The sequence below is a fragment of the Eptesicus fuscus genome, chromosome 6 (genome assembly GCF_027574615.1).
Source record: "Eptesicus fuscus isolate TK198812 chromosome 6, DD_ASM_mEF_20220401, whole genome shotgun sequence".
Taxonomy (NCBI): domain Eukaryota; kingdom Metazoa; phylum Chordata; class Mammalia; order Chiroptera; family Vespertilionidae; genus Eptesicus; species Eptesicus fuscus.
The window spans coordinates 41,741,608-41,864,283 of NC_072478.1; the positions used below are offsets into that span (position 1 = coordinate 41,741,608).

Here is a 122,676-nt window from a genome sequence, read left to right on the forward strand (position 1 = left end):
CTCTTTGGTAGTATTCAGTTCCTTCAACTCATCCTGAACTGGCAAGGTTTGAGAGTCTCATTCGTCCTTTGCACTCATACTACACTATTTAATTATGCATCTTTTTTTGCTTCTTCTTGTGCAAATGTACTTCTCCACAATTGTACACTTGGCCACTGGATTTGGGACTTTTAAAAATACTGCAATTAAATGTAACCTTTACCTTTAGTTAGCCCATTGTTTCGGAAGGTCAAGCTATTTTTGGATTCTGAGTCTATGATACAGATTAGCAATTCTTCCCAATGTAGAGGCCTTAACAGATTTGGTCAGGAAGTAATTAATAGCTTCTTCTGAGTAAATGTGTAGAATGCTGAAGTGAAAGGACTTTTGGCATGATCCTGGCCACTTTCCTCTTGCTTTTCAAGAGTCCGTGAATTAGTCCCTTTTATGAGGCTGTTCAACCAGTTATATAGTCAAGTAACTCTGTTTCCTCAGAGTTTACATTCCTTTGTGTGGCCCAGGAGTATACTCTCACACACTTGGTTGAATTCCTTGCTGAAATGCATTTCTACTTTCTGCAGAATAGATATCAAGTAACCTTATTAAGACCAAGAGGAAATAACACTAGCTTGTAGGTAACGACACTTCTCATTTTAAGTGCTCACATTCCATAGTTTTAAGAATCTTTTGGGAATCATGTCTGGAATTAATGTCAAGCTCTCTGGGCTGGAGTTGCTGGAATCTACCTTCTCTAGTTTGAAAATTGAGACAGTGGCTCTTTGTTCTCTGTAAACCATTCTATTTACTGTAGTATCTGTAAAGATAATTTAAAATTTTCACTTACCATATCTACAGATGCTTTCAGTACTTTGCAATATAATTTCTCCAAATTAGTGAAATCAAACTCATTTAGAATATTTAATGTCCTGCTATATCTTAGGCTTTAAATTTTATAACTTTTTTAATTTTTGTCTTACTTTTGCCAGCATGGATATTATTTTTTTGATGAAACAGAATAAGAATAGAGTATTATTATTTGAATTTCTTCATTCCCCCACCCATCAGTGAACTTTCTATGTCTAATAAAAATGCCATTATCACCACTTTATCTAACAATATTAACAAGAAGGAAAAGAATATTCTTTTGAATTTGTAATTTTTGAAAGCTTGGCTTGTTTTATGTTTTATGACACTCTTCTCAGAGGTCTGTCACCTTTTGTACTTCTCACAATGAAGTTTATAATGGATTATGCTTGTCACTGCCAGAGATAGAAATGAAGTTTACCGAACGGTCCCTGACTGAGGGAATTTAAAGTCTGCAAGTGGAGATAAGAAAACCCAGAAATAGTCTCAGAATTATACATGTCAGCATTTAACAATCAGCTTAATATTTGTGGTGCAATTTTAATAACTGCTAAACAACTTAAAAGAAGGGAGAGAATTCTGCAAGATGGAGATATTGAAGAAGGCTTTCTAGATAACATGAAAGCACTTGTTGAGATTTTAAAACAGGACCAAGGTGTTGGACTTGGCAGGACTTGTAGGGTTTAAATATAGAGAATAGTGGAAGAGTGTTTTCTAGACAGAGGAAAGGAGCATCACAGAAAGCAGGTGAGTATTGTGTGTGTGTTTTGTGTGTGTGTGTGTGTGTGTGTGTGTGTGTGTGTGTGTGTGTGTGTGTGACCAAGGCATGGAAGGAGAAAGGGTGACACCAAGTCTTTTTAAGCCACACCTTGAAGTATTCTGTTATGCCCAGAGTTCAGGGTCCCCAATAATCAACCACTAGGGAGCCTTTTCTCCGATGCAAAAGCAAAGAGTCTTTATTCAAACCCGGGTTTGGCTCCCAGCCTCCTCCTGACGCAGCAGTGGGGCCAGAGAGAGAACTCCGGGGGAGTGATGAATTATAAAGGGTTGGACATTTGGGTGGGCTTAGGGAAGTGACGTGGGTTACAGAGATTGCCTAATTTGGACTGAATCTACTTCTCTACATTCCTATTGGCAGGTTCATGCAATTGTTACATTCTCGCGGTTTTCTAAGAAAAAGGAGTCTGATACATAGTTACACAGGATGGAGGGTACAGTACATTTTGTGCTGTCCTGCTCTGCCCTTTCATTCCCCCCTTGTCTTGGGACACCCGGCTCAATCATGAGACGGTTTGCATTTCTACTTTGTCTCTTACTTCTGGCCAAGGCCTTTAGTACTACAGTCCCCAACAGTACTGTCCACAGCGAATTCCAGTTCCTCTCCTGCAGGTGTCGAGATTCCTCCTGGCCTGCGTGGAGCCCAGGCTAGGGATCTCACGGGTGAGGCCGCTGGTTGCCAGGATCCAGGCCGTTTCCTGGTGCAGGAGCTGGGAGTGGTGTAGCCAGGTCTGGATGCCATCTACTTCAACAGCCGTGGGCGTGCTCAGGATAACAGTGTAGCATCCCTTCCAGGTTGGGGTGAGTCCTTGGGCAGTGACCTTCTTTACCCATACCGAGTTCTTGGGCTGGAAGGGATGTACAGGGTCCGCAGTGGGCACTGGCAGAGCATCACGAACAAGCTTATGGGTGGCTCTCTGGGTATACTGCAGAGCCTGTAAGGACTTGAGTAAGGGAATGGTTATGAATTCCAGCTTTCAGTTTCTTCCTGACCCTGGAAAGGAAGCGGCAGGGGGAGGTCTATCATATATGATCTCTAAAAGGGGGAAACCCCTACCGGTAGGGGGTACACCTGGCCCATAAGAGGGTGAAGGGCAGGAGGTTGGTCCAGTTTTCACCGGTTTCTAAGGTAAATTTAGTTAAATTCTTTTTTTTTGAGTCTCGCGCATGCCTGTCCTAAGGCTTGAGCTATATTTTGAGATATCTTGGCTACAAAGGTGGGGCTGTTATCTGATCCTATGACTACTGGCAGCCCGAATCTAGGTATAATCTAGCAACTATAGAGGTAGTTTCTGTCCTAGTGGGGTATGCTTTAACCCAACCCGAGAAGGTATCTATGAGAGCTAGCAGGTACTTGTACTCTGATGCTGGTGGCTTAATTTATGTGAAATCTACCTCCTAATGCTCTCCTGGGGAATTTCCAGGGGGACCTTCTTACCTTGCTTAGTATTTATCTGTGCATAAACTGTACTTCTAGTGACTATGCTTTTAATTATTTTATCTAAGAGTACCTGCCTTGCAGAAGTTTAGAAGTCTTGGTGACGCCAAGTGGATAGCCTGGTATAACTGGGTAACTAACGTCCAACCTATAGCCTCTGGGACCAACAGTCTGTCATCTGGTAGGGTACACCAACCATCTGGTCCTTTAATGGCTTGCTTCTGTTCTGCCAATTCCTCCTCTTGTTTGGTGTAAGAGGGGGTCTGTGTAGGTCCAGGTCCGGCAGGGTTACTAAAACTTGTAAAGGCCCCACTGGTTTTTGGGCGGCTTCCTTGGCAGTTTGGTCTGCGGCTCTATTTCCTCTAGCTTCAATTGTCTTCCCTTTCTGATGTCCTTTGCAGTGCACTATTGCAACTGCCCTTGGGAGCCAGATGACCTTTAATGTGGCTAAAATTTCTTCTTATTTTTAATGTCCTTTTTCACTGCAGTTGGTAACCCTCTTTTCTGGTGGATGGCACTGTGTTCCCATCGGAGGGCCTGGATTAAGGCCAAAAGCTCGACTTTTTGTGCCTTGGTTCCCCTATTCAGGGACTGCGCCCAAATGGTGTGGTCCAGGGCGACTACCGCTGCTCTGCACATCGGATGCCATCCTGAACATAACTGCTCCCAACCGTGAACAGTACCTTGTCTGGTGATGATAGCGGGACATCTGTCAGGTCTGGGTGAGCCGTTTGTACTGCGTCTGTTACCTCCGTGCAGTCATGAATGGGTTCCTCTGGGTCATCATCTGGAAGCAGGCTGGCAGGGTTGATGGCCAGTGTCTTATGGAACCAGATGCAGGGCTGGTCCAGGAGAAGAGCTTGGCACTGGGTGATCCTGGTGTTTGACATCCATCTCTCTGGAGCACCTCGAAGGAGGGCCTCCACACCATGGGGTGTTGTCAGGGCTAGTTCCTGGCCCAGAGTCTGCTTATCTGCCTCCTTCACCAGCAATGCTGTGGTGGCCACTGCCCAGAGGCACGCTGGCCACCCTGCTGCCACGGGGTCTAGCCTCTTAGGCAGATAGGCAGCAGGTCTCTTCCAGGGACCTAGAGTCTGAGTGAGAACCCCTTTGGCAATGCCCCTTACCTCACTCACGTAGAGGTGGAAGGGCTTCCTGACGTCTGGTAAGGCTAGGGCAGGTGCTGAGATGAGAGCCTTTTTTAGCTCCTCAAAGGCCCATTGTTCTACTTCGGTCTAGTTCAGTGGCTGCGTTCCCCCAGTACTTGAGTCTAGAGGTTTAGCAATCTCTATGAGCCCCGGTATCCACAGGTTGTAGTATCCAACTGCCCCTAAGAATTCCCGCTCCGTCCCGCTCAAAGGATATGATGGCAGTCCAAATAGTTTCTGTAGGAGGTCACGTTTACACAGGGGGTACAGGCATTCTGGTATGACCAGAAATGAATGAGTTACCGTGTTCTTTCTGAGGTCCATAGTCCTTTTCCTCTAAGTTAAAGACCCTTGGAGTCTGAGTCTCCCCTTTCTGCTTCTCTAGCTAACCTGCCAGGACATTTTCTCTTCCTGTGCCTCTGCTTCTTACAATAGGTATACTAATTCTTTCCTATTTGCTGCTGGCTTTTTCTTCTTTCTAATATTTCTCTGTTCTTTTTTTTACTATATATATAAATTTTTATAAATTTTACAATTTCAAATTAGTCTTTAAACCTTCTTCTATGTCTTTCAAAAATGCATAACTATGCCTCAAATCTTTTATTATTTTAAAATATTTAGAAAAGGCAGAGGGAGAAGGGAGCAGGCTCAGCCATTTGAATTTCAAACTGTCATATTTTTTTATAGATAATAATCTCAGATTCTGATAAGCCTGGAAAGGGGAATTTCTAGCTGCCGCCTTTAAGCCCCCTATAGAACACGGTGAAAAGTGTCCAAGGAGTCGCCGAGGGTTCTTGGGTCTTATTGGGGCGGAGGGGGTCACAAGGGAATTTCCCTCCTCGTTGCTGCCTCTAGCCACTTAAAACAACCCCTGGAGGGGATAGACACTGGGTGGGCAGAGGCAGGGAGCGCAGCGCGGGTCCCACCGAGGCGTTTTCATCTGGCAGTCCACTCTCTGTTCCCACTGGGAAAAGCGCTTGCCTCCTACTAACGAAAGTGGCGTGGGGGAACCGGTGACCCCTACACTGTAATCAGACTCCCTGACCTTTCTGAAAAGCCACTCTGCTTGAGTGTGTTTCTATTAAAAATTACTGATTTTAAAATTATAACTTAAGAGTTGCTACACATACACAAGGACCAAGTGGCCTACAAAATATTTTCCTTTTCTTTGAAAGGTTTTACAATGTACATTAATCACATCAAACTTAATGACCAATTGAGACAAACAGTTCTGATACTGTTCCTCCACCACTGATTAAGACTGGGTGGTGGCAGGTGTCAGAAATAAGATTCATTTAGGTTTTGAGCTTGCTGGGCAGACTTGGTGACTTTGCCAGCTCCAGCTTTCTTTTTATAGTTAATTTTAGAATGTGGTCTCTGCTTTAAATCTCTTTGGACTACAATTGTTATAACTTTATATCTTCAAATTAATAAATATAGACAGAAATGTTGTTAGGCAGGCCGATTCCCCCTCTGACAGAGAGAAAACACCCCTGGGAAAAAAGAATCCCAGTGGCCACTCGGGGGGGTTGCTACCTGTCAGAGCACTCAGCCTTCAACAAATTAAATGTGTTGTTTTTTCTTCTATATACGAACAAATAATTATAACCAGGCAGACAACAAAATATCAAACAAACATCTGTCCTTATATCATTTCAGTAAATAAGTATTCTTACATTCTTGGGATCTAAGCAGATAACAGAAACACTGCCTCTAAGTCCCCTGATGGGGCCTCCCTTTCTTATCGTCGCTTTTTCTGGCTTCTGCCATAGGCCAGTGGGCGGGACCAGTGTGTTGAAGGAAAAATCATCCTGCAGTCCGGCTCGGGGAGGGACAGGTTACACATGGAGCGTTGTTTCAGGAGAGGCAAAACCTTGATAAAAGCTCAGTAATCCAATCACACAGTCAAAGGTTAAACTGGAAGGGAAGAACCACTCAATGTCCTCTAAGAGGATTTTAACAAACTGATAACAAACTGACAAAACCTTGACAAATCAAAACTCAATAAATAATATATACATATAGGGCCCAATTATGATCGAAAATATAAGACAAAAAGACAAAACAAACAGTCCTGATACCAACATGACAAAACACAAAACAAACACCTGTTGAGAGGGAGAGCCTCCAGCCCCTTCTGGGGGGTCCCTCTCTCCTCTCGCAGGGGGAGATTTCTTGTGAGCTGAAAGCCTGGATGGCCTCCTGAAAGAAAATATTTTTAATCCAGTTACAGATGCTATTAGGATCAGGATGAGAGAGGAAGGGAAAGTCCAGGTTATGTCCTCTATGAGGATCCTAATAACTGAAAACAGTAAGTTAAACAAATGGTTAACGGAGTCTATAAAGAGTTAATAGTAACTTCAGCCTTAGTTCCACGTTGGACTATGATGTCACAGGCAGGGGCAGGGCCTGTACATCTCTCCACCCTGTGAAGCTGTAAGGGGAGTCTCCCAGCACCAAAAGAGATAAGGAAGCTGTAAATAAAAGTTCTTTTGTTCTTTGAAATGTTATAAATGGATACTTTTAAATCAACCTTAGAACTTTAAAATTCAATTTAATACAGTAAATTCACAAATCAGAGCAAACTGAAACCTTCATTAATACAAACAGAGGAATTTTTATCATCTAAGTGGGCTTATTCCCTCTCTGATGGAGAACAAGAAAAAGGTGTCTCAGCAGCTGCTAAAGACCTTTGTATTCTGCCATAGCAGGTCCGCCCTATCTTTAAATAAATTAAACAGCAGAAAGAGATAACAAATATTTTCACATTTATATTTATATACCAAACAGTCTGAGTTTTTGACTCCTACTAGATATTTACCAGAGTTTAAACAGTCACCTGATTAATTTGCCTGAGGAAGCTCTATGGCCTTGGGGGGGGGGGGAATTAAGCTCCCTTTTCCACTCACTTGGAGTGAACTGAGTCTATCCCATAATGTCCGTCCAGTAAGTCCACAGAAGTCCACAGAAAGACACAGAAACCAAACAGACAAAGACACTGAAAAGCTGGACGATGGCCCTGTGCCAACTAGCGGGAGCGACCCGCTTCGTCCCTGAGTTTTGAGGGGAAGCCACTCCCCTCCAGACGGGGGTTTTTACGCCCCTCCAGACGGAGAATCAGAGCGTCCTCTGACCCTCCAACCCAAGGTCCACCTGTGCGTCCACTTAGACCGTTTTTGGGCAATTCAGATTTGGCTTCAGAAGCGAGCTCGCGCAGAACAGACAATACAGACACTTACCGCGGTCAGTCAGCAGTCAGACTCTTCGGATCGGGTCCCTCGTGGGTATTGGGGAATCCCGGGCGAGCCCCCAAATGTTATGCCCAGAGTTCAGGGTCCCCAATAATCAACCACTAGGGAGCCTTTTCTCCGATGCAAAAGCAAAGAGTCTTTATTCAAACCCGGGTTTGGCTCCCAGCCTCCTCCTGACGCAGCAGTGGGGCCAGAGAGAGAACTCCGGGGGAGTGATGAATTATAAAGGGTTGGACATTTGGGTGGGCTTAGGGAAGTGACGTGGGTTACAGAGATTGCCTAATTTGGACTGAATCTACTTCTCTACATTCCTATTGGCAGGTTCATGCAATTGTTACATTCTCGCGGTTTTCTAAGAAAAAGGAGTCTGATACATAGTTACACAGGATGGAGGGTACAGTACATTTTGTGCTGTCCTGCTCTGCCCTTTCATATTCCTTTGTGGAAAATACTACTTCCCTTCCCCTTTTCTAGATTTTCTTTTCCCTTTCTAGATCTTTGAGAGGCCCACTCATCCTTTAAATCTCTACTTCTCAGAAACTTTTCCTGACCTTCCAAGTCTGAATTGAGTGCCTTCTATGTTTTTCGTCAACTCCCTGTACTTCCCTATCACATTATTAAGCTCTAGTATAATTGCTTGCTGTATTGTCTGTTTTCCCCATTAGCCCAATACTCTGTGGGAGCAGGTATTATTTCTGTTCAGTTCTCATTCTATTCACAGACACCTAATAGAAGTGCTCCATGGATCATAAGCACTCAGTAAAAATGTGTGAGATGATATGGGCCTGCTTGGAGCAATGAGGTTATGCTGGAGAATATTTATAAAAAGATTGAAGGTAAAGAGGGGTTAGATTACAACAAGACCAGAATGGCAGGCCGACTCTGCTGTATTAGGTCATGTGGAACCATTTTGTTAATTAGATCTTCATAAATCAGTTTCAAACTATCCAAAGTTAGACATGCATTTCTAGACTTAATGAGGAAATTTGTCTCCTTACCTTATATCAGATGTTTCTATTTGTGAAATTGAGAAACCCTGTAACTTAAATACTGCGTGTTTTTATTAGAGAAAATTTGTTATTTTACTAATCTGGTTTTATATGTATGCTCTGAAATTGTCAGCTGCTTATTGTTCTCAATTTTCAACCAGTTTGTATTCATGCTGTATTATAATTAGTTAAGTTTATGGTTTATACATCGTTAGTAAAACATAGGACAGGGAATTTCAATGTTTCATTAAGTTGTGCAATTGTGTGTGTTCAATCAATATAGCAACATTTTTGAAGTATTTAGAAGGTTACAAAAATAACCTGGAAGTATTTAGATAACACAATAACATCAATACTTGCTAAGTCAAGATTTAAAGCAAGGTAGATTGGATTAGCATCATCCATTTGAAAATTCGATTAGCAAAAGGCAGTCCTCCCAGTGAAAACTCTTCTGTTTAAAACCATTTTAATGTTTTAGAATATTTGCAGTCACTAAGTGTAAGTAACATTCCTCTTTGTCCACTTCTACCCCAAATAACAATTTAATATATCACAACACTTATTTCTGTGTGTTTTTTTTTTCCCTGTGGTAGCTACGGAGAATAATATTCTTTTTCTTGTTAATCCTCATCCAAGGATATTTTTTTCCCATTGATTTTTAGAGAGAGTGGGAAGGAGGTGGGGGCGCGGTAGGGGGAGAGAGAGGGAAACATCAATGTGAGAGAGACACATCAATTGGTTGCCTCCCCCACAAGTCTCGACTGGGGCTGGGGATTGAACCCGCAACCCAGGTACATGCCCTGGACTGGGAATTGAACCCAAGACCCTTCAGTGCACAGGCCGATGCTCTAGCCACTTAGAAACATTGGCCAGGGCTGAGAATAATATTCTTAAGATCTTTTTGTGATGTTTTATGCTAAAAGATATTCAGCATTGGCATGTAGGACAGGCGCGATATTTCTTGACCGAGTTTGTACTTTGGTTAGATAGCAAATTATCGCAACTGAAGTTGCTGCCTTTTCCCTCTCTTCTCCCCCCATCCCCCTTTCAAAGCTATCAGAATTTATCCTGCTTTGACTGGGTTACCACCTAGAGCTCACCTGCCCGCTTGGCCAAGAGCAGAAAGGACATAAATGAGGGGTATTGTGAGGCCACCCCCTCACAAAAGTTTCCCTCTCCTTGTCCTGCCCCAGGGCCTAAAATCCCTTTGGACTGCTGCAGTGTTTTGAATTGTATCTCTTAGAGACCAGGGGATAGCTAACTGTTTTACCCAGACGAGCGCCACAACCTTGTTTGCCCAACAGCAGAAATCACTTACCATGTCCCCTTCTGCCTTTCCTTAGGAGCATGGTTTCTTGGACATAGATTTTTAAAGTTAACAGAAAAAGGAAACCAAAAGACCCAATATGTGGGGCGTAGACAAGAAAGGTGGCTACAAGTTGGGGCATTGGGCAACTCTGCGGTGCTCAGCAGGAAGAGGAAGGGTAATAGAAAGCAGAGAAGGTCCTAAAAGGAACTGTTTCTTCTCACGTTTGTTCCCTGTTTTCTTCATTGCTAACGAAGAGATGTTCCAACGGGGTGGGGGTGTTTAGAACTTTTTTTCTCACCAGCAGGTTGTGGCCTTCATTATCTATTTAAATCAAACCAGAGTAACATCGGCTTATTTACCTTTATCTTCCTATCAGGTCTGTTTTCATGCCTCGTGGAAACTGGTAGCTGCGTGTTGTCACAGTCCGTTTCACACACAGTAAAATGAATGGTGCCTGGCTGTGATTCTTAGCATCAGCTGTCCTTGATAAATAATCATTGGGCAGTGTTAACCATCAAGAGGTTTTGCTTCATACCATGTGCTAAAGGCCATGTTAAGTGGTGCAGGAATCATGCACTGTTCATCACTTCAAACAGGTGATCTGACGGCCTCGCTCTGCCACCCACTGTCCGGGTCATTCGCTTGCTGGAATATGATGTTAGAGCCAAATTGTCTCCACTGTAATGTTTACCTTGATCCTTTTTGTTTCTGATGTTAGGCTTCTTATATACTTTTTTTTCCTAATACAGTATTTTTCTTTTTCTCTTTTTACTTTTTTTATTGAATTTATTGGGGTGACATTGGTTAATCCAGTTATATAGACTTCAAGTGTACAATTCTATGATACATCATCTGTATTGTATTGTGTGTTCACCACCAGGAATCAAGTCTCCTTCCATCACCATTTATGTGCCCTAGACTCTCTTCTACCTCCCCCACCAACCCTCGTTCCCTCTGGTAATTACCCAGCTGTTGTCTGTGTCTATGAGGTTTCCTTTCCTTTTATCTATTTCTATTTCTCAGTGGAAACTTCCTGTTTATGTATGCTACCCAACTCTGCCACTGGATTCTGTAACATATTTATCATGGTTATTTTTAAGTTCCTATCTGATAACAACAGCTGGGCCAATTTTGGTTGGTTTCTATTCATTGTTTTCTCTTTACCCTGGGTCACATTCCCACCCCCCCTCTTCATGTGTCATATATGTGTCACATGGGTGTATGTGTCTTATCACACATGTATATTAATTAGCCTGCAAGTATGGAAGAATGAGTCAAGCTAAGTTATGGAGCGCCTCAGGATTCTAGTCTGTCATATATCACTTCCAAGTTTGATAAACATTAACTAATTTCTCTTGACCTATGTCTATGGGAGATTCTGTCACTTTCTACCACGTGATCTGGGCTGAAAGTAACCATGACTCTCATCTCTCCTAGGGTCTGTTATTGGTTTATTTTGGAATCTAGATCATTTAGGTTTCTTGACTGAGTTGTTTTTTTTTAAATGACTTGGCTAATGTATAACTTATGTACAATAAACCTCACAGATGTGAACTATGCAATTGAATAAGATATGACAGATGTATACCTCTGTGGAACCACCAGGACAATCAAGATAAATAACATTCCCATCACTCCTAAAAGCTTTCTTGTGTTTCTTTCCAATCAGTTCCCCCTCCTCCTCTGTCCCTAGACAATCATTGGTCTTCTTTCTGGACTTACAAATTTGTTTGCAGTAAACAGATTTTATTTATTTATTTATTTTTTTTTAATCTTGTTTTTTTTTTTTTAATCCTCACCCCAGGATATTTTTTCCATTGATTTTTAGAGAGAGTGTAAGGGAGAGGGAGAGACAGAGAGAAACACCAATGTGAGAGAGACATTGCCTCCCTCATGTCTCAGATTGACATGATTGGCAACGATTGGTTGCCTCCCTCATGCCCCAGACCAGGGCCAGGAGTTTGCAACTGAGGTCCATGCCCCTGACCTGAATCGAACCCAGGACCCTTCAGTTTGCAGGCCGATGCTCTATCCACTGAGCCAAACTGGCTAGAGCTGCAGTAACCAGATTTTATATAAAAGTAATATTACCATACACAACCTTGTTTGTGTGAACTCTTACTCGGCACAATTATCTGTTGCATATATCTGCTGAGTAATAGTTTTTTACATGTATGGCTATACAACATCATTTTATTCATTTACATGATGAAAGACATTTCAATTGTTCTGGTTTTTAGCTATTACAAATAAAGTTGCCACGAACATTTACATACAAGTCTTTGTTGGAATATAGTGTTTACCTTTCTTTTGGGTAAATCCCTAGGAATGGAATAGCTAAGTGATATGACAGGGTATGTTTATTATTTTAAGAAACCACCAAACTGTTTTCCAAAGTGATTGTATTCTCTTACAGTCCCTTCAGCAGTGTCTGAGAATGTCAGTTATTCCACATCAGCACTAACTCTTGGCATTGTCAAACTTTTAAATGTTAGTGGATTTTTGCCTCATGACTAGCAATATTGAACATCTAAAGAGTTATTTATTGGCTGTTCACATATCTTCTTTAGTAAAGTATCTGTTCAGATCTTTTGCCCATTTTTAAAAAAATGTATCTTTAGTGTTGAGAGTATTACAGATGTCCCTCCCCCCCAATGACTCCCTCCACCCCACTCCTTCCCCCTCCCGCACTATTGTCTGTGTTCATGGATTATGCATATATGCATACAAGTTCTTTGGTTAATTTCTTCCTATTTCTCCTCCCCCCTTCCCTCTGAGATTCTTCAGGCATAATCTCACTTACATGTGGAATCTAATGAACAAAATAAGCTGATGAACAAAATAGATCCAGAGACATGGAAACATGGAATAGACTGAGGACTCTTTTGCCCATTTTTAAATTAATTGCTTGTTTTCTTATTTAGCTATAAAACTTTTTATAATCTGGATTTAATTATTTTGTTGATACATGTGTGGCAAATGTTTTCTCCCACTGTGTGATTTGTCTCTTTGTTTACTCAATGGTATCTTTTGAAAAGTTTTCAAAACTCAAGGTTTTATAATTTTAACTTCTGCATTTAGGTCTGTGATCCATTTGGAATTAATTTTTGTGTATGATCTGAAATATGGATCAAAGTTCATTTTTTTCCATATGGATACTCAGGTTTTTCAAAATTATTTAATGAAAAAGCTTTCTCTTCCCAATGAATTGCCTTGATACATTTGTTGACTAATGGATAAACAATTGTGGACCTGTTTTTGCACTCTTAATATATATATTTCAGAGAGGAAGGAGAGAGAGAGAGAGAGAGAGAGAGAGAGAGAGAGAGAGAGAGAGAGAGAGAGAGAGAGAGAGAGAGAGAAACGTCAGTGTTGAGAGAGAATCATTGATTGGCTGCCTCCTGCATGCCCTATACTGGGGATCAAGCCCACAACCCATGCATGTGCCAAGACTGAGAATTGAACAGTGACCTCCTGGTTCATAGGTCATCATGTTTTTGGACTCTTTGTTCCATTGATCTCTGTTACTCATTTCAAACCAATACCAATCTTTTTTATTATTGCAACTTTATAAGTTTTAAATCAGGTGTGTGCTTTTCAATGTTTTCTTCCTTAGTATTGGTTTAGCTAGTCTATGGTTTTCATTAAATCTTAAAAAGCTGAATACTAAATACTAAAATACTAAGAAGCTGGCTGAGATTTTGATTGGGATTGCATTGAATGTTCAGGTCATTTAGGGAAATTTGAAACCTTAACAATATTGAGCCTGGTATATCTCTCTATTTGGCTTTTTAAAAATTATTTTACCAATGTTTATAATTTGGCAGTCTTGAAAGTCTTTGGTTAGATTTATTTCTAATTATTTTATATTTGTTGACATTATTATAAAAGGATTTTTAAAGAAATATAACTTCTCAATTATTTGCTATCAATATAGAAATTACAATGGACTTTTAAAAAATTAGTTTTGTATCCTGCAACCTTGCTAAAATTACTTCTTAGTTCTAGTTGTTATTTTGCAGATTCTCTTGGAAAGTTTCACATAAATAATTATATATACTTACCTCTTTCTAATCTTATTGCCTCTCCCCCCTCCCCCCGCAGGTCTACAGCCAAACTTATCCCCAGGTCCCAAGGCAGGGGGCTCAGGTCCCCTGAGCTGTGGAGCTTGTTGGGGCAGCCATCTATTGCCTTTTTCTTCTTATTTCAATCACTAGGACCTAACTTCAGTATGATGTTGATTAGATGTGAGGAGTCCCTGCCTTGTGTTCCTCATCATAGTTGGAAAGTGTTCAGTCTTTCACTTTAAAGTATGACTTTAGCCCGGCTGGTGTGCTCAGTGAGTGGTTGAGTGTCAACCCATGAACCAGGAGGCTCACGGTTTGAATCCCAGTTAGGGCACATGCCCGGGTTTTGGTCTCCATCCCCAGTGTGGGACATGCTGGAGGTAGCCAATCAATGATTCTCTCTCATCATTGATGTTTCTTTCTCTCTCTCTTCCTCTCTCTAAATAAAGTATGACTTTAACTGTAGTTTCTCAATATATGTGCTCAGATAGGTTTTTGTTGTTGTTGTTGTTTTTTACCAGTATGGCTATGATCATACAGTTTATAAAGCTAGTTCTCATTATTAGGGTCAGAGTGGGAGTCTCTTGTGATTTTATACAACCTTATCAGAATGGAAGTCTCTTTTTTTCACTTTTTTTGAGCTAACTTTGCAAACTGTGTAATATTCTTGTTTAGAGAAAGCTACCCATAAACATACGTACATCAAGAGATTTCTAATCCTCAAAATCTTTCTTTCAAACTTGCTATTCCTCTTAATGTAATTAGTCTTAAAGTAATCTTCACTCATTTACACTATAATATTTCCTCCATAATTTATTACATTCTTTTTCTCTTACTCTATTATTATTGAAATTTGTCTCATAAAAGTCACATATTTATCATCTAAAAGTCAAATGATATTTTCTCGGTCTTCTTGCTATAAGACTGAATTGTGCCTCACCTCCAATTCATAAGTTGAATTCCTAATCCCCATGGGATGGTATTTAGAGGCAGGGTCTTTGGGAGATGATTAGGTTTAGATGAGATCATTAGCAGGGACCTTCATGATGAGATTAGTGCCCTTATAAGAAGATATACCAGAGAGCTTGTCTCTTTCTCTCTCTGTGCCGTGTGAGGATACAGCAAGGAGGTAGCCATCTGCACATCAGGAAGATAGACCTCATAGACCTCACCAGAACTGGACCATGCTGGACCCTGATCTTAGACTTCCAGCCTCCAGAACTATGGGAAAATGAATGTCTGCTGTTAAAATCACCCAGTCTCTGGTATTTTGTTATGGTAGCCTAAGCTGACTAATACACCCTCTTACCCTCTTCAGACTCTCAATGTACACTCCTTTTTGAATGTGTTCTCTTCTGTTTATATTCTCATCGTATTTATCTGATAGCTGCTTCTCTATGTTAGTCATAACATCTTCCTCCAGTTCTTAAATATGAATTTTCCCCAAAGTACTAAGTTTGGCCATCTTCTCTCTCTACAGGTAGCCCCTTGACATTGAACAGATTGAGATAAAATGAAATAAACTCCAGACTTGAATGGATTCCTCTATGTGGAGGACCACAAATTCATATCATTAGTCCGTTAAACACTCCTTAATTAAAGACTCCAATTTCTAAATGCATCCCTACCTAGATTCCCCACTAACAGTTCAAGATCCTGGTATATAAAACAAAATTCCACATTGCTTCTCTCAAGCCTGCATCTGTTGCCTCCTTCTGTTAAAGGCACCATTATCCTTCCAGACAAACCTCAGAGTCATCTTGTTCCTCAGATCTAGTCCGTTGCCACATGATGACAATGTTAATTTTATAGTATCTCCAGCACCCTTTGTTTCCTGCCCCTCGCTGCCACTTCCTTCAATCCTTCATTCCTTGAATTAACTTACACCATTCTTTCTCAATGGCATGCCCTTTTGCAAATATTTTTATGCCCAAACTGTAGACATTTAAAAAATGAGTTCAAATTCCATACATTACAAGGAAGTTTCCCTGATCAGCCTTTTGCAGCCCCAGCCTAAAAATATTTATTATAAACATCATTAATTCTCGGTCTCTACCTAATCTCCACTTTTTATTATAACCATTTAAGAATATATGTATACCTAGTATAAATATATACATACTAGACTTTGCAGAAAACAGAAATATCTTCATTCTCTTCAGATGCTCAGCAAATATTGATTGAGTTATAAATGAATTTATTAATGACTCATTATAATTTTTTTTTCAGAAAGCAAAGACATTCTATAGGTTCCAAAATAGCCTCATTTTACTTGCATTGTGTAGGTGTGTGTGTGTGTGTTTTTTTTTGCCTTTGTTTTGTCCTATGTATATTAGTAGCCTAATAGTATATTTTATTGATATTAGTTAATATGTATTAAATGTCTAGTAATACTGTGCTCAGTGCTTCTGATAAAGCAAAGAACTATAGGAAGAATGTGTGGTTTTCCATTTAAGCTAATTTCACAGTGAAGTGGAAAGGAGGATAGTACATAACATGAGCATTTTTGCTTTCTTTGGCAGATGTGAGTGAACTTCATAAATTTCTATGTAGAGTGATATTTCTCCCTTCCAAAAAAGTTAACAAATAAATAATAAAATAGTAAAATAACTGGTAAAAATAATGCAAATGGGTAAATAGCTAATAACATAATAAAATAGAAAAGGGAAACATATAGGAAAACTTTTGAAACATTTTTCAAGTTTTGTTTCATTTACATATATGTATTTGTGTCTGCACATACCAAGATACAAGGGGGGTAGAGGGAAAAAAATTGAATAAATTTGATAACAAAAAGTAAGCTGTCTATACCTTTTCCACGTTTATACCAGATGTCTTCAAGCCAGTAGTTCTGTCTTTCAATTTCAGCATAAAATAACTTACTGGAAGTCCAAAGTTGGATATATTGTCATCTGAATTGGCTAGTTAGATTAAGGCTGAAAACATGCCTAACTTTCAAGTAAGTAGTGAAGACAGAAGAGTAAGTTTCTGTAGAAAAATATATTTAGAAAATTGGAAAAGGACTAAAGGTAGCTTCTTGAGAAAGTACCAAAAGTGATGAGAAAACCATGAAAAAGAGCCTGGGGAAATATTTTAGAAATTGTAGATAGCCAAATAATTTTATAGTGTGTATTAATATTAGTGTGAAATGTAGATGAACCATAAGCCTTTAATGGGGCTAAGGTGAATGATTTATGATAACTCTCAAGCAATTAAGTGTGGAACTTGAATTAAAAGTACTGTTAATTTTTTCTCAAAGCTGTAGCTGTAATTGTTGGGGGTCCACAAAAGGAGGAGGGCTTCTCTGTATTTCAGTTGAGGGGGTGATCAGACTTCACTGATGTGAACTCTGGTCTCCTGGTGAAACTGCGCGAATCTTGTCTGACCTCTATACCTCACAAGCTTTGGGATTTGGGCCAAGTTACTAAAATATGGACTTCTGTCATCTGTAAGTGGAAACTATTGTAATACATAATCTTATATAACTTCTAGTTCTAAACTTCTAATCTTGAAACGCCTGTGTCTTTATGTAGACTTTTATGTAAGAGATACGGAAACGAAGAAGAAAAATTGGTTGGGGTTTACTCTGAACAGGAATATTTCTTTTCACTTTCCTTGTTTACAAACAATCAGAGAGGCGAGAAGGCATTAACAGAATACGGTTGTGGTTTGGGGTTTAATGGGAAAGACCTCAGCACAGCATGAACTTTGTGAGTATCCAAATATATACCTGCAAAGCACAGGTTCAGAAGCCAAAATTCATTTCTGATAATGATTTCTTCTGATTATTATGCAAAATCCAGATCTACTCTAGTTCCTAGAACAAGAGAGGCTCAAAGTAATATTCTGCAAAAGGGAATCTCTTCAGAATTCACCGGGACCCTGAAAGGGTCTCTCACGCCAACCATTCCGGAATGTCATGGCTTCATTCCCTCAGTTGACATGCCCAACAGTCTGACCTTCCATTTTCTTCTGTCTTCTAGTTTAGCAGATGAATTTAATCTTTATATTCCTGGATTGTATTTATTCATAGAGGAATTTAAGTAACAAACACTATGGTGTATAAAAGACCACCCCAGAGCATTGGTCAATGATGGCGAAGCTATGACACGCGTGTCAGCACTAAATATTTAGTTTTTGGTTTATTAAATACAATTATATATAACAATTATACATTTATGTTATTTAAACTATAAATATCGCGAAATAATGTTTTTTCCTCAAAGTGACACACTACCTGAGTTGTGCTCAGTTTTTTGGCGAAGTTTGACACACCAAGCTCAAAAGGTTGCCCATCACTGGCTCTGTAATCAGATAGGCCCAGGTTCATTTCCTGTTTCAGATTATTCTAGAATGAAGGGATGTTAAAACCCTGGTCGGTGTGGCTCAGTTGGTTGAGTGCTGTCCAGTGTATCGAAAGGTCAGTGGTTCGATTCCCAGTCAGGGCACATGCCCAGGTTGTGGGTTTGTTCCCTGTCTCTCACATCAATGTTTCTCTCTTTCTCTCTCCCTATCCTTTCCTCTCTCTCTCTCCAAATTCAATAAAAAATGTTTTTTAAAATCTTAAAATACACACACACACACACACACACTGTTTTCCCCATAGGATTGTTGAGAAGATTAAATGACATGTGTATGTTCTTCGTAGCCCTTTAAAACAGAGGTCAGCGAGCTGATTCTATAAAGGACAAGAGAGTAAATATTTAGGCTTTGCTGGCCATTCGGTCCCTGTCACAATTATTTATCTCTGCTGTTGTACTTCCACAGCCATAGCCATAGGCCATTCATAAATAAAGGAGCTTGAGGAGGTAAAACTCCTGTTTTTCCTTTACTATCAGTACTTAACTTCTGACACCAAATGTGTGTGTGTGTGTGTGTGTGTGTGTGTGTGTGTGTGTGTGTGTGTGTGTTTTCCTCACCAAGTAATTTCCAACAGCAGCTGCATGTCCTTCAACTTAATTCCATTCTGACACCATAATCTGGAGGTAGCATCAGATCCCACCGATGAAGGACTCCATCCCACAAGATTGCTCCCACTTCAACTGACAATCACAAGTCTGGGCATCTGGTCCTTTTAAGCAACAAGCTATAAATTGAAGGTTTCCAGGACCTTCTCTTTGGGTCTCATAATAGGATGGCTCACAGAATTCAGAAGAACAGTTTACTTATTAGATTACCAGTTCATTATAAAAGGATATACAACCAGGGAACAGCCAGATGGAAAAGATGCATAAAGCAAGGTATGGAGAAAAGCGCTCAGAACTTTCATGTCCTCTCTGGACACACTACCCTCCCGGCACCTCCATGTGTTCAACCTCCAGCCCCTTTCTCCTCCCCAGAGATCTGGGTGAGATGGAAAGTTCCAACCCTCTCATCACCTGGATGGTTCCCCTGGCAACCAAGCCCCATCCTGAAGGTACCCAGGAGCCCAGTGCCTCCGGTTATCTCATTAGCATACAGAAAGACACCTATCACTTTGGAGATTTCAGGGGTTTTTTGGAGCTGTGTGGCATGTTCCAATGAAACTTTAGTTATGGAAATTTGAATCTCATCTAGTATTCATGTATCCTGAAATATTCTTCTTTTGATTTTTATTCAACCATTTAATTATATAGAGGCCATTCTTAGCTCAAGGGCTGGACAAAAACAGCAGCAGGTTGGATTTGGCCCACAAGCCATGGTTTTCAAGCTCTACTTTCAAGGGTCCTGAGTGTCTGGTGTTCTCCTCAGTGGTGGTTTAGCCTTGTCTGACCCTCCCAGGCCTGGCCCAGTGCGGGCCTCTCCTCCACAGCCTGAGCCTCCCCTGACCCATTTGTTCCTCTTCTCCTTGCTTTTCTCTCTGTTGGTTGCTGTGTGGTCATGCCTACACTTCTTGATTAATTTGTTCTTGATTAGGTTGGGTAAGGTTCTATCTCTTGCATTACAGAAATATACAGTATTTATCTGAGAATAGATCAAAACAAAATGGCTTATTTATAGGGTAAAAAAGGAATTATATTTCTCTCTTAACTCCATTCATACCATCTATATAGTTCTCCCTTTACTTAGATGGGGAAAATAAGACATTTTGGGGGGGCTAGCAATCTGAATCTGTGCCAGTAACCTAATGTATATTCTCGTTAGCCTATAGTCTAGTCACTGCCCCTTCCTTAATTATCTGGTCTTGCAAGACCTGTTTACCTAAGTACTACTCCCATTTTAGAGAGGCCATAAACCATGAACAATACACAACCCCCAGACGGAGTTATCAGCACTGGCACCAGGCCAGGCCTTTAGATGTGGTCTCACGGCCCCCACCCAACACACGGGGCTTTTTGCAAAGCCCCCAAAGGTCCGGAAGTCCATCATATTTGGGGGACAAAGAAACCAAAAGGGTATAAAGAGAAAGCTTCCTCCATATTGGTTTGCTCAGGATTTGGAGAGAAACAGTCTCCCCTGAGTCATTGTACTAGTACATGCGAAACATCTGAAAATAAATGGGGTTTTTCCTGTGTCTCCAAGTACTCCTGTGTATTTTTGGTCGCTTGGTAAATTCTGTAACAACTTCTTCTGTAATAATTATATTTTCAGTAAATATAGTTTTAAATGGCTAAGTCTCTGGAAGGAACTATTACAGCCCTATAACTACGATGGGAATTACCGAAGTAGCTGTAGGAAATAGTTTTATAGAGTTCAGGAACAAGATATTGAAACATTTATCTTATTTCCTCATGACCTCTCATAAGTGGTAATGCTATTTAATTTGAAGAGAGGCCAACTGCATATATTCAAATTTTAGTGATTATGACACTCAAGCTTTAAAAACGTAGATATTTAGGATTTATAGTCTCAAAAGTTTTGCTCTTGCTCTTTATAACTAATTAGAGTTATAAAACATTCTGTACACATTTTGAAATAAAAACTGAGCATCACAAAATGCTAATTCTTAGAGGTAAGATCTCCCTGCTATAGAGTATACTAAACTTTGCTGTTACCTCAAAGATCTCACAGAACTGGCCCCTAAGTCCAATGAAAAAGATTGTGGATCACATCCACCTTATTTTAAATGAAGAATTAATACAGTTTATTGCATATTAGAAGCCCAGTGCATGAAATTTGTACACGGGGGAGGGGGGATGGTCCCCTCAGCCCAGCCTGCACCCTCTCCACTCAGGATCCCTCTCACAATCCTGGACCACTGGCTCCTAATCGCTCACCTGGCTGCCTGCCTGGTCGCCCCTAATTACCCCCCCCCCCCCCCCCTGCTGGCCTGATCACCTCTCACTGCCTCTGATTGCCCTTAACTGCCTCCCCCACTGGCCTGGTCACCCCTAACTGCCCCCCTGCCAGCTTAGTCACCCCTCACTGCCCCCCCCCCTCCAGCCTAATCACCCCCAACTGCCCCCCTGCCAGCCTGGTTGCCCCCAACTGCACACCCCCGCCAGCCTGGTTGCCTCTTACTGCCCCCCTTCTGGCCTGGTTGCCCCCAACTGCCCCCCCTGCTGGCCTGGTCACCCCCAACTGCCCCCCCTGCTAGCCTGGTTGCCCCTCACGGCCTCCTCTCTGGCCTGGTTGCCCCATGCAGCCTGCTCTTCAGTCATTTGATCGTCCCTCACCCCACTGACAGCCTGGTCGCCTCACGCAGCCTGCTTGTTCAGTCATTTGGTTGTCCCTTGGGCCGGCCCTGGGCAACTGGGCAGCCGCCATCCAAGGCTTGCCTGCACCTTGGGCTGGCCCTGGGTGGCTGGGGGGCTGAGGAGTCTAGGCGCTGCCATCCTGTGGCCCTGGGCGCTGCCATCTTTGAGGGCATGACGGTCAATTAGTATATTCCCTCTTTATTAGATAGGATGTGTCCCATACTGTAGCGTTAGTGAGGAGGTTGTCATCAGGATAAGGGCTATTCCTGGTGTGTTGGGTCCCTGGAGGTGAGGCTGCCGTCACTTTTAGAGTTAACATCTTTGTTTTGGGAAGGTTACCAGTGTTGTTACAAAATTTAGGATAAACACCCTTCTCTCTTCTTGAAGATAGAAGGAAGTGCCTTATACTTGCATGCATATGCAGTCCTTGGGAAGGTAAATGCTCTCTTCTGTAATGTAAATTGGAGCCTGCAATGTAAATTGGAGCCTGCTTTCTCTTGTCTGAGCTTTTTAAGAGAAGAAACTGCTTTCCAAAAGGCTATTTTATCAGGAGAGTTGGAACAGGCCAACTCCCACAAGGTATTACATAATCCTGAAAACCCCCAATCGGATCCTAGTCATGATTCAATAACCAAAGCCATGGGAATACATTAGAGACTATTTTGATTGTTTTGCACGCCCTGAGAGCCTTCCTTTGGCTGTAGTATTGAGAAATAAAGTCAGAAGAATGTATCCTCCCTTTTCTTCAGCCCCCAGGTCTAGTCAGTAGCCAAGTTTTGTGGAGTGCCTCCCTGAAATACTTCTGGAATTGGTCTACTTTTTTCATTCTCCCAGGGTCACTCCTAGTCCAACCCAGATCAGCCACCTATCCAACTCTGGCCCGTTTCTCAGTCTGTGTCCCAAATAACGTTTTAAAAATCCAATCTAATCTATTCACTTTCTCACTTCTTAGTCATTGCGCTGATTGTTCTTAGAATAGAGTTTTACTTTGTCTAACATGGTTTACAGAGCCCCTGAATCCTGACCTCTGCCTGTCTCATCTCTCACCACCGCCACCTTGTTCTCCTGACCCCGTGCTTCAGCCAGGTTGGCATTATTTCAGTTCCTAGAACATGACTAGGGCTGACTTGGCCTTCGAGCCTGCTGTTTTCTCTGCAACTCTCAGAGTCACAATTCAGCTCAGAATTCTCTTTCCCCTGGGACTGGGTTTGGAGCCTTGATTTGCTCTCGTAGAGTGCTTATGTGCCTGCCTTTCTCGTAGCACTTGTCACACCTTGGGACTGATGTGTATGAAATAGTTTCCCCGCTGCACTGGACACTCCATGAGGACAGGTGATATGCTTTACTCACTGCTCTGTCCCTGCATCTAGAAGAATGCCTGACACATAGTAGCCACCCATAAATATTTGTTGAATAGAATGAAAAGTGAACGAAGGAATGAAGTAGGAGGCAATCCAGGGTCTCAAAGACTCTGTGGGAGTGGAGATTATGAAAAGGAAGATGCAAATGGCATGAAGAATTCAACTATTAAGAGCCAAAAGATCCTTGAGGTTTAACTTTCAGCAGCTTATTGTTGAGTTTAGCAGGGAGGGTTTCAGTAACATAGTGGACACAAAAGCCAGAGAGTTGGAGTCTTAGGAATAAATGTTATTTAAGGAAGTGAACACAGCACATAACGTAAGTGTGACTATAAGGGGAGCCAAGATAATGGTAAAACTAGGGAGGAGTGATGGCCTGAAGGAGTCTGTCATTTGCTTGTCTTTTTTCTTAACTTAGTACTGGAAAGACTTGGGCATTCTCACCAGTTTATCTATTGCATTGTCCTGCTTTCCTTATATATCACAGGGGAAAGTTCTAGAAATATTTCCAACTGCAAAGTGAAATGAAACACTTTTAAAAGCCCGAATTACTTAATTTTTTTTTTCAATTTTGGAAGAATTAATTTTTTTTTAGATTTTCAGTCTGCTTAAAAAGTAAGCTGTGTTCTTGACATTTGTTTATGAACATGGTTGCTATAGTTTGTACTGGAGTATGCAAACTTTATCCTTACTAAGGCCCTTTGTTTTGAAGTTTTCAGTTCCTTTCAGCATGTTTTCAGTTCCTTTCAGCTACTCTTAAAAATCTGGAACTTGACATTTCATCTTAAAACACTTATATCTCTTTTTTAAATTGATTTTAGAGAGAGAGAGAAAGGCAGAGAGTGAAAGAAACATTGATTTGTTGTTACATTTACTTATCATTAATTGGTTGATTCTTGTATGTGCCCAGTCCACTAACCAACTTAACTACCCAGCCAGGGTCTCTTATATATCTTTAACCACAGATTTTCACATGACTAGGTGCTAGGTCTGACAATGATCATTGGATATATGGAGATTTAGTTCTTAGGTTACACACACACACACACACACACACACACACACACACACACACATCATTTCTAATTTAAGATCTGCTCTTGTAAAAAAGGCTTTGTGTGTCAGAGAGTACCTGTGGGGTGTTTTCCTCGGGTCATTTTAATTGTAGAAAAAAAGATTTTTGTGCTTAATTAGCCCTGAGAGTTGAAACGATGAAGAGGCCCCTTACCTGAACAGTAAGGCATCTTGGTTATTAATATGAAGCCAATAGCTGGACCATTATTCTCACCACAGTAGTTAATCACTTACTAGTAAGAAGGAGAGAGCATTCAGTATATTTGGAGGCTGTTTAATCATCAACTTTGGGAATGGCAAATATTTCTCTGAATTTCTGAGAACACACAGGGCCACTGCTTGCCAAGCCTTTGCCACCAAATTTATTACAATAATTAATGTGTTTTTTCCTTAACAGGTTGCTCTCATTTTTATCACAAGCTATGTATTAAGTTGCAAGTGACCAAGTCATTTGTGAAGTTACCACTAGTGTTACATGTAAAAAACATCACTGGTTGGGTTGAGGAACCTGTTCTGTCTTCCTGGCAGGCAAACATAAGACAAACATAGGTTTCCAAGGTATCAGCACTGCGTGCATCTGTTTCACAGTGTAATTTCATCAGTTGAACAGATGAAGAATGCTAATTAGTTTGTTTATACATTTGTGATTTAATGAGACTAAACACTTAACTGATCTTGAAGTACGTACAACTTGTTTCCTGTTGCTGTTTTTAGTTTAATTAAAAACAGTGTCAGGCACATTTTCTGGAAGTTATAGAACTGTGTGATAGGGGAGAATCTCAAGGAAGGATGGGTAGTCAGTTGTATCCTGCCACAGTGAGATTGAATAGGAAGATGAGAATTAAAATATTGAGTTTCAGGGCATGAGTTGAAATCCATTGTTAATGAGAAGATTAAGCTAATGAAAAACTTCATCATAAATGACATTATAGCAAACTCCTAAATCCAGTATTAAAGTTCTAATGTGCTCCAGAATAACTTATTTTAGGGAGTAGTTATATACCTTCATTACATTCAACCTATAATCAGAATTCTATTTTTTATTACTTTGCCTTTTATTTGAATACCCTCAAAAAATTCTAATGATTCTTCCTCTAATTTTTTCTTCTTGTGATTGTTGTAGTTACATCAAAATATAACTGAAATCATGGCATTCATGTACTATAGCTCTTCTTCCTGAAAAGTAATACAAAATAATGTTGTTATGCTTATTATAAATCAATAATTACTTAATACCATCTAGAATAATCTCTTTTATTACTTTCATGTTGTGCAAAACTGAATCTGCAGAGGTTGTTATATATTGGGAGATGAGGAAGTAACTTGTCCTATAGTCAAAATTATATTTGGGTTAAAATACTTCAGTTAACTTATTCAGCTTTGTACAACCAGGGGTCAGAAAACTACAGCCTGTGCAGCAAATCTAAAGCCTGTTTTTGCAAATAAAGTTTTACTGAAGGACATTCATGTTGATTCCTTTGCAGCTATGGCCTTCTTACAAAAATGACAGAACTGAGTCAGTGATAGAGACCTACTTTCTGGCCCTTTATAGAAAGGCCTGCTGACCACAGATCTAAACCCTACATGAGGACAGGAATAGTAAATAGTAGTAGAGTTATGCTGACATGCTTTAAAGCCTGAGAAACAAATATTTGTGGAACTGAGTCTTCCAAGGAATGCAGTTGAGAGCTTTAAATTTTTAGGTCTTTCAGAATCTAAGTAACCATTCCACCTACTGCCAAATTGCCTTGGAGACACTCAGTAGCCCGCTGAGATAGCTCCCTATTCTATTCTGGCAGAATATGTTTTCTGCTCCTGAATATATAGGATCTTCCTTGTACCTTCTTAAAGATTCATAAATTACATATGATCACAGATTTGGGGTGTGACTTTAAATAATAGAGAGTACTGGCAGCTTCTTCTGGCCTGTCAGCATCCATCATCTTCACCTGCTTAATATCCGTGAGACCCCAAACATTGTCAGATGGTGAATTTAGGTTTCCTATTTGTTTCAGTTCAGAAAATGAATTGTCCATTGCTCTAAACTCATTAGATAAATCACCTGTGACAAATTAAAAGCTATTGCTTATGCATATTAAGAATATATTAAGAGCATTAAGGCACATAGGAAAGAAAAGAAAAGAACTGAACTCTAGTTCTAAAGACGGAAGTATAAGGCTCTATCCTGGATAATTCAAATACCACCAGCCAATGAACAGGAGAATTATGTTCTTGTTGGCGCTTTAATATAAACTTCTAAGCCACCTTTAAGATAAACTAATCCTAGTTTCTAAATTAAGCCTTATTATTTAGAAACTAGTATAATTTGTGCTTGAGTTAATAGAAAATGCATTGGCTCTGGAGTGAGATGGACCTACATTTGAACTCGAGCTCCATCACTTTCTAGCATTTCAAACTAAAGTAAATGACCTAAACTTTCAAGCATCTGGCTCATTGGGAATAGGAATGTTTGTGCCATATGGTTGCTATGAGGATCAAACGACTCCTGTGAGGCTTAAATGTAAGTACAGAGTTCCCAGGCATATAGAAGGGGGTGAGTAAACATAGGTCTTTTCCACTCTTTTTTGTGTGTTTTTTTTTTTTCCAAGAATGATGAACCCAGTTAATCAAGGTCATTAGAATTGTTGATAAGCTGAACTTACAACCAGTGTTTCAGTTCTGAAAACATATATTCAATGTTTTAGATCTGAAAAAAATATGTACTTAGGCATCAAGTATATATATTTGGGTATGTTTTGGGAGACATTAGTTTATGCTACTCTGATTTATCAGAAATAATAGCATAGTGAGAATGTAATAGTATGAGCACTAATAAAACATACATTTAGATTTGGCTTCTGTCTTAAAACCATACTGTTCCACCAATGTGGAATCAAATTAGCCCAAAAGGGTTATAAAAATGGACACCAGTAGTTTGTATTAATAAGGACACTTTGGAGAAAATTATGTTCCATTTGAAAAATATTAAAATATTAAAAGCAAGTATTTTATTAGTATACTAAAATGCACACATATTATAGGTCTTTACCAAATGTTTCATCCATTTTATAATTGACATTCCCACCAGATTTTTTTTTTTTTTACTTGAAAAATGCAATATGACTATGTGGTCTTTGCTTTTTCACACCTGTCTTTTTCTGTTTTCATAAGTGTACTAAGTCACTCGCTCTCTGTTCTGACTTTCTACTGCCCATAGACACGCCCATCACCAGTGTCCTTGATCTGATCGTGGCTTCCATTTGTCAGAAGAGCAGCTCACCAGGACGAGATCCACAGCAGGGTGAGGCCACTGACACCATGTTCTGTACGAAGCTGAAGGATCTCAAGATCACAGGGGAGTGTCCTTTCTCCTTACTGGCACCAGGGCAGGCTCCTAAAGAGCCAGCAGAGGAGGTGGCGGGAAGCGCAGAGAGCTGCCCAGCCACCCTGCCCATCTGTCAGGACGCCCCTGAGAAGAAAGTGCAAGGAAGTCTCCCTCAAAGAAAGACCAGTCGGAGCCGAGTCTATCTTCACACTTTGGCAGAGAGCATTTGCAAACTGATTTTCCCCGAGGTGAGTGCTTGCCCTGTTCAGGATTTTACTGATGTTTTAAAAATTGTAAAATAATGGTTTTCTAAGGAAAATGTAAACACTTGCTTTCTCACTCTCAAGTCTCTGATAGATGTTTCCTGGAAACACAGAAAAGCATTCCTTTAAAGCAATCATCATCTTAAATTGTGTTTCTCTTAGAATGTTTAACATCTTGAATTCTTTTCCAAAGGATCCTGCACTCTGACAAGCTTTGGAACAACTGCTTAGTCCCTTAGCACCAGCTTCCTTATCTGTAAAATGGAAACGATATCAGTCTCTATGTTCGATAGTTTTAATGTACATGAAGTGAAGTGATCCTTACCTCTTCCCATACCATAAATGACCAGTAGTTGTCAACTATTATTTTCAAATCAAGTTCCTTGAAGAATAGCTTCTTTCCTGTCATGTTTTCTTCTTCTAAATCCAAAGAGTAAGATGTATCGCCTGATAATTTGTTGAGGTGGGGAAATCTCCCTTTTCCTGCTGTGTCTGAGTCTGAAATCTCTGCTCAGGCCAGGCTTGACCTGGTCCTTTGTGTCAGAGTTGTTAGTTCAGACACTTCTTGAAATAGCTCTGTGAGCTGCATAGCCTAATATCATTTTGAGATATGGAGCATCTTCTGTTAATCTGCCGGTGACAGGACACTGGGAATAGAGCATATACCTCATTAGGTCAAATATCTTAGGAATAGAAGAGGCATGTAGAGAGCTCCTCTCCCCCTGCAGGGCTAAAGAGAATAGCAGCTGAGAGTCTCCGTGATATCTTCTTCCCTCCATCTGTGTTCAGTTTTACAGAAACTCACATAACCTATGAGATCGGACATTGATAGAATTAGACTCCAGCTATCATAATCCACTGGTAATTTTTAATCGACTCAACACCAAAGCATTGAAGAACCACATACTTGCTGACTTTTAGGAGTAAAAGGAATTTCAGAGGTAATCCCCAAGGACTAGGGGAGCTAACTAACTTAATCGAAGTCACACAGCTTTTGAAGGCTAGAGCAATTTCTGCTGTCAAACAATATGGGCTCCAGTGAGTGAGAAAGAAGATACCTGAATTGAAGCTTGAGTTAGAATTAGCTGAAAATTAAAGGGACTAATTTTGAATATAATATCATCACAAAAATATTTTGGTTAATAGCCTTTGAAATAGAAATATTTAATTTTATTATGCTACTCTAGTCATCAGACAGCCAGATTTGGTGGGGATGAGGGACGTAGCCCTTGTCAGGGAGTTGGTGGGCATCCCAGTCTGGGGAGTGGTTGGTACTCTCATTTCCAAGGACAGAGTGAGGTGCCCAGAGGGGAACAGATGAGGATGATGGGGATGACGGGGAAGCCGGAGAGCCTCCATGCTTCTCCTGAGTCTTGTCATTGCCATGTTGGCTTCATTATTTTGTCTGATAGATTTTGAATTCCTAAAGTAGAAGTCACCCACATGCTAAAACATTCCAAATATCAATATAAATGATATTTTACTGTACTCTTTGTCTTTGTTTAGAATAATCTCTGTTGTTGGTGAACTCATAGAAGTAGTCATTAAGATTTGACAATACTGTCAGGTAGTAGATGGAAAGGCAAGGCTGTAAGAATTCTAAGGGGCAGAAGGGGTACAGTTGGTATTATTCACTAAAACTCCTCTATGACAATTGAGGTCATTTGCCTTATAACAGTAAATGGCCTAAAGTTGGATACATTTGGACTGAGTAATAATAATCTAGACTATTCCATCAACTGCCCAAACATCTGCATGTCTTTAATTAAATAGCATTTTTTTAAAATTTTTAAAGCAGACATTTAATTCTTCTACTGTTTGGATAACAATTCTATCTGTTATCCAAAGGAAGAGATTCAAAATACCATTGGACAGACTATAGTTCTCATTTTAGATAATCAGACTTCATCACCCAATTTGTTTTTATGGCTGGAGTAAGTATTAAAATCCATGGACCTGCCAGCCTTTCTTTCATCCTGAGGCAGACATAACCTCCCTCTCTTTATCGGACCAGTCAGAGAAGCTGTTCTACATTGTACATTTAAGTTTTCTTTTATTTCTTTTCGGCATTTGCATTTTTCCTAATAAATTTAAAATCTTTCCGAAGCTCTATAATGAAAGTTCCTTTCATGACTTATTTTATTAAAACAGAAGCTTGGTCTATTTTGCTGAACTTCACTGCCTCCCTTAACCAGTGGAAACTCTAAGTGAGATATAAATAGTGCTTAAGGAGAAAGGAATTTCCCAACTTGGAACAGAGCCAGAAAATTCTTCACTTTCCTCTGGGTAAACTACAGAAAGAACCAGCGGTTATGTATACCCATGTAGATACATATGATTTTTACATGCTCTGCAAAAAAAAAATTTGGCAGTTCTGTTTATCAATGCTCTCCTTCCCCTTATTAACCAGAGACAACAAGCTGTTAAGAAAGGTTGAGAGTCGAGTATTTAAAAAGTATATCTTGAAGTATATCTTTAATATATCTTGAAGTATAGGAAAATTCATGAAATCAATAAAAGAGAGTAAAATTATACGTGTTTGGTGAAGATAATTAGTTCAAAGAAAGGAAATAGTACAAATTAGGGGAAATCCAAGATTTGTTTCAAATCAGTGATCAACTGATCTTGGTAACAGATTGGATGAAAGGGATAAAAGAAAGGGAGAGACAGATAATGCTAGAGTTTTCTAGACCTGGGGGTGTAAATGATACATGAAACACAAATATGCATGTGGAGTTAAGGGCGGGGAGTCACTGGCATGGCTGGGTGTGGAATTTATGACTGGAACAGGGGTTGGCTTGGCTTGAGCCACACTGACATATTGGTAGCACATCCAAAGGGGTTTCCTGACCCAGAGGAAGTGATACCCAGAATTCCTTCATGGAAGACCTGACTTTGCCAAACTGGAGTCTTCTATTTGGATTCCAACTCACCTTGACCTTGGTCTGTGGCTGAGCTCATTGTTTCTTCCCAAGTTTGAAAAACCCATGGAAAACCAGTCCCACTTTCCAAAGTGTAAATTCATGACACTTACCATTACAGTGATAACATAGCCGCTTCTTCACAAGAAACTTTCAGGGAGAAGGATTAAAACATATGGCCAAGTAAATTATTTAAGGGAATGTTTACAACTTTTCTTTTCAATTTTCAGTTTGAGCGGCTGAACTTTGCACTTCAGAGGACACTGGCAAAACACAAAATCAAAGAAAGCAGGTAAATTGAGCTGTTTTATTTGTGTGAACTTCTTATTACCATCTCTGAGGCCACTACTAATAGCCAACACTTGCTGAAAGTATCAACGCATTTTAAATAACTACGCTATGCCAAAAACTGAACTGTTTTAGCTGCTACTAATCCGAAAATAAGTGCATTTTCACATGTTATGCATCACTAAGCTCAAGTTTATGTAAAATGTTAGGATTTTCTAGGGGTTTAGGAAAAGGCAGAACTGAGTTTCCAAGCTGGGTTTTTCAGAGCCCATGATTTTAACGTTGTTGCTGTATACTGCTGCTTTGAACAAGCTCCCATAGGCCTCTTCTTTCATACTAAGGGTAATTTCTAAAATACTTAACAGGTCAGGCATGGATGCCAAACACTCAGTGCACACTCCTTGGCTGAAGAATACTGCTAAAAGGTTGAAGCAGGGTTCCTGTGTGCCCCCTGTCCCCACTTCTCCCTCCCTGCAGATTAGACTTTAGGTGCTGCATCAGGAGGAAATGAAATGGAAGAAGGATGGGGGCGGGGGGGAGGGAGGAGTGGATTCAGGGGCCTTGGGGCAGCAGCTATTAATCCTTAGGGAAATTTTCAGTATTTTTATAACTAGTATGGTTATTCTGGTGTGCACTGGCTAAATATCAGTTCTGTTTATACTTTTTTTCTTGTACTGTGTCTTTGAAATTTTATTTAAGCTAGCTTTCTGTAGAGGCTTAATCTATAATAAGCTAGCTTTCTGTAGAGGCTTAATAGATAAGATGATTTAAAAAAAATAATATGATTTATATAGTTAATTTTTCAACTATATCTTGGCGCAGTCACTGCTGGTGGATAATTTGACTTGGCCTTGTTTTCGATCCCCTGAAATGCCAAGGATTATTCAATCTGCCAATGGTAGAATAAATACTTGAGTTCAAATTTACAGAGTTGAACATTGAAATTTTGCAAACCCATACCATTGTCAGAGATATTTTATAACTTCATTCATCTCCCTGCTACTCATGAGTGAATAATCTGTTCTGTGGATTATCTGCGCTTAATTTTCCTTGCTGACTAACTGGTCCCGGACTGAAGGCAGCAGGCTGCCAAGAAGAGGTCCCAGACGGGTCCGAGGAGGGAGAGTGAATCCGTGTGTCTGACAGAAGCTTTGTTTACAGGAGCGATATGCAAAGTATTCCAGAGCCCCTGACCTTGATTCTCAGTCAGGCAGATAAGATAGCCACAAGTCATCCTCGCTGTGCTACTGTGTCTGTCTGCCTAAGTCCTTGGCAGCCAGTTTACACAAAATTTATTCTCAGTGCTTTGTGTTCTGAATGTTCCTAAGCTGGAGGCAGACATTCCTTCAGGATGTGTTCCCAGCAGCGTATCTCTTTTAAAGATCTCAAAACTAAAAAAAAAAAAATTAAATGAAATAAAAATAAATATTTTATTTGCAAATCTTGAAAAATCTTTAACCACTTGCCTGCCTTTTTATAGAGCTGATCATACTTTTAAATTGTCCTGGTGGTAATTATTCAGTTGTTGAAATAAGATGACCTCCCCTCCCCTTTTTTAACAAGAGTGCCTGTTGATATGCCAAATGCCTTCTCTCTGCTTTGCCTTTTAAAATTGTTGCATATGCTCTTTGTGTCTGGGTCTCCCACCACCACCACCGTCTTTTTGGCAAGGCAACTGCTGTTTCTGCTGCTCTCATTTTGCCAACTGCTGAACACACCTGACTCCCTCCCTTTTGCAGACTGCTTCTTCTCTTATGTGACTTGAAAAGCAAAACACCAATATACTAAATAATAAACTGTCCCTCGATGGAGTCCTGGAGCTCCCTACCCACCACCATCCATTTTTTTAAGTGAAAGAGTTTTAGTAGAACCATTCTGATATCTCCCTGGGGTGGTTGCACATAGAGCTTTTGTTTTGTTAATTTCTCTAGGACCTGTTGTTCACATCATCATATATGAACTCATGGCTGGTGTGTGTGTATAGCACACATTCAAGCTTATACCTCCTTTTTGAAGATAAAGAGAGGGGACTTATTTTGAATTGCACTATCTGCTGTTTGGACTCACTTTGCTCATATCTCATATCATGGGTGCTGGGAATTGGCAGCATTATAGTTCTCTGAGCAGATTTGCTCTCATTCTTTAGAAAAAAAAGTGCTTAAATTACAAAAAAGGAGCCAATTAAAGGCTGATTAATACAAAACAATATATGTCAAGGGGTTTGATGATGAAAAACTAGACTTTGGGTGGTGAACACACAATAGAGTATACAGATGTTGTATTATAAAGGAGTGCCATATATGACAGTGTTTGGGGGTCTCTAAAGTCAAACTAGATAATACCAGTTAGTGTTCTTCAACCTGTTAAAATAAGAAAATCTTTCCACCTAGTATTTTAAATAATTATAAGCAATATACCTTTATGTGACAAAATAGTGGACTGAGCAATTTTCCTTCTTGAAAATATTCCCTTTTGAAACTTCTCTACATGTGTCATGTTCTTTGAAATCTATTAAAAATTTTAGATTCATGCCTGTTTGTAAACTTGGCTTGTCTAATGACATACTGAACCACAAACAGAACTTGGGTGCTTTTTAATATGCTTCTGTAGTTTGGCAAATTTGCTCATGATCAGTCATCACTATCAGAAATCATCAACAAAAAATTAGGCAGACATGAGTCAGCAAGTTGTCCAGTTGAATCACTACAGCCTTCTATTAATCAAGATGTATGCTATTATCAACTTCTATGCTACAGGAACCAGTGCAGTAATTGAATAAGGAATAGATTAGTTACACATTTTTATACAGGATCAAGGATAACACTTAATGTAAAGATGTCTGAGAGTTAAATATACAGGCTTTACTGTATGTTTATAAAGTAAATATACAAAATTTACTGTATATTCACTTTAGAAAAAAATAGTGATACTTAAGAGTGAAATCCATCAGTACGTAGGTTTTTCTTCTTGTGGGTCATTTCATATTCCTGGTTCCCTGCCAGTGTAGACCTCTATAGTATTAGCTTAAGTCAGTGGTCGGCAAACTCATTAGTCAACAGAGCGGCAAACTATGGCTCACGAGCCGCGGTTTGCCGACCACTGGCTTAAGTGAAGTTCAGTTAAAAGGCAAGTACTTCATAAAAAATGATGAAGCACTCCATATTCAGATATATTTGGGGGTTTTCAACATCGCTTTGGGTTGTACATGTCACTGCTCCTTTTCTGTAAACTTGATAGTCAAGACTTGTCTCTCCAGAAAAAGTTACTTAAATTATTTGTCATGATTTTTGTCTGTTATAATCTGAACTTTTGACATTCACATGTCAGTTTATAATTTAAGATATTGAAATATTTTCAGAAAAACTGTGGAAAGAGAAGACTTTGAAAAAATAATTGCAGATGAAGCGCTTGCAGCAGGTAATAGAATTGTTTCATGTTAATTGTCTAGTGTATGTAATTAGGAATTAATTATGCTTATAGAACTAATGTTTTATCTGTAAACTAATGTTTTCTATTAGTAAAAAAAAATTACCTGTAGAACTAACATTTTCTCCTAAAATATTTATTTTTATTAGCTGGTAAATTCCAGTGTGAATTATTCAATCTATGTATTGTATTAACATAAAGAATAACTCTTTGTCATACTATATATTTTTGTTTGATCTTAAACATTTCCTCTTCTTTTATTTAAATTTATCTTCATTGTTGAAAGTATTACAGATGTCCCCCTTTTTCCTCCCCATTGACCCCCCTCCACCTCCAACCTTCCCACCCTCCCACCCCCAGGACTCATTTCCTCTATGAAAAATGTTCATTTGCTGAGAACTAGATAAGGCTGCATGGGAAGCTGACTCATATACATGTATATGCTTTGGTCTTAAAGTTAACTACGTGTTCCTTATTTATGCATAAAAAGTCCTACTCCACAAAGCAAAATAAAGAATTTTTAAAAAGTTTGAAACAATCATGGGGAAAGGTGTTAACAGTGTTCTCATATCAATAATTAGTTTAGAAAAAAAAAGTAGATGAGTAACTTTGTCCTACTACTACCCTTTTCAAAGTTTGAGTACATGGACCAACAAGTTAAATTTTTCTGAACGTACAAAATGTTAAGATTTTAATAATAACAATGATGATGGTGGTGATTATGGCTGACTTACTCTAGTGAATCCTTCTTAGAAGCCAGGGACTATTCTAAACACCATTCCCACACATCATGACAGTGGCATAAAGAAGGCACCATTGTTCTTCCTGAGTTACAGGTGGAAAGGAACGTGGTACCCAGACTTGAAAGAATAAAGGAGGTTCTGGAAGAGGTTGTAGGAAGTGACTAATATATTCCAAACACATATTTATTAGAGTAACACTAACAAGAAGGCTGTTATACCCAGAAAAAAATACTTTGTGTCATCTCTAAAGAAAAAAATGACAACATTTAGTTTCATAGCCAGTGATTTCAAATTAATTTCTGTGTCTGAAGCTTACACTCCTGGAGACCCTGCAAGGTGGACAGTACCCTTTCATCAGGATGGACTGGTTTTGAGTTACCAGGGTGGGACAGCTTTTTCCGAAATGGACCTGATCCTGCAATTTCTATTGCCCTTTTCTAGCTAAGATTAGGGGGATAAAATGTTGTATATTATATTCAATTGACCATTCTTTTTTGAAAAGAAAATATCTTTTATTGATTTCAAAGAGGAAGGAGAGGGAGAGAGAGATAGAAACATCAATAATGGAAGAGAATCATTGATCAGCTGCCTCCTGCACGCCCCCTACTGGGGATCGAGCCTGCAAGCCAGGCATGTGCCCTGACCAGGAATCAAACCATGACCACCCATGGTTCATAGGTCAACGCTCAGCCACTGAGCTACGTTGGCCGGGTGATCATTCTTTTTTAAAGAAATGATTTGGGATTTTTAGTTAGAATTACCAGAATTTTAGTAACTCATCTATATAGATAATTAGAATACAGATGGTTAGTTTGGGTTGGCATTCTTACTACCAGAAATAAAAGGAATGAAATCATCAAATAAAACAATGTTTACAAAAGTTGTAACAGCACAGTTCTACCACGCTGGCCTATTTGACATGACAGGAAATGTGTTATCTGCTTTCAGGAGTTCCAGTGGAGAGCATCAAAGCATCTCTCGGTGAAGAGATTTTTAAAATATGTTATGAGGAAGATGAACACATCCTGGGTGTGGTGGGAGGAACCCTCAAAGATTTTTTAAATAGCTTCAGCACCCTTCTGAAACAGAGCAGCCACTGCCAAGAAGCAGAGAAGAAAGGCAGGCGGGAGGCTGCCTCCATTCTCTGTCTGGATAAGGACCACGATGTCTTAAACGTTTACTATTTCTTTCCGAAGAAGATCACATCCCTGATTCTTCCGGGCATCATCAAGGCAGCTGCTCACATCCTGTATGAAACCGAAGTGGAAGTGTCATTAATGCCTTCCTGCTTCCACAACGATAGCAGTGAGTTTGTTAACCAGCCCTATCTGTTATACTCCGTTCATGTTACAAGCACCAAACCATCCCTGTCCCCAGGCAAACCCCAGTCCTCACTGGTCATTCCTGCTTCTCTCTTCTGTAAGACATTCCCGTTCCATTTCATGTTTGACAAAGACATGACAATTCTGCAATTTGGCAATGGCATCAGGAGGCTGATGAACAGGCGAGACTTTCAAGGAAAGCCGAATTTTGAGGAGTACTTTGATATTCTCACTCCAAAAGTCAACCAAACGTTTAGCGGAATCATGACTATGTTGAATTTGCAATTTGTGGTGCGAGTGAGGAGATGGGACAACTCTGTGAAGAAATCTTCAAGGGTAAGAGAAACATAATAGTATTTTGAATATGAAATCAATTATTTCATATTTAAGAACCAGAAACAAAAAAATGGTACAAATGCAAATGCATCACTTCAAATGTTTTCTTAAAACATTTAATTTAAAAACAATTCTAAAATACTTCTAAGGCTGGAATAAATTTAAAACAAGGTCCTTTCTGCATGTGGTTCTTCTCTACTTGACCCTTACTTCACAAATATTCATTGAATGTAGTGTACCTTTTAAAATCTTTATGACATATTTTACAACTGAATTATAAAAATATTTACATAAAATGTTTTCAGTCATCATCAGACAGTTGACTTAATTTGGAATAAGAGGTCTTTTTCTATAACAAACAAACAAAACTACTTTTTATTTTTCTTATAGGAGCCAACTAAATAGATTTTTTTACTCAATATTCAATAAGTGGAAAAAATCAATAAATTTTGACTAGTTGTTAAAGGATGTGGGAAGAAATGTTCTGTCACCTCCTGGTAGAGAACTTTGGTAATTATTTGCTCTTAGGTTACAAAGTTTGCTAAGTCATAGTCAATAGTACAGCAAAGCTAATAGAGAGGCTTATGATGCATATCAATTTTAGTCATGTATAACCCCAGCAGACACACTGTTCCCCAAAATTAAAACAGCTTTATTGCTTTTTATCATAAAAATTGCATAGCTAAATATTTTAAAATTTGGTAGTAATTAAAGATGTCCATTGTAGCAACAAAAAAAATCAATGACATTAGTTATTAAGCATGCTATAATTCAGAGTATGCTTGTACAGGGAAAAATTTTGTGCCTGTAAAAATAAAGAAACATGAGGGTTATACATTTTTGTTTTAAACAAAAAATAAAAATAATACTATTTATAACTTTTTTTTTTCCACTAAACAATATATTTTGGGCACTCTGCCATGTCATTAGCTATAGGTCTGTTTCACGTTTCAAAGGCTGTGTCGTATTCATTGTAAGGTTGTCCTCTATGTAATCATCTGCTCTGAAAAGGACATTTGGATTGCTTTTGGCTCTGCTGCAGTGAGCAACACACATGTACATATTTGTCCACACTCATCCAAGTAAATCTCGTGATCCAGGATGATCACTTGAAGCCTCACCTCCCTCAAAGCTCCCTTGGCACAATCATTTCTGCTGGCTGCTCCTATCAAAAGGGAGTAGGCACATGCCACTTACTGAGGAGGCCTTGAAGGAAGCATTGCTTGCACTGCTTATTGAAAAGTATGATCTATGTGTAAAGTATACTTTTCAAATAGCTGCACACATTTCAAATAGCTGCACACATTTTAGAACTCATAGTAAATTGGAACTATAAGAAAACATACTGTTCTTGGTCAGCAGGTAGAAAAAAAAAATCAAGTTCAATACAAAGGGATTATCACTCTACTTCCTCTCCTTTTGTCTCCAGAAAACATTGGAAACTTGAATAAATCACATCAATTGGTTCTCCTTTGCTTCGCAGGTTATGGACCTCAAAGGCCAAATGATCTACATCATTGAATCCAATGCGATCTTGTTCTTGGGGTCACCCTGTGTGGACAGATTAGAAGATTTTACAGGACGAGGGCTCTACCTCTCAGACATCCCAATTCACAATGCGCTGAGGGATGTGGTCTTGATAGGAGAACAGGCCAGAGCCCAGGATGGCCTGAAGAAGAGGCTGGGAAAACTGAAGGCCACGCTGGAGCAAGCTCACCAAGCCCTGGAGGAGGAGAAGAAGAAGACAGTTGATCTCCTGTGCTCTATATTTCCCTCCGAGGTGGCGCAGCAGCTGTGGCAAGGGCAGGTGGTGCAAGCCAAGAAGTTCAGTAACGTCACCATGCTTTTCTCAGACATTGTTGGGTTCACGGCCATCTGCTCCCAGTGCTCGCCGCTGCAGGTCATCACCATGCTCAACGCGCTCTACACCCGGTTTGACCAGCAGTGCGGAGAGCTGGATGTCTACAAGGTAGGGGTGGAGCTGGACGGTGCCCATTTTCCAGGCAAAAGTCACTGAGAACAAGCACTGTAACTAGGATCTGAGTTTTACGAAAGGCTGTCCCTGTGGGGCCATCCTGGGAGCCACATCCTGGGAGTAGGCATTGTGCATTAATCACCTGGGTGTTCGCCAGCCAGAAATAGCTCTGAATCTGCTCAGAAAAAGAGATGATTCCATGAGAAATCTGCCACATTGTCTTCTTAAGGAATAAGCATAGAGTGGGGGATGATAGATGGAGTGGAGGATGGGGTGTAGGACCCATGAGCAGGTGAAGTTTAGAAGTCATTGAACATGACACTTTACTGTGGGAACTGAGTGGAGTTGTTAAGCATGGTATAATTCAGAGTATCTCTTGTACAGGGAAAGTTTATCCTTTGTACCTGTAAAAGTAAAGAAACATGAGGATTATACAAATCGTATTTAAGTAGATTAATTCAATTCAGGGTTAACATGATACTTTTTATGGCCAGTTAGCAGAAACTCAAATTACCTACTTAAGGCTTTATTGTAGAGCGGCCGAGGGCAGAGATACCTAAATAAGAGAGACCTGTCTTCAAATCTTGTCTCTATCTGACGTGTTTCATTTGTGAAACAGAGAAAATATTATCTACCCAAAGAGTTTATATGAATGATAACATACATATGTCCTGTAAGCTTTATGAGCAGGATTGTTATAAATATTATGGTAAATAATGTCTGTTATTCATCAGGCAGCAGGATTTTGGGGGTGCCTAGGACGTATCGGCATCATTCAGGCACTGGGGACGCACAGTGATTGTCCCCAACATGTAATCAGCTACTTTTAAAATGTAACTATTGTCAAATGAAAGAACTAATGAAGAGATTTCATGTTCTTCCTTTAGAAGTAAAACTATATATATATTTTACTGATATAACGTATTTTGCATTGTTTTAGACATTATCATTAAGCACAGAGCATGCCTCTCATTTGTGTGGTTTGAAATCATCTCTTAATTTGCCACACAACAATCTGGCATTTCAGAACTTAACCCAAGACAAAATAGATAAATGATTAAGGAGAAACAAAAATTATTTGTGGGAATATACAAGATCCTGCTTTTTTTTTTTTTTCAATCTAGATGCCAGAAGTAAAAACAAAATGAGAAAATAAAAAAACTTCCTTTAAAAACTCTAACAGGAAATTCCAGACAGAGCTATGATCCCTTGGGACAAAAATAAGCTCATGGATAATTACAGATAAAATAATTGGCTTTGGTTAGGTTAAGCTTGATGGCCTCTTGTGGAATCTGCTGTATTTTTTTGTAGACAGTTTCTATCTTGAGAATGTCTCCTCTCTCAGCAGAATTGTGAGAAGGAAGGCTTGCTGTTCTTGGCAAACTACTGAGATTGATGTCAGAAGAAGTAGTCCTCTTCTTCAACTTGTTGAAACTTGACAAAATTGGTTATTTTTGTCAAGTATTTAGAATCTAGCCTCTTTACTACCGGGATGGTAGCCACAGAGTTCCCTGACTCACCCAACTGCAGCCTAAGCTAGTCAGTCACCTTCTTTCCTGTCCTTATGCCCACCTTCTCTCCACTCTGATTTCTCATGAAAATACCTAGAGGTAGCTGTAAATAAGTAAGGAGGGTCTTAACCACTAAATACATTTCAGAGACACAGAATGTATAATCATAGGCCGACCTATGAGTGTCATGGCTTCTAAGGAATAGTCAAGTTTATTAATTCAGGGATCTGATCATGCCAGGACTTTATTTAATTTCATTTTCTGTCATTCCATCTTTTGGTGTTAGTATTTATTTATCTATTGTTTTAGCAAATATCTACTGGTTATCCAGCATTTTCCAGCATGGGTGGGCAAAATCCCTGTGAGAAGAGTTGGCACGTGTGTGTGTGTGTGGGGGGGGTACTGGCAAATACTAGGTTTCAATATGACATACTAAGGCCCCATTTCACGCAAGTCTGGACCAGGTGTTACAATAGCACAGATAATGGGCACCTAACTCCAAGTAGGGGTGAGAGTTCCACTTCTAATTAGCAACACTTTTTTGAACACCTGTGATATGTTAGCCTTTCTGTTAAGCACTTCATATATATTCACTACTGAGGCAAAGCTTATGGGAGGCATTGCTGCCTGGTTCATTCATTGGTGAATATACTGGCACTGATAGGAATTAATAAAATAGACAGACTCAGAGAACTTACATTCTACTGGGGGTGGGGGGAAGAAAGAGAATAAACACATAAGTAAATATATAGTATTTCATGTGGTGTAATATTCTGGGAGAAAAATAAAGCAGGTTAAGGGGGAGAGGGTAAGAAATGATTGCTGTTTCATAGAGGGTGGCCTTTCTCATAAAGAGATGTTTTGGAGGGGCTGAAGGAAATGAGGGACAAACCAAATGGTTATCTGCAGAAAGATTATTCCAGGCAAAAGGATAGCAAGTGGGAGCCTGTTCGGTATGTTTGAGAGAAAACAGGAGAGGCCATTGGCATTGAGACAAAGTGAGCAACAGGGAGAATGAACAGGTAGTGTCAGGAGTTAGCAGAAAAGGAGGTCAAGAAGAAACTTGGGCACTTTATAAGGGTTTGAGCATTTATTTTGAGTAAACGTTTACAACTCTTTTTCCTTTCCTCACCTCCATTTCTCCACACTGGAAGCTTTGGATAAGAAGAATGAGATGCTCTGATAAGTTACAATAAATATTTAAAAAGAAAAATGTGATTATTACAATTTGGTTGGGTTTAAATTAATTGTTATCTTTTTGTAGCCAGTATCATAGACAAAGAACACTAAGATTGTTACTATATGTTTCTTAATTTCTGCTGTAAATTATATGCTATAATTCTTCCTGAGCTTTTTATTTGTAATGTGGAAAATCTGTTATGTGTAGGTGGAGACCATTGGCGATGCATATTGTGTGGCTGGGGGATTACACAAAGAAAGTGATACCCATGCTGTTCAGATAGCACTGATGGCCCTCAAGATGATGGAGCTCTCTGATGAAGTCATGTCTCCCCATGGAGAACCTATCAAGGTAAAGTAGATCATATATTGTCCAGGAAATGGAAAATACATGCTTATTAGTTAGTTATCAAAAGAGTGGTGTGCCCAGCCTGTGTGGCTCAGTGTTTGAGTGTCGACCTATGAACCAGGAAGGTCACGGTTCAATTCCTGTTTAGGACACATGCCCAGGTTGCAGGGAGTATGCAGTAGGGGGCATACAGAAGGCAGCTGATCAATGATTCTCTCCATCATTGATGTTTCCATCCCTCTCTCATCCCTTCCTCTCTGACATTAATAATATATATCAATAATATATATATACTAGAGGCCCAGTGCACAAAATTCGTGCACAGGGCGGGGGTGTGTGTTTGTGTGTCCCTCAGCCCAGCCTGAACCCTCCAATCTGGGGCACCTCAAGGGATGTCTGGCTGCCCGTTTAGGCCCTATCCCAGTAGGATCAGGCCTAAACGGGCAGTCGGACATCCCTCTCACAATCTGGACTGCTGGCTCTCAACTGCTTGCCTGCCTGCCTCCTGATTGCCCCTAACCACTTCTGCCTGCCAGCCTGATCACCCACTAACCACTCCCATGCCAACCTGATTGATGCCTAACTGCTCCCTTGCAGGCCTGGGCACCCCTAACTGCCCTCCCCTGCAGGCCTGGTCCCCCTAACTGCCCTCCCCTACAGGCCTGGGTCCCCCACCCAACTGCCCTTCCCTGCAGGCCTGGTTGCCCCCAACTTCCCTCCTCTGCCAGCCTGGTCATCCCTAACTGCCCTCCCCTGCAGGCTTGATCACCCCCAACTGCCCTCTCTTGAAGGTCTGATCCCCTCCCATCTTCCCTCCCCTGCTGGCCTGATCGCCCACAACTGCCCTCCCTTGCAGACCTGGTCCCTCCCAACTGCCCTCCCCTGCTGGCCATCTTGTGGTGGCCATCTTGTGTCCACATGGGGGCAGCCATCTTGTGTGTTGGAGTGATAGTCAATTTACATATTACTCTTTTATCAGATAGAATATTTTCTTTTCTTTTCTGTTCTTTTCTTTGAAGAATGGTGTATCAGTTGGGGTTTAGTTGCAGAGAGCAAACTCTCACTTGTTTAAGCAGGAAAACATTTACTACATGGTATGGAATCTCAGAATCATTGAGAGGACTAAAGAAGCCATTTATAAGTTGAGCTTTTTAAAAATGGGTCCTAAAGCCACATTTCAGAGCCACTGCTTTTTCCTCCATCGGGAAACTGGCTCCAGAACTATACCACCATAGCCAGTCTGGAAAAGGTTGTGTTCTGAAAGCTGCTGCCTCTGCTACTGGCTGCAGTACACAACTGCACGCCCCTCCTCTAATCTGGATCAGCAACATGGAATTCCTGCATCCTGGCCCTCACAAAAGGAGCACCTGGGAACTGGGCTCTCCACTAAGCATGCCACAGAAAACCCAAAGCTTTCCCACTTGTAAGCACCCCAAGTGCAGTCCCAGCAGAAATCCTGGCTTCCAAATCTCATGCACGTGGCTCTGAGTCACCAGACCTGAATGCATCTAGGTGCTGCCAGGGAGTTTGGAATATGCAATGTTTAGTGTTCCAGTAACTGCAGGGAAGGACATCACAGTAGAATGAATGTTGACTGTTAATCCACCAATGTTTTCCAGGACACATAAAATTCTAAAATGTCTAGATCAATCAGACTCCAGAATAATATTTTATTGCACATGAAAAAATAAAATTAACACACTAGGCATTGGTTTAATAGACAGAACATGACCAGGTTATGTTTATTTGTAGCACTGTAGTCAATCTGGCACTCAATTTTTATCGAATAGGCCTCAATTGATGACTCAGAAGTGGGCCTTTGAAGGGACATAGGATTCTACCTGGTGTGCTATAGATATAGGGAGAAGAAAGAAAAAAAAAATAAATAAATAAAACTATACTATTTAGAAGTTTAGTCTTGGCTCTCTTCACAGTTAGTAGATACCATACATGCAAGTCATCATATTGGTTTTACAAGTCGACTGTCTTTCCAGTTATATGTTATTGTGTGACACATTTTGTATGTTTAGTGTTGTAAAAATACAAACCTTTTATTACACATGGATTCTGTGCATCGGAAATTAGATGAGGCATAGCAGGGATGCCACACCTCAGCTCACAGTCTCAGCTGGGAACACTCAAATGGTTGGGGGCAGTTGGAAGAGCTGAATGTACCACTTGGAGCTGGAGGATCCATTCCGACGTGGCTGCTTCACTTACACGCCTGGTTCCTTGCTCACTGGCCATGGCTGAAAGGTTGAGCTCAACTAGGACTGTCAGTCCATGTGCTTACGTGGTGTAGACTCAGAGTAGTTACACTTCTTACATGGTGGCTTATGTCCCAGGGAACTTGATTGTTGGCAGCATGACCTTTTATGACCTAACCTTAGGAGACACACAGTGACGCCTCCATTCTATTCTATTGGTCAAAGCAATCATAAGCCTGCCCAGAGGGGAGGAGATAGAGCTCATGTCTTAATGGAGAGAGTGTGAGATAAATCGTGGCTGTTTTAATAGCATCACAGCAGCTCTAGCCGGTTTGGTTCTGTGGTTAGAGCCTCGGCCTGCAGACTGAAGGGATTGAAGGGTGTGAAGAGTCGAGTGTTCCATTCTGGTCAAGGGCACATGCCTAGGCTGCAGGCTAGATCCCCAGCCCAGTTGGGGTGCGTGCAGGAAGCAATCAATCAATGTGTCTCTCTCACATCTATGTTTCTCTCTCTCTCTCTCCCTTCCCTTCCACTCTCTCTAAAAATCAATGGAAAAAATATCCTTGGGTGAGGATTAACAAATAAAAAAAATAATAAAGTCATCATAGCATCTTACTTTTTCAGACTTAAGTTCTGTAATTGCACTTTTAAAAAAAGATAACTCTCACTCTCTTTTTCTCTATCTCTCTTTAGTTTTGATGAGGAAAATCATAGCATCAAAGTACACGCTTAAAATATCCACATTAACAATAAAATCAGTGGTTTCTACATAAATGGATTTTGTAATTAAAATGTGTATGTTTGAGCCAGGGGGATCAGTGACATGATTTTTGTTATTTATAGAAATGTATTTTTAGAGTTTTGCAACTGGAGGAATTATTTATAGCTAGTTTCAAAGACAGTTACCTGAGTAATAAGAGTTTAGCTTTAATGACCTGTAAAGTGAGATGTTACGCACACCTTTTATTTGTTCTAGGACTATCTGATGGCTTTAGGAGCTGCCTAGGAAACTTCCCAGAGGCAGAAGGGAAGAGCATTTTCAGTAGAGAGAGAAACCTTATTGTGTATTGGGGGCAGGAAAGCGTATTGTGACAAACATCATCTCATTTAATATTTACAACAACATGATGAAGAGGAAACCACAATTCACTGGTGGACAGAAGTGGTCAGGTCTCCCATGCACCTGGATTTGGAGCTGTGTCTCTCTGGCTTCAAAGCCCAGGCTCACCCTGGCTGATAGCTCAGTGGCTGTGGTTCTATCCCCCATCAGGGCACATACAAGAATCAAACAATGAATATATAAATAAGTGGAACAACAAATGGATGCTTTTCCCTCTCTGTCCCCCTCTCTCCCCCCTCCCCCGCCCCCCTTCTAATCTGGGCCTCAGCAGCTACTTCCTGCTTCCTGTGTTATTTTTTATTTAAATACTATAATTCCCTTTCTCTAGTTGTTAGTCATTTGAATAGTGGAGTAGTGTTGGCATAAAGTTATTTTCCTCAAAATGTACACTCTATATGGTGCCCCTCTCTGACTGTGTTTTGGGAAACAACAACTGTAATCCGGAAGTTGTGTCTATCTCACTCGATAGAGCAGTTTCACATAAACAGCCCATAGACACTGCCTTGTCACGGTGGTGACAGCGATAGGCATGCGTGGAAATCTGTCTCAGGTACTGAAGAGAGGTGAAATAAGAGTGCTTTGTGCATTAAACCTAAGGGCGTAAGTAGAGAAGAGCTAAGAGGTGCAGCTGACTCTTCTCCGATGATTTTTAATCAACGGTGAGGACTAGAGGGAAGTTGGCTGAGGTTTTTGAGGAAGGAGGGAGTGATGTGGTAAGAGCAATTGTTACAATAATTTAGGCAGGGCATTCAAACAACATGGACGAGTGGGAAGAATTTTAACCAATGACCAGGAACACTGTGGCACGTTGTATGCTTTCAGATGCGAATTGGACTGCATTCTGGGTCGGTTTTTGCTGGAGTTGTTGGAGTTAAGATGCCCCGTTACTGTCTTTTTGGAAACAATGTCACCTTGGCTAACAAATTTGAGTCCTGCAGTGTACCACGGAAAATCAATGTCAGCCCAACAACATACAGGTACTGATTGCACTGACCACCTCAACTCCGTTCTTTTACTGTTTCATTGGGGGAAATGATAGCTGGTCAAGAGGGAGTAAAGTAAAACTTCTACCCCATGTGGACATCTGCCCTGGGCCTGTGGCTGCAGTTCTTGGATCTTTCTGCTATCGGGCTTTCATTGAAATGGTTTTGTTTTTCCAATCTATTTTTCTTACAAATTTTGATCTTTTTATGAAGATGATCTAATGAGCATTTCTTACTCATGAGAAATGAGTGTCATTTCTCATTTGACATTCTGTGTTTATCTGTAAGTTTATTTCAAAAGCCTGGGATTTGTATTCAGAAGACGTGTTTTACAAGTTCCAAATACAGGATTTACCAGATGTGAGATCTTGAGCAAAGCACTTGATAAATTCAAGTGATATAAAGGTTATGATTGTAATTACCATACGAAGAGGAGATGTTGAGTTAATATGGACATAAAAATATTTTTTAAATTTACCAATCACCTATAGTTTTATACATTTTTATTTATTAAAACCTTATAGTTATATACATTTTAGAGTTAATTTTTAAATATTTCAAGGTACAGAAAAAATTCAAAGAAAATATGATACCCGTGTAACCAATACTAATATTTAACAAATGTCAACATTTTGCCATATTTGTTTCAGATCCCTGTTTTATGAAAGAAACAAAATATTACAGGCTCCTGGCCCCCATTTTCTCTCTGACATGCTGGACTTTATATCCCCTTAAGGTTTGTAGGAACATCTGAGAATGTGTACTTCCTGAAGACAGGAAGGCTTCTAAAGAGAGAGGCGGGAAGGCACCGAATAGAGCAATAGCTCATGTTGCTTCTGTTTACCAGGAAGGAAAATGGGCAGGAAAAGGCCAGAAGTGTAACTCTCTTCATTTAAGTTTCTCCAGATTAAAAAAAAAATAAAGTCAGAGAACAGTAAATTTCCACTGGACCTGTTCATATCCTTTTACGACTTGCCTTGAACCTACTCAACATATTTTGAGATTTTTTTTTCTTGGTGAAATGTAAATCTAGATCTTATAAATCTAGTTCATTTATTCAAACTATTTCTAATGCAGTGGTGTACTGGTAAACCAGCTTTGGGAAGTAAAGTGGAGAATCCCTGACTTTTACCAATTTCCATGGTGTAAATACTCCCACCATGGCAGGTTTTAGGCGACTGATAGTTTGCAAAATTCTTGAATGTTAAAAGTTCACTCTCATGAGCCAGTACAAGCCAGATCAAGTATGTCACTATATGTGCAGGTGATATAATATGTATTCTAGAGTATGAATAAGCCAGAATCTATCTTCTCCCCAGGGTTAATTAGAGTGTATCAGGTTTTCATTATTATAAAAGTGACTTGATAAATATTCTTACACATATATCTCTAGATATTATACCTATACATGGTATTCCCAAATCATAGGCTGTACTGTTTCAACTTTACTAAAAATCAATTAGCTGTCCAAATTGCTTCTACCAATTTGTATTCCACCAATAGTGTATAAAGGTTTGTTTCTCTTCTCCAGTGCTTGATATTATCAGACTAATTAATTGTTACCAATGTGATGGGTGTTAGGTGATATCTAATTGATGTTTAATCAGTCTTTTGTAATTGATTTATTTAATTTTCACAGCTATCCCCATTTTCCAAAATTAGAAAACTGACATCTTTGTTGCTATTCAACAACTGACTTTGAAGCTTATACTTTGAGATTCTGTAACTTTTTATTATATATCACCAAATATCATGCCTCATAAATAATAGGCCAAAAACATTTATGAATTCATGACTGACTAAAACATCAGTAGAAGGCCATGGACTAGTTGGGCAGATGTGATGAGTAATCTAATGTTCTGTAGGAGTTGGTTTAGATTCCAGAACTATTCAACATTTTTCATCCATGGCCTAAATAGTAGATTAAAGAGATGCTTATTAAGTTTGCATTTGATAGAAAGCTAGGGAAGCAAATAGAAAGATGAGTCAGTAACTTAACCAGTGGGATCAGAATTAAAATAAGCTTAGCATAATGAAGAAGTAGTAGCAAGTAAAAAAAAATTGGGTATCAATATGTACAATTAAATCTCATTTTAGTCCTATTAACCTTGGATTTGTAAAAATTCTAATGAGAGATCAAAAGCTCTTCTTACAGTCTTTTATACATATGCATAAAGCTTACGTAGAACTTTTCTTTTATAGCTTCTTGCCCATGATTACTTCTCAGTAATATTTACAAAATGAATGAATCAATAAATGGCAATGTTTTAACTCTTTCAATTTAGGAAGACTTATTCTGTAACATTATATTTATGGGGTATTGTTTTTTTTTTTGCTATTGTTAGACCTTTGGATTATTTGGGGTTTTCTCCCCATTACTGTGAATTATACTGCTATTCAGATTATAGATTATATCTACTCAAAAATATTTTATAATTAATTTTTCAAATATGAGTAAAATGAATTATTTGGGTAGTCTTTTCTTGTGATTGTGAATTGGTTTTCCATTGTACTTCTTTTGTGAAGATGTTTATTAACATCATTAGGAGCTTTCTGTCAATCACAGTGAACATGGTTTATTAATATTTTGAGGAATATTCATTTATTTAGGTTGTCTTTTCTTGCGTAGAGAGTAATAATTTTATTTTACTCTTTCAGATTACTCAAGGACTGTCCAGGTTTTGTGTTTACCCCTCGATCAAGGGAGGAACTTCCACCAAACTTCCCCAGTGAAATTCCTGGAATCTGTCATTTTCTGGAAGCTTACCAACAAGGAACAAATTCAAAACCCTGGTTCCAAAAGAAAAATGTTGAAGATGGCAATGCCAATTTTTTAGGCAAAGCATCGGGAATAGATTAGCAAAATATGTCCCTGGTTATCAGTCTTCGGGGTTTGATTCCTTCGAGCATGTGTGGAATCTCTGAGAGCACTTTAGGTTACAGATGGATAAGAGCAGTATTAAAATTTCAGGAGCTCACGATCTACTTATTCTTCCACTTAACATGACAAAAATGTATTCACTTCAATACTTCAACTCTTCAGTGAAAATAAAAAAAGAAACCTCGAAAAGTGACCTTTGGGGGAGATTTCTGTTATATAACAATCACTTACTATCATTACTCAAAATTTAGCACATTGTACATATATCAGGTAATTGTAGCAACCTATACAATGTGATGGAGTCACTTGCAATCTTGTGTCCTGGTGGAATGCTATGGTTATTAGAGTGTGTTTGTGATAACATTGCCTTACAAAAGCTTTTGAACAGAAATTAATAGTCTTCAATAACGTAAGCTCTTTGAACCTTTCAACTCTGAATTTCATTACATTTTCTCATTTAATTTTTAGCTTATATAACAAAATAGATTGAGGTTTTTCTCTGTTGCACTTTTCTTTTATTCCCATTTTTAAGAAAATAAGCAATTCTGGGTTAGATGCAATATGAATATAAAATAGGTCTTCTGTAAATATCAAAGATTATTTTGTAAAAATATTCTCCATCACAAATGTGTCATTAACAATAAATGTTTCCTTTTGTTTGACTTTTTTATTCCATATATGGTAAAAGCTATTTTAATTCATATTAGCATTTTCATTCCTATTAATTCATTTGTATTTTACAGTATTCAGTATAAAAGAGACTTATAGCCTATATTAAAATGCAATAATATCATTCTGATTTAATGTAACCAGAAGCAACATGGGAGTAAAGTAAGCATTTAGGGAATAAACCATGAAGTACAGAAATAAGACATTTATAACATGCATACATTCACCCCACCCCACCTCACAGCACACAGAGGAATTTGGCTATTTCAGCAGACATGCTCTATTGCCATGCTGAGCCATATAAAGTTCCAATAAGAAAATTTAAGCCCTAACCAGTTTGGCTCAGTGGATAGAGCATCGGCCTGCAAACTGAAAGGTCCCAGGTTCTATTCCAGTCAAGGGCATGTACCTTGGTTGCGGGCACATCCCCAGTAGGGGGCGTGCAGGAGGCAGCTGATGGATGTTTCTGACTATCCCTCTCCCTTCCTCTCTGTAGAAAATGATTAAAATATATTTTAAAAAAAGGAAATTTAAGTTCACAAGTGGGAAATAAGACTTGTTCTTTTCTGACATTGTATTGTTAAATACTTGTGTTGAATACTTTAGTGTGTGTATATTTCCTAAGAATCATCAGGATTTTTTTGTTTGTTTGTTTTTGTATCATTAAGTACACATCTGTGAATGTTTTATTCTAGTTGAAATATCTCAATGATATTCTTTAAATAGAATGTTAGTGTTGATGAAGAAAATTATGCTGTGATTTTATTATGGAAAATTTTAAACATTATTTTCTGGAGCTTGAACTTTAATTTTTAATGATGTTAGTCTAAGATCTCTGGTGAACTAAACCTAAACAGGGCTTTGATTTTAAAAGAGCTCAACTTCAAAGCAAGAGAAAAATGATGATTATAATTTTTAAATCACTTTAGCGGAGCCATAGATACACTGAACTCTTATTTGGGGTTCTAAGAAATAATCCAATTTAAAAATTACTTAATTATCTTCACTAAGTTCCCAGGCTACCCCATGGTAACTTCAGGAATAAAAAGTAATTACTGATTGGCCTGTAGTATCCTATGTGTACCACTATAGATATTACAATCATTATTATTTACTGACTTCCCAATATTTTGAAGGACTGAATATGTCTCATTAAATACCGATCTTATTGTTATAGTTGTTGGGAAAATATGGTTACAATCTTATAATTATATGAAGTTAATAAAAATACTTAAAAGGAAAATAAAGATAAATACATTTTTCTCTCTGTAATGGAACCCTTATTATAGGGAAAATAATAGGAATTAAAGGAAATTTAAAGGCATACAAAAAAAGTCACCTTTATAAAAATATTTAAGCAGACCCCAATTTGTTTTCTTAAGTTTTTAAGCTAATTAGAATTCAAAATATATTTTTTCTCTGTGTGTTTGTAATGTGTGTGAGTTCACCCCAAAACCCATAGAGGAAAACAGAATCAGAGTAAAAGCTATCTGAGAATTCCTTTTACTAGTCCTACAACCTTTCCATAAGTTTGACATTTTATCTAAATAAAAAAGCCAGCAAACATGTTTTTTCCCATACAATGAAATAATTGGTGATAGATTCCCCAGGCCAGCCTATAAGGGCTCATTAATTATGGAATACTTTGTGGACCTTAAGCAAGATGAACATACAACATTTCCATGATAGAATGCATTCAAAATCCACAACTGGGTGCTAAAAACTTTAAGGAATTTCCATTCCCTCTCCATTCAACTTGGAGGATAGAGGTTATGGATACATTGTCAGGTCCAGGGGCAGAGAATCTGGAAGGTATGTTCTCAAGGAAACAGGGACCAAACTAGGAGCTCTGTTTTAGGAGTGGAATTGAGGATGGAGAAAAGAATGGACAGAGAGGGCCTATGACAGGGTGGGGAGTTAAAAGTTCTGAATCTTGTTGCCATATTAACTATCCTAAAAAATAATGTGGGGTCTAGTCCCCATTGGACTGATAGAGCGTTGGCCCTGGTTGAGGTGGGTGCAGGTGGCAGCCAATTGATGTGTCTCTCTCACATCAATGTTTCTCTCTGTCTCTCCCTGTCTCTTCGATCCTCTCTGGAAATCAATGGAAAAATATCCTCAGGTGAAGATTTAAAAAAATAATAATAATGTGGGGTCCCAAGACTGCTTCTCAATCAGATGGTTTTTCCTGAGAATTCCACAAGCTGTTTCATTTGTTCTGATTTTTTTTGTTTTCACTCACAGCTTCTTGCCCCTTTATTGAATGTCCAGTACACAAAATAAACTTGCCTTTATACCTATTTCTCAAGCAAGCATAGAGTTCCATGGTTGTTTTCTAAAGATGTCTGCATCAAGAAGCAAAAATAAATAGAATTAAAAAGTGTCTTCCCATTTGTCCTCATCTTTTAATTTCTATCCAGATTTTGTACGAAAAGGCAAAGTTTGAACCTAAATATGAATAGGTTCACTTACTCATTTTTATTTATTTAATCATCAGTTCTTGAATAACTACCATGTGCCAGGAATAATGCTATTTTTGGAATTCAAAGATAAGGCATGACCCATTCTATCAAGAAAAGAAAATGAAAAATGAACATAAGGTAAATAATTTCAAAATTCTGTGGGAGCACTTAGTGCTTGGACAAGTCTCTTGGCCTTAGAGGAGTTCATCCAGCAGAGGGGCAAGGACTTGACCAAGCAAGTAAACCAGCGCACACGAAGAAATGGAGTGTTGGGGGTGCATGGCATGTCCTAGATGGCAAGTTGCCAGGGATGAGCAGGAGGGGAGGAGAATAAGGACAGAAAGACCACTCAGATACAGACCATGAAGAGGGAGGGCTCTTTTCCATGGTAAGATGTATGATTTTGATGATGATGATGGTAATTAATCATCATTATTATTCATTTTGATAAAACCCTTTGTTCAAAACAAATCTTACAAATGAAAAAAAAAAAAGTGCAAAACAGAAAAAAAAAAAAAAGCAGATCATTAGCTTCCACTTCCTTCCCCAACACTTTTTAAACTAGTAGGCAAAGGAGACACCAAATGCTAAAGGCAGAAATGGTATGCTCACGTGTGTGTGTTTGAAAGGCAGTGTCAGAAACAGCATGGATAAGGTATGCTCATGTGTGTGTGTTTGAAAGGCAGTGTCAGAAACAGCATGGATAAGGGTTGATGTTTACTTGCATAGATGACCAAATGAACATTCTTCTGTGTCTCAGAAGAAAATGGTTTGTGCTATATCCTGGGTATTTTACCCAAAGTATGAACATAAAGCTGGGTGTCTGGCATAGGAATTTCCTATTACTTCCAAGGCCACTAGCCCTTCACATCCTTTGGTAGGAAGTAAGGAAGAGTTGCTTTAGCAGTTTACTAACCTTTCCTGCAAATTCTGCTCTGTGATATTACCAGTCATGCAAGGCAGACCCTTCCAGGCCTGTCCTGTGGTTAGGTTAGAAGCTGTCTTAGGACGGGTACGGTGTTCTATGGAGGGCCTAGCCAGTGAAAGAGACTGCCTGTTTCACATAGATCTGGGGATAGACTTGGGCCCCTGACATTTTTCAACCTGGAAAGTGCCCACATGGAGCTTTACAGACAAAGCCCGAAGGAAGTCTAGGGCTATCTAATGGTTTGAAAGCCACATTCAAATCCCTGTTTAAAGCAACGGGTAATAATCTCAAAGAGAATGCGTGAATGAATTGTTGTAGTAGTTTAAAATGTATGGATTTTACCTGCAGAAAGAAGTATTAACGTGAAACGGAATCTCTTTGATACAGATTGCTTGGGTGGCTTGCGAGATCAGTACCCTTCACTGAACAATAAAACATAAGGAGTTTGCTTTGCCTGATTGTGCACTTTGGTGCTGTGTCACTCTTAAATGTGCTTGCAAAGTTAAATGAAGGCAGATTTGAAGGGTAGAAGGATGGGGGCATAAGAGGGGACAGGTGGGCAGCCAGTCACTAGAGGAGGCTACGCCAGAGGTGTTGCAATTCCTGTAAATAAAGATTAATCTCATGCAAAACAAAAACTCAGTGCTGCAGAGATGATAGAAAAATGCAATTCCCTTGTCTAATCACAGGCTGAAAGCGGGGACAGCTTGCTTTATTAATCAGAGAACATACAAATGTAATTTTAAACCAAGGTATACAGTGTTGTAATGTATGCCCTTTGTTGGGATTCTTTGCAAATCCTGAGAAATCTTGGTATCTTGAAGTGAGAAGCGGAAGAATCCTGCTGTGAAAGCCAGGAGCTTGGGAAGTATTCAAGTCTGTTGTAGTCTTTGTTGTCCTGAATTTTCTTCTCTGCAAGTTTTTGCTTTCAGATGTTCTGTACAGTGTGAGTCCCTTTTAAAGACTTCTTTTATTATGTTGATCATGTGCACTCCTTTCATATTCTTACTTTCAGCCACTTCAAACGTTTTACATTTTATTGCCATCACTATTTCTCTTTAAGTAGTTTTCCTCTTAACCTGTCACACCTATGTCTGTTTTGACAAGCTCACACAATCCACACACTTTTTCATCCAAAATTATTCCATTACTTTCTTCTTTATGTCCCCTTTTCCCCATATTCAGTGCATGCAAAAAAAAAAAAAAAGCTTCATAAATACAGAGATTTAAAATTTAAAAAAAAAATAGCAAAGGGTGAAAAAAGTGATATTCTAAAATCTAGACTTCTTTTATCATTGGTGTGGTTTTTTTGCATCATAACATACTTAATTTAAGGAAAATGTTAGTATTTTAGACTTAAATATTGGGATAGAAACCAGGACAAAATATTAAATGGCAGATCTAAGATTTAATATCAGACACTTCTGGTACAAGATTTTAGATAAGTTTGAGCTGCCTTTCAATAATTTCAGTGTTTAATGTCACAATATTAAATTGCCAGGAAACCTTACCGTTTGTGGAGAAAGCTGCTTGTCAGAAAAGGACTTTGCACAATGCCCAAATCTTAAAGTACCTGCCAAGATGTTCATTTAGTCTGAAATGTTGCCAAACCCATCTGTGTTGATTAAAGAACTATGAATTGGCTTCACAGAAAACTAAAACAAAATGAAGAGAAACAAACAAAAAATGCTGTTATGGAGGTTGGACAATCCCAAATACTCTACAGGAGCAAACTGAAGCCTTTTGGAAAATTATAATGACAATGGTCATGGAATTCTGGGAAATAGTGATGCTCACAGTGACTCAGGACTGTGCAGCCTGCAGGCACTGTTCCCTCCCAAGGAGCTGCCTTCTTCCCCAAACAACTTGTATCATGCAAAATTGAAGTGAATAAAAATATATCAGTATTTGAGAATTTACTGCCCCTTCACTTCTTGCCCCTTGTAAATTAAAGACACGATGTAAAATCTTATCACAGAAATGATATTCACCAATCTGAAGCGGTGTTCTCCAACTTTTTGGATTCCTGCACACTATGAGTAAACTACTTTAGTACACTGACAATATATTATAAATATCAAAAGTAAGTATTTATAATGTAAATATTAGTAATACTTATGATAAATGGACTTAATATGTTGCTTTCAAGCCTATATACTATGATATAGTAGTAAAGCTTATTTTATTTATGAACATGAATATAAATAGAAATTTTAGTATTTTCTTCTCTTACCCTAGTGTATCGTCTTTATATTTTACTTTGGAAACTGCTTCAATTGGCCGGTGGGTTTCACTTTCATTGAGTCATATCACTTTGAGAACTGGATAAAACATGAAAGATATAGACCATCACCCCGTCCAAAACGTGCAGATGACCTTCTAACTCAAGACTTACATATACTTCAGAGGTTTGAGGACTTCCTTGAGTTTACTCCTAGATCATCCCACTGAGGCAGCATAGACTCTCAAACTAAGAACATATTATTTAGAGGGGAAAAGAGTAAATAATGTTCAAAATAAGAAGGGAATAAATAACTGAGAAAAGTCTGTGCTTTTGGTTTAGATGAGACCACTTTTGATTACTGAAGAATAAAGGAAATGTGATGTTTTTTGTTTGTTTGCTAAATGATTCATGGGTATTCACTTATGGGCAAGTAAAGTTTATTTGTTTGTTTTTAGCAAATATTTTAACATCTCTCTCAACATATTTTTCTCTAGTTTTTGGTAAATGTGTACTGCTATTGGTATCCTTTTTTTCTTCTACTTCTTCTAATTTTGGTAATTTCTTTTATTTTTTCTCTATGTGAAAAAGGATAGTTATTGGACCTTGCATTGAACACCTTATTGATACTGACAACACTCCTTTTATTATAACTTTCATAGTTGCTTTAAATAATATGTTTAGTTTGAGTTCTGCTTCTGGCAGAGTGGCAAAGTCTATCAAAAAGTTATCCTGTGTCTCAGAAGCTTGTTAGATATTGCTGCCACAGAAATATTATAATAAAAGTGCTAAAGTGAGTTCTATTTAGAAGAAAAATAATCAAGTGAATAAAATAAAAACTATTCTTCCAAGACATACAAATACATTCGTTCTGACGTTGGTCTTGCTGCTGCAGAGAGAGGAACCCTCCAACATAACGGCATGGAAGCCCAGGACCAACAACCACCATCACTTCAGGCTATGCACAGCCCAATGTATAACCAAAACCCGTTTTCTCCCATCCAAGTACTAACCAGGCCCGACCCTGCTTAGCTTCTGAGATCAGACTAGATCGGGCGCGTTCAGGGTGGTATGGCCGTAGACCCAAAATCCGTTTTCAAAAAACTATTTTTAAACAAGGTACCAATATAACTAAAGTAATTTTTTTTAGGCATGTAAAGCTTCAATTTCTAACAAAACTCGTTCCGGTTTTTCAAATAACATAAAATCAAAATAGAAAAAAAACACACCCTAAATTTAATAAAACTGTACTCAGTGTATCCAAATGTAATTGTTAGTAGCACAAGCTTCGGGGTCAATTTGTCTCCATCACAGTCTGTTGGGAGAAAATATTCTATCACTTTCATTTCTGCAGAGAAACAGGAATATGGACTGCCTTTGTTCTCTATATTTTAAATGATGTTTGTAGAGGAAATAATCTTAGAGAATAATGTCCCGCTGAAGATCAAAGGGCAGACATGCTTACTACCCACTGTGTTCCTAAATGTAGGGCTTCTCTCCTCTAAAGCAACCTACTGTGTGTGCAGGGATCACTTGGCTTTCCTCACATTGTCCCGTGAAAATTGGGGCGAGGGAACCAGTGTAAGATATGGCTGCTATAGTTGTGAGTGATAAAGTCTTTTGTCTCTAACCCAGGAAGCTTGCGTCGTCTGCCAGCACCCATGGAACTGTGACAGTTTTACTTGTTAACTTGCGTGTAGAATAAAATCTCAGACCCTTCATAGTCATTCACAGTTATTGACAGTTTTGGCAATGAGGCTAGGATGCCTATGGAAACATGGTTCCCAGAAAGAGAAAGTATGGAAGTCTTGTGGGCTGATGTAGAGGATTAGAGGGAATCAATAGCAAACACAGTGACTAAATTGTGTGTTCAATAGGGTAATAATGCTCCACCATTTTGTTACGTGTCAGTGAGGAAGAATTAGGGAGGGAGCAGCATGCCAACTATCAGAAACTAGAGGCCCAGTGCACGAAATTTGTGCACAGGGTGGGAGGTGTCCCTCAGCCCAGCCTGCACCCTCTCCAATCTGGGACCCCTCAAGGGATGTCCGACTGCCGGTTTAGGCCCGATCCCTATGGGGCCTAGGGACATCCCTCTCACAATCCGGGACTGCTGGCTCCTAACCACTCGCCTGCCTGCTTGCCTGATTGCCCTTAACAACTCTTACTGCCAAACTGATAGCCCCCTAACCGCTCCCCTGCTGGCCTGATCGTCCCCAACTGCCTTCCCCTGCAGGGCTGAGGGAACTGAGGACTCCGGCTGGTCCTCACATCCAAGATGAGCAAAACACTATCTCCCTCATAACCAATGAGATAATGAAAAGGGGACAAAGTGTGTGAAAGTACTTGGTAAATTGCAAATGTTATTTAGAAATAAGGCATTAAAAAATACTAAGTAGCATTAGAATTATTCCAATGGAGTAAATATTGTTTTACCCTCTAATCTTTTCAATAGGGTATTGATGATTCTCAAGTGAAGCATCATTAAAGGCTCATTGAATCTGGTTAAACCAGTTTAGGTCTTTTTGTTTCTGTATTTCAGCTTGATGTTCTTTGTCATGTGGGAGAACTATCATACGGAGACACCGGAAATCATAGTTAAGGTCCATCAAAATGCACTCTAAATTAGATCTTATTAAATATGTATTTAATACTTAAACCGTCCAACTAATTTACTTTAATATGTTTTTATTGATTTCAGAGAGAGGAAGGTTGAGGGAGAGAGAAATAGAAACATCAATGATAAGAGAGAATTATCGATGGCCTGCCTCCTGCATGCTCCCCACTGGGGATTGAGCCTGCAACCAGGGCATGTACCCTGATCAGAAAGAACCATGACCTCCTGGTTCATGGGTTGATGTTCAACCACTGAACCACACCAGCCAGCTACTAATTTATTTTTATTAGCTAAAAATGTGAGTCATTTCAGCGGACATTTCTGAAAGCCATGTATGCCTTTTTATTTATTTAATGTTTATGCATTGGACTGATTTTTAAATAGTTAGGTGACACTAACACTATGGCTGGTTAAGCTATTCCCTAAGCTTCTCCTCTTCCTCCCTGATTCTCTTCAGCTTGGGCCATAAAGACAGAAGGGCAATTTATTGTTTCTGAGAATACAGCATAACCTACTTATGACCTGATTTCTATGCTCCATTGTCAGCAGTAAGGACCATGGATAGGGCATTTACAGAAACATAGTGACCTATTTTGGGTTCCTCCATGGCTGGTGGCCTCCCTCTCCCCTTGATCCGCAGATCCTTTGTAGTATCTTGTGGGTCAAATAAAAATTGGCAAAGTTTTAGTGAACAGACCTTCCTTGAGATTCAGAGTGACTATAAGACAGTTAGAAAACACACACACAGTATAACATTTTTACAATATAACATTTTTACAAATGCAAATAGGTGTTGGACAAAAGGGCAATATGCTCAAAGATTTACTGGTCAAAAAGAACAGTGACGGTGGAAGTTAGAATCTCAGAGATAGAAACAAAGTTAGCAGAGTGCTCATTATTTTCACTCTCATCTTTCTCAAGATGAACTTCCTTCATTTTCATCACTAGAGAGCAATTTTCTTCCCTGTTTTTACCTATCTAGAGTCTAAAGTTCAGGACACCACAGCTCACTGTTCAAAGGAAGACAGGTCAAGAAATGAGAAAAAGTCTTTTTAACAAGTTAAAAAATTATTACACGTGAATAGAAAATATTCAAAAGATACAGAAAGCCATAATACAAAAAGTAAAAGACTTGGTTCCTTCAGCCACTGTTTTTATTTTTATTTTATATATTTTTATTGAATTCAGAGAGGAAGGGAGAGGGAGAGAGAGATAGAAACATCAATGATGCAAGAGAATCATTGATCAGCTGCCTCCTGCACGCCCCCTACTGGGGATTGAGTCTGCAACCAGGGCAAGTGTCCTTGACCAGAATCAAACCCGGGACCCTTCAGTCCACAGGCTGATGGTCTATCCACTGAGTCAAACCATCGAGGGTTGCTCTGGCTGGTGTGACTCAGTTGGTTGAAGTGTCTCTTATACACTGAAAGGTAACGGTCTCAATTCCCTGACAGGGCATATACCTAGGCTATAGGTATGAGAGGCAACCAATTGATGTTTCTCGTGTCAATGTTTCTCTCTCTCTCTCTCTCTCCTCTTTCTCTCTCTCTCTCCCTTTCTCTCTCTAAAATCAATAAACATATCCTCAGGTGAGGATTAAAAAATATTAAAGGTGATTACATTCAGATGCCATTCATTTATTTAACTATTTATCTTTCTGTATCATTTTGTATCTAGTTTTTTTCATGGCTGTATAGAGCAATGGGCTATTTTAATAATTAAAATTAACAGCTAATATTCATAATAGTTTAATATTTTAATATTTGTACAAAGTAAAGTGTTCCATGGTATGAAAGATTCTAATTTATTATATAATTTCACCATTGATAGACATTAGTACTTTTATTATTTGTCATTGTTTTATTTGTTTCCTACGTAATTACTTCTGTACCAATTATGCCTCAAGATAGGTCCCTGGGTATGGATGCTAGTAGTTTTATAGTTTTGACATTTTCTCTCACCATGTTGAAATTGTTCTCACAGCAAACTATCCATGTCACAGAATATCATCTTGGCTTCTCAGGTCCACTTGACCCTTGTGATTGGAAGCAATGCTTGCCTTCCCTTCCTCACTTTTCACCTAACCCTTATCAATCGTGTCCATGTCCCCCAAGCACAGTTTTAATCATAGACAGTTCCTTCTTATCCCTGTGGTGGGGCTCAGAGCATTAACTAATCGAAATGCCTCGTAGATTATAGACTGGGGTTAGATGAATTAAAAGTCTACTCATTTTGTACTGGGCCTTTTTACAGTTCATTAGTTAGCTCCGAGAAACAACAACAGAGACCAAATTCTGGACAGTCAAAAACTTCGATTCATGGTTCTTGGCCCTGATATGGGATCAGGCATCCCACCAGGAGCAAGCACATGTCATGACTGGATCTGTAGAGAAGTTTAGTAACGGGCAGAGCTTGTTTTGACACCACGCTCACCAAACTACATTGCTGAAAGTTTTAGCTGACCCACTCAACTAGTCTCATTGACTGAAAACAAAATGTGTGAAGCTCAGTATTATTAGCTTTCTGTTTACCATAAACTGTTGCAGGACCAAGCCACAAAGGAAATATTTATCTGCAAGATAACATTAAACAAGAAGGATGCTGACCACGAGGGCTTATTCCTTTTAAGGCTTGTGTATTGCAAGATAAACACACACACACACACACACACACACACACACACACACACACACACACCCTCACACACCTCACACACACACACACACCTCTACTCAGTTTTTGCTACCTCTGAGGGTAGATCTTTGGATAAGAATATATTTGGGGGGGGGGGGCTACAATAGTTGCATTCTTCCTGCCCCAAAATTCATGCAAAGAACAAAACTGGAGCTCCTCCATCGTCATTGTTGTGGCCTCGAACGAAAGCCTTGTCACTAGGGCGGGGGCGGGAAGGACCTGGAGCGCAGCAGTGGTGACAGCATCTGAATTCCCTCCTCTGCCGTCGATTGGTTGAAAACTAGGAGGCAGCGGCCAGCCCCCTGCGGCTCGACTCGCTATTGGCTGGGAAGGGGTGGCAATCAAGGCGGACCGAGACCACTGCGCTCATTCCAGTTCTATGCTGCCGCTGGGGTCCTGTTGCGCTGTCGCCTCCGTAGCCTGGGTCCCTCCGGCCGTGCCTCTCCGCGGGGGCATCCTCCCCGACCCCGGGCGCAGACACCATGGTGAGTTCTCTCAGCCGGGCCAGGCTGAACCCACAAACCGCAGCTGGACCGGGCCTGGAAGCCCAAGCGAACCGACCGCGCCACCGGAGCTTGGCGCTGGGGCCCGGGGAGCGCACCGCTTGCCGCGGGAGCACCCTCGCCGTTTGCCCGCGTCCGGAGCAGAGGGGATGGGAACGCCCGGGGTCGCGGCGGCGGGGGGGTCCTGGGGGTCCCCCGTGCTGCACCGCGCCGTGCTTTCCCGAGCTCGGGAAGGGGACGTGCCGCCGAGACGCGGTGCTTTCCCGGCTCCGGCGGGCCCTGCGGGGGAGGGAGGCTGAGAGCCGTGGTGTGGGAGGTGCAGGGTTCGTCCCCTCTGCGGTGCTCTCCCGCCGTCCAGCCTGCCTCCTTGGCCGTGACAGGTGAGCGGGGGGAAGAAGGTGGCACGGGTGTGGGGTGGGCGGTGATGGAGAGGATCTGCCCGCTATTGGTGGCGTGGGTGGCGACCCAGAGACCCCCCTTTTTAGCGGCGAGCACCCCCGAATAGATTGGACCCAAAGTTAAAGCAGCCCAGGGGCAGTGCGTGCAGCCCCGCGCTCACGCCTCTCCCCAGCCGTCCCTGACGCCCAGGCTTCCCCCTGTCCCCACAGTACGGGTTTGTGAACCACGCGCTGGAGCTGCTGGTGATCCGCAATTACGGCCCGGAGGTGTGGGAAGACATCAAGTAAGTGACTGGCTCCTCGAGCTTGGGCCCGGCTCTAGCGCCGCGCGTGGAGGGTCCCCGGGGGGAGGGAGGGGTCCCCCCAGGAGCTGTCCCCGGCTCCTCGATTCATTCTCCGCTTCCCGCTCCTGTCGCGGACGCGCATCGCAGAGATGCCTCCGCCCGCCGCTCACGGCCGCAGCTGCGCTCCCACGCTCCGGAGCCGGGACCCCGAGAGGAGGGGCCGCCGGGGCGGGGAGAGGCTGGGAGGGCGAGAGCCGGGGAAGGAGGGAAAGGAGCCTCTGGGTCAGCGCGGCCTCCGGACCCGCCCGAGCGTGGGAACGCGCTGCCCGCGCTGGGCGCTCCCAGGCTCTGCAGGCCCCGCGGCTCCCACGCGGACAAGGGCCCCGGGGACCACAGAGGCCTCCGCCACGTTCAAGTTCCCAGAGGCCTTAGGAGCACACGGAAGACCCGGCTCCTTTAACGTGTCCACACCGCGCAGACATAAGCACAGTGCATGAAAGCCTTTCCACTGTGCTAGAACTTGAGACTATTTCTTGAGCAGCTGCGACTCTCACGTGCATTTATTCATTTTGAAATTAAAGTGGAATTGGAATGTTTGCCCTTTCATTTTCCCCAAATTAACGCCCCCTCCCCCCCCCACCCCCCACACACCACTCACACCCTTTCTGCTTCGACTATGGTGGAGGCTGTCAGTTGTAGGAGAGCATCCTAGTTTCAGGCTAAAGCTGTGAGCCCAGGACTCCTGAGGTGATGGATGTACCAGACACCTGCGAGTTTAAACCTGTTGAAACGATGGGTCCTCTCTGTGGCCTTAATGAGCATTTCAGTTTAACAGGGGCCTTTCCCTTTGTCCTAGTGAAATATGCATTTAACTTATTGCATCGATGACCAAAACCAACTAGCTACAACAAAACCGTATTTATGGATTTTCGTATTGGAACAGCCATCTCATCTGTCACATTAAATGGAGGCGGAGGGCGTGGTTACCTGGGGGGGCAAAGGAGAACACGTTGCTATTATATACTCGTATTTTCTGTCCTCCCTGATTTTAGTATATCAAGTAGGTGATGCTTTCATGCTATTCCCCTCCCCCCCCAAATACGTTATAGTTATTAGCAATTAGGCTTATTATACAGTTACACGATAGGGATTTTTTTGTAAATATGTTTCCATGGAAATGACCAGGGTTAAATATGAAATACTAGAATGCAACTTTTCCTTCTCTTGGGTCTGTATCAATGAGCATTGTTTCACCATCCATAAGCCATATTTATGTTACCCAGAGAGCACACCTACATAAACGGAAGTGGAGGTTTGGCAATTATGCAGTTAAATCAAATGAGAATTTTGACACTAAAGCTTACTTTGAGATTTGAATTTTCTGTGAATCCTATTAATGCCTTCAGAATTTTTATTTTGCTCAGTGGACAGGCATATAGAAGATATCTAGAGCAAGATTTTAAACAATGTAACAAGTATAGGAGTATTTTTAAGCCGTTTTCTTTGTAAATTTATGAAAACATGATGCTTTCTCATGTGTAAGTTACAAATTCCCAATTTTTCTGGTGGATATGCTATGACAATGAATATATTTAGAATTTTGAGAGCACAATAAAATATGGCTATATGGTTAAACAGTTGTTAGGCATTTTAACCAGATTTAGAATGTATCCTACCCATTATCAATTTAGATTACTGTTAAATACAGAGATGGAAAATTATACATCATAGAGAAATGTATAAAAATTTTTTTAAAAATTAAATAATCAAGTTATTTGCTTGTATTGCCTATGTTTTCCCCAGAGAAGGTAAAAATATCTAAAAATATACAAGTACACTGATGTGAAAACTTAATTCTGCCAAATCACTAAGAATATTGGTACATTCTACTCTGAAAAACTATTAATTTTAAATTAAACATCAATAATTTAATGCCTTACATATTTCAATGGAAATGACCAGGGTTATCTCTAAATAGCTTTAAACAGTGTTCTTAATCTATTCAAATGTTGACAATTTAAATTATTCCAATACCTTTTTATGATAAAATGAAACAAACCATATGGTTGTTTTTTAAAAACATATACTTTTATCGATTTCAGAGAGGAAGGAGGAGGGAGTGAGATAGAAACATCAATGATGAGAATCATCGGCAGCATCCTACACGCAGGATGGAGATCACCGGGTCAGGTGCCCTGATGGGGAATCTCACCGTGACCTACTGATTCATAAGTTGATGTTCAACCACTAAGCCATACCAAGCTGTTTCTTTTTTTAAATAAAATTATCTCCAGGATTATGTGCCCTTAAAAAGAAAATACTATTAGTTAAACTAGCCTTTGCAATCCAGGTGTTCATTTTGGTTCTTTTTTCCCCAAACGTACTTTTTGATGGAGCCCATCTTGACTTGGGTACAGTTTAGTATCTGGACCAGAGAACACAGTTCAGGGCACTGAAGCAGGTCATTGGTTTCCAGCCCAGTTAGTACCACTGAGGGATTATTACTCAGAGCTCCCCAGAGGAGCGTTGGCCTATCCAAACAGATTCTCACTGCCTAGGGGCAGGTGAGCAGTTGGAGGAATTTAATTTTAAAATGCTCCTTGGGGAGGTTCTGATTCCCTTCTCCAGACCTCACCCTCAGCTCTAAGGAGGATCACTGTAGTTAGTGGTGCAAGATACTTTCAGTTTCAACTTCTTATGAAAAACTGAATATATGAAAAAATATTGTTTTGTCTCATTAAGTACCAAACTCTTCTATCTTCATTTCTGGTCCGTGAGAAACTGTCTACGTTGATGTTTATAAAATTTACATCATACTTTTTTGATTTAGTAGGAAATGGCCATCCATTCTTCATGAGAAAGGATGCCAAACATTTAATGGCAAATAAAATCCTAAGTAACAGATTCCAGACAGAAAGTTCTAAGTGGATAAGAGCCAAAAATGCTTCATTGTAAACTCAGCATCTACTTACACTCCCAACAGTGTAACCATTTCCCAAGAACTTTAAATTCCCCTTTTTAAGAAAAAGATAAATAGTCTAGATGGCGGGTAGATAGTGAAAGGTCTGATAGTAAATATTTTAGGTGCTGGAGGCCAAGAGTCAAAATGGAGGATATTATGTAGATGTCTACATAACTATTAAGATGTAACCATTTAAAAATGTAAAAAAAAACATTCTTTGCTCTAAGGCCAGACAAAAACAGGTAGCGGGCTGAATTTGACCAACTGACTATAGTTTGTCCACCTCTGATCTAGACCATAAATACATGTTACAAAGCAGAAGAGATATCTGAATCTACTTCAAGTATTTTGTTGGTTTCCTTTCACTTTTCAGATGGTCCTTTTTGGAAGTCATGGTTCCTAAGGGAAGAGATCTTTATTTCAGAAAAAAACATGAAGTAAGATATACATATTAGAACAGTACCTAAATACTTGATTTAATCAGCTATGTTATCCTTTCATTATCCCTGGCAAAACTAATCATTGCATCAAATTACTGGATTTGATTATAGGTTTTTTAACTTCACTGGAACATAAAGATGGATTCAAATAAGAAAAAAAATCTAGGATAATTAAATGTCTATTAAAAACAAACAAAAACACCTTTGTAAAAACTATTTTGCCTAGAGTTGAGCAGACCAAGGAACAACTACTGACTTGAAATGCCTAAGTGCTACACAGTGTATTCATTAGCCCTTCTCTGTCTTACTGAAATATCAGAGATAAACATTGGGATCAAAATTTTGGTATGAGATTTGAAAATGATATAATGACATTGATAGTTGATAAATACTGGAGTAATTTCCTCTAGACTCTGTCCATCATCATCTTTGTATAAAGATTATATGTATATTTAGTATGCTTATATCTAATTTACCTATGGTAAGACAGGCATTCATTGATTTATTCATTGATTCATTCATTCTTTCGTTCTCTAGTTAATCTTATTTTTAAAGAGCATAGTCTGTGTGTTGGACTTGGAAGGTGGAAAAGTGAATGATATAATCATGTGGGAGCACTTGGTCCTCGAACCCACACACACTTCTGAATCCTGCACACAGCGCCAAGTGTCAGAGCAAGTTTGTCCTCGAACCCTGCTCGCTTTGCTAACTGTTGGGAACTCAGTCCCTCCTTCATTCTCTGCTCGCTGTGTCGTTGTCAGGTCCACAGGACCTGATCCTGCCCGACTATGCCAACTATCGAGTCCGAGCCCCTCTGCCAGGGGCTGGACTTTCTTGGATGCCAGGTGGTAGATGAAGAAGCTGTGAGAAGTTGTTGATGTGTAAGAGAGTCTTTATGGTAGGAGCTAGTGGCCATGTAGCCATTGCTAACGAGAAGCCATTAGACAAAACAGTTCTTCAAAGCAAAGTCGCATATAGCAGGTAGCCAAACACCGGCTAGGTAACAATACATCTTTCCCACATAGCAGTAGCAGCCTCTGTACACACAGCAGCAGCCTGCCTTACATAGGAGCAGCCTCACCAAGCAACGGCACTGGCTGGTCAGTCACAACTCTATACTACTTAGACAAAAGAGGCTTCTTTCCAAATAGTGACCTCAGTCTTTTGGGTTCTAGGAGGGCACACTTGCACAGTGTACATATAGATTACCGTGGCCTTGCTCTTGCACCTGTGTATAGTCCTTGGACACCCTGATTAAGATTCCTACACTCAGAGTGGCCTTGAACATCTGGCATACTCTGAATAGGGTCCCCACAAATCATTGCCTTCAAATAAAGTCTAGAAACATCTGAATAGTTTTAGTCTTATTTTTTTCTTGATTTTCCTGTCTGTGACTCAAACATGGTAACATTTGACTGTTGGATAGCGTATATTGATCTTCTGGTTTTGACATCATTGTATGTATTTGAGTATGCTAATGGCAAATGAGTTGTTATGGTTCATGTAAGCAAACATTTTGCTATAAGCTAATTATGTGATTTTCAAAGTTTCTTAATCTCCCCAAGCCTCAACGGTATAAGGAGTAGATAATACCTACTTTATAATGTTGTAATATGTTGAATAGTGCTAAACACAGATCTTGAAAAATAACATTGATAAATGGCATCTATTATTTTTTATTTTATCCTGGAACCAAAGTGTTTCAACTCTTCCCTTCCCCAGGTCACATGAAAGATATGAAGCTCTCCTTTAAATAGCAGTAGCTCATTGAAGTGCATATACTACACCAGTGTAAATGTTCCTTCATCACTCTAGGAAAAGTAGCAACTTCATTGTCATTTTCACTCTTTTTTTATTTCCCTCAACTCCTATTTATTGTTTGAAAATGCAGCATATGTTCTCAGTATTCATTTTATCAAAACAAATGAATGAAACAAAATAGTATACTGTGTTTTAACCAGATTTTCATATTCATGAGGCTACGTAAATTACTATACCCTTGCACACATAGGTTTTAATATATTAGTGGTACTTTATAGAATAAATACTGTTCAATATTTCCAAAATTCTTTTCTCTGTCATTTCAGTTGAGTAGTACAATGCCCATTTGAAATACAAAGGGCCTTTCTAGCACAGTCCCCCACCCTCACCAGCTTAGTTTAAAGTGTACGATGTGTAGATTTGATACATTTATACATTGTGAAGTGACTGCCACCATAGCATTAACTGCCACCACCATCCTGCCACAAAGTGACCATTTCCTTTTTGGGGTGGGAACATTTAAGATCTACTCTCTTAGCAACATTCAAGCATATGATACAGTATTATTAGCTACTAGAAGCCCTTTTGTGCACGAAATTTGTGCTTGGGCGGGGGCGGGGGGGCGGTGTGGGCCTCAGCCTGACCTTTGCCCTCTCGCTGTCCAGGAGCCCTTGAGGGATGTCCTACTGACAGCTTAGGCCTGTCACTGCTGCAGAGGTAGAGAGGCTCCTGCCACCGCTGCTGCGCTCGCCAGCCATGCGCCTGGCTTCTGGCTGAGCAGCACTTCCCCTGTGGGAGTGCACTGACCACCAGGGGGCAGCTCCTGCATTGAGCATCTGCCCCCTGATGGTCAGTGCGCGTCATAGGTACCGGTTGTCCCCCAGTTCCGTCAATTTGCATATTAGCCTTTTATTATGTAGGATAATCAACTTGGTAATCTTATAACTGGTTGTCTGGACCCTTTGAGCAATAGCGGCTCATTTCTCCCACACCCAAGCCTTGGTCACTGTCACTCTCTGTTTCTCTGAGTTTATTCTTATTAGATTCCACATACAAGTGAGCTTAGCGTTTTTTATTTTATTCAATTTTATTTGTTAAATGTTTATTAATTTTAGAGAGGGAGGGAAAGGGATAGAGAGATAGAAACATGGATGAGAGAGAAACATCCATCAGCTGACTCCTGTACACCCCCTCCTGAGGATCAAGCCCACAACCTGGGCATGTGGGCTTGGTCCCCTGGTTTATGGGTCAACGCTCAACCACTGAGCCACACTGGCCGGGCTCAATTTTATTTTTATTTTTTTAATGATAAAGTCAGCTTTATTATTGAAGTCAGTACTTCAATCCAGCTCTTTTGGTGCCATTTACTGGTCCTCTAAGGTAGAAATAGGAGCTAATGTAGTATACATACAAAAATGAAACCATAATAATTTTTGTACCCAGAAACTTCCTCAAAACAAATAAACAAATCAATATTGAGATTTTAAAAAATAGGTAAACTGGGTAATTGTTAGGATCAAGACCTTTTTTCCGTAAAAAGATAGGCCAGTTAGCCTGAAAGATGAAAGAAGGCACAGTACATTAGCTGATAAGTACATCACCAGTACATCACCAACATTTGAAGTTATTCTTTTAGGTAAAATTAAATATCTGACTGTAAACTCTTCACATACCTGCCAGTGAGCACTTGCAGAGGACTCTCTCAGAATCTGGGCCATGTCTGGTGAGAAGTATGGAGCCCAGGTGATAAATCTGGTCTTATCTCAGGGTTTTACTTTGATGATCTGAGGCAACCATGGAATTCAAGCTGGATCTTTGTTTTCCTAGCATTCTGCAATTTTTGAGAATTAAAAAGAAAATCATAGATGCATGTTATTGGGTGGGTCATTAAAATGAGCACCAGAGGATAAATCAGAAAATCTGTATTCTCCTTAACATACCCAGACCTAATTATGGCCAACATTAACTGGACATCGGTGTAGTTTGCAAGGAACAAATGTCCTTTTGACTCTTTCCAGAGCAAATGTTTCTCTTCACGGTGTTGGAAAGTGATGGTTCTGGGTGGATACCCTGTGGACGTCAACAGGAAAACACTTAAAGAGATCTGTATAGCTGGCCCAGTTCAGAGGCTGACAACTCAGAAGACCTGAGTACTTGCAGCTTTTCCATTTGCTACTTTGCCACTTTGTTCATTAAAAAGGAAACAGGGGGGGAAATGGTGCCTTTGTTTATGCCTAGCAAAACTGAACGCTTTTTTTCTATATCAGAGAGATTGAGATTAAAGAAATTTCTACTCCAAGTAAAGGTAAACACTCAGAAGTATTTATTACTTGTTACTGCAGCTTTGCTTTTATCGTATAGTCTGATCTACTTGCCCATCATTATTGAACCATGAAATAGGAAATTGTTGCTTTATTGAAATGATTTGTGGTCAATCTTCAAGTCACTCAAACCTTTCAGTCCTTATGTCCCAGTCACTGTCAGCACTGTAGCCTCATGGGCCAGTTCTCTGTTCCTTCTGCACACTGAGTTTTTACGTGTGTTAGGATAACAAGGGCCTGAGCTTAGATAGGTCTCCTCTTCACTCTCCCCACCCTTCCCATTAACTTACATACGGCTCAGCTCTGAGATGGCAAAACTAATGTTATTTCTTAGGAGAAGCCTTCCTTTACCTCCAAAACTGTACTTACGTCTCACTGTACATGCAGCAGTATAAAATTAGGTTATTTCTACTACTTGATTGTCTCTCTTGTCTCACTAGACTCTAGCCTCTATGAAACTATTATAACTATTGCCTAGGAGAGCGGATTTGCAACCTTTTGCATCTCATGGCACACATAAACTAATTACTAAAATTCTGAGGCACACCAGAAAACATGTTTTTTGGCGATTTTACAAAAAAATAGGTATATTTTGACTCATTCACACCAGATGGCTGCTGTTGTGTTGGCTGTTGTCATTTTTTATTGACAATCTAAGGGAAAAGAGGTCAATGTCCCTAATTAAGTAATCAGGTGTTGCATGTTTTAAAAATTCTTGTGGTACACTGTTTGAAAATTGGTGGCCTAGGGGAAAGCCCCGCCCCCCCCTCTCTCTCTCTCTCTCTCTCTCTCTCTCTCTCTCTCTCTCTCTCTCTATATATATATATATACACATATATATGTATATATACACCCACACACACACACATATATGTACATATGTATATATAATGAATGTACATGTGCTCTATTCTCTGGAAATTAAAATGTGAAAGGTAATTCATATATACCTTTTATAATTCATATATATATATATATATATAACACCATATGGTTCTACACTTAATTCTCACAATAACCACCATATGAAATAGATGTCTATTATTCTCATTTTCTAAATAGGGGAAGTGAAGCTTCAGTACTTTAAAACTGTCTCAAACCACTCAGCTACTAATCATCAGAGAAGGAATGTGGACACAGATAGGCTTGTAAAGGTCATATTATGTGTTTTCCCCCAAAGAGCAGGACCTATGACCTTCTCCTTTCCAAAGACAACCAGTTGAGCATGGAGATGGACAACAAAGATGTGTGTTGGTACCACCCGTTTTTGTTTTTGTCTCCCCTGAACTTTTCAAGAACTTGCACACGTTATTTGGCTTGTCATATTTATTTATTTATTTTATTGATTTCAGAGAGGAAAGAGGGATAGAAACATCAATGAGAGTATATTGATCAGCTGCCTCCTGCACGCCCTCTAGTGGGGATCAAACCCACAACCCGGGCATGTGCCTTGATTGGAAATCCAACTGTGACCTCCTGATTCATAGGTCCACGTTCAACCACTGAGCCACAATATTATTTTTAAAAATATATTTTATTGGTTTTTTACAGAGAGGAAGAGAGAAATAGAGAGTTAGAAACATCAATCAGCTGCCTCTTGCACACCTCCTACTGGGGATGTGCTCGCAACCAAGGTACATGCCCTTGACCAGAATCGAACCTGGGACCCTTCAGTCCGCAGGCCGACGCTCTATCCACTGAGCAAAGCCGGTCAGGGCTGCTTATCATATTTTTAAAGATGGTTTTATTCACCAACTGGCACATCTGCTACAGGAAATCAGAGCCCCAGAAATTTTGAGCAATTTGTTTTATTTTTAGAAGAGCTGTGACCGGATGTACTCAGGAGGCAAGTTGACAATGAAATGGGTGGCTAATAAGCAAATTCATTTGTCTGCTGAAGCTACTGAAGAGGGCTAATTTGAAATGTTTGTGCATATGGTTTCAAAAATTCAAGCCATTACTAATGAAACTCCCACGTGATAAGCTGAACACAGTCAGAAAAAAATGCAATTATATATCAAGAGTAGTCTTATTTTGCCAAAACCCATGTCACTCATGCAAGCATTTACTGTTACTGTTTACAGTCCTTGGATGAGCAAACACATTGAATCGAAAGGACTGACCTTTACCAACTGAAATAGGACCCAAGCAGGAAGCCATTGCTGCATGTGAAGGGCCTCGCTCCTTGGCAGCTCTCTCAAGCCAGAGTCCGCCCTCCAGGGATTCAGACTCATTGGGAATCATTGGATTGGGTTGTTGAAAATTGAGAGCCATTAATGCTTCGCACCCACTCACAAAAAATATATATACACATTTTTAATTAAGATGTTGCATATAGTTATTATCTGTGTTTTATATTGGTATATTTTTAATTTTAATAATGGTTGGACACAAACCAGCATTCATGATGTCCTTTACAGCTTACTACAATGGAACATCCCAGGATTTATTAACAAGATGACACCTACATACTGTCTTTTGTAGGACATGCTCTATGATAAGGGTTTTTAAAGGATCAGGACCCCTTTGAACTGTCATTGGACAGGCTGATTGTGTGATGTCTGTTGACCCTTTCTGTCCGAGACCACACTGTGTTCTGAGACCCCTTTCTCAGATGCCTGTATTCAGGATCTCCCACTGCAGAATACTCATTTTTTTCATACTTCCAGGGGAAACGTATTTACCTCAAAGCCAGCAATCCGTGTAGAATACTAAACTTACTTGAAAAGTGTATAATAGCTGGAGCTCAGGTTCAGAATATTAATTCAGTTTTTGTACATTCACATTTTGGAGTTAAGGAATATCTCCTTAAGTAAAGAGTTGTTAGAAATGTTGCCTGGGTATTTCTAACAAATTGTATATCTTTTAAAAAAATCGTTTATATGTGTTTATTGCTTTCAGAGAGAGGAAGGGAGAGTGAGAGAGAAATAGAAACATCAAGGATGAGAGAGAATCACTGACCAGCTGCCTCCTGCACCTGGGCATGTCCCTGACCAGGATCGAACTGTGATCTCTTGCTTCATGGGTTGATGCTCAACCACTGAGCTACACCAGTCAGACTATACCTTGTTATTTAAAAATAAATAAATAATAGAACAATATTTTGACAGTAATATTTGATTGTTTGAATTTTAGTAGGGACTTTGGAAACTCATGGGGGAAATATTTGTAACTAATTCATTCATTCACTTATTTTAAAACATGCATGCATTAATTGAATGCATGCATGTTCTACTCCATGCACTTGGGTTAGGCACTAGTGATTAAAAAACCAAACATCAAAAATCATAAATCAAAATCACAAAATACTACCATACTACCACACACACACACACACACACACACACACACACACACACACACACCTTTGGGGGGAAGGGTAAGTGGTGCAAATAAATGATCAGTTTAAACTAGAACAAGTAACCCTCTCTAAAAGTAACTAGGAAATGAATTGCTACTTGGAAATATTTTCATGTATAAATAGTTTTTAAACAGTTATTGTACATACAAATGTATAGAATGCAATTATTTGCCGTTTTTCCCCAGGTGAGAGTTTGTCTTCAATGACCACGTGGCCTGGAATTCTATTGTTTATTATTCCGTTTGCACTGTACATCCTGTTTAGTTTAATGTATTAAATCAAGTCTCACTAAACTGTTTATTATAATATCTCCAATTAGCTTTTCCTCTGATAAGGGAAAAAGATGACGACGAATGGGCTACGGAAAGAAGGGAAATGGGTCCCGAAAGATTATTAAGTCATAGAGGTCAATTTTACCTCCTGAAGTCTTTGCTCAAATGCTAACTTCTCCAGGCAGCCTCCATCTGGCATTGCATCCTGCCCCTTGCTCCTAGGCCCTGCTCTCACCCCTTTATCCTCATCTACTTTCTTTTGTAGCATCTATCACCTCATCATAGGTTATAAAATTTGAGCATATATTACGCTTATTGCTTATTGCTTGTTTCTGCCAGCGAAAATGTAAGCTCTATGAGGACAGGGAAATTTATTTTGTCCATTGGTATAGTTAAAGTGCTTAGAATAGTCCCAGGGCATAATAGATGCTCAAATATCTGTGGCAAAACTCCTTTCCCTGAGGTGGGGTGTGGAGTGGGGGTGGTGGAGGGCATTGGTGGGAAAGAATAAAGAGTAACCCAAAGCTCCCAAAGATTTTAAAGATAAATATAATAAACAAGGAATCCTAAATATTTTGACTAAGTCATTGGAATTCAGTGTTGAAGTTTTAGTGGAAGTGATTATGTCCTTTCATGTCCTACTGTTTAATTTATATTTCAGCCTCCCTCCAGGGAGCATGTTGGGTTGATCAGTTCAGGAAGCAAAGCTTAAAAGATAAGGGAGCTTATTTTATTAAAACGAAAGCTAGGAAAGAAAGGGTGCCTTGACTCATGGCCAGGGGAATAGGAAGTGGCCATCCCTCTATTTTATTTAGAAGGACTTTGTATTCTGTTTGTACGTCATTTACCTAATGGGTGCTCTGGATTGGTGCTTCCAAGAAACTGAGACTGTTACAGAAATGTATGTCATTTGATTTATCCCAACTGGAAGAAACAGAACAGGGCACAGTGAGAGCATGGACTAATTTGTACTTCATTATATATTTACTTACAATCAATTTATATTTTATTAGGATGCCCTAAATCAGAGGCTTTGAAATTTCAGTCTGCAGCGCAGTGCTGTTTCATAACAAGATATTAGTGACAACGTGAGAAAAATTAGTCTATCCACGTCCTTCAGATCGGCAACTCCATTTCCAGGCATTTATCCTATTTTACACAGAAATATAAATTGTTCGCTGCACAACATTCATCACAACATTGTTTGCACTTGTGAAAAATAAGAGCAATCTAAATATCTACTAAAACTTTAATATGTGTATAGAATACACTTTTATGCAGTCAAGGTAGAGAAATATATTTAAAAATAAATGGATGTCTATCAAATAGTAAGTCAAGCAAGGGGGTTGGAAAGCAGTATTATCTAGTGTGTGTTATTTATACAAGTATATCCGAGCATGAACAAGTTGAATATAATATTAACAGTGGGTATCTCAGGATAGTGGAGGATTTTTTAAAAGTTTTTTTCTTATACAAACAGACCCTGACTTACCATGGTCTGACTTAAGATTTTTTTGACTTTGTGATGGAAGGAGAGCGGTATGCATTCAGTAGCAACCACATTTTGAATTTTGAATTTTGATCTTTTCCCAGGCTAGTGATGCTGAGCAGTGGCAGTGAGCTCAGCCAGCCACGCGGTGGTGAGGGTGAACAGCTGGTACTCTACAGTGCACTGTGTTGCCAGCATTTTCCAGATGCTGTAGCCCATAAATTAAATGTGATATTCCACACTTTATTATAAAATAGGCTTTGTGTTAGATGATTTTTGTCCAAATGTAGGCTAATGTAAGTGTTCTGAGCACATTTAAGGTGGGCTGGGTTAGGTGTGTTAAATGCATTTTCAACTTAAATATTTCGACTTATATTTTCAACTTATGATGTTTATTGGGACACAAGCCCATCATAAGTCAAGGAGCATCAGTATTTTGTAATTTTATATAAGTAGAAATTAAATGCATAAGGTATATAATAGCATTTATCAAAAGATAAGTCAGTGTTTGTAGATTATATTGTTATGATTTGCAGATATTTCACTGACTTTGAGTATTAAAAAGATTTGAGGTTTTTGAAGATGTGTTTGTGTATGTGCAGCAAAAGGGAGAAGGGTTTCACATCAAATTTTTGAATATATAGATATGGGAAGTACTATGGCCATTAGTAATACATATAAGTTTTCAACTGCTTAGAACATACTTTTGCACTTCATCTCTTTACACTTGTGGAAGGTGGGTTATATAATTGCTCCCATTTTATAAAAGAGGGTTTTTAATGCTCAGGTGCTTTATTTGATTTGTTCAAGTTCATTTGGATGGTGGGCTCTGAAACTGAAATTTCTGTGCCTACAAAACTATGCTCTTTTGTTGTTGTTTTCCCCCCACATGCACTGCTATGCATAACTGCCAGCAAATAAACGGTATGCTCTGAAGGACACAGGGTTTTTCCAGACCATCTCCATCCCACTTGCACCTAAGACATGCCACTATTTGGAACTGCTCCCTTGAGCAGACATTGGTAAAGCCACGGGCAGCAGCTGTGATGGCATAGCTTCTGAGGAAGAGAAAGTGGTTGTGACTCCGTGTGGCCGGCCTTGGCAGCATTTAAGGAGCTATTTCGAGCTACTGTGTTGAAAGTTTACCTAATAATAGTGGCCAGTTTCTCTCGTATTCTCCTGGCAGCGTACAAGGATTTAGAAGATTTGGACTGATAGTCAGAGATTGATATCCAAACTCCACGTATTTTTTGTGAATTTAACATTGGAAACGATATCTGGGAAGTTGTCATTTCTCTTCTACAGCTGGCAATATTTTGGACAATAGATTTTCCTTCCCCTTTGGACACTAGTTTGAGAAAAATAATCCAAATCCTATCAAAATAGATATATGTATACACTCATGACAACTACTAACAGTTACTCTAAAGCCCTTTCATTAATACTGTGTATATTTTGAGCTACTGTATGTAATAAGCTAAGGATATGTTAGGAGTTGTTTTCAGTACACGTGGCACTCAAACTTTAGTATGTTTAAAGCACAGCTCTATATCTTACCCCCTGTCCACCTCCAACAGTCTTTCCCAATTCAGCTACTATCTGAATTGGGACATCCATCCAGTTGCTCAGGCCAAAACCTCAGTGTCATCTTTGTGTCCTTTCCTTCTCTCACACCCTCCATCCAGTCTCTCAGCAGATCATGTTGAATTTACCTTCAGAATATATCCCAACATGGACCACTTCTCACTCCCTTTTCTGCTTCTGCTCTGAACCAAGTCAGCAGCATCTCTTGCCAGAATGTTGGCAGTAGCCTTCTAACTGGTCTCCTTGCTCTGTTCTAGACCCTTTGGTCCATTCTCAACGCAGTAGCAGGATTGACCCCTTTAACCAGGTCTGCTAGTCTCAGTGCTCATATCAGAAGTGCCAGGACCCTCCATCTCTTTCAAGTAAATGCCAGAGTCATTCCAATGTCCAACCTCATGTTACCTCTCTGATCCGTTCCCTTACAGCTACTCTGCCCTGCCTTGTTCCAGCTCCAGCCTCTGCTGCTCCCACAACTCCCCAGGCTGCTCCTGTCTAGCCCTTTGCATGTACGCTTCCCTCTGCCCAGAACCCACTTCCCCCCTGGCTCATGGCTCACTCCCAGAGCTCCTTCAGACTCCACTCAATTTCCGGCTACTCAGTGAGCTTCCAGTTATTGTACTTGAACCCCTTATCCCACTAGCTGGCTTTATTTTTCTCCAAACTTACCATTATATTTGTCACTTATGAATTTTATGCCCCTTCTGTCTGCCCTCCTGGGATATGAATGTTCCAGATAATCAGCTATTTTTGTTTACTTTACTAAACACTGTATTCCCAGGGCCTAGAACAATGCCTGACATATATAGGGACTAAACAAATATTTGCTAACTATTTATTAAACCAAAAGTTATTTCTTGGTTATATTTAATATCAGGTGTTGGATTGAGTGTTAAAGTACTATAGAAATGTTAGCCCTGCTAAAATATACTTACCTATGTTCTTTTAATTTGGAAAGGGGTGTGTGAAATAATTTCCTCTTAACCACCAGATTTTTAAGTACAGCACATTGATTTAAACAAATTTGCCAAAAAGAAGTTATATTTCATATATAAACCATTATTTGTACAATCATTGTAATTATAGCACCTATTCTTTTATTCCAGCTTTTTTTCCTGTCTCTCTCATTTTTGTTTTCCAGAAAAGAGGCACAGTTAGATGAAGAAGGACAGTTTCTTGTCAGAATAATATATGATGATTCTAAAACTTATGATTTGGTTGCTGCTGCAAGCAAAGTCCTCAGTAAGTTGAATATGACTTTCCTTTGGCCAAGTTACACATAACAAGTGAAAAGGAATCCATGGTCCATTGTATAGTGACTAGAGGCCTGGTGCATGAATTCGTGCACCAGTGGGGTCACTTGGCCTGGCCTGTGTGATAGGGCTGAAACCAGCTCTCTGACATCCCCCGAGGGGTACCGGATTGCAAGAGGGTGCAGGGTACATGATTGGGGTGGGGGAGAGACGTGAGAGGTTAGCCAGCTGGGAAGAACTGTGGGAGGGCTCCAGGGCATGTCTGGCCCATCTCGCTCAGTCTGGATCTGCCGGACCCCAGCAGCAAGCTAACCTATTGGCCGGAGCGTCTGCCCCCTGGTGGTCAATGCACATCATAGTGAGCAGTTGAGTGGCCTTAGCATATCATTAACATATTACATTTTGATTGGTTGAACGGCTGACCCGGTCAACCGGACACTTAGCATATTAGACTTTTACTGGTATTATATAGGATGAACAGAGATGAAGGTTATGCATTGCACAACCCTGATGGGGAAGACATTTATGTATAATGTTAGGCTCAGGCTATGCTCAGTCTATTTCTCCTTTTATGAACTCTTTAGAGAATAGAGGCGCTCTCTGCCCCTCCCCACAGAAAGCCATATATTGGGGAAGAAAAAGCAAATTATTGCTTCTTAATATAATAAGTTCAATAATGTAATAACAGGTTACTATGTCAACAGCACAGAATTGCACAAGTGTAATAATTACATTGTGGAATGCAGAATATATGATTCCCAAATCTGTTTTATAATAAGTTTTGTTAGCTATTAGCTATTGGTAAAAGAAACAGGAAATAGATCTATGTCAGACAAAACTTATGCAATGAAGGCAAAGTTAAAACAATATCTTTATAAAAAAAAGTCTTTCTGAAAGTAGTGTCTCTTATTCTCAGAGTACTTGGATAGAATAGAAAGAAGCTTTTAGCTTTGTCAAATATAACTAGTAGAGCAAATACTATCTATTGCAGAATATAAGAATTACAAAGAAAAATGTCAAATTGTTAATAATAAGAAAATATCCAATCTCATTTGTAATCAAAATTGAAACAAGTATGATGTTTTTCATATAAATTTGTCAATTTTTGAAAATTAAATATCTAGTGTAGTCAAGGATAGAGTTTAAAAATAAAACAGATGCTTAAAAATATTTAAACCCTTTAATAATTTTTCTGAAGGAAATTATTAGTTTTATTTGCATTAAGATTTATGTGCTTTCACTTCAGAGTTACTTATAGTATCAAAAATTAGAAAAACTTACATTTTGAATAAGGGGATTGATTAAATAAAATGTTGCATATCTATGTTGGGTGAGGTAGTGATTGAAATTACAGAAAAAGTCTTAAATTTTTAATAAATAATAATTGGATATAAACAAAAAAGCAGGATATTAGGGTACATGCTATGTGCAACCAACTTATTAATATTTGTATTTAGATAAAGAAAAATCCTTTTATACCAAAATATTATCATGTGCATTCTGGATGATTTTCAGGATCTTCCTGTATTTTTCAGAAAAAAATAAGTTCTAAATTAAATATACATTTAAAAATGCTTAAAATTAATTAACTAGTTTGTCATGGAAGGTGAGAAACTGATTGCTTTGCTATTAAGTACAAATGTACAGTGTTAGCATAGTAATATATTGTCTTCTCAGATTTCATTGTATTGTCCTGGCCAGAAATTTTTCATGTGATGTATATTCACTAGGCACAAAAATTGAGGATCTTTAACATTTTGTTGTTATGCACTTATCTTCCTTCTTCCCATTAATATGTTTTTATATGTCTATGTATAATATTTTTTGTTTTTATTATTCTTTCAAACCTATAAAATAGATCTCAACGCTGGAGAAATCCTCCAAATGTTTGGGAAGATGTTTTTTGTCTTTTGTCAAGAATCTGGTTATGATACAATCTTGCGCGTCCTGGGATCTAATGTCAGAGAATTCCTACAGGTAAGCGATTTGAGGTCTTGTTAAAAGCGCTGAATTCGTGATTCTTAAACATAGATTCTAGCATCCTGTTGTTCAGCCAGCTGCATGAGAGTGTCTTGCTGCTGAAATGGAATCAGTGACATTTTTTTCCAATTCAATAAAATAATAGTTATTAGATCTTGAATACATTTTTAGCATTTTTGCCTCATATTTTTTCTTTAACTTTTGATTGCTATAAATACGCAAGTTGTAAATTAATGTCCTTTGAAAAACTCATCATGGCCTATTGTGGTATATCCAACTGCCTTTTAAAAAATGTTTTTATTGATTTCAGAGAGGAAAGGAGAGAGGGAGAGAGGGAGAGAGAGAGAAACATCAATGATGAGAATCATCGATGGGCTGTCCCTTGCACATCCCCTACTGGGGATCGAGCCTGCAACCCAGGCAAATGCCCTGATTGGGAATTAAACCGTGACCTCCTGACTTACAGGTTGACACTCAACAACTTCGCCACACTGGTTTTATGTAGGCTCTATAACATGGTCTTATTTTTTTTTTGCAAAGCATTCCTAGTTTGTGTAGCATAATTAAATAGTATGTCAGTATCTATGACTTTCTACCCGGAGCTTGTTCAGGAAAAAACCTGCTGGCTTTCAGGTGCTCTGCCACCAAAGCAAATTTGAGAACCATAGCTCTGAGTTACATATTAATTAATCTACTAGAGAAAGGGAAGTAAGAGACCTTGCAAAGGCCATTTCAGGTGCAGGACAAGATAAAGAACGTCACCAAAGGCCTTCGTCTTATATTCTTGCTAAAATTACCTTACAAGATTTTTACTAGTGAAGCACACATTCGATGAAAGACTATTTTTGGATTGTCTGTCCTATTTTAAGCAGAGGCCATTTGTGAGACCTTCTTCTTGATGTGTTAATGTTGAAAATTATGTGGTTGTTTGTAAAGGATATTTCCAAACTGGCTGCTGAGAGCCGCCAGATCTTGCTGGAAAATGATGTCAGTGCAATAGTAGCTGAACCGAAGCCCAGTTTTGTGGGAATGTAAACGACTTCCAGTCCAGCTGCATTATTGATTTCACAGCCAAAATAAGAACTTCGGTGCTTAATCAAAATGTCTGTTGTTTACACAGTGACATTTTTCTTATAAACTTAAAACTGCAATAAATCAAGATGGAAACTGATTTGCGATCGCCTGCCACGGGTTTACCTAACTACTGGTGTCCAAAAACGCTGCCACTTCCAAATGGAGTGGCTGCCAGGAGATGTGTAAATTAAACGGGAACAGGCTGTATTTCAATGAATTATGTTAAATGGATTCAAGGGTGATATTTGAAAGTATTTTAAGACTTTGGATTTTAGAATACATCTTCCATTTTTTTAATACTGTCACCTTATCAACAAAGTCTGAACTTGCATTTTCCCCATCTTAATTCCATCTTGCCCTCAATGGTCACATTTACATAGCACAACAAATGTTCCAATTGTTTTTGTTGTACTTTGGCTCCTGGTGGCCGCCTGCTCAGGTCCTCATGGTGCCGTGAGAGAGCAAGCCGCCTCTGGTGTGTTCCTCTCTGTTCACAAGAGGATAGCCAATAGCTACATGGAGCTGGGTTTGGAGAGTTCTACTACTTTTCTTCATTGCCCTGTCTCTCTCATGACTCCTGCAATCTCTTCTCCATTCTATGACTTGAGTGATTTTTCTGAAATGCAAATATATCTCATCATACCATTAAATTTTTTTTTTTTTTTTGCTTAAACTCTTCAGTGATTCCCCATTGCTCATTGGGAAATGTCAAAAATAGTTAAAATGATTGAAACAACTTACATTCCCTATACATTCTGCCTCTTCCCCTTCTGCAGCCCAGCCAAACATATTCCTTCGTCTGGAACACTGTTCATGCTCCTTTTCACCTCGATAAATTCTGTTTATCCTGCTGGTCAAATTACTTCTTCTGGGTCATTGGCATTTCTTATGTTTTCATAGTATATTTATTTTCCCAGCCTAGTTGTTCGCATACTGTATTATCACTTCCTGTTTGTTGGGCTGGAATGTAAACTTCATGAAGCCAGAGACCATGTATAATCTCTTAATGATGGTATCTCCACAGATAGTCTGTCTGTCTGGGAATGAACATCTTCCTTCCTTCCTTCCTTCCTTCCTTCCTTCCTTCCTTCCTTCCTTCCTTCCTTCCTTCCTTCCTCCCTCCCTCCCTCCCTTCCTCCCTCCCTCCTCCCTCCCTCCCTCCCTCCCTCCCTCCCTCCCTCCCTCCCTCCCTCTCTCTCTCTATTTCTTCCTTCCTTTCTTTCTTTCTTTCTTTCTTTCTTTCTTTCTTTCTTTCTTTCTTTCTTTCTTTCTTTCTTTCTTTTTTTTTTTATGAAGATGAGCTCTTTGTGTAAAAATAGGAAGCAAATATGACCATAGCTCAAGATTAAATGTTTTATTAAGAATAACAAAACCCCCTTTCAGATGAAACTATGTAACTTTATTTAGAGAAAAATCATAGATTGAATATAGAGGATTAGACAGCCACACATTAGACTGATTTCCTTGAGTCAGAAGCTTTGAGTATTGGCTGTCATTGATAAGATAATATATGGCTTTTGGCAATGGAACCCAAGTCAGTCCACAGCAGTGCTACCAATTCATTTTTAGTGGTATTCCATTATTATTCAATTATATTTTCTTTACCTACCCAGTGATTTCAGAGAGGTGAAATGAAATTAAAATAAGCATTGAAGGCTGCCAATGCAATCTGAGTGAAGAGTTAGAGTTTAAATTATGGGCCTGTTTAAATATGCATAGAAATCTCAGTTGTATCATACTGCAAATATTCTTTGCTGGAAACACTGGCTCGTTCAATGGGCAGTTTCACGCATTTCCTCAGTTCATATATGTGGGGGTTCCTCTGGCAGGGCCTCTGTGCAGCCTGCAGTGGGATTTCCAGGTCAGGACAGCTCCAGGGTTTGGCCTCCAGAACACAACACTGTGGCCAGCCCACCAGGAACAATCCGGGATTGATGACCAATCTAAAATCTCAAATGTTTGTCCAAAGTGTTATTTTGGGAAATGTGAGGATTTTCCTGAACAGCTGTGAAATTCTAATACTTCCCTAAATTATTTACAGTGCTTCTTAGAAAAAAATGCTCTATTCATTTTATTTTTAACTTTTGGATTTCCAAAGGCCCTGTTTTTTTCAACATCCAAAATGTTAATTTCTGTAACCTGCAGTTTTTAAATGGACAAGTGAGGACTTTAAAGGAAGATAAGTATTTGAGTAGCTGGTACATATTTTCATAATATTGATTGTCAAATATAGTATTATATAAGTGGGATTTAAGAGCTATAGCATAAGTGAAATATTTTACACAGGAAATTCTATAATCACTTGCCCTTTTTCTTTAAAATATTTCTCTTGAGAAGATGGTAATTATAGCTATATGTAATTTCAAAGTGTTATTATTTAAAGAATGTTAGTAACTGGTATAATTTCTTTTTTAAATTGGGCCTTACATTATTTCTTAAAAGAAAAAAGAAAAAAAAAAGATTTTCTGTATCTTTTCAGTGGGAGGGCTATTTCTCAAGGAGCAGCTCCAAGGAGAAAGGTCAGGAAGAGGAGCGTTAAAGTGTGACCTTCCTTACTCTGACCTCACGCTGCCCACACCCTGACCTTGGTGCTGACCATTCTATGGGGTTGTGTTTTCCACTTTATTTAGGTCTTGCTTGCTTAAATTTCTCATGTTCAAATTCTGAGATGACTCCTTTCTTATAAAACTTAAAATATTTGTCAAATTACATGGCTCTCACAAGTAAATGTTGGTGTTGGTCTTGTTTTTTAGAAGTGAGGAATAAAAAGGAAATGTTGTGTCCCATCCTTTTTCCTTAAAAAAAAAAGAGGTTTGCAAGGTCTGATCTTAAGATTTCTTCTAGATCTAAACACTAGTAATGTTCTCAAATAACAGATATCTCCCGCTTTCCCATCCTCTCAGATTCTTGGAGACTGAAACATCTCTCTGTCTCAGAACTTTCAAAGCAAGGTCTTACTCTGCCCTCTTATGTGGATTTTAGGGATTTTTTAATTAAATGCCCTGGAAGCAGGAAAAAGAAGTAGCTAAGTTCTAGAAATTTTGCCTCTGTAATTATGTATGCACTCATTTTTGCCATGCATATTACAAAGAAAATTTGCATTTAGGTAGAAACATTCCGAGATCTTTGAACATGTAGAACTTCAGTGTTTCTCAGTGGAAGGATACGTTCTCTTTGGTTGCCTACATCTGTGGAATGTGCTACATGGAGAACTCCGTACAGTGTCCCGGGATGCCGGCACTCGTTTTTCGTCTGCAAATGATAAGTGCTAGGTGACAAGATGAACTGGACTCATGGATCGGAGGAAAAGTACATTTATTTTGCTTGTCAAAAAACCAGTAAATGATACCAGGGCATTAAGAAATAAAATGAAAGCCTCAGAGTAACTTTTTGGCATCGTGAGGCAAAAAAGATAGTGGGCCTGCTCTCTAGCCCTTTCCCGTGTCCTAATTTCATAAAGCTGAGAAGAATGAAGGGGACGCACATTTGAGGTTTTCTTATTGATTCTTGGGAATCTACTTGTGCTGGAATATATGTGTTCACTTTTTTTTCCCTTACATTTAATGTGTATACTTCCTTTTTAAAAAATTTATTTTTGCCATCACCATTTATCCTTCTATGCCCTCTTCCACTTCCACCCACCCTCCTCCACCCCAGCCATCACTGTTGTCCATGTCCATGAGTTATCTCTCTTTTTTTTTTTTCTCAATCTGCCCCCCCCCCCCCAATAATGTATATACTTCTTTGTAATGTGTATAGTTTTTTCTTTACCTACTTCCATGGTATATTTTTTTTTAAAAAAACAACACACACAATACCAGTTTTAATATGAAACTTTTATTCTCCAGAATACATTGCTACAGCCATGTGGATGAACAATTAGCTTTGTATAAATCGTATTATAAAATGTAGTCAAGGTTTTATCCAGGCTATTTTGAAAATCTTTTTTGTGGCCTTTGATGTGGCTGCAAACGATTCTAGTCTAACTATGACGAAGATAAATTTTTAGCAATGTAAGTGTACTCAAATGAAAGTAATTTAATTTTTAATCACAAATTTTATTTCTCATGTTAGCCAGGGTGTGGCAATCGCTTCAATTTTGAAAGAGTAAAACCAAGTAAGGAAAGCTGTAACTTAAGAAGCCCCAAGAGTGTTTTTACGTTAGATGCTATCTAAAGAAAATCAATATTGCATTAAGTGGTGTTAAAGCTTCCATGTTGCAGGAAAGCACTTCACTTGTCCATTTAATTAACAGTAAATTCAATAAAACAGTAAATCTCCGGAGGGTTGGTTACCGCAAAGACTAAGAGATGAACATTCTGATTTCAAATGTTTTGCTTTCCCACTTGTTTTGAAGCAATAAATTAAGCAACATGCTATTAGCAACATTTATACCTTTATTTAAACAAAAATGGTTAGCATTTAGGCTGAAATGCCTATCTTTTTTGTTTGTTTGTTTTGTTTTTACTTTTTTAAATGAATCTTTATTGCTCAATTATTACAATATTTCCTCTTTTTTCCCCCCTTAGCTCCCCTCCACCCAGTTCCCACCTCACCCTCTGCCTTTACCCCCCTCCCCTGTCCTCATCCCTAGGTGTATGATTTTTGTCCAGTCTCTTCCCGCACCCCCACTCCCCTTTTCATCTGAGAATTATCAGTGCACTCCCTTTCTATGCCCCTGATTCTATTATATTTACCAGTTAATACTGTTCATCAGATTTTTTTATTCACTTGATTTTTAGATTCACTTGTTGATAGATATGTATTTGTTGTTCATAATTTTTATCTTTATGTTTTTCTTCTTCCTCTTCTTAAAGAATACCTTTCAGCATTTCATATAATACTGGTTTGGTGGTGATGAACTCCTTTAGCTTTTTCTTATCTGTGAAGCTCTTTATCTGACCTTCAATTCTGAATGATAGCTTTGCTGGGTAGAGTAATCTTGGTTGTAGTTTCTTGCTATTCATCACTTTGAATATTTCTTGCCATTCCCATCTGGCCTGCATAGTTTCTGTTGAGAAATCAGCTGACAATCGTATGGGTGCTCCCTTGTAGGTAACTGTTTTTCTCTTGCTTCTTTTAATATTCTCTCTTTGTCTTTTGCTCTTGGCATTGTAATTATGATGTGTCTTGGTGTGGTCCTCTTTGGATTCCTTTTGTTTGGGGTTCTCTGCGCTTCCTGGACTTGTAAGTCTATTTCTTTCACCAGGTGGGGGAAGTTTTCGGTCACTATTTCTTCAAATAGGTTTTCAGTATCTTGCTCTCTCTCTTCTTCTGGGACCCCCATAATTCTGATGTTGGTATGCTTGAAGGTGTCCCAGAGGCTACTTACACTATCTTCATATTTTTGGATTCTTTTTTCTTTTTGCTTTTCCGGAGGAGCATTTTTTGCTTCTTTGTATTCCAAATCTTTGACTTGATTCTTGCGATCCTCTAGTCTGCTTTTAGGTCTCTGTATAATATTTTTTTTTATTTCAGTCAGTGTATGCTTAATTTCCAGTTTATCCTTTTTCATATCCTCGAGGGTACGTTAAATTTATTGGCCTATTCTAGGAAATTCTTGAAAAACCTTATAACCATGGTTTTGAACTCTATATCCAGTCATTTGCTTTCCTCCATTTCTTTCATTTGTGATCTGTTTCTTTGTCTCCGCATTTTGGCTGCTTCCCTGAGTTGATGGAGTGGTTTTGTGTGCTAGGTGTCCTATAGGGCCCAGTGGCTCAGCCTCCCCAGTTACCTGAGGTGGACACTCTTGGTGCACCCCTTTATGGGCTGTGTGTGCAGTCTTGTTATAGTTAAGCCTAGGTTGTTGTTGGTATCAATGGGGGGAATTGACCTCCAGGCCAATTGGCTGTGAGGGTCAGCTGTGTCTATGCTGGGAGAGCTGCTGTGCTCAGCTTGGATGGGGCTGAGTCTCAGGGTGGAGCAGACAGCCTTGGTTTCCCGTCAGCCCCGCCCTAAGAGGCCCCTGTGTCTCAGTGTTCCGCGGCAATGGCTGCACACACCTCTGAGGGAAGGCTGCCCTCGAGTTTTGCCCGCTGCCAGACAGTCCAGTTTCTCCCTGAATGAGTCTGGGTACCCAAAGTCTCACCCAGAACTGGAGTTCAGTTAAGTTGGGAGGTTTTGTTTCCCTCCCGAATGAGAAAGCTAGCTGCGCGCTTGCTGCCCGCCCTCTCCAAGCGCCGCACCTCCGCACCTCTGCCTTCTGGAGCTCCCCTGAGTCTCAGTGTGCTTTTTCCTGACAGTCCAGTTTCACCCCATATGAGTCTGGGTTCCCCGAATATCACCTGGAACTGGAGTTCAGTGCAGAGGGGAACCTTTGTCTCCCTCCTGTTCGAGTAAGCCAGCCGCATATTCAGCCACCCGCCCTTTCCGCGCTTGCGGGTCTCCGCACCTCTGTCCTCCACAGCTCCTCTGAATCTCAGTGTCCTTTTCTCTTTCCTTCTAGTTGTAGAATTTCCACTCAGCCAGCTTTCCCGTGGTTCTGAACGATGTCTGCTTTGTCTTCCAGTTGCAGTTTTGAAATGTTGTGCGAGGCAGCAGTATAGGTGTTTACCTATGCCGCCATCTTGGTTTCTCCCTATCCTTTTTTTTTTAATTTAAATTTTGTAAAAATTGGTTTTTGAGAGAGAGAGAGAGAGAGAGAGAGAGAGAGAGAGAGAGAGAGAGAGACTGAATTATTGTTCCATTCATTGATGCATTTGTTGGTTGCTTCTTGTATATGCCCTGACAGGAGGTCAAACCCACAACCTTGGCTTCTCAGGATGATGCTCTAACCAACTGAGTGACCCGGCCAGGACTAAAGTGTCTGTCTCTTTGTGACTCATGACATAGCTGCATGTAGAAATGTGCTAATATGATATGAACAAGATGAAAATGGATGAGTATGAAAATGATATAGGCATATTGACTTATGATATAAATACTTTAAAGAGGGAAAATTAAAAAAAATATTATTAAAATACATTTTTCAAATTATTGGTTGACTTATCTTTTTTTTTTTCCTTTAAAATGAGCCACTACACAGTAGCTGAGCATGAAGACATTAAGTAATTACCTAAATGCAGCAGCAAGCTCAATTTTGACTTTGTGGGAAATGGAGATAAGTAAAAAACTTGGTCATTCTTTTCCCTCACCAGATTTTCTCCCATAAAGTTTTGTTGTTGTTGTTGTTAATCCTCCCTTGAGGATATTTTTCCATTGATTTGTAGGGAGAGTTGAAGAGAGAGGGAAAGACAGAGAGAAACATTGATTTGAGAGAAACACATTGATTGGTTACCTCGTACATTCGCCCCAACCAAGACCCAGGCCGGGGAGGAGCCTGCAACCAAGGTAGTGTCCTTGACTGGAATCGAACCCGGGACCCTTTGGTCTGCAGGCCAACGCTCTATCCACTGAGCCAAACTAGCCAGGGCTCTCATAACCTTTTTGCAACATCAGCAGATAGGATCTGGGAGGGTTATGTGTTCAGGTCTTTCCTTCTCAGAAAAGAATTACCCTGAGAAGAACTTGTCATAGGAACAACCCTTCGTACTACTTAACCAAGTAAAATAGTTTTGGGACTCAAGAGGCTTGTAGTTTACATATTAACTTCTAATACTTAGTGTCTGTCATATTTTACATGACAATAGCAGCCCCTACAGGCAATGGGGATGAACTGATGTTTTTGCTGAGGTCTTGGAGGCCTCTCTCCACACTTGCACATAAATCTCCTACATGTCAGAACCTGGAATGAAGTATCATTCTCAGGCCACCATCTCTTTGACCTTCTGTCATTACACTTCTCTGTAACCAGGGAAGGGTCCTGGCTTTTAAGGTCTCAGTCACTCATATGATTAGCTGGGTCCACCAGGATCATGCAGGACCTTCTTCCTAATTCAAGATCCATAACCTTAATCCCATCTGCAAAATCTCTTTTGCCAGGAGAGGTAACATATTCAAAGGAATTATTAGGGCATGGAAATTTGGGGTGGGGACACTATTATTTTGCTTACTCCACCTGGGATGTGTTTGTGTTTTATATACATCATTTTAGTTATCTCCATTTTATCAGAAAAAATCAAGTCTTAGAAAAATTGGGTAAGCTGCTATGTTACCATGAAATGATAGTGTCATGCATAGATAGCTGCCCCAAACCTATAAATACGTACATCTTTGCTTTAGCCCTAACTGTGTTTCTTTTTTCTGCTTCAGGCATTCTTGTTATACCCCGCTTGTTTATTTATCTTTTCTTAAAATGCATTAACTATTAATAGCCACGGATGTTTGTTTTAATTACTCTACTTGAGTTTCAAGTTCTCTGTGGTTCTTGCCTTACAGATGTCTCAGTGCAGCAAGGGAGGGGCGTGCTGTGTGAATGTTTACTCACTCAGCTCAGATTGAGCCTTCTGTCTTTATCTTGCTTTCCAGGAGTCAGCTGCCGTTGTGGGAGCATTATTTATTCATCAGCATTTCCTCTTCATTGCAGAACCTCGATGCTCTGCATGACCACCTTGCTACTATCTACCCAGGCATGCGTGCACCTTCCTTTAGGTGCACTGATGCAGATAAGGGCAAAGGACTCATTCTGCACTACTACTCAGAGAGAGAAGGACTTCAGGATATTGTCATCGGAATCATTAAAACGGTAGCTCAACAAATACATGGCACTGAAATCGACATGAAGGTAATGATCAGCAATGGCGACACCTCTAAAGAGAGATGGCAGAATATTAAACGTGATGCTCAGTGAATTTACCTTTAATTCTTGCAGCTAGTGGACCTCACCAGAGGCATATATAAACCATAGCACCGGCATCACCAGAAGTCTATGCTTGGCCTTGGAATGCAAGGATATATAGGAATACAGGCTATTTTTTTTCCGCTTTGTCTCAGCAGATTTTTCTTTTTATAAATTGCTTAATTTAGTTTGCATTCTCTGTGAGCACACAGTAGCTGAGAAGCAGGAAGATATGTGACTGGCTAAGCTGTGTTCTTCAGAATACAAAAAAAATATATCCTCCATAACACGGACAGTCAAATTCTATGATAATATAAAATTAGATATTATATTACTGTGCATTGTTTCCTTGTAGTTTTTTTTTTTTGTCTATCCCTGAAATGTCATTGGAATATCTTATTTTGTGAACTAAAAGTTTTGCTTTTAAAAAAAATTAGATTACTTGTTGAAAGAAACCAGCTTTCATACTTTAAAAAGGTGTTGCTATTGATAATACAGATTGTTAGTTTTAGGTGAGAATTTCAAGATATGAATACAACCCTATATAATAAAGAGTAAATATGCTAATTAGACTGGACGGTGGAATGACCTTCTGGATGACCTTCTGAACAACCAGTGGATGGGGCCTCAGGGCCACGAGGCAGCCGGCCTGCCAGGGCCGAGCCCCTTGCACGAATTTCATGCATCCGGCCTCTCGTTATGCAATAAAGAGAACCATCATTTTTCTATATTTAATCCAGACAGTCTCTCCCAGTGAGCTGCTTTTTGTGTGCTCAGCATATTCAGCCCAAAGAGCCATTTTTCAGTGGCCCCAAATTCGAGAAAAGTGGGGAGAGGAATACCCTATTTCAGCCTTATTTTTTAATGTATCTTAACCAACTTGGAATTGTAATTTTATATACTTGCCAATTGATGGGTAAAAAAATGGCATTGCATGTATTTTTAAATACGTGCTTCTATTATTTTATTTTTGTCTGCAAATATTATTTTTAACATGTTAAATAATACTACGTGTATAGTTTGTAGGTCATTCATTATAGGACTGTGCCAGGCTGAGAGGCTAAGCACACCAGGATAAGAGATTGCTTTTCCTCCAATTCTACCAGAGTCTGTACAGGCTGAGAGGGGACTGGTAACAGATTCGCAATTTTGCTGTGAATAATTATTCAGTCTTCGAATTTCATAAATAGATGTCCAGACAGTGTTTTCTATTTTAGGCATGTGTAGCATTTGCACACATTACATTTTTAAAATTAACCCTCTAAATGCAATTCTCAAAACCAGTTTCTTAGGTACTTAGGCCTTTTTAAGTAAATTGAAATGCAGACAATTAAGACCATTTTCCCCCTTGACATCCAGGTTATTCAGCAACGAAATGAAGAATGTGATCATACTCAATTTTTAATTGAAGAAAAAGAGTCTAAAGAAGAGGATTTTTATGAAGATCTTGACAGATTTGAAGAAAATGGTACTCAGGACTCACGCATCAGCCCCTATACCTTCTGCAAAGCCTTTCCTTTCCACATAATATTTGACCGGGACCTAGTGGTCACTCAGTGTGGCAATGCCATATACAGAGTGCTTCCCCAGGTAAACGACATCCCACTTCCTTGGGGACTGAGACAAAAGGCCATAAAGGTGCTATTGTTACATGTGAACATTCATTTTTGTACCTTTCAACTGTGTATTAGGTGATGTGCAGCCCATTGTATATTACATACATTGTTTAAATGTGAGCATAGTACATTTAAACATAATGCTACCTTTCCTACAACAGGTTTTTTCTTTTCTTTTTCTGTTAAAAGCAGGGCAAGTGCTGCCCTGGTTGGTTTTGCTCAGTGGTTAGAGCGTCAGCCATGGACTGAAGGGTGAAAGGTCTTGGGTTCAATTTCTGGTCAAGGGCATGTACCTCAGTTGCAAGTTCATCCCCACCCCAGTCAGGGCATGTGCGGGAGACAACCAAGTGATGTATCTCTCACATGAATGTTTCTCTCTCTCTCTCCTTTCCTCTATTCCTTCCACTCTTTCTAAAAATCAGAGGAAAAAATATCCTTACATGAGGATTAAAAAAATAAAGACAAGGCAAGTGGGAATGCTATACTTTTTAAAAATGAGATAACGGATAACTTTCTAGTAATAATCAACTTTCACTTATTTATTCATTGAATAAATATTCATTGGATGTCTACTATCCGAATAGTTTTCAAAATCAACCTTTGACATTTTTAGGGAAAATAAGAGAATTTAAAAAACACTAAAACGGCAGAGCTTATCATGGGACTTGGTAGAAAAAGCGTCAAAGGACAACAGTTGAGGAGATGATGAGAATCTGCGTTTGATTGGCCCATTTGTAACATCCTTCCTTTCTACTCTACCAACTTTTGGAGTTATACATGACACATATCCAGAAATATTTTTTACTTGTAATTAAAGAGCCTTGATAGTCCAGGATTAGCCCAAATGGGATCAGGCATAAACCTATAAATCCAAAAGCCTTACTGGGTCTTACACTGGCTCTGGCTCTCCCTCATTATGAGCTGAGGTGTTACTTGGCCTGTCTCTGCCCTTGTCCTTTAGAAGCAATCTATAACTGTTTCCTATTATTATTATGAACCATTTCTTGATAAGCTGTGTTTGATGGTGGTCTTTATATTTAAATTTCATTTTAAGCCATTGGCATTTAATAGGTCATGCTACATTTTCAAAGAGAAATTTCCATTCTCTGTTGAAAATACTTCTCATTTCTTTGAGCTTATATTTGAATATTAGTCATCTGAATCCATATTAGGTTTTATGTTCATAAAACTATTTGATGTCCATTTAATCACTGAGTTGCATAGGTCAAGATATGAGTCCATAGTTGGGGTAACTTTCCTACAAAATAATATATTTCTGTGCTTATATGTAATTGAGCTGATTAATCTAATAATATAAAATAAACATTGTTTTAAATAAGTGTCCTTTTTCTTTTTATCTACATTTTAGCTCCAGCCTGGCACTTGCAGCCTTTTATCTGTCTTCTCTCTGGTCCGTCCTCATATTGACATTAGTTTCCATGGGATCCTTTCACACATCAATACGGTTTTTGTATTGAGAAGCAAGGTAAGCAAGATATTGTTATATTAAATGTGAGTAAGTAAGGTGTGTTACGTACTAGAAGTGTTTTGGGGGGGTGAGGGTGAGGAAGTAGCTACTATGCCATTCTAGAAGATGGAGGAGGTATAGTGAGATCAGAAGCAAACCTCAAAAGGAGTCCTATTTCAAAGGCGACACTGTTGATTTTTTATTTTCCCAAGGAGCAATGGGACTCTGTCACCTGGTCAGAATTAACAAAAGTAAGTGTTGAGAATGCCTCGGTGGGACAACCCCGCTTTACATATTAAACCAACATCTTTTAGTCCCAGTATAGCTACGAAGTCCTATTTTAGAAGTCAGAAGAACTGATAAAGACTTTTTAAAAAACTTTACCCACTTCCTTAAAGTGCCTGTTATTCTTGGCTCCATTTTTGTGATGGAAATAGGAGTGATAAAATATTAATTCAGTTGATACTTTGGGATTGATAGAGCAAAGGTGTCCTGAAGTACACACTTCATCCTTCTTACAGCCTTCCCAAAGGTCCTGTGTACACATACTTTATGTATTTGGAACTATTCCCAGTTGCTCTGTGAATGCAGGGGTGAGAGGTTTTTTGTTTTTTGTGGTTTTTTTTTTTTTTTTTTTTTTAAGACAGGGTATTATGTTGTAGCCATACTGGAAAATCAGAAATAATCATGGGAGCTTTAAATAAATATGTGAACAATAGTATACCTACTGGCTTTCTGTGCTCAGAGTGAATTAATTCAGTTTTTTGCAGTGTTTGTAAGGGAACCACTATGCTTATGCCCTGGCAGAACTCTGGTGAAATCACTCCCTTGTTCTAATTGGTGCACTTATTCTCCCTTAGGGTTTGGTGGGAAATGAGGTTTATGTGTCCTTCCTTTTGCTGAATTGTTAGGTAGGGAGAAAGGCACTAGTTAACGGTTATGTCTTGCCTTTTCAAGGAAGGATTGTTGGATGTAGAGAAATTAGAATGTGAAGATGAACTGACTGGGACTGAGATCAGCTGCTTACGTCTCAAGGGTCAAATGATCTACTTACCTGAAGCAGACAGCATACTTTTTCTGTGTTCACCAAGGTAATGCTTTTTAGATTAATTATAATGCATATACTGGTAAGAACCCATCTTTAGCTAACAAAGGATTTCAGTAGCATTTTATTCAATCATGTCTGCATATTCTGAAGTGTAAGTCGATTTTATAGTGTACCTCTCAATAACAAAGATAATGTCATTTAACATTCGTAATAAACTCAGATGAAATCATGTATTCTATTTTATTTGCCATGTCTTAAACAATTTGCTGAGTGTTTCTGCCATTAGATCATCCTACAGCTATTCTGCAGTTAGCTAATTCTATAGCTTTGTGCCTTCCAAAGGGGCATCAAGCAGAAAAGTAATTCCAAAAGCATCTAATATTATGGCATAAATAGTGGGTATATTTGGTTCCAAAAATGCCTTTTAAATTGTTTCTGGATTTGAACTATTTTATATTTAAAATATTTAATTACTTTAATTGAGATAAACTATTGAAACTACTATATTATTAAGTTGAAATTTATATTATTTTTAATGAACATCACAGGGAAGTAAACCTGTGGGTTGGTGTTTTCCTATTTTGATAAAGCATTTTACTAAAAGATGCACGGGAATTCAGAATACAAAGACAAATCAAAACTTGCTTTAGAATAACAGAAAAAGAATATGGAACTTTTCGTTAGGTTATATTCCTGTATTTATAGCTTTCCATACCCCAAGTATATGCACATAGTTAGTAATACATTCAAGGAAGCATGTTTTGGTGGGTTGTTGGTTAAAACTTTTATTTAAAGTCTACCATGATCATTTTTTAAATTTAAAGATACTGTCAAAATTTCTGAAAATTCTAATGAATTTTGTAACAATTTATTTTAATATATTAATATAGTATTGAAGGCTATGTAAGACTAATGATGATTCCCGCCCCCTTCCCCCCCCCCCAAGAATACATACCATGAAAATAAAAAAGACTTTCCTGGCTGTGTGTCTCAGTGGTTGAGCGTCGACCCATGAACCAAGAGGTCACTGGGTTCATTCCTGGTCAGGGCACATGCTCAGGTTGTGAGTTTGATCCCCACTAGGGGGCATACGGGAGGCAACCAATTGATGTTTCTCATCCATGTTTCTATTCCTCTATCCCTTTTCCTTCCTCTCCCTAAAATTATCAATAAAAACAGATTTTAAAAAAGACAAAACTAGGGAACATAAACTTTATCTTTTTATTAACAACTTTCATTGTTCTAATTATATATGTATCTGCTATCAATATCGTTTTTTCCTTCAGCCTCTTTCTAAGTAGAGCTTTCGTAGTCTGAGAGCTTCTCAATAGGAATAGTTTCTATTCATGGTGATAAAGGTTTCTATGGAAACAGAAGCAGACAATTTGGAGTCTATTTCTTAAGTGCCATCTGCAGAAATTGGTTGCATAGTGACACACATACAGATTGTTATGTGGTACCAGTCCCTGTGTGAAGAAAGACATACTCACCTTGAACTTTAAGAAAGAGATCAACTAAGAGCAGTTTTACTTCTAAAAGAATTTCAAAAGAATTAGTTGAAATTTAGAAAAAAATGTTGATAGTTTGTCAAAATAATAAATATATTTAAAATAAATGAGACATAATTTGATTGTTTTTAATTCAGTCTGAACATTCATAACCATTCATTTTTTAAATATATTTTTTATTGATTTCAGAGGAGAAAGGAGCGGGAGAGAGAGATAGAAACATCAATGATGAGAGAATCATTGATCAGCTGCCCCTGCACACCCCCTTACTGGGATCGAGCCCGCAACCTGGGTATGTGCCCTTGACCAGAATCGAACCTGGGACCTTTCAGTCTACAAGCTGACACTCTATCCACTGAGCCAAACCAGCTAGGGCCATAACCATTCATTTTTATTTTAAGTTTAAAATCTTTTTTTTTCTTCTCTGCTTATGGGCAGGCCTATACCAGTTATCAGATTATCTGGCCTCTTTCCAAAGAGGTCTATTTCTGCAAGTGAGTTTCACTTACATATCCATTTTAACAAAATCTAAAGAGACCATGTGCTTCATTAGTGAACTTTTTGATCATTTTATATCTCTGTGTTGGCATGCTAATTTTTGCTTTTAAATATGGACATTTCTGCTGAAAATGTATTCTAGGGGGACATTTTAGCAATCCTTAATTCTTCAGTAAAATCTCAATCATGTCATCTTAGAGAAATTATTATTGTGAATTTCCAAAAGTAATTACTTTCCATTTAAAGAATTCATACCAATAATGTAACCCTAAGATATTTTAACCAGAAATTAAAATTGTTTAAGAAAAAATTTTTAAAAAGCTACTTCTCATTTATCAGATCTTCACTGAATCAATAAATATTATGTTGTTTCTAAAAGTGACTTAAGTTGCAAAGATGCATAAAATTCAGCAATTTAAATACTGATTCGAATAAATGAGAGAAATTAGTCAAAGAAAATAAGAGCAGTATAAGAAATTAGAATCAGAAGTAAGAGTAGCATATAAAAATACATGTCAGAAAGCCATCTATAATAATAAAAGTGTAATATGTTAATTAGACTCGACGTTCTTCCAGATGAAGCCACGGTGGTGAGGGCCAAGCCCCTTGCACGAATTTCGTGCACCGGGCCTCTAGTAAATACATAAAGTACCTGTAGAAGATGGGTCATAAGTCTGGTTGTAAACTTTTAATCATCATGTCTGAAAGGGAAAAGCAGCCGGTCACAGGAGTTGCAGAGCCCATAGGAAGAAACGAACAGTTTCTCAGAAGAAGCACACATATCCCTGTTAAAGAGAGCAAGGTTCAAATTTTGTTCATCTCTTGATAATGAGGGAAAATGTGATAATAAATCACAGCCTTGTGTTAAATACTTGAGCAGGTTGCAGAGGGCAAATGTCTACATTATCTTTCAACTTAGGCTAATAGCATTAAAACTGCAATTTGGGAAAAAACGCATTTTAAACTCACTGCTCTGTGGTAGATTGTGAAATCTCTAGAAGAATGAATAACGATTCTTTGTATAAGTCTCCAGTTTTTTTTTTCTCTTCAACCTGAGAAGCTTCAGAATGTTAGGAGATGGCAGGAGTATACTCCCTGACAGCAATCAACATTGGTATTGTCATGTGGGTGAGTTGGAATGATTGCGCCTCATTTCTCTGTCTAACAGTGTGATGAATCTGGACGATTTGACGAGGAGAGGCCTGTATCTCAGTGACATCCCTCTGCACGATGCCACACGGGACCTCGTTCTTTTGGGAGAACAATTCAGAGAGGAATACAAACTGACCCAGGAGCTGGAAATTCTGACAGACAGACTGCAGCTCACGTTAAGAGCACTGGAAGATGAAAAGAAAAAGACAGACACGTAAGCCTCTAACCTTGCACGACTGCTAGGTATACTGTGACTCTATTACAGTGAAGATTAATAGTCAGACTAATAAGGCAGGAGAGCCCTTATAGCTCCAGAGCAGTAGATAAACTCTCCCACATCACTTAAAATGAAATTATGCATACAGAAATAAATCAGTCTCAACGGTGGTGGGAATATGTCTTCTATTTTTACAATTCAAGCTGAAAGAATAAATGCCAATACATCTCTCTGAAAATCATGACAATAATTCAGATGTTTAAAATCCAACTATCATTCATTCTTTCCTTTATATAAGAAATATGTTTTCAGTATCCTCTGTGTGCCAAGGGCTGGCCAAGTTCTGAGGGTTACACGGCACACGGAACTTCAGAGTTGGCCATTATATTTTAAAATATTTCTTTTCTTGGACTGAATTATTTCAGAGCTCGGCTGATATGAATCTGACAGATTGTAATGTCCTCTGTAATGACAATAATTATATCTGTAAAGGCAAACATTATCCAAAAAAAAAATGCAAGTATAAAGCTATAATTATTTTTCTATGAATGGTAGATGAAATTAAGAAATTTTGGGCAAGTAGCATTAAAGCAGTAGTTTGTTTTCAGTAATTCATTTAAATACACATCAGGCATACTACTTGGCCTTGCTCGCATATACTAATGGAAGGCACTAAGTCACTGATGTTCATAAGATACTTTACCCAGGGCCTTGTATGTTCATTTTGAATGTTTATATAACAGGAAGATATCTTGGAGAATTGAACTCCTCTGTCTTACTCCTATAAGAGCTGTTTCCCTCTATCTGAGCACTTAGAATCTTGGTAACAGCATCACTTTCTATGCTTTTTCTTGCATTGATAAATGTGTAGTTGCCCATGGATGGATGCTGTGCCCACACATAAAAACCTCAGTTAGCTATATTTATTCATAGCATGGATGAAACAGAGAATGCCATTTAATGCTTGTATTTTTCCACAGCTTCTTAATTCATTGTCATGGCCCTTGTATAATGCAGGTGAAAGCTGGGTTTATTGTTTTGAGACCACTTAATATCCTCACAGTCCTAAACTGAACCCCTTAATCTATTCAGGTATTTTGAAAAATTCAGAAAATACATGAGACAGACAGTTCACATTCCTTCCACTGCTTGAAAAACAACTCAAACTGTATGTTTTATTGGTCTGTGGTACAACTTTATCCATGAAAAACATCAAATCTTGTGGAGCACGTAAGACAAGCCTTAGGACAAAGCTTCAAAGTCAAGTTAGTATTCTGCTCTGGCTGTTATATTAGAAAACCACCCAGGTTTAGTGTTTTTATTTTTTATAGACATTTGTTTCTCAAGGTGATTTAATTATAAACCCTTTGCTATTTCTTTTCTTTAAAGCCAAGTAGTTCTATTCACATTTAATATTCAAATATAGCTTTAAAATAGTTTATGAAATTTTCTCTGTTTGAAAGTTAAAAATGAAAGACTGGGGAAATGCCACGTAAGCTAGGAAAAATAATGTGAGCTCAGCTCCATGCTGTACACTCAATGTAGCACATGATGCCCTCTGACTACAGAGAAGGAAAAGCAAAGAGGCTTCCTTTTTCCCTCCGAGCCCTCATGCCAGAGCCCTTAGACTCCCTGGTTTCTGTTTCTTTCCCTGTGAATTCATCAGAGATCACCCTTCTGTTGTGTTTCCCACACTTTCCCCTCAGCAGGGTCCCTGAGGCCATTGTCGCAGTCTCAGTACTGACTAGAGAAACAACATATTTTCTTGTCTAGACCAAGGCTCACCTGTATTGCCAGTTTCTCCCACAGAAGAGTGAGGGATGAAGGCGATGGGAGAGAAATCTGCTCCTCTCAATATGGCTCGACAACAACGGAAATCAGTTTCTCATTCCAGAGAGAAGCTGCTTCTGGTGTTGTGCTGGTCAGACCGTGATTTCAGGGCTGGCCGTGCCAACTTCCACACGGTGACCGTCCGAACAGCAGAGTCAGAACTCAGGACTGGAAATGAAAACTGACTTTTCTTTGCCAGGTCTAGTGTTTGCTTGGCTTATTTTGATTTGTTTTGAATTGGTTTGGCCTTGGGGAATTGTATGTACTTAAAAATCAAACAAATGATTGATACTGTCTGCATGTCTTGTTTTGACATCAAAACAGCTACCATTTGATGCTGGTTGTAGAGGTTTCCCTATAAGAATCCAGGCCTTTACAGAGCAAATGATATCAATGTTCTATGAAATGGTCAATAGAAGCACTACACCTAGTCCCAGCATTCCTCACCACGGCTTTTTTCCCAATCCCACTGAACAGGTTGCTGTACTCCGTCCTTCCTCAATCTGTTGCCAATGAGCTGAGACACAAGCGTCCTGTGCCTGCTAAGAGATATGACAACGTGACCATCCTCTTCAGTGGCATCGTGGGCTTCAACGCGTTCTGTAGCAAGCATGCCTCCGGGGAAGGGGCCATGAAGATTGTCAACCTCCTCAACGACCTCTACACCAGATTTGACACACTGACTGATTCCCGGAAAAATCCGTTTGTGTATAAGGCAAGTCCTGACCTTATGGTGATGCAGTGCTGTCAGACCCTGCCCGCTAGGGGCACTCCCTTCAGTTCTCTGACTATAGCCTCCGTAGATAGGAAGCCTCCATGTGTCCCATACTTACCATTATCTTAAATAATCACCTCTTGCTATAAAGCAAGCGTGGCAAACTCAAAGGCTAACACAGGCCAAATAAAGGAGGCCTGTGGCCCATGGGCCACGAGTTTGACATGCTTGCTATAAAGCATTCTCTTTCTTGTAACCAAAATGCATGGAGCAGATGATTCCCTAGTTAAAACGTAATGTTCAGCAGCTTTCTGGCACTCACATGAACAAATTGGAGCACACGCGATATAAACATAGCATTCGTTTTCGTGCCCTGTACGAGACATTGTTGCTGAAATGTATACTAGTAAATGCTTTGTACGGTAAAGAAGTCCTGGAGCGTGAGGCGTGTGCTGCAAGTTTAGACAGCATCAACCTGAAGATAAGCATTCATGCGGCATTTCTGCCCTTGGTTTCAATGAGAAGCAATGATAATATTGGAAAAATGAAGTCAGTGGAATATTGCTTCGTAAAGGAAAGAATGTTAACTACACCATCCACGGGCATCTGGAGTAATATAAGTGCCACGAGAACTATTTATTTTATAGTCGTTTTCTGAGCTTCAGTGTAACAGTTGGTGAGCAAATCATACAAATAAGTGGTTAAGGACCGTGATAAATCATTGAACTTCAGGCAGTGGCTCTTGTGCCATTAAACTCTCACTGCTTGGGTGTGTTTGCGGGGGAGGGGAAATAAGGCAATACGTTGTTTTACTGAATTATAAGGTTATCTGAGGTGCAACACCAGGACTTACAAGAGGAAAAATAATGCTGTGGCTACTCCTGCCCGTCATCGAAGACCTCAAGTGCCATGTGTGTAAATTTCAAATAATGACAAAGTTTCAGGTTGTTGTTGTTCAAGTTTTTACAGAACTAAGAGGGAGGAGAGTTTAGAGTTACGGGTAGCCTTGGACAAGTAATGTTTTGCATAGGAATAGCAAGTGAAACAGTCATATTTATGCTAACCGATAAACATCTGCCTGTGCTACGTTAGGTGGAGACTGTTGGCGATAAGTATATGACAGTGAGTGGTTTACCAGAGCCGTGCATCCACCATGCACGGTCCATTTGCCACCTGGCCTTGGACATGATGGAAATTGCTGGCCAGGTTCAAGTAGATGGTGAATCTGTTCAGGTTAGTAAATAAAATAGATACCACACTAGTGGTAGTGGACCTCTGTAGACAACCGATTCATATTCTTTCTTTAAAAATGTATATATTTTATTGATTTTTTGCAGAGAGGAAGGGAGAGAGATAGAGAGTTAGAAACATCGATGGAGAGAGAAACATCTATCAGCTGCCTCCTGCACACCTCCTACTGGGAATGTGCCCGCAACCAAGGTATATGCCCTTGACTGGAATCGAACCTGGGACCTTTCAGTCTGCAGGCCGACGCTCTATCCACTGAGCCAAACCAGAAAGGGCCGATTCATATTCTTGACCCATCACAAATTATGTACAAGGATGGCTATCTTCACAGCAAAGACTGAAATATTTTAAATAAGTATATGACAGTGAGTGGTTTAAGTATATGACAGTGAGTGGTTTAAGTATATGACAGTGAGTGGTATTACATTTTTTTCATAGAGATGGCAAATCTCTCCACTTATCTGAAATTACTTAGTCTACCCCGTGTACTGACAGTTATGAGAATGAGATAAAACCTCCTGTCCCTTCTGTTGTTTTTTTCTTTTTCTTTTGTTTTTCTTAAAATCTCTTTCTTGTGTCTCATAAGTTGCCAGAGTCACATCTTTGAAATCTTAAGTCTTTAGAAAGGGAATGTTTCTCTTGGAAGACGGATTTTGTGAGGGTTTTTATTTTTGTCTGTAATACATTTGGAGTTTTTGTAGGGAATTCTTACGATTTTTGTACAGTGACTCTACATTATTCTGTAATAAAAAATAAATAACTGTTAGTGAGTTAGTGGTTAAAGTTACTGAAGCAAAGCTTTGGTTTCCACAGATAACAATAGGGATACACACTGGAGAGGTAGTCACAGGGGTCATAGGCCAGAGGATGCCTCGCTACTGTCTCTTTGGAAATACTGTCAACCTCACCAGCAGAACAGAAACCACTGGAGAAAAAGGAAAAATCAACGTGTCTGAATATACGTACAGGTAAGAGAACGCGTCTGGGTATTTACTGATTTGAAAGGAAAATGTCTGTTTGCACGTGGGTTTCACTTTCTGAGTGAATTATTTTACCTTTAAGCAGTTATCACCTTCACTCTTAGGACTGTTTAATTTGTATTTGAGAAGATTGCGTCATTATTCTCACTTTAAATGTTTTCATATCATCTCAGAAATTCCAGACATGATCATTGCTCCTAAAATTTTGAACTACCTTTAAGCACAATTTTAGTGTGTGGTCCTTGCTGTCTCTATAACTTTGGTACATGCCACTTCCTCTCTCCATGCAACTATATTCCCTAAATTCTCTCCCTACTCTCTGTCCGCTGTCTTTCAGATGTCTTATGACACCAGAAAATTCAGACCCACAGTTCCTCTTGGAGCACAGAGGCCCAGTGTCCATGAAGGGCAAGAAAGAACCAATGCAAGTTTGGTTTCTATCCAGAAAAAATACAGGGACAGAGGTATGACTAATCAGAGGCTAATTATTTTTTTTCCAAGACAGTTTATAAAAATGTGAAGGTAAATCTTAATCACTGAAAACATATTTCATTTGAAAAGAATTCTTGTTTCCAGAATTGAACTTTTAAGTAAAGCAGCCAGTGAGCCAGTTAGAAAATAAATACAGGATGTCCTCCAAAAATGTATACACACTTTAACAGCTGACAGCTCAATTTTGAAAATGAAATGTATTTTAATAAACACTGTCTTTATAATTATTCAAAATCTGTGTATACATTTTTGGGGACACCCTATACTTCTTAAGGGATACTTGATGGTTGCTGGCTTTTGAAATTAAAACCAAAATCACTGGATGGAGAAGACCTGTTTTTTTTGTTCTTCCTCTGTCAACTGGCTCAAACACAACTGAGATGAGTGGGCTGTGAGGGGAATCCCCTGGCCTTTTTTCCTCAACGCAGAGAGAAAGGGAGCGGGAGAGAGAGAGAGAAACATCAATGGTGAGAGAGAATCATTGATCGGCTGCCTCCTGAATGCTCCCCACTGGGGATGGAGACTGCAACCTGGGCATCTGCCCTGATGGGGAATCGAACAGTGACCCCCTGGTTCATAGGTTGATGCTCACCACTGAGCAACACCTACTGGGCAGCCATGAGGTTTTAGATCCTTCTAAGGGCCAAGGACCTCCCTGTGGAGTGTTTGGGGGGAATCTTTGGCAATTTTGGTCCCTTGGGTGTTTTACCTACAGAGAAGAGTGATTTACACTTTTCCAGAATGTGAATGATTTTGTAGGGAAGCTTTAGGTTCGTGCTAGCCCTGTGGTTGTCCTCCAGCCGGAACCCACGTGCGGGAGTGGACCTCAGAACCGTGGCCCCAGAGCTGAAATCCCGTGACTGCCAGTGAGCTTGCACACATGCAGGTCAAGCCCAGCCTTTCCCACTCACAGTGTGTGGCATCAGAAACTAGTTGGACACTCTGTTCCCCTATTGATGTATTGGTTCTGTAGAAGGGGTGAGACCACTTGATTATATTTCTTTTCCTGTGTGTATACATCCCCTGAAAATGCTTTTAGAGTATAACAAGCCCTGAAAGGAAAGGAATGCCAAGTTTTAAAATATTTATCTTTATCCTCTTTCAGCTGTTTTTACTTTAAATAATTTACTTCTGGGGTTGGTATGCTTACTGATGTTTTCTGATAAGTTTAACTGTACCTCAAGTATTGGTCCTTGTAGTTGGGTGGCCCTCTTTCACCCAGAGTTATGGTGGGAATGCTTAGAAAAACGGTAGACAGGAATGCAGGCCCCCCACTCTTGTAGAAAACGATTCTTTTGAGGGGGACTGTCAGCTTTATCATCACTGAACATGAATCCCTCGTGTCTCCCACTTTCCAAGGAAACAAACCAGGATGACAACTGAATCTTGGACTGCGGGAGGAAGACTGGGATTAGGTTCCGGTTATCCGCTAACATACGGCAAGCCTAGGAGCAGTTGTTACCTACGGATACAAATTCTTGTTTTGTCTTTTTCAATGATCCCAAACCTTTCTCTTAGGTATGTCTTTCACTACTCATTACTCAACTTGAGCTCTGCTTTGGATTCTTTTCAAGGTTTAATACATTATCTAAAGTTCGGCTTTAGATGTGGATGATATGTGCTTCACGTGTCTAAAATCTACTACAAGTATTACTCAACATGGTAATTTGTAAATGGTAAGCACCCAATCCATATTTGTTGAATTTAGTTAAATGAAACTGAACAGTATTTGGCCTTGTGTATACAGACCATGGTTGACCAAATCTGTTTCATGCTTCATATATAAGTATATGTATATTTTAATGACTATAACATATAACAAACTTTATATCATGATGGTGTATAGCATTATAGGAATCATTTTCTAAAGGAGTGGATTGTAAGTTTTAGGGAGAAAAAAATGATTTATTTTCAGATTCCCAAAGTAAGGATTAGTATATCATGCTAAGAAAATAGGGACTATTTTGAAGTGTGTCAATTTCCCTTCAGAAATATAGAACACACATGTCTGCTGTTAAAATATTTGGTTGCTCATTCAAATCATGTGGCAATTACAATTCCTGTAAAATTCTATTGTTTGTATTGTATGTTTTGTATTAAACCTCATTAAGTACACACAGTGGTCACAGAAAGCTGCACTCTTCCCCAGCGAGCTATTACATTAGCGTGGGATACAGGTTCAGGACTCTAACCACTTCCAAGAATAAAGCTGGGACATTCGGTCAATCAGCCATTCCTGGCCTTTTATTCTCAGAAATGAATTTCTTTTTCTTAGTTTAGAAGGATGTGATTATATCGAGGGCACCATGTTCAGATAACTTAGTTTAATTGCGACATAGGATGCATTCCTATTGGAATAATTGGCCTGTTCTTAAATGTCTCCATAATTTATTAATATCTATCTTTACAAATTGTACTGCAACTACTTTTGTGTAAAAATGTTTGTCTTTAAATTTAGTATTTCATATCAACACATTGATATATGTATAGATGTTCCATGTTAATGTGTAAAAGAATCTGCAATAAATTATTTTTTCCACTTGTCTCTTGACAGTTTTTACATCAACAAACATGATATGGATGTTGTCATTTTATTAATGCTATTTTTGTACATACATTTTATGATTTTACCTATTATAAATGTAAAATCAATTTGGACTCATTGCTCTTATAAAGTTTAACGCTCCTCTTAGATAGGCATATTCTAAAATGCGATTTTTCTTTAGAACTGACAAAATGACAGAAATAAGACTAGATCTGGCAAGGGGGGATGAAGGAGGGAAGGAATATACAGATTAATATGCAATGACAGCAGCTCTTGAAGTGCTCACAGTCTTTTAAGGAATGAAAGACACATATATAAATAATAAAAAATATGTGATATTCGTAGTGATAAAACATACTCAAGATAAGGAAAAGACTACATAGAGAAGGAGCGAGGAGAGGGAGGACCGGGTGGGGTGAGAATAGGAGAAGATGGGGAGGCCAGTTGGATTTTATGGTGCTCTAGTTTAAAGATGAATTAGTGCCATGGAAGTAAGGACCTGCATCAGTTCGTAGCTGTGGATGAATAAGGGGCCACATACTAAACTTGACAAGCTCAGGGGAGGTATGGCAGGCCTTATAAATTCAGAGACTGAAATTAACCACATAGGATGGTATGAACATAAAAATTCCTACCTAAAGGTAGGGCATGGAGGGTAGTCATGTCTTAGGCCTGTAGCTTCTTTGACAAAGGTCTGTCTTTATCTAAGTGAACCTGTATACTGTGTTTTTGCATCTAAAATAACATACCTTTGAAATGTCAGAGTAATCTTTTTCTAATGCTTGGGGCACACCCACCTCACCAGAGCAAGAGGCCACAGAACCCCTCATTGTTACCTTGTTCCCAGAATACCACCCCCATGTGCTGTAAATGTTCATTGTTAAGTATCCTACACCCACCATGTAAAAGAAGTATTTGTCTCTCCATTTTAGTTTTTATCCAACCCCAGTGATTACTTTGCTTTGCTTTCTCCTGCCTCCCTAATCTACCACCAATGGATTTCATGTATCCCTCCTAAATCTCCTTCTTTGATTCTAATCCTATATAATAAAGAGGGAATATGCAAATTGACCATCACTCCATCACAAAGATGGTTGCACCCACAGCTGAGGCCAAGGTCCCATAAGGAGCCTTAACCAGCAATCAGCAGGGACCTGAGGCTACACCCTCCCCCGCCCCATGGGGCTTGACAGAGGACCTCAGGACACATCCCCTACCTGGCAGGGCTTGACAGGGGACCTCAAGGTGCGCTTCCCATCCTGGTGCTGGGCTAGGGGACCTGAGGCTGCACCCCCCTGACTGGCAGGGCTTGAAGGGGGACTTCAGGCCATGCCTCCCACCCAGCAGGGCTTGACAGGAGATCTCAGGCCATGTCCCCCCACCTGGTGGGGCTTGACGGGGGAGCTCAGGCCATGCTCCCCTGTCCTGGTGCCAGGCCAGGGGACCTGAGGCTACGCCCCCTGCCTGGTGGGGCTTGACAAGGGTGGGACTGGCCAGGTCTGGATCTAGCCCAATGGGGGGGCGGGCAGCCGGGTCTGGGTCTCACATGATTTTGAGGCGCATGTGGGTGGGCAGGGACTTGACTCTGGGTCCCATGGTGCGCCCCAGACTCTGACAGGAGGAAGGTTTTCATATACATTTTACTAATTTTCTTTCATTTCTGACACTTCTATTATAGAGAAAGGGCAAATAGCAATATTAAATTATTTCCTCTAATTAATCCCCTTTTAATGTGCACAAACTTTGTGCACTGGGCCACTAGTGTATAAAATAAGCTGCAAATGGCCATTCTCCAGAGTGTTTTCCCAGTTCTTTGAGATTTTGCTTCCCAGCAATTGTGGTCATTTTGGCTCAAATAAACTCTTGTTAAGACATTTTCTTAAACTGGATGTTCTTTGGTCCACATGGCCTACACGCAGTGTCTCTAGTTTCCTGTGTAACTCTCATATGCAGATGTATTCTATGCATCAGGTTTGCTTTGCATGAAGCCGTCTTCCTAATTTCTAAGTTTAGTGAACACCAATCAGTCTGTTTCAATGGCCCCAATGACTACTGCATGCAGGCTTAAAAAAAGGTATTATTCTCTTTTTATTGTTGTGTCAAATTCTTTCCCAAACATTTTTGTGTGTGAATATTTGAAAACATAAAGAAAAGTTAAAGGAATTGCACAGGGTACAACCATACACCTACCACTAGATTTTATAATTCTTAAAAATTCACTGTATTCTGACAACTTCATTTTCTAGCTTTCTGTAGTCTGCTGGATTCAAAATTTTTTGAGATACAGTTCAGATACTATGAAAATCTCTTTTTTAAGGTGTCCAATTCAATGGTTTTAGTATATTCACAGGGTCATTCAACCACCTAATTACAGAATATTTGCATTATCTCAAAATGACATCCTGTACACATTACCAGCCACTCCAAATTAACTGCTTCTCTTAGCCCCTGACACCTACTAATCTACTTTCTGTCCCTAAGAATTTGCCTTTTCGGAACATTTTATATTGTGATATTGTCACTTGTAATAAGTTACAACATATTTGGTCTTCCTTTCTGTCCCAGTTTCTGACACAAGTTTCTAAAGCCCCTGGAGTTTCCTAAGTGATGAAAATGACAAAGATTTATTTTGTTATACTAATGATGACTTTGGAATGCACCTGAGGATGGGGGCTGGTTTCCAGTGGAGCCACTCTTGTGTTTAGAGGGTTGGAACTTTCAGTCCTCCCAACCCCCACCTCCGACCTCCAGGGAGGGGAGAGATGTTGGAGGTTAAAACCATTACCAATGGTCAGTGATCTAATCAGTCATATCTGTGCAATGATCCTGTATAACAAAAGGCTAATATGCAAATCAAAAGGCAGAAAGACCAGTCTGTTTGTTGCACACTGACCACCAGGGGGCAGACACTCAGTGCAGGAGCTGCCCCCTGGTGGTTAGTGCACTCTCACAGAGGGAGCAAGACTCAGCCAGAAGCCAGGCGGTGGTGGGAGCCTCTCCTGCCTCTACAACAGTGCTAAGTGGGGAGTGGGCCTAAGCTGGCAGTCAGACAGCGCCCGAGGGCTCCCAGACTGTGAGAGGATGCAGGCTGGGCTGAGGGAACCCCTCCCCCCCCTGAGTGCACAAATTTTGTGCACCTGGGCCTCTAGTACATTCATAAAAGCCTGAAAAGAGTTTTTTGGTTGTAGAACTTCCAGATTGGTGTCCAGTGAGGATGCAGAGAGAGTGGTGCCTGCAGAGGTGGGGGCACAGAGGCTCTGCACCCTTTCCTCACACCTTGCCCCATGCACCTCTCCCATCTCCCTGTTCCTGAGTTAATAGGCTTTTAAGTAAGCAAACTATTTCTCTGAGCTTGTGTGCCATTGTAGCAGATTAATCAAGCCAAAATTGGGTGTTGTGGGAATCTTAGATTTGTAGCAGGTAGGTCAGAAGCACAGGAGATGACCTACACTTGCAACTGGCCCCTGAAGTGGGGGCAGTCTTCTAGAGCTGAGCTCTTCAACTGTGGAATCTGATACTATCTCCTAGAACACTGATGTTCAACCAGTGTGCTGCAAGAATTTTAAAACATGCAATATGCCTGGCAGTGTGGCTCAGTGTTTGAACATCAACCTATGAACCGGGAGGCAATCGTTCAATTTCCGGTCAGGGCACATGCTTGAGTTGCGGGCTTGATCCCCAGTGTGGTACATGGGAGAGGCAGCCAATCAAGATCCTCTCTTATCATTGATGTTTCTCTCTCTCTTTCCCTTCTTCTCTGAGATCAATAAAAATGTAATAAAAAAAAAAAAAAAACATGCAATACCTGACTATTTAATCAGGGACACTAACCTCTTTTCCCTTAGATTGTCAAATAAAAAAATAACAACAGCCAACACAACAATAGCATTCCAGTGTGAATGAATAAAAATTATACCCCTTTTTGTCAGATTGGCAAAAAAAATATATATTTTTTGGTGTGCTGCAGAATTTTAGGAATTAGTTTATGTGTTCCAAGAGATGAAAAAGGTTGAAACTCGCTATCCTAGAAGATAGTGTCAAAATTGAGTTGATTTGTAGGAAACCTAGCTCATGCCATGGGAAGTGTTTGGTGGTGTGTGTGTGTGTGGCGGGGGGTGGGGGTGGAGGAGAGGAAGCCCACATTGTAAATGGGTGCAGAAAAATCATTACTTATCTGCTTACCCCTAAGTATGTTTTTCTTTCTGCAGCCCTCACTAAAGACTCATAGAACCTCTGGGAGGCAGCAGAGAGTGCTGTTTAGAATGCACATCGAAAAGAACAGGGAAAGACACAGGATGTCTCCTAGAAGTGCATTTCACCATCTCTGTTCCCAACTGACCAGCACTTCCTGTGTGCAACCTTCAATCCATCTCTTCCATCAGCTCCCAGGTTCAAAGGAATGTCATAAAAATAATTATCTCTTTTGTCCATTTGTGTAACATGAAATTCATTCACACGTACCTAGTTCAGAATTTCACCCAGATATTTCCTCTGAAATCTTAGGAAGCCATTGTACACTTGTTAAAACGGGCACTTTGTAATAGAAATGATTTGGACAGAATAATTGTAGGCAAACTAAGTTTCATGTAGTTCATGTTAGAAGCTATACAACACAAATATGAGAGTACTGTTTATTTACAAGGAGAAAATTGAAGAACCCCTCATTTTGCATTAATAAACCAAACCAAAACAAAAAACACAGGGCAGAGAGCAAAGGACCTGAGTCCAGTTCTGGCAAAGCCAGCCCCGCAGTCCTGACAAGTCCTTTACCTTCTTAAGATTCAGTTTCTTAATCTGTATAAAAGGAGCTGGCCAAGAGGTTATCTAAACTTAATTCTTGCTTCAAAATTCCATCATTTTTTTTTTTTTGGTAAAAATCCCAGTGAAGCAATGGTATGACTTTGGCCTGGCCTTTTTGAGAATACTTAAAAAGACAAACTAAACTCTGAACCATACACTTTCTAATAGTCCAGGAACAATGAGCAGATCAAGTGAGGGATTTTTAAAGCTAACTTCGAAGAAATAAATCTAGGTGGGGCAAGCACCTGGTGAAGACTTTTGACTCTAAGCTAAAATCACAATGACTAATCCAGATTAGCGTATAAGAGCATTAATGTATGTGTTTCTGTTAAAAATTGGCCCTGTAATGTTTATTTAATTATGTTTCCTAAGTTTAAATTCCTTTATAAAGAGTTGTGTTCTTGATTCTCTAAAAATAAGGGGAGAAAATGTACCTCTATTTTAAGTAGCCATCCTTTCAAATAGAATATAACCTCTTAAAACGAAAGACAGGAAGTGTCAGTATTACAGAGATAACTTTTAAATTAGTACTAATATAATTTATTGCCCATTTTTTATTAACTTACAAAACATCACCCTTAAAAAAAAAAAGAAATCAATAGTTAAGACATGGAAACAATTTAGGTGTCCATAGATGAATGGATAAAGGAAATGTGATACAAATATACAACAGGATATTAGTCAGTTTTTAAAAAGAAGGAAATCCTGTTATTTGCAACAACACAGGTGGACTTTGAGGGCATTATATTAACTGAAATAAGTCAGACGAAAAGACAAATACTGAATGATCCAAGACAGTTGAACTCTTAGAAACAGCAATTAGAAGGTGGTTATCAGGGTTGTAGGAAATGGGAAGATGTCAGTCAAAGGGTCTAAACTTTCAGTTATAAGATGAATGAGTTCTTGAGACCTAATGTACAGCAAGATGACTTTAGTTAATAATAGTGATGTGTTATACCCATGAAATTTGCTAAGAGGGTAGATCTTAAGTGTTCTCATCACTCACATAGAAAAGGTAACTATGTAAAGTGATAGATGTATGCATTAGCTTGGGTGTGGTAATCATTTTGCAGTATATACATGTCAAAACATCACATTGCACACCTTAAAAATATGCAATTGTTGTTTGTCATTTATACCTCAAAAAAGCTGGGGAAATTATTATAACAACTTAAAAAATAAATTAGAACACCTCCGTAAACACCTTCTCTTTGGTGTTTTTCTGCATGACACAAACAACCTTCAATATAATTTATATATACCCACGCATATAATGCAGTCATAAAGTTGGGCAACGACAGCACCAAAATCTGATATTGTGAGTGCAGGCGGTCTTGAATGCATTAGTACAAAGAATATAACCAAAGGGATTTTGGTTGTTCATGTGTAAAAATTATTACAGTATAAGGCCCGGGCTAAGACAGCTACTGATTCTTCTGTTCCTGGGCAGTTGAGACTCTGAATGTAAGTGAGTAGGCTGGTCCATGAGGAGTCAGGGGTTCATATTGTGGAACCCGAGACAAGGGGAAGGCAGGGCCCGAAGGAAGTATCATCAGTCTCAGGAAGTAGGTAGAAATCAAATTTACCAACTGACAAGAAAGCCGAGTGGGCTGTCAAAACAAGCCAGTAACTGGGAGAATCAGCGGCAGGAAAGACTTGGAAGTTAAGTGTGTCTAAAGTCCAAATCCTTGTGCAGGGTGCCCGTTTGTGGGTGGAAAACATGTTTATGAAACATATTTGTGTAATGACTTTGTATCCTCAATTTTAAGCATAGAATAGGATATTAAATAATGGGGTGTTTGTAATTCTTTTATGCATTAGGATAACTATGCTTTCCTCCAAAGCAATGTTTTTAAAGTCTATTTAGAAAATTGCAAGGATGGTCTATCAGCATGGTTGAATAGACATATAATGTCAGACATAAATGCAAGTCACATGTGATGTAAGTCTTTAAATTTAAAAGTATCTAATAGCCAACTCTTTAAAAAGTAGAAACAGGTGAAATTGATTTTAATAATATGTTTTATTTAACCTAATGTATCTAAAATACTGTAATTTCAACATGTAATCCACGTAAAAACTATTAGTGAGTCATTTTACATTCTCCTTTCTAAAATATATTTTTATTGATTTCAGAGAGGAAGGGAGAGGGAGAGAGAGATAGCAACGTCAATGATGAGAAAGAATCATTGATCGGCTGACCTCCTAGTTCATAGGTTGATGGTCAACCACTTAGCCATGCCAGCCAGGTTTATTTTACATTCTTTATTTCGTCCCAAGACTTTGAAATCCAGTGCATGTTTTATACCTGAAGCACATCTCAATTCAGACTAATGTTATACGATAAACATTTTAAGAGTTTATTTGAGTGAAAATCCATTCCAATCAGGCAGCACCTTACAGGACATGGTTCTACCAACAGGAGCTCAAGAGAGACTTTTAGAGTGAGGAAATTATTGGTTGGCTACAATTTAAAATCCTAGGCTGTTTGTCATTGGTTATCTTGTTTCAATTTCTGAACCTTGAGGCATTTACAAGCTTAGATTTGGGGTTGTTTATGTAAGCCACACTGGCATTACAGCTACATTAGTCTAATGGCTTTTTTGTTTAATGAATTTAACACCAGCCATTTTTCTAGTGCTCAATGGTCACATGAAGCAGATGGCTATCATTGGACAGTTCAGGTCTAGATATACAGGCTACTGATCAGATCTTACATAAATAATGAGTCATCTTAGATATTTTATTGTTTTGTTTCTTCATCAACACATTGAATCACACCTTGCTATTTCTAAAAACAAAATAAGAAAGGTATCTGAATAGTTGAAAATGAAAGTGGTCATTGATAAAGAAATAGAAGGTATATGCTTATACTTTTTATTTGAATTTATTTTGTATTAGAGGCCCAGTGCACAAAATTCATGCATGGGTAGGGTCCCTAGCTGCTGCCGGCCACCTGCCAGGGCCTCCCTTCCCCAGCTGCTGGCCTCCGGCAGGGGCCTGCCTTCATTCCACGCTGCTCCCTGGTGGTCAGCGCACATCATAGCCAGCGATGGAACTCACAGTTGGTCGAACTCCTGAGGGGACACTTTGCATATTAGGCGTTTATATATATATAGATAGTTTTGAATAAAGCATTTCTTCTAAACTTAAATATCTTGTACATATGTAGATGGTGATTAAGAAGAGTAATAAAGGAAAATGAATTCTCAGGAATTTTTAGGAAAATATTTAAGGAAAGGAAATTAGCCCTTTTTAAATGTTATTAACATTAGCAACTTAATGTCTTGAGATTATAAAGGACCTTGCATTTTCACTTGACAATTCTTTTGCAAATTCTGCATAAGAAGCAATTATGAAGCTTAAAGCAGCCCTTATTATCTTTTGACAATGCTAAGAATCTTTATAAAGATTTAACTCATCATTCAGTAACCTCCCACATTCCATTTCTCCTTTTCATTTGTATTTTTTTTAAAGGTTGTTCTTTCTCTGTCAACCCAACCTAGTATGTTTGCAGTTGACAGGAATATTAGAAAAGCATTAACTAAAAAAGAATTATGCAAAAGATGACTACTAGAGATTCTGCACGCTTGTGTACACATGAACAATTATAACTTGATTTGTGCTTAACAGAATGTCCCAGAACTTAGTGGGAGGAAATGTTCCTACTGTACAACATGCCCTTCTCTGTGAGTTTACCAAAAGTTCCTTCCAATTTATGGACTTTTAAGATTTGAAATTCCTTACTACAGCTCTTTGCAGTTCTTAACATGTAAAAGCCTTTTAAAAAAAGAGTTCTTTAAAAAAAATAATGTTAGCAACACTACCATAAAAATTACAAAACTCCTTTTTAAAGTGTACATCTCTTTAAATGTACTATATAGTAACTGCTAACCGAACTTAGTGAGCATGAAAAACTCGAGATAAAAGGTGACCAGAACTCGGGCTGCCCTTCAAACTCCCAACAAAATCTCTATCACCAGATGGCAATTGGGGAACAATACCAACATTACCCGGTGCCCCCATGTGCCCAACATTGTTTTAAACATATTGCATATGATTAATCCTTGTAGCAACCCACTTAGTAAATAAATACTCATTATCACCTCTATTTTACATAAAAGGTCAACTGCAGCACATAAGTTTGGGTAACTTGCCAGTCAAAGAGCCGGTAACTATCTATGCACACAACCAATGTCAGAGCCTGTGCTTCCAACCAGTATGATCTGATCTCTCAAATTACATGCAAGCCAGTGGTTTTCAACCCTTTTCATCTTATAGCACACGTAAGCTAATTACAAAATTCTACGGCATGTCAAAAAAATATATATATTTTGCCTATGTGACAAAAAAATAGGTGTGATTTTAATTCATTCACATCGGATGGCTACTGTTGTGTTGGCTGTTGTCATTTTTTGATTTGACAATCTAAGTGCAAAGATGTCAGTGACCCTGATGAAATAGTCAGGTATTGCATGCATTAAAAATTCTGTGGCACACCGATTGACAACCGCCGATGTTGGCAAAGCAGTTGGCAAGTGTGATTTGACATTAGGTGATTGAGCTTCAGGTAACAAAATTCTAGTTAGACAAATGGTCAAGGAGTATAAAGGAGATATAACAGGAGGTTTTGGCTCTAGGTCTCATGAGGCCTGAGGTCCAAAACAGGTCTAGCAAGGAGAATATGATAAAACTTCATGTGGGTCACAAAGTGGCAATCATAAGGAGAGAACAAGAGGACCCATACAGTATTATAGTAGGAGAAATGTCTTAATAGTATTGGGCCCATCTATATATAAAAGGCTTATATGCTGCCTGAAAACCAGATTGGCCATAGAGTTTCCAGATGGTGGGATTGGTTGATTCCAACAGAGAGCTCCGATGGGCTGCAGAAGTAGAGAAAGAACGTCATTGACTACGTAATCCTTAAGGCATCAGCTGAAAGTGCTGGCTCTCTGGATGTGGAGGAAACATAATGATTTTACTAGCTGTTTTTATTCATTTCAACCACCTAGATTTCCCCATTGGTTTCCTCTACTTTCACCACTAGCACATGTGTGTGCACATACATGAGTGTATGTCTTTTAGAGAATCTGTAAGATGTTATTAACCAGATTTAAATGGTAATTGTATGGACCTAAAAAAACAAACAAACCTGAATCACATTTAGATATAGAGATCTGGATTTTAAAGTTTTGAAAATTTAAAGAGACTCAGTAAACTGAAATTTCTTTTACTTTTTATTTTTCCTTAGCATAGTGAAAATAAGCCTCCTATTTGTTTACTTGCCTCTGAACTCCATAATAATATCTTCACTTATTTTGCTTTTTCATAAGATTATAACAGGATATTTGGAAAATAGATGCCAAAATGTCTTGATCTCTGGGCTTTAAAAAAGAGAGAAAATGCCAGGCGAATCTCTCACTCAGGGTTGCCCAGGTGCTGGCTTTCAGTGTTAGAACTCATCCGTGACACCGTCTGAAAGGCCTCATGTAAGTAAACACAGAACCCTAGCAAACACCAGGTGCTTAGTATCTGTGGGGATGCTGATCCAAAACTTCCTCAATTTTTGTTGTTATATTTCCTCTTTTTGTTTTACAGGTATTTTAAATTAGGTAAAATTTGTATTATATCCTAAAATTTGTATTATATCCTATATTGAACATAGGAAACAAGGGACAAAAAGGCAAAAATTTCAAAGTTTTTAAAAAACCAATAGTTTGCTAACGGATTTTTATATGTAATTAGTATGTTGCATATAAAAATATTTGCTTGTATCCAACCTTTTCTTTTTGTCCAAAGGAAAACAAAACCCTGCTGACCTTCATTCTAAAATTAAATTGTAAATTTTAGTTATCCATCATCTTCCTCAAAATTTTAAAATGTGATGACCGGAGTTTGCCAATTTACTCTTTATCTTTCCTTGGTGATTTTTGCAAATGTTTGCCATGAGCAACCACCACTGTAAATGATAATATAAAGCATATTGCCCTTCTAGTTCTCACTCAGAAAATTAAGAATTACACATTATTTACCTGGGATTGTATATCTTTATCCACATTTTAATGAATGAATTTAAATGGACTTTTAAATTATAATCTACATGATTACAATGATGTTAATCATTAAAAAACAATTTAAAAAATTTTCCCCTTTTTAAATTAAAGCACTAATAAACTAGATAAAAACAAAGCCAAAAATATCAACATTTTAACATCACTAACATTAAATAATATTATTTTCATATTATAAAAAATTACCATTTTTCTCAGCATAAGTTATTTATGCCGTCAATAGATTGAAAATAAGCCCTAGATGTTTTGGCTAAGTGGATACAGCATCAGCCCTTGGACTGAAGGGTCCCGGATTCGATTCTGGTCAAGAGCATGTACCTCAGTTACAGGTCCCACTCAGAGAGCATTATTCCTTCTACCATGATAAGATAATGTCAATAAAAAAATAATATGAAGGGATTAGCTACTTGGGGAGAGAAGAAAAGAATATGCAGAGTCTGAGTAATAGATCTAAAGTAAAGTCAAACTAATTAACTAACCGATCCCTGGAATTAAACTATTCAATATTTTTAGCTCAGAGATTCCCTTTATAAAAGTACTATAAAACATAGTTTGAGTACTATGTTACCCTCTACTTAGTATAAGCTCAGTATGATAGAAAATTTTCTCTTTCTCAAAATATGCTCAGGGGAAAACACTATATGGGTATAATATATTTTTCCATTTACATTTTTTGTATTAAATATTACACACTTTTGCATGGTCCCCTTTGTGCTCAATATTATATGTAATCATTTTCCCATGTCCTTAATTTTTTTTAATGCAGTGGATATATATTCTCTGCATGAAATTCATCTTGTGGATGTACCATGATTTTCTCAATCAGATCAGCATAGCCAGGCTTTAGCTCTTGGAAGCTGGGCGAATTGAGTAATGAGATCCAGCCCATTTTTCTGGTGTGCAGGTTACCTACCGAATGCAGCCTTGACTACGATGAACTGGGATCTGTTTATTCAGTACATGTTGACATCCCGAGATGTGCCAGGCTCTGGTGTAAGAGCATGGGTTCAATCAATGAAAAATGGGCAGACTTTGTTTTCCCCTGGGAGCCCACATTTTAGTAGGAGAGAGAAACCATAAATTTAATATAAAAGTAAATGAAATGACAGAGGGTGATGCAGTCTATGGGAAAAAGATAAAGAACAGAATAAGGGGATTCAGGAATGGAGGAATAGGGGTGGGGCTGCTTGCAATTTGAAATTAAAGTTGAAATTGGAATCAAAGTGAGGAGAGTGAACAAATAGCATTGGAGTGATGTGAGGAAATTGTGCAAATATTTGGAGGAAGAGCAGCCCACGAGGGCATGGACAGTGTTTGGAAATGTGGTAGGTTCACGTGACATGTGTTTCAGAAACCAGAAATGTAGTACACTGGGAGCCATCAGGCCTTCTAGCACTGCCTATTTTCTTCAGCTATGAAAAGAATGCATTTCCAAGGGACTCTGATACAGTTCATAATTATCCTTTGACCCAATGAAATAGATATTTAAAAATACCAATCATGCATTGTTACCTTCAAGCATGAAAACTTTGCTTTTATGTAACTTCCTGTTCCCTGTCTCCTGGTCATGGCTTTTAATGATTATTATTTCATTAAATAGCTGATTCACAATTTCTTTATAATTCTTCTCTTATTGGATATTTGGATTAATTCTAATTTCATATGATTATAAATAATGCTACAATGGCATCTCCACTTATAAATTATTAGTTTCTTTGCTATATTTGTGGCAAATGTTTTCTCAGTTTCTTGGTTGTTATTGAAAGTTCTTTATCATATTTTTGCCATACAGAATTTTTATATTGCTAAATATATCACTTTTACTTCGACCATCTGAAAGCTGTACACATATTTCCTTAAATTGTCTTTTATATTTTATTGTTACTTTTTTGCATGCATCTTAATTTATGTTGAATTTATGATGGTATATGATAAGAAGAATTGGAACTTGTAAAATCAAATAACTGCCTTCAATTCAAGTAAATATGATGTATATTTACTTTTGGAGATTTTTTAATATATTTTATTATAAATATAGATAATATAAATATATAATATACCTCATAATATCAAATATAAATTAAATATATACTAGAGGCCCGATGCACAAAGATTCATGCAAGAATGGGCCTTCCTTCCCCTGGCTACTGGCACTGCCTTTGCTCCGGCTGGAGCTGCCTTTCTACCTTCCCACACTGCCCAGAAGCCCGAAGCTGCTGGGAAGGTGTAGAATGCCTGTGTCATTGCCATGGTGATGCAAGAGTCCTGCCCCTGCCCCAGGCTGCTTGGCACCTGCATATGCAAATTAACCCACCATCTTTGTTGGGTTAATTTTCATACTCACTCCTGATTGGCTGGTGGGCATTGCGAAGGTACAGTCAATTTGCATCTTTCTCTTTTATTAGTGTAGATATGTTTATATCTCCAAGAGTAAAATTGCTGGGTCATAATTATTTAATTTGACTACATATTTGCATATTGATCTCTAGAATAGTTGTATCTGTTGATATTATTATCACCAGCACATGATTATTCCACTATTCTGTGCCAATAGTTGGCACTGCACAGCCTATTTTTCCTTTCCATCTCCAACCACCTTATTTAGGACACTATAGGGCTATTTCTCAATTTGCTATAGGGATTACCTTGGATAAGACTTCATGGATTCCTGTAATGTGACCAGTGTCTTTTTATCCAAAAGGATTTCCAATTCAACTTAATTCCCTTCCACTCCTTAAAATCTCCTTAATGTTTGCAAACACACTATGCAAATTCACACCTGTAAGACTTTGTTTCAAGCTTCTTCTATGCTAAAGGCCCAGTATTCTTCTCACTACTTATCCAACTTCTCCCAATCTGGTCTGCAAGATTCGATTCTGTTTTGATATCCCCAAGAATGTGAAGAAATTCAGAGAAGGTGAAGTTATTTCTCTTCACCTTCTCTGAATTTGTATTTTGTTTAATAAACATTCTGAAACTTAATCATATGTGGCTTTTCTCACTCTCTCAAAACAAGAATGACCTAGTGTATTTTGTTCTAAGAAAGATCCCTTTGGGCTCCAGAGGATAAGAATAGCTTAGTCCTGGCCATATGTTTCTCACTGGTTAGAGCATAGCCCCACACCGAAGGGTCTTGGGTTTCAATCCCTGGTCAAGGGCATGTATCTGGGTTGCAGGTTTGATCCCTGGCCCGTGTGGAAGGCAACCAATTGATGTGTCTCTTTCACATCTCTCTCTCTCTCTCGCTCTGGATCTCCCTCTCCCTTCTTCCTTCACGCCCTCCGTTCCTCCCTCTCTAAAAATCAATGGAAAAAATATCCTCTGGCAAGGATTAATGACAAATAACAAAAGAACAACAACAAAAAATTAGCCTAAAGGTGGTTTTGATTTGCTCTTAATAGGACAGAAATGTTGCCAGTGCATTAGAAAGATATATAAATATATTCTGGACAATTGGATGGCCACTGGTAGAAGTAATATTTAACTGAATTGTATACTGTGGTTTGTTGACACATACAAATTTTAAATATCATTTAAAGTAGACATTTGAGTCATTTGAGCTAATACTTTGTTTACTTACAGTCTTCTTTCTAAGGATCTAATTAATGCAGATGTGTAAGACCTCATGAAATATTGGATTTTCATAAAAGTTGTTAGATACTTTTGTGGGAATAATCACTGACGACATTGTGGAAATTATTGAATAACTTTTGTAGTACTTAATCTTCTTTCTTATTAGCTCAAAATCCCTAACTCTGGAAAAATCTGTCTCAATCAATTCTAATTGGTCTTGGAGATTTAAATCCTTTCTCTTCTCAAACCACAACAAAATAACTAAAAATGTTGGCCCATACCTATATTTACTTTAACCTACCTCTGAGCCATGCAATACAACCTCCATCATGTCAAAAAGGGATAGAGTTTAAGCAGTTCTCTCAGGACACTCTGTTGACTTTTGACATAACAATCTCCTTAGCAGCTTTAGTATTTTCTGAGTTCAAGCTACACAGATACACAGATACCTGGTCATAATTTTGTAGTTTCACTTTAATTTTTCATAATTTCTTGTTGTCTAGAGAGCATCGTCACTTCCATCTGCCTCTTAATGCCCACTCCATTCTTTGTTTTTAAATATGTTTTTGTTTGTTTGTTTTGTTAATCCTCACCTGAGGATATTTTTCATTGATTTTTTTTTTAGAAAGAATGAAAGGGAGGAGGAGAAACAGAAAGAGAGAAACATCCATGTGAGAGAGATTCATTGGTTGGTTGCCTCCTGCACATGCCCAGGGATCGAGCCTGTAACTGCGGTGCATGCCATTGACTGGAATCAAACCCTTTACCCTTCAGTCTGTGGGCCCATGCTTTATCCACTAAGCCAAACTGGCTAGGGCTTACATATGTTTTTATTGATAATTTTAGAGAGAGAGGAAAGAAGAGGGAGAGAGAAAATATGGATGTGAGAAACATCAATTGTCTGCCTTCTGCATGCCCCTACCTACTGGTGATTGAGACTGAAATCCTGACGGGAATAGAACCAGCAACTTTTGGTGCAGGGGATGCAACTCAACCAACTGAGCCACACCAGCCAGGGTGTCCACTGAATTCTTATAGAAAAAATAAGATACCTATGCATATACATAAGATTGGAAAACACACACACATACACACACATGCACACACACACACATACATACACCAAAACACTTAAAAGTATCACATTATAATCTAATGGATAATATAATGTAATGGGTAAATATGAATTCTCATATGCTACTGTTGGCTGTATAAATGGGTACAGCTATATCAGAGAGCAATTTGGCAATATATAGTCAAGGTAAAAATGCATATATCAAAAAATTCCAGCAATTTCACTTCTAGGAACAGAACCAAAAGGAAGTGTGCACAGTTTCATTGCAATGTCTTTGCTGTAGATAAACTATTAAAACTATGTACATGTTTATTAGTTGGGGAAAAATGAATAAATAAATGATGGAATATTCAGTATTTTGTGCAGCAAATAAACTATATCTTCATGTGTTAGCATGAATATACAATAAACATGGGAAACAAAAAAGCAGGTTTCAGACTAATATATACAGCATGATTCAAAATGTGTAAAATCTGAAAAATATGGCAAAAAATCTGAATGGTCGGTATGTTATTTTATTATTTTCTCAAATTTTCCAATTTTTGAATATATTTTATAATCAAAAAGAAAACTATCAATTGCATACCTAATTTTCTATGTTGATTTCTATCTACAGTGTTCAATTTTCTTATTTAATTATTGATTTATTACAATGTTTGAGTAATTTTCAGAAAAAAATGCTATACTAATAAAATACCTTAACTATATTTAGATTTCCCAAAAACTAAAGAGGAATTGCAGAAGCTGGGGAAATGAAATGGAGAAGGCATAACCTTAAAGAATGGGAATGATTTAGGAATTTAGATGAAATAGAAGGATGTTGCTGTAAAAGAGGAGACCTGACCACAGTTATTGAGGAACAAATTATTATGGTAAATTTGTGGGACAGAAGAAGAACTGCTTGGGATAAACATGTTGGGACATAAGTTTAAAAATGGTGCTGAATATATAAGATGGTTAGCTTATAAAGGAAGATAAAAAATTAGAAACTAATATGATTTGGGATAAGAAAATTTCATGACAAAAGAAACATTTAATTATTCCGGCAATATTACTATGTAGTTAGTTGTTGAGAAGAGGTCATAGCATTCCAGGTATAAAGGCATGGATTAGGGTTTTATCCACAATTGGGATTTCAGGATCTTGAGATACAAACACTCCTCATTTGACTGAATACAGCCAGATTGCACTGGCCTCCTTCCTATGGCACTAGCACTTACTTATAATCAAACTTGAGAACATCTAAAGATTTTCAAGAGTTATTCTCATGTTGCGGGGAAGGAAATGAGATCCAGCAATAATTGCCAGCATGAATTTAGGGTTTGAATTCTATGACTTGATTATTATTTTTTAAAATATATTTTTATTGATTTCAGAGATGAAGAGAGAAGGACAGAGAGATAGAAACATCAATGATGACAGAGAATCATTGATTGACTGCCTCCTGCACCGCCCTCCCCTCTCCCCCGCCCCCCACTGGGGATCGAGCTGGCAAACCAGGCATGTGGCCTGACCAGGAATTGAACCCTGACCTTCTGGTTCATAGGTCAATCAATGCTCATCTACTGAGCCAGGATGGCCCAGCTGATTATTTCTTAAATATGTTTGATAAGGCTTCTGGATAATTCACCATTGATTGAATATTCCTAGAGGCTGAAAGTTGGTTGATTGTCTGAGGGGTAATGAGGAGGACATTGCAACATTTGAATTTCCTTTCTAAATTTAATAAATGCATACAGGTATTTGGAGAAAATGATAAATAATCTGTACTCCCACTATACTACAGATTTAACTTTGTTTTCAAATAGACTTACTTTAAGTATTCATCTGTATGGGAAACAGATAAAGGTCCTGCCCCTCCAAAAGTCAGTTATACAATAGAACTCTTAGGACAAAATAAATAAAATTATGTTGAATTTTAGTAAAATCAAAATTTCAAAAAATTTATACTGCACAAGTTACGTATGTTATTTCCTGAATAAAAAACATAGCTTGTCTTCTCATATACAGTTTATTTATCCAGTCTAATTTACATATTCAGTCATAAAGACTGTCTTTTCTATTATAAAAACATCTACTCATTTTTAGAAATTTATGAAATGCCCACTATATAATCTCTACTGTTCTAGGTGCTGGGAATTCAATGGTGTATACAGAATAAGATAGTGCCTGTTTATACATATCAATTTATATTAATACTAGGGGCCCGGTGCACAAAATTCATGCACTGGGGGAAGGGTCCCTCAGCCCAGCCTGCCCCCTCTCACATACTGGGAGCCCTCAGGGGATGTCCTACTGACGGCTTAGGCCAGTTCCCCATAGGGAGCGGGCCTAAGTTGCAGTCTGGCCTCCCTTTGTGAGAGGTGACTGGGCTGATCAGGGGAAGGCACCAGCCCCATCACCCCGCTGCTGCAGCCACTGCCGGTCACCGCAGCCACCAAGGTGTTTTCATCAACACGGACTCCAGTCCCTTCACCATGAAAAAATGACAACTTTCTTTAGGCATTTTCAAGATGTATCTTTCATAGGGTATAACATTACTTTCTTTTTTTTTTATCCTCACCTGAGGATATGTTTCCATTGATTTTTAGAGAATGTAGAAGAAACAGGGCAAGACAGAGAGAAAAATAAAAGTGAGAGGAATACTTTGATTGGTTGCCTCCTTCCTGCATGAGCCCTGACCTGGGCCCCAGCCAGGGAGGATCCTGCAACCTAGGTACATGCCCTTGACCAGCATCGAACCTGGACCCTGCGGTTGGCAGGCCTAGGCATTATCCACTGAGCCAAACCTGCTAGGGCAGGATATGACATTTCTTAGCCCTCCAGCAGCGGACCTTCGTTTTTTTCTCCAGGATTGTGGTGGAAAAACCCTAAATCACCTTTTTGGATTCTTATTACCCAAGTTACTAAGAATATTACCAGTGGCATGCAGGGAGCTTAGCCAATGAGCGGTCAGAAAAAGTGTTTCCAGCCTAAATGCCCATCAGCAGATGAGTGAATTAAAAAACTGTGGTACAACTCACAATGGAATACTACACTGATGTAAAAAAGAAAGAGTTCTTACCATTTGCAACAACATGGATGGAGATGGAGAGCATTATGCTAAGTGAAATAAGCCAGGCAGAGAAAGATAAATATCACATGATCTC

At 39.1% G+C, this 122,676-nt stretch overlaps 2 protein-coding genes, 1 long non-coding RNA gene and 1 other non-coding gene across 7 annotated transcripts; 2 read left to right on the forward strand and 2 right to left on the reverse strand.

The window, feature by feature from the left end:
• Nucleotides 1-1,765: 1,765 nt before the first annotated feature.
• On the reverse strand, nucleotides 1,766-7,884 carry LOC129149450 (uncharacterized). 3 transcript variants are annotated; one of them, XR_008556344.1, is made up of 4 exons: nucleotides 7,446-7,884; nucleotides 6,315-6,408; nucleotides 5,883-6,079; nucleotides 1,766-2,614 (listed from the first exon to the last, which is right to left on the reverse strand). It is a non-coding gene; the product is annotated as an uncharacterized LOC129149450 (long non-coding RNA). The 3 variants fall into 3 exon arrangements; XR_008556345.1 differs by lacking the exon at nucleotides 6,315-6,408 and having other exon boundaries at nucleotides 1,767-2,614; XR_008556343.1 differs by lacking the exon at nucleotides 7,446-7,884 and having other exon boundaries at nucleotides 1,767-2,614; nucleotides 6,315-6,830.
• A 5,971-nt stretch (nucleotides 7,885-13,855) lies between these two features.
• Nucleotides 13,856-13,984, reverse strand: LOC114233434 (small nucleolar RNA SNORA5). The gene has a single exon (XR_003619575.2). It is a non-coding gene; the product is annotated as a small nucleolar RNA SNORA5 (small nucleolar RNA).
• Nucleotides 13,985-27,109: 13,125 nt separating this feature from the next.
• Nucleotides 27,110-49,352, forward strand: GUCY1A1 (guanylate cyclase 1 soluble subunit alpha 1). 2 transcript variants are annotated; one of them, XM_054716950.1, is made up of 8 exons: nucleotides 27,110-27,443; nucleotides 30,610-30,671; nucleotides 34,026-34,084; nucleotides 35,785-36,494; nucleotides 37,978-38,463; nucleotides 41,368-41,511; nucleotides 45,658-45,812; nucleotides 48,477-49,352. In XM_054716950.1, exons 1-8 carry the CDS (start codon nucleotides 27,189-27,191, stop codon nucleotides 48,676-48,678), a joined length of 2,073 nt encoding a protein of 690 aa, XP_054572925.1. In that variant the 5' UTR covers nucleotides 27,110-27,188; the 3' UTR covers nucleotides 48,679-49,352. The 2 variants fall into 2 exon arrangements, with proteins under 2 accessions (XP_054572925.1, XP_054572926.1); XM_054716951.1 differs by lacking the exon at nucleotides 45,658-45,812 and having other exon boundaries at nucleotides 48,477-48,620.
• Nucleotides 49,353-60,714: 11,362 nt separating this feature from the next.
• GUCY1B1 (guanylate cyclase 1 soluble subunit beta 1) lies at nucleotides 60,715-103,994 on the forward strand. The gene is made up of 14 exons (XM_008144597.3): nucleotides 60,715-60,775; nucleotides 61,402-61,475; nucleotides 76,804-76,904; nucleotides 78,774-78,892; nucleotides 88,437-88,634; nucleotides 90,048-90,278; nucleotides 91,674-91,790; nucleotides 92,730-92,863; nucleotides 95,995-96,192; nucleotides 98,503-98,740; nucleotides 99,833-99,973; nucleotides 100,802-100,956; nucleotides 101,306-101,432; nucleotides 102,820-103,994. Exons 1-14 carry the CDS (start codon nucleotides 60,773-60,775, stop codon nucleotides 102,841-102,843), a joined length of 1,860 nt encoding a protein of 619 aa, XP_008142819.1. The 5' UTR covers nucleotides 60,715-60,772; the 3' UTR covers nucleotides 102,844-103,994.
• Nucleotides 103,995-122,676: the final 18,682 nt, after the last annotated feature.

Excerpts from the sequence above, each read along its gene's own strand:
- GUCY1A1 (XM_054716950.1), top strand. The coding sequence starts at position 27,189 with ATGTTCTGTACGAAGCTGAAGGATCTCAAGATCACAGGGGAGTGTCCT. Across the intron at positions 30,672-34,025 it reads CACAAAATCAAAGAAAGCAG|AAAAACTGTGGAAAGAGAAG; the intron begins GTAAATTGAGCT and ends AAATATTTTCAG. Across the intron at positions 38,464-41,367 it reads GAGAGCTGGATGTCTACAAG|GTGGAGACCATTGGCGATGC; the intron begins GTAGGGGTGGAG and ends TGTTATGTGTAG.
- GUCY1B1 (XM_008144597.3), top strand. Across the intron at positions 88,635-90,047 it reads GCACTGAAATCGACATGAAG|GTTATTCAGCAACGAAATGA; the intron begins GTAATGATCAGC and ends CTTGACATCCAG. Across the intron at positions 99,974-100,801 it reads TAGATGGTGAATCTGTTCAG|ATAACAATAGGGATACACAC; the intron begins GTTAGTAAATAA and ends TGGTTTCCACAG.